The following is a 144,179-nucleotide window of genomic DNA, read 5'->3' on the forward strand; positions in this document are numbered from 1 at the left end:
TACCCTGGGGAGATTGATATACCCCTTGAACACTGGCTCCGACCCTCGTCAGATGAGGCAAGGCTTGCAAACTATTACAGACTACAAAGGGAAGCACAGCCGATTGCTGCCCTGTGACACGAGCCTACCAGACAAGCTAAATTACTTCTATGCTCGCTTCGAGGAAAGTAACACTGAAACATGCATGACGGCATCAGCTGTTCCCGGACGACTTTGTGATCACGCTCTCCGCAGCCGTGGGGCATACCACCCCAATAGATCCACAGATGATGCAATCTCTATTGCATTCCATACTGCACTTTCCCACCTGGACAAAAGGAACACCCATGTGAGAATGCTATTCATCGACTACTGCTCAGCGTTCAACACCAAAGTGCCCTCAAAGCTCATCACTAAGCTAAGGACCCTGGGACTAAACACTGAGCACGCCCCCATTCTCATCGAAGGGGTTGTAGCGGAGCAGTTTAAGCTTCAACTGCCTTGATATCCACATCCTTAGTGTCCACATTATAGGCTTAGTTACAGTTTTTCTCAGTTGCTTTGGTGCATTTTTCACATCATCCCTAACATGTGCAAAATAATAAGTGCATTTCTCAGAACAATTTGTACAAACTGCAATATACAATAGATACGTTTCTAAAGCTAGTCAGTCACTAAAAATCCTTAGTACATCTCTCAAAAGTAAATATTCATGCCAATGATCATGTCAGTGTCATCAGAATGATAAGTCATTGAGTCATTGTTCACGAACAAGGTCGTCAAAATGTTGAGGCATGTTGTCAATGTAACTGTGTACTTTGACAGTATTACCTGATGTAAACTTAGGCTACAGTTTGGATGACAGTTACTGTATTGAAAATGCACAAGGCTGCACTTCTATGGCATATATCAATTTCAACAGTACTATTTACATATTACTGTATGTGGGTTATTGATTGAAAGAGACTGGACAACCCAAGGGGCACAAAGGGAAAAAAAACTAAATTAGAAAGAAACACAGGAAACCACCCCTAAGGCACAACTTTGCCCGCAGCACTGTTATGCTGTCTCTACACATCCAGATGTTCCTGTCTGTCGGCCCACATATTCTTATCCACATCACACCGGATATTTTCCCTTCCAATGCAACGTGGAAAGAATCTTTTGGAATGCCTTATTCATCCTCTGCAGGCGTCTACTGTGATGTCCTCACATGCTGCATCCATTGCAGCCAGCAGGGTCATCTGTGTGTGTGGCTGACGATCGTACACCTTCCACCTCCATGCTGAAAATAACTCCTCAATTGGGTTAAGGAACGGTGAATAAGGTGGGAGGAATTCTATTGCCTTATGATGTTTGATCGATGGAAACTCACATTATCACAAATGACCACATACTTTGGCAAATCCTCTCTAAACAGACCCCTCTCATCATCAGGGATGAGAGCCCTGTAGAGAGTCTCTAAAAAGTTGAGTAGATGCTGGGTGTTGTATGGCCCTATAAGGGGGATATGGGTTAGTGTAACAGGGTTTTATTGGTGATTCCCCTTGCCACTTTATTGTTAAGCCAATGGGTTTTTGGTTTTAGTTTTGTCTTGCCGTCACCTACTCAACATGGCATCTTATTGGCTGGTTTGCGTAGCTTGCTTACGAGGGAGGATGTTTCAGTTAGAATCGTCCCAGTGAACAAGCACCAAACCAGCGGTACATTGTTAAAGAATAAATCTCCATGACTGGTGCTACACGTTGGAATTCGTGTCGAGGATTGATTGTACACAACGCAAGAAAAGTACTGTTACAGTGGTGCCGTGACCGTTCTTCTGGATCGGATCATCCTTTGCTGGATTTCCATCTCAGAACTTCGCCGTGGTTGCCGTTGAAGAACCAGATAAGACGTTGCAGGTGCAGTATAGTGCGATATCGCATTTCGCCACAAGAGGGCGCCATCAACGTTTTATTATCGAAATTGATGATTTCTCTGGCTGAGACACTTCACAGATAAACGATAAAACTTTTGTGTTACTTGTTTATTTGCAATTCTAATGTATATCTGATATAAGTAGGGTGAGTTTTACCTGTGTACTAGATATAGGTTCGATTTTGACGTGAGGTTAAAGAAAGAAATATATGCATTTTTTTGCTAGTTACATTTTTATTGGTGTGTTGATTTCCCATTGTTAAAATGGAAGGTGTTGGGAGAGGTAGGGGTTTCCTGTCATTTAATCTGTCACCATCTGTTGGTAGGGGTTCAGGCAAAATTCCAGTTGCTTCTACACCTATGCCTAAACTGGAGGGTTTTGGGAGTTTTGATGATAGTGTACCCATGGAAACGCCCAAGGATGTGTATGACAGAGTTTTGCTAAATACAGGGAGTAGGGAGGTCTCCATGGATTTCATAGGAGACATAGTACAGCAGATTGTCATTCCATTGGGGAGAACATTGCCTCCTGTTTGGAGTCAAAGGCAATTGTTGGACATGTTGGGGACAATGTTATGGGGAATGCATGCAGCTCTAGGGGTTTGGATGTGTCCGGCCTGAACCTGGTATTGAAGTCTGATATCAGGGAACCGGTGTACTTTCGGGGGGATGGCTCTGAAAAGTGCACAGTGCATGAGTGGGAGGATATGGTCATGGTCTACATGCGTAAGAGGGATGTATCTGTGATGGACCAAGCTGTTGAGGTTATGGGTAGGCTTATGGGAAGGGCCCGCGATGTTGTTAAAGTTGGCATACGCAGCAATCCCTCCGTTGATTTATCTAAAGGCCCGAGTCCCATCTTTGACATACTGAAACAACATTTTAGTGACACTGCTTTTTCAAGCCCCTCGCTGACTTTTATGCCACATTACCTCTGACTGATGAACAACCATTTGAATATTGGCTCAGACTGAACAGGGCTATGGAGGTTGCTGAAGATTGTCTAAAGAGACAGAAAAAAAGGGTTGAAGACCCATCTCGTGAGCTCACAGTCATGTTCATCAGACACTGCCCTAACGCTGAACTGTCCCTTATCTTTAAGTGCAAGCCATTACAGCAGTGGACTGCTGCAGATGTTCATGAGAGGCTGGATGAATACAGGAGGGAGCAGAGGTACTCTCACTTATCTAAGGTGACCCCAGCCATCACAACAATGAAGCAGGAAGTTGGTGCTGTCATGCCGATCACCATGCCTGCTGTGAGGCCCAACATGGAAGTACCCAATATGTTGCCTTACCCAGCCCAAACTATTCAGGGCTCAGCTGAGCCGATGGAACGTATCCTTGCAATGCTGGAGCGTGTGCTGGAGCAGAGGCCACAACAGTCTGACCATAGGTTCCAGAAAGGGAATAGGAGCAAAATGAAGTCTAATGGGCCATGTAACGTGTGCGGGGATGCTGGACATGATACTTACTTTCACTGCAGGGCCAATCACCTCTGCTTTCTTTGTCATGTAGCTGGCCACGCACGCTCTCAGTGCCCCAAGGCCGCAGCTCTGAGCACAGCTGGTGGAGTCCCTACAGTAACCACTGCTCAGCTCCCGGAAAACTAGTAGGCCTGCATGTAGAAGGGGAGAGTGTTGGGCCTTTTGTAGAGTCCCCATCGGTGAGAGCTGTTGATTTGGAGTCTGTATATAAAAGTGTTTGTGACGAAATGGAGACTGAGAAGAGTATCATAATGCAGAACACACATAGGCTTTCTGCACATGATGATTTATTTTATGCCAAGGTGTTAATAGGAGGAGAAGTAGAAGTGAGAGCTATGCTTGACAGTGGATCCATGGCTTGTACCTTGAGCTCTAGGGTCTTACCTGAACTGTTGCGTGCAGGAGTGTTGAAAAGTCCATCATTGAGTCCTACAGAGGTAGTCTTGGTTGGTTGTGGTGGGTTGAAGACGAGGCCTTTGGGAGTATGTGAGCTGGAGATGGAGGTGTACGGATGTAGAGTTGCCGTGCCTACACTGGTGGTTGAAGGCCAGAGTGATGACCTCATCTTGGGCAGCAATCTCCTAAAGCACTTGATTCGCCACCTGAAGACGGATGGAGATCTCTGGAAGAGGGTTTATACTCCTGTGTGTGACGGGGGTGAGGAGAGCAAGCTAATCAATATGATGGCTAATGTGGAGAGATGGAGAGACAGTGAAGTACCTGACAAAGTTGGAACTGTGAGACTAAAAGGGGCGGTGACTCTAGAGCCTATGCAGGAGCACTTAGTCTGGGGCAGACTACGAAACACTCAGAATCTATCAGCGGGCAGTGCTGTTCTCATTGAGCCCAGCAGTTCAAGGTCAACACCAAGGTCAATACTGGTAGGGAGGACAGTAGCTCTATTGCGGGGGGATGGGTGGCTCCCTGTTAGAGTGATAAACCCTTCTCAGAAGACAGTGACTTTGAGACGAAACGCCACTCTAGCCGATGTCTTTCCTTGCATGGCTCTAGAGGACTTTGACTGTTCGTGTGTGAATGATGATTCATCAGCAGCTTTGCAGCAGCAAGTGCAGAGAACGGCTGATATACTCACTGACTGCCAAGATGACTTGACACTGACTGATGACGGTTCCAGCCAACTTCACGATACTGACGGACCTGACAGTTCAAGCGAGCCTGAGGTCTTACGTGACTTAGGTTTGACTGATATTGATGTCAACTCCTGTCAAGCGTCTCCTGCTGGTAAGAAGAAACTCATCCAGCTCATAGCTGAGTACCAGTCTATTTTTTCCAGGCACAAGTTGGATTGTGGAAAAGCTTCCGGATGTCTTCACCGCATTCAACTGAGTGATGAGAAACCCTTTCGGATGCCCTACCGACGCCTTTCACCAAATCATTATGAGAAACTCAAACAAGCATTGAATGAGATGGAAGAACGTGAAATCATAAGGAAGTCTAGTAGTGAGTTCGCCTCTCCCCTTGTCCTTGTATGGAAGAAGTCTGGAGACCTGAGACTCTGTACTGATTTTCGTTTGCTCAATGCTCGCACCATCAAAGACGTCCACCCACTCCCTCACCAGGCTGACGCACTGGCTGCTTTAGGTGGAAATGCCTTTTTCTCGACAATGGACCTTACCTCTGGCTACTACAATGTGGAAGTGCATGAGGATGACCGGAGATTCACAGCTTTTACGTCGCCATTTGGATTGTACGAATACAATCGTATGCCACAGGGGTTATGTAATAGTCCTGCAACCTTTATGAGGATGATGCTAAACATCTTTGGAGATCAGAACTTTCTTAGCCTGCTGTGTTACCTTGACGATGTCTTGGTCTATGCGCCCACTGAAGATCTGGCTATACAGCACCTGGAAATGGTTTTTGAGCGTCTCAAGGCTCACAACCTGAAGTTGGCGCCAAAAAAGTGTAACTTTCTGCAGAGGTCTGTGAAGTTTCTGGGGCATATCATTAGTGCGGATGGTGTAGCTACAGACCCTGAGAAGGTGAGGGCCATTACAGGAGTAACAGAAGCTGATCTAATGGAAGATGGCACTGACATTCCATCTCAGAAGAAATTGAGGTCATTCCTTGGGATGGTGGTGTATTATCAACAGTTCATTGAAGGTTGCTCGACCATTGCAAAGCCTCTCTTTGGATTGACTACTGGACACAAGGCTCCACGCTGGAAAAAGAAGCGACGCTCACCTGTCAGGAAGTTGACGGCTGCCGACTGGACAACAGAATGCAGACAGGCCTTATTCCAGCTAAAGCAAGCCTTACTGGACCAGGTTTTGTTGGCCCACCCCAACTTCGAAAAACCCTTTCTACTCTCGGTGGATGCGTCCAGCAATGGCTTAGGTGCTGTGCTGTCCCAGGTGCAGGAACAGGGAGCTACAGCGAGACCTATAGCCTTCGCGAGCAAGTCCCTCAGTTATGCGCAGTCGAGGTATCCTGCGCACAGACTCGAGTTCTTTGCCATGAAATGGGCTATCTGTGACAAGTTCCACCACTGGCTACGGGGACAGCAGTTCACGGTATGGACGGATAATAATCCCTTGACATACATTCTGACCAAAGCAAAGCTTGATGCTTGTGAACAGAGATGGGTCGCCAAGCTGGCACCGTACGAGTTTGACATCAAGTACATCCCTGGAAAAAGAAATGTTGTTGCAAATGCTTTGAGCAGAGAGCCCTTCGTACGACCCAGTGCACTCCATCGCCTGACAAGGGTCCCGTACGAGACCTTTCTAGCTGAAGCCGACGCTGTGCGCACAGACAGAGTGCAAGATGTGTTTCGCTGGTCCAGCCACCCCTTTGACAAAGCCTCTGACTCCAACGAAGTGGTCATTAGCTGTCAGGCTACTGTTGAAACCCCATCTGGTGCTTTATCAAGACATGAAGTTGCAGCTGTTCTTCATTCACACAGGTGCTGGGGGGATGAAGTTGGCTCACATGCACTGCTGTTGCCACAGCTTCCACAGGCTGTTATGCCATCAGAGCAGACCGATGTCGATGTTCTGCCACACGACCGACTGATGAGTAAGCAGCGTGATGACAACGTGATCAGCAGAGTGATCTTCTTTGTGGAGAGGGGGAGAAGGCCATCCCGGAGAGAGCGTTCCCATGAGACTGTTGAGGATTTGTGTCTTCTCAGAAGTTGGGACAAGTTGACCATGAAGATGGGTGTACTGTATCGTGTTTCAAGGAATGTGGTTACAAAGAGGAAAACGTATCTGTATGTGGTTCCAGCCTCCATGAAAGCAATGGTGTTGAAGGGTGTCCATGATGAAGCTGGTCACCAGGACCAACAGAGAACAGTCTACCTGACAAGACAGAGGTTCTTCTGGCATGGCCTGGAGAGGGAGGTAAAGGCATATGTGAAGTGCTGCAGGAGATGCGTCGTGAGCAAGACTCCTGATCCGGAAGCATGAGCTCCTCTTGAGAGCATAATAACAACTGAGCCTCTTGAACTGGTGTGCATAGACTTCTGGTCTGCAGAAGATTCTTCAAACAAGCCCTTTGATGTGCTCGTTGTTACTGACCACTTTACCAAATTGGCTCATGCCTTCTTGTGTCCGAACCAGTCTGCTAAGTCAGTAGCTCATCAGTTGTGGAACAACTATTTCTGTGTCTACGGGATGCCTCGCCGTATACACTCAGACCAGGGAGCCAACTTCGAGAGCGCTTTAATAGCCGAACTGTTGAGTGTTGCAGGTGTTCAGAAGTCTCACACCATCCGATGGGGAACGGGTCCTGCGAAAGGATGAATAGGACGTTGGGAAACATGATCCGGGCCCTGCTAAAGAGAGCAAAGCACAGATGGCCTCAGGCGCTGAAGTCCCTCACGTTTGCGTACAATTGTACAATCCACGAGACCACAGGCTTTGCCCCTTTCCTGCTAATGTTTGGGAGGACGCCAACACTGCCTGTTGACATAGTCTTTGGCTCTGTCATAGAGAACCCAGAAGTTGTCGACTATGACCAGTTTGTTCAGTCTTTGAGGAGAGATCTGAAAGAAGCCATGAATACAGCACAGGCATCTGCAGCAAAGCAGTTGAAGAGGCATGCTGAACTTTATGACAGAAGAGTCACAGGAGCACCAGTGGAGATTGGTGATCGAGTGTTGCTGGCTAACAAGGGGGAGCGGGGAAAGCGGAAGCTCGCTGACCGTTGGGAGGATACTGTCTACCTTGTCACTGGGTTGAATGCTGACAGCCACACTTTTAAGATTCAGAACAGCTCCACTGGACGGGAGAAGACGGTACATCGCAACCTGATAATGCCAGTCAACTTCCTTCCTCTTCCCCATGCTGCCGTTGATGAGGGAACAGACATGTCTGGATTAACAGAGTCTGAGGGCATGAATGACAGCCTTATGGTCTCAGCTGCCATGGACACTGCAGTGGATGATGATTCTGAGTACAGAACAAGAGTGTGGGTGTCAGAATTGCCTTCTGAAGGAACAGGTGACACAAGCCTGGAGGGTGATGTGCGATCCTTGGATGCTCAGGATGTTCCACCTTTGGATTCTGTGGAAGATATACTGCAGCTGGAAGGTCTGCCTCGATCAGAGAGTCTTCAAGAATCTGACCGAGACCGTAACAGTGTAGTGAGTGAGCTAATTGACCAGTCTACTTACGATATCCGTACTGACCTACCAAACTCGGACCATTCCTTACCTGACCAGTTACAGACGGACTGTGTTGACAGTCCCACTATTGCAACAGTACACAACACTGTTACCCCTTATGCAGTTGAAGGTAGTCGGGGTCGTATTAGGTCAAGGGCAGGAAGAGTATTTAAACCAGTGTCAAGACTGATTGAGATTATGAATCAGCAGACAGTTAGCTCTTGAAGGTTTAATATGTGAATAGAGGGTCAATGGTATTGGCATCTTTTATTTGTTTTGCTTTTACATCATTGTGACCATGATTAGAGGTTGCAAGATGGTAATGTGACGGATATGATCAACTCTCTTATGGTAGTTTATTTTATTACTTGGATGTTTTAAAGTCACTGAGTGTACTTAACATGTAACAGGCATGTTTACCTATGAGGGCTAAGGGGATTGATCAACCGCTTTTCACTCTAATTCTCAAGGAGAATAGTCTAATGACTGGAATGTTTAGTGACTGATTTAAAGCAGGGTCTGCATCCTTGATATACACAGCTTTACCTTTTAGTTTCTCTATTAGGTAGTATAAAAATATATCCCAAAAAAAATTCTCTGAGTTATTCTGTACATATGTTGAGTGTCTCTGTATCTGGTATGTTTGCACAGTGCCGTTTTGTATTTTTTTATTATTTTTCTTTGCAAGTGGAATTCAGTAGGGGGGAGTGTAACAGGGTTTTATTGGTGATTCCCCTTGCCACTTTATTGTTAAGCCAATGGGTTTTTGGTTTTAGTTTTGTCTTGCCGTCACCTACTCAACATGGCATCTTATTGGCTGGTTTGCGTAGCTTGCTTACGAGGGAGGATGTTTCAGTTAGAATCGTCCCAGTGAACAAGCACCAAACCAGCGGTACATTGTTAAAGAATAAATCTCCATGACTGGTGCTACACGTTGGAATTCGTGTCGAGGATTGATTGTACACAACGCAAGAAGAGTACTGTTACATTAGGACACCATGCTCCGAAATAGCAGCACACATGCTGATATTTCCTCCCCGTTGGCCTGGCAAATCCACAGTAGCTCTTTGACCAATGATATTCCGACCCCGCCTTCTGCATTTGGTCAGGTTGAAGCCAGCCTCATCCACGTATACAAAGTTGTGAGAGTGTTCACTTGATTCCAACTCCATTATACACTATATCCCAGAACACACAGTTGAATTTGTTTTGGTAAGGAAGAGTGACATAAAATGTACATATATTGCATGTTCCTTCCACAGCAATGGCAATGTGTGCAGTTTATGCTTACTGTACTATGTATCACTATAAAATGTTGCTGTAAAGTAGTTACATAGATATATGTTTTACCTGTACATACTGGTACCGTAGCTCCTTAACTCTGTCCTCATTCCTTTGGAATGGTACACGGTACAGCTGTTTCATACTCATCTGGTTTCTATGCAGCACCCTGTCGATGGTTGAGATGCTAACCATATGGATGTTTTCAAAAACATCGTTGTCTTCTATAATGGTCCTTTGTATTTCCCTGAGTCTCATGGCATTGTTTGCTCGGACCATGGTGCAAATAGCCTCCTCCTGTTGAGGTGTGAAAAGGCATCCTCTGCCACCGGTTTGAGGTAATCTTGCAGTCCTATGTGGGGAAAAATGCATCGCACACTTTCACATAGACAAAAACTATGCGAACACACATTTTACTGTAAAACATACAGGTGGGTGCATGTAAGGTGCAGTATGTATCTGTATAGAGTATATTTCTGTATGCTATGAAATACAAGTGGACTACTGTAATATGAAGCATTGTAGGAAGTATACAGTATACTGCTTATATACAGTAACAGTGCACTGTACATTGGTGGACATACCTGTTCTCTCTTCGAAACGTTTGAACTATTGAGGACACGGTTGATCTCCCAATATTCGGCTGCACCCTTCGACCTGCCTCAGCCATTGTAAGGCCATGATTGACAACATGGTCTACAATAGTGGCCCTTATGTCATCAGATATGCGCCTATCTCCTCTTCTGCCTCTTCCTCTGTTTTGCCTTCCACCACGCATCCTTGCTCCTCTTCTTCCTCCTCCTCTTGGCTGTTGACCCTGTTCGTTTCCTGGTCCATCCATTATTGGAAAATTGCAACTCTATGTTGTGGTCTGTCTATATATACTTGCCAATTGATTCTTCATGAGATGCACCTTTGAGCAATTTAGACAACTGGTTGATTGTTGGTTGAACTAACACTTTACATTCCTTCATGAGTGAGGGTCAATTTCACCTGCACGATTCATCAATTCACGTTTTGTACAAAAGGTCTAATAGAAATGTGTAAAACTATGCTTGACAGTTTATGACAAATAGTTCAACAATTTTGCATGTAATGGCTTATGCAAGGAACTAATGCCTAGATGTTTTGAGGGGTAAGACTATTCAACAGAGAACCATCTACTATATTTTGATCAACATGACATGAGCAATTGATAATGTGGAAAAAAGCTGACACTTGGACATTATCAATTGCAATTTGTTCAAAGAAATAAGAAAGTGCTTTAATGATGTGCACAAGTGACTAGATGATTTGGAATTTGTACAAGTAGTATCAAGAATTGCACTTTTGATCTAAGAAATGCACCAAAGCGACTGAGAAAAACTGTAACTGGTGAACTATTGAAATCATGGAAACATAATGACGACTCTAATTCTAGATTTGGAATAGAATGTGCAGCACCTTGAATATATTGTTGTTTGACTACCAATTAATAAACCAGGGAGGAATTACTGACAGAGTAGGAGCATGGTGGAGACATCCAAGAGAGGGAAATCAGGAAGGGAAATGACTGAAAGTAGTGCAGACGAAAGGGATAACAAGTTGGTGAAGCAACAGATGTGCTGGAATGAGAACAATATAGGAGGAATGACAACAATATAGATGGAATGACAACAATATAGATGGAATGACAACAATATAGATGGAATGACAACAATATAGATGGAATGACAACAATATAGATGGAATGACAACAATTTAGATGGAATGAAAACAATACAGGAGGAATGACAACAATGCAGGTGGAATGACAACAATACAGATGGAATGACAACAATACAAATTGAATGAGAACAATACAGATGGAATGAGAACAATACAGATGGAATGAGAACAATACAGATAGAATGAGAACAATATAGATGGAATGAGAACAATATAGATGCTACTTTGAGAACAAACTCTCACATCTTTCACAGTACAGAGCGAGGGTGTCCAGGGATGACTGGAGGAGCAATGGATTGTGGGATTCTCTTGGCGTGAGTACAGTTGCTGAGACTGAGTGGAGGATGGTGAAGAACAGTGGAGTGAAAAGGGCTAAAGTTGGTAATGAACAGCAGTTTAGGGTCGGAGTGGGAATCATCAGCAAGGATGTTTTTGTGGGTGACCTGTTAACGGTCTCAAAGATGGTGAAGGATGAATTGGGTAAAGTGGAATTGGTTCGAGTGACCAGGAGCGGTATGAATCTGATTGTGTGTCAACAGCGCAAAAGGAGAAAGCTTTGTGTGGTTTAGGTTAAACATTTTAGGTAGACGCACGTTGATTAAAATGAATGATAGACGGAAGGTTTTACTGTGGTTTGGTGAAGTGGTTCTCCCATCTTATGTAAAACCTGGGTAAGTGAGATATACAGAAGCCGCTGCAGTTTTGACATGTGGCAAGTGTTTGTCAAAGGAATACATATGTCATAGTCAGGTGAAGCATGTTGTAATTGTGATGAGAATCACATTCCCGAGTTCCCGGAGTGCCCTGTAAGGATGAAGGAGGTCGCAGTAGCTAGGATCAGGCCCATCCAGCAGGTGTCTTATGAGAAGGCAGTGAAAATATCTGAAGGAGTGAGTAGAGGAGATAGTAGTGGATGTCCCACAGTCTGCAGTGAAGCCATGCAGGAGAAGGATCCCAACACACTCATAGTGAACAAGGTGGGCTTTGTTGTGTTTATAGAGCAAGTGACAAATTGCATTAATAAATCATTAGTAACCTTCGTCCAAAACTAGCGGTTTCCGCATTAGCATGGAGGAGTTTCTACAACAAAATTGCGTTTGCATTGCCCTCACTGCCGCAGTGATAAATTGCATTAATAATAAACTAATAAAACATCTAAGAAGCTAGACATCATTTTGAAGGTGGTAAATAGATTTCTGGATCTCCAGGACTTCACAGACTAAATGTTACAGGGAGTACTGAATGAAGACGTTCCACCCCTCCCAGGTTTCTGAACCTGTGTAGGGATCTGAAAAGTATCATTTTTGTTTGAAATTCAGGGTAATGGAATGAATTTGGTTCGTGATTATTTTTTATTTTACGTAATTAGTATGATTTGTTAATCCCAATTCTTTTTGCGTTTTGGTTATTTTTCACAACCCTGTACAGTAGGTGGCAGCAATACACCTAATGAGTGTAGTCTGACAATAAACCTCAGAGAAGAAGACAATGTAGAAACCAAAGTGTTGGTCAGTGTTTCCAGTTGACCCTAATTAGATGTTACATTACATGTTGTTTTCTTACTTCATGTAGCCGGCTAGCTAGCCAACATATTTATACTTCGCTTACTCCTCTCTGATAAGATACCGCTGCACAAACATGCTTATCTAGGTCTACACCAGCACTGGTACCAGGCAGTATTAGCTAGCTACGTTTGCTCTGTCTCTTAATACATTTAGCAAGCTAGCTAGCCCGCTAACTAGCATTTAGCAGCTAACATTATTTGAGCAACACCTTGCTAAGAAAATACAATCTTTCACCTTTAATGTAATGGCATGAAAATAATATTATTGCCAGAATATTATACAATGACTTATCAACAGCTATAACAATTTGACCCCAACAGAAAATCTACACTGGCAGTTATAGAAAGAACCATTTGCTAAATAACCATTGATTCTTGAAGAATAAAACTTATAAATGTTTCAACTGTATTACCCCGACCAGAAACCAAAACATAAGCTTGTATAACGCCACTGTTTGTAAACAAATACTATATGGCTGAGGAGTAGGGTCGATCCAAGCGTTCTGACCTCACAACGACAGTAAAGCACCCAAGCTAACTGGCTAATGTTGGATAACTTGCTAGACACAAATGAGAGAAAACCTCACTCTTACCATTTTACTTGCCCTAGCAGAGCTGGTTAGGCTGTTTTCATGTTATCCAGAGCGTTGGTGACTAACTGTGCTGCTGGCAACAATTTAATTTGAGCTTTTTTGCAGATGTTTACTGACACCGGCCATATTCAACGGGTGTTGAGCGTTATTAAATTCATCAGTTATTCTGCGCTCTAATCAAGTCAATAAACATTGGATAGTGAAAGAGATTTGCGTCAGTTCAAATCTGGTATACGGACAAAATGTGATTCAGAGTCACCGAATATATTTTAATTAAACTCAATCGATAAATGGTAAATGCAATTTTCGTATATACGGGTTCACTGTATCACCACGCAGGGTAAAGCAGGGAACTGGCAGGAAGTACGTAAACAGCTGTTCTTATACCGTGATGACGTAGTTCCAACGCATCTGTTGGCCTATCACAGTAGAGGCTGAGCGCGGTTTAGACTTTGCCCCGCCTTTGCTGGCATCCGGACTTGTCCAAGTCCCTTAGTGCTTTCCTTTGTCCACATCTGGTTGCTGGGTAGATTAGATCCGTCTTGTGTCTGTCGATTCTACACTGAAACAGTTCCTAATATGGTATTGTCCAGTAATCTAACCTCCCTGTTTGGCCTAGAGAGATGCAGCCCTCCCCTCTCCAGATTGACCACAGCTTTTATGGCCTGTCACTCAATGTTGGTCAGTCTTTACACACACATCTGTTTTGTTTGTGTGTGTGTGTGTAACAAAACAATATTCATCTTCGAACAATATGCTAGCAGGCTATAGTGCATAAACATAAATCCTAACAGTAGTTAGTTAGAATATAGTTACTATATTGGCAAGTTTGATGTATAAGTAGCCAACTAACGTTAGGTAGCTAGCTCACATACTGGTACATACTGCTGTAAAGATATGCTATGTGTTTTGTAAGGACAGTGTAGCTAACATAACGTGTAACGTAACTTATTTGAAAAGTCATTACTTTATTGCATTGCTCAACATTTGTCATAATTATTTAAAGCAGTTCATTTGTATCCGCTCTCTCGTTGGACTTCGGCTGCATATTTTCCCCCATTTTCTTCAAATCTTAAAACGTTGAAGCCACAACCATTTCCTGAAGAATTGCATTGTGGGCCATAAAGTACTGCGTGTTTACGTCATATTTGGAGAATTTAGTACAACATCTGGGAACTTTTGGCATACTAACTATATCATACTATGACCAATAAGCAGACTACATACTCTATTATTAACATCACAAATAGTGCAGTTAGTATGAGTATTCTAACACAGCTCAGGACTCTGGGCAGACATTTTGTTTGTTTAAAAATTAGGTTGCCCCTTTAAAAAAGCCACACAACAATCAATCAACCAATATGCAGTCAACCAATAACAAATCTGTCATTCCACCACTGTTTTGGTAATAAGATGATGGATGGGGCTGGAGAAATTTAATTACTCTCAAATTCATAGACAGACCTATGGATGAAAGGACTGACCATCCATGATACCAACATTATAGTTTTAACCATGTTGATTTACATTGTTGCTTCTAAACATTGGAGTAAAAAAAGCTTATTTGGGGTTCTGATGGGGTACAACAGTTGAACTAAGCTAATGAGACATGTGTTATATTCTTCAAGAATCAATGGCTATAAATAAATAATTTAAAAGTCAAAATATGGATGAGGCAATTGCAGATTTCTGCTTTAACACCACACATCAGTTCAACAACCACAGAGTTTGTGCTTCTGTTAAGACAGTACTTACTAGCCTTACACCCTACTTACACCCTCAATAACTGAAATGTCTTCCTCTTCTTCTTTCACTGTAACAGCCTCACCCTCTACTACTTGTTTTTGTATTGTGCCATCTTTCTCTTCCTCCTCTTTCACTCTGAATGTGTCTTCCTCTTCTTTAACTGTAACATCTTTCTCTTCTTCTTTCACGGTAACAGCCTCACCCTATACTTGTTTTTGTATTATAACAGCCTCCTCTTCCTCCTCCTCCTTCACGAGAGCTTCTTTCTCCATCCAGCAGACCTCCTCTTCTTCAGCAGGAACGGGGTTAAGTTTGAGACTGGAGCTATGAGGCATGTACTGAAGTCGCTAAGCGGTATAATTCAAAGCAGTGTCACTTTTTCAGCAGCACGTGATCAATGACGTCTGAAGAATAATTTCGTCGAACAGCTGATTGGTTTGGTATTGGGCTCTTTCGACATTGCAGCCGGCAGTGCAGGTGGCTGCTGACTGACTAATTTACAAATCACCTTGCATCAAAAATTACTACTCATTATTATTTATAAATCAGTCAGCCAGTCATCATTTACCCACAACGCAGCATGGATTTGATGCTCTCGAACACGGCCAGTGGTTTAATATGACATAATGGCTAAGCTGCTATGGCGTGTGACTTCATCTATAAAAATGTGGCTGTTCTAAATTCTGTGTCGCTGAAAGCCTTGAGTAATGAACCTATTTTTGACACAATTGGCTGGAAAGAGCCAATGATTCAGGAAGCTTTGTTTCCCCATCACTACTTTTCAGCATGTTTTCTGTGAATTAGACTACGGGAGTTTTGTAACTTTTTCTCCGGTAACGTTAGTTGGTCTTGTATTTAAGATGATTGACGAGAACAGTATAGTCCAACCATCCGGTAACTTGTTTCCTGCGCATCAACGGTGAGGGTGAATTTCAGATGTTTACTGCTTGTATTGATGAAGGAGTGGAATCGATGAAGTTCCTCTGCTGTCCCCTGGAATAGAAGGAACACGTCATCAATTAAGCCTTTTACAGAGCCTGATGAGGTGCTAGAATGGATTGTTAGGGCTCACAATCACATTCTTCTCTAACAACCCTACATACAGTTATGCATAATTAGATGCTATTTTTTTTTTTACCTACAATGACCATAATGACCTGAGCGCCTACTTGTCTTGTCTGTGTTTATTTTACACCTGCTACGTAAAAGAGACTGAAGAATGTGTAACAGTACAGCTTCCGTCCCTCTCCTCGCCCCTACCTGGGCTCGAACCAGGGACTCTGCACACATCAACAACTGCCTCCCACGAAACATTACCATCATTACCATCGCTATTAGCGCGCACCCCGCTAACTAGCTAGCCATTTCACATCGGTTACAAATGCACAATGGTCAATGCTATCTGGGATTCTTGGGACATCCCTACCCTAAACTCCAACCTTAACCCCTAACTTAACCATTTTAAATGTCAACTTCAACGGGCTAGGGACGTCCCAAGGATGCATCTCTACCTGAAAATACATGATCTAAGTGATTGATAGTTGGTATTCAGCAGTCATAAAGCCTTATTTACTTTAATGAACTACTAAAATAGTGATTTTGTCAGACAGCAGCTCTACACTTTATTGACTGACTGATCCATTCATCCTTCCATCCCTCCTCAGCCTTCCTCTCCTCTGAAGACCCAGTGAGGGTGGAGCTCAGTCAGAGAGCTGTTGAGGGACTGGTTAGGAAGAACACTTCTACAGCCAAAGAGGTGAGAGGTCACAGATGGTTTAGATGGTAAAAATGTATGTACTTTTCCCTACTCATTCACCCCACCTCTTTACGTTGCTTATTTATATTCAGTGGCCTGACTCCATCCAGACTGTCAAAGGCCCATCCTGGTAGATCTGAACCTAATTCAGCTTGGAGTGATCAGATGACAGAAGTCACATTTAGGTGCCAGGTGTAACTGAGGCCATAGACACTCCATATCCATTACTTTTAATGTTTTATATAATATGACTAAATGTGTTTATTTCTGTGTTGCAGGGGCAGTCAAGAAATGTAACGGCAAGGCCACAGAACATGACATAAGCAGAGCTGTGGGAGACCACCTCAAGCCCCTGGTAGAGCCGGGGGTGGTGTTTACCACTCCACCAGGCCTTCAGCAGGCTGGAAAAGTGATACTGTTTCTCATACTAAGAGGGACCTAGAATCTGTTGATTGGTCAGTCATTGGGTTCATTAGTTGAAATCAAATCAAGCTTTATTTATACAGCACACTTCAGACATGGATTCAACAGAATGGCTTCACAGGAAAAAAATAAAAATGAAAATAAACAGAAATATTTAGTCCACAACAGACTACTAACAACTGAAAGACTAATGAACATTCTAAGGAAATACCATTGATTAAAATATTAATTGGATGCAATATCCAACCCAAAATATAAGCTTGTTTTTTAGGAGGGGCTCTGAAAGACACTATGGGGGTGTCCACTGAAAGTTGACTAGTAACAACAACTGGGACATAAAAGACACCCACCATGAGACCCACCAAATCTGCCAAGAGGAGGCAAACAAAAGAAAAACCCACACCAAATTTAAAGACAGGAAACAAACCAAAACGGTGGCGCACCTAAAGGTGTTGACTCTCCACATCTATCAAGACAACTGGGACACTGGGCCAGACACTCTTAAATAGAACCTGGACCAGCTCAGGTGAAACACCTTCCCACTAACGAGATGGACAAGCCAGCACAGGTGTAACACATACTGACTAACGAGGTGACACCAATCAGTGCGTTCTACGTGCTAACGAGCTATACATGCTAAAGTCCAACCTCAAAACATAAATGGAAAAACCAAAGACTGTAACACCTTCCTCTTAGGACAACAAATATATTTTATATTTATGACTCAATTTATTAGGATTGTTAATAAAATTGATTATAGACCAATTTATTATACTGCGTCCATGTGTATAAGCTGCAAGTACGTTGAAATTAACTCGTTTTCTTTTACACTTTCAACTAAAACCAAACTTATATGGCATAGTCTTATTTTCAATGACATTTTGCTAGGTGGGATATCCCCAATGTCACAGTTTAAACGTGTCCAAATCAATAGTCCAAATGCAGAAACAGTTTGTGATAAATTGAAAATCTAAACATAAAATGTACTATATACACAAACATCTGCCACAATAATCATATTACTTGTATTTCTTAAACAAGCACCTTATAAACTGCACAAGCACCAGAAACACTGTTGTTTTGACAAGTAGCAATAAATCACTGAATTCAATTAGGGGGGACATCAGGTTGTATGTGCTGTTGAAACTAACACAACTAAAAAAACACATGGAAATGGGAGATATCTGTTACCTCACTGATTAGAGGACAACCTGCAGAAGACAGTCAGCTACATTTGAGTGATGCATTTAAATTTAGGGGTCGCTAAACAAAGGAACACAACACTTATTTGTCATCACTCATCGATATCATGTTGAAATCAATTGTGCCGAGAGGAGGACGATGAGGTTGCACGTACTGTTAAAACTAACAGCTCAAAAACCACACGGAAACTGGGAATAATTTGTACATCCCTGGTTAGAGGACAATTTGTAGAAAACAGCTAGCTACATTTTGAAGTGTTGCATTTTGATTCAAGTGCGTCACCAACGTGGTAAGTGTAACACAACTATTTTCTTGTTAGTCACTTTTTTGTTGAATCTCATAAATAATACTCTCTCAATTCAGAGCCTGGATTTTTCCCCTGAGGCTAATATCCATATCATGCTGAAATAATTTGATAAGGGGGCAAATGTTTAGGCTTCTACAATGTGACATTATTAAAATACTCCTTCTACAATGTTAAAACATTCTACATTGTGACATCATTAAAATACTCCTTCTACAATGTTAAAACATTCTACATTGTGACATTTCACTGATATCATGAAACAACTCCATGTATTTTCTGATGTTTAATCAGATATCTATTATCAGAGTATCTCTTCCCACATTGATTACAGCTATGAGGTTTTTCTCCTGTGTGTGTGTTCTCTTTGGTGTCTAGTCCGCACACTAGATATAGTAAAACTCTTCCCACATTGATTACAGCTATAAGGTTTCTCTCCTGTGTGTGTTCTCTGGTGGTATATCAGGCTGCTTGACCGAGTAAAACTCTTCCCACATTGGTTACAGCTAAAAGGTTTCTCTCCGGTGTGTGTTCTCTGGTGTACAACAAGACGGCTAGAACAAGTAAAACTCTTCCCACATTCATCACAGCTATAAGGTTTTTCTCTTGTGTGTGTTCTCTGGTGTAATATCAGGCTGCTTAGCTGAGTACAACTCTTCCCACATTGAGTACAGCTATAAGATTTCTCTGCTGTGTGGATTCTCTGATGAATTTTAATGCCTGCTGATGAGGTGAATCTCTTCCCACAATCAGAGCAGCAGTGAGGTCTCTTCCTTGTGGATCTCCGCAGGTGTTTCTTGAGGTGTTCTGATGTGGAAAGACTCTTCTCTGCCCTGTCAGCATCGTGATGTTGTTGAGGCTCCCCAGAGGATCCACAATAGTCCCATCTCTCTCCTGTGTGAACAACAAAGTCAGACAGATGATTTAAGGCCCACAACATCAGAAATCCACTGTAAAAGTGATGCCAACAGCGTAGCCATGATGTTGTACAATAATTGACGCCTGTAATGAATGTAATGATTATTTGACATTTGTCTTAAAATGAGCAAGAATAGTCATATTATCTTGTTTTCACATTAGTAGTTACATCTAAGATTGTAAACTAGAAATAAGTTATTCATGTTGTTGAAACTCTAAGCAGTGTGCCAGACGACTTTTGTTCTGCAATATAGGCCCCTTTCTGTGTTTAATAAAATTGCGGCATGAGGGGGATGCACACACAATTTGATTGCAGAAACACCTCCCTGCTAATGAGGAAACCGATAGTTATGGATGTAGTATATCTGCCAGGAGCAAAAATGGTGAGCAAAGATTTTAGTTTTTCACAATTTATTCTGAATGTGAATAGGTGAAAACTCAGGGGCGTAACCTCCATTTCCAGGTTGCTTATGAGTGCATTTCACACTACTTTGGATTATAATTGTAAGGATCGCTTGAATGTCCTGCTTAATATAATGTTTGCTATTGTATTAAGAATTATGTGTAATTATTGAAGAACGGCATTAATGAAATTATCCATTTGGGTGTCAATAAAGTTAATAATTTTTATTTTACCTTTATTTATCCAGGTAGGTCAGTTGAGAACAAGTTCTCATTTACAACTGCGACCTGGCCAAGATAAAGCAAAGCAGTGCGACAAAAACAACACAGAGTTACACGTGGGATAAACAAACGTACAGTTAACAACACAATAGAAAAATCTATATAGAGTGTGTGCAAATAGAGTAAGGAGGTAAGGCAATAAATAGGCCTCAGTGGCAAAATAATTACAATTTAGCAAATTAATACTGGAGTGATAGATGTGCAGATGAGGATGTGCAAGTAGAAATATTGGTGTGCAAAATAACAGAAAAAAATCATAAAACAATATGGAGATGAGGTAGGTAGTTGGATGGGCTATTTACAGATGGGCTGTGTACAGCTGCAGCGATTGGTAAGCTGCTCAGATAGTTGCTTCTTAAAGTTAGTGAGGGAGTTAAAGTTAGTGAAGTCTCCAACTTCAGCGATTTTTGCAATTCGTTCCATTGGCAGCAGAGAACTAAGGAAAGGCGGCCAAAGGAGGTGTTGGCTTTGGGGATGACCAGTGAGATATACCTCCTGGAGCACGTGTTATGGGTGGGTGTTGCTATGGTGACCAGTGAGCTGAGTGAAGGCAAAGACTTATAGATGGCCTGGAGCCAGTGGGTTTGGTGACGAATATGTAGCGAGGGCCAGCCGACAAGAGCAGGTCGCAGTGGTGGGTGGTATATGGGGCTTTAGTGAGAAAACGGATGGCACTGTGATAGACTGCATCCAGTTTGCTGAGTAGAGTGTTGGAGGCTATTTTGTAAATGACATCGCCGAAGTTAAGGATCGGTAGGATAGTCAGTTTTACGAGGGTATGTTTGGCAGCGTGAGTGAAGGAGGCTTTGTTGCGAAATAGGAAGCCGGTTCGAGATTTAATTTTGGATTGGAGATGCTAAATATTAGTCTGGAAGGAGAGTTTATAGTCTAACCAGACACCTAGGTATTGTAGTTGTCCACATATTCTAAGTCAGAACTGTAGTGATGCTAGTCGGGCGGGTGTGGGCAGCAATCGGTTTATGATTGATCAGTTATTATCCGCTGTTGAGTCTGCCGATAAGAATATGGTGATTGACAGAGTCGAAAGCCTTGGCCAGGTCGATGAAGACGGCTGCACAGTACTGTCTTTTATCGATAGCGGTTATGATATCGTTAAGTACCTTGAGCGTGGCTGAGGTGCACCTGTGACCAGCTCGGAAACCGGATTGCACAGCGGAGAAAGTACGGTGGGATTCGAAATGGTCAGTGATCTGGATGTTAACTTGGCTTTCGAAGACTTTAGAAAGGCAGGGCAGGATGGATATAGGTCTGTAACAGTTTGGGTCTAGAGTGTCACCCCTTTTGAAGAGGGGGATGACCGCGGCAGCTTTCCAATCTTTAGGAATCTCGGACGATACGAAAGAGTTTGAACAGACTAGTAATAGGGGTTGCCACAGTGGCGGCAGATAATTTTAGAAAGAGAGGGTCCAGATTGTCTAGCCCAGCTGTTTTGTATGGGTCCAGGTTTTGTAGCTCTTTCAGAACATCAGCTATCTGGATTTGGGTGAAGGAGAAGCTGGGGAGGCTTGGGCAAGTAGCTGCGGGGGTGCGGAGCTGTTGGCCGGGGTTGGGGTAGCCAGCTGGTCCAGGTTCTATTTAAGAGTGTATGGCCAGCCGTAGAGAAATGCTTATTGAAATTCTCTATTATCGTGGAGTTATCGGTGGTGACAGTGTTTCCTAGCCTCGGTGCAGTGGGCAGCTTGGATGAGGTGCTACAGGATGCAAATTTCTGTTTGAAAAAGCTAGCCTTTGCTTTCTTAACTGACTGTGTGTATTGGTTCTGGACTTCTCTGAAAAGATGCATATCGCGTGGACTATTCGATGCTAGTGCAGTACGCCACAGGATGTTTTTGTGCTAGTCGACGGCAGTCAGGTCTGGAGTGAACCAAGGGCAATATCTTTTCTTAGTTCTACATTTTTTGAAAGGGGCATGCTTATTTAAGATGGTGAGGAAATTACTTTTAAAGAACAACCAGGCATCCTCTACTGACGGGATGCGGTCAAAATCCTTCCAGGATACCCGGGCCAGGTCGATTAGAAAGACCTGCTTGCAGAAGTGTTTTATGGAGCGTTTGACAGTGATGAGGGGTGATCGTTTGACCGTGGACCCATAACGGATGCAGGCAACGATCGCTGAGATCCTGCTTGAAAACAGCAGAGGTGTATTTGGAGGGAAAGTTGGTCAGGATAATATCTATGAGGATGCCCATGTTTACGGATTTAGGGTTGTACCTGGTGGGTTCCTTGATAATTTGTGTGAGATTGAGGGCATCTAGCTTGGATTGTAGGACGGCTGGGGTGTTAAGCATATCGCAGTTTAGGTCACCTAATAGAACGAACTCTGAAGATAGATGGGGGGGGGGGGGGGGTGCAATCAATTCACATATGGTGTCCAGGGCACAGCTGGGAGCTGAGGGGGGTCTAACAGGCGACAACAGTGAGAGACGATTTTCTGGAGAGATTAATTTTTAAAATTAGAAGCTGTTTGGGCATGGACCTGGAAAGTATGACAGAACTCTGCAATAGATTACAACTCCTCTCTTTTTGACAGTTCTATCTTGAAGGAAAATGTTGTGGTCGAGGATAGAAATTTCAGAATTTTTGGTTGCCTTCCTAAGCCAGGATTCAGACACGGCAAGGACATTAAGGTTGGCGGAGTGTGCTAAATATGCATGAAACCAAGGCTTTTTTGATTACAGAAGTCAACAAATGAGAGTGCCTGGAGACACGCAGGGCCTGGGTTAACCTCTACATCACCCGAGGAACAGAGGAGTAGGATGAGGGTACGGCTAAAGGCTATCAGAACTGGTCGTCTAGTGCGTTGGGAACAGAGAATGAAAGGAGCAGATTTCTGGGCGTGGTAGGATAGATTCAAGGCATAATGTACAGACAGGGATATGGTAGGGTGCGGGTACAGTGGAGGTAAACCTAGGCATTGAGTGACGATAAGAGAGGTTGCATCTCTGGAGGCACTAGTTATGATAGGTGAGGTCACCGCATGTGTGGGAGGTGGGACAAAAGAGCTCTCTGAGCCATGTGGGACTAGGGGCTCTGCAATAAAATAAAACAATGATAACTACCCTAAACAACAGTATACAAGGCATGTTGACATTCGAGAGAGACAAAGCGAGGCATAAAGTAATCACAGGTGTTGATTGGGATAGCTAGCTAAGACAACAACGGCTAAGACAACAACAGTTAATCAGCTAAGACAACAGGTAAAATGGCAATGAATGGGCAGAGAGGGTCAGTTAACTTATTTGGTATAGGGGGCAGCATTTTCACTTTTGGATGAATTTCGTGCCCATACTGAACTGCCTCCTACTCTGTCCCACATGCTAATATATGCATATTATTATTACTATTGGATAGAAAACACTCTGAAGTTTCTAAAACTGTTTGAATGATGTTTGTGAGTATAACAGAACTCATATGGCAGGCAAAAACCTGAGACAAAATCCAAACAGGAAGGGAAAATTCTGAGAGTGGTTGTTGTTGAAGTCATCGCCTATTCAATTCCCTGTAATATATGGATCTGTTTGCACTTAATACGCCTTCCACTAGATGTCAACAGTCAGTAGAACGTGGAATGAAGCTTATGCTGTGTTGTGGGACCGGATGGGAGGGGAATGAGTCAGTGGTCTGGCAGATTGCCAGTTCCTGGTCACGCGCTTTCCTCATTATATCGTCTTGCGTTCCATTACTTATAGAGACTGAAAAGAATTCTCCGGTTGGAACCTTATTGGATATAAATGATAACGACATCCTGAAGATTGATTCTCTACTAAGTTTGACCAGTTTATTCGACCTGGAATATAACTTTAAGTTTTCGTCCAAATTCGCCTGGACCGGAGTCAGGGTTTGGACACGTGAACTAAACGTGCTAGCAAAATTAGCTAATTGGACACTAGTAATGGACATTATCAAACAAAACAACGATTTATTGTGGAACTAGGATTCCTGGCACTGCATTCTGATGAAAGATCATCAAAGGGAATATTTATGATGTAATTTCGTATTTCTGTTGACTCCAACATTGCGGAGAAATGTTGTGTATTTCTGAGCGCCGTCTCAGATTATTGCATGGTATGCTTTTTCCTAAAGTTTAAAAAAAATCTGACACAGCGGTTACATTAAGAACCAGTGAATCTTTAATTATATGTAAAACATGTATCTTTCATCAAAGTTTATGATGAGTATTTCTGTTATTTGACGTGGCTCTCTGTAATTACTCCGGACATTTTGGAGGCATTTCTGAACATGGCGCCAATGTAAACCGAGATTTGTGGATATAAATATGCACATTATCGAACAAAACATAAATGTATTGTGTAACATGATGTCATATGAGTGTCATCTGATGAAGATGTTCAAAGGTTAGTGATTAATTTTATCTCTATTTCTGGATTTTGTTACTACTATCTTTTGCTGGGAAAATGGCTGTGTTTTTCTGTGGCTATGTACTGAGCTAACATAATTGTTTGGTGTGCTTTCCCCGTAAATCCTTTTTGAAATCAGACATGTTGGCTGGATTCACAACATGTGTAGCTTTAATTTGGTGTCTTTCATGTGTGATGTCATGAAAGATTGATTTTTATAGTAATATATTTGAATTTGGCGTGCCACATTTTTTCTGGATTTTGGCCAAGTGGGACGTTAGCGTCCCACATACCCTAGAGAGGGTAACTACACACAGGGCCTGAGAATGAGGCTGGGGCCGAACAGATAAACAAAATGGAGACACGTGATTAATGAACAATCCAGCAGCATCAGCTATGAAGCCAAGTGATCATAGGGTCCAGTGAACAGGAATATATGAAACAGGGAAGCCGCTAGGTAGTCGTTACTACGCTAGCCGGGAGATGCGCCTAGCTCGAGGCTAACTGGCGCTAGCTTCGGGACAAGGGCGTCACCGACGTCTGGCAAAGGCCGGTTGAGGGCACATCGGACGGAATTACATCGGCAGACCAGTCGTGATGGTTCGGCGGGGCTCCTTGTTGACAAAGGGTCCAGGCCAATTGGCAAAAGAGGTATTGTAGCTGGAGTCATTTTGTTTGCTAGCCGGGAGATGCACCTGGCTCGAGGCTAACTGGTGCTATCTTCGGGACAAGGTCGTTAGTCACTATTGCCACTCCGGTGCAAAGGTCCAGAACTTACGTCAGGAATCCGGTGATGTAGTGACTTCTAGTTGTCTTAGTGAAGAGTCTGGGGTGCATCAACTGTGTAGCCGAGTGATCATAGGGTCCACTGAGCAGACTGGGAGATGGGCCTGGCTCAAGGCTAGCTTCGGGGCTGGGCCACTCAGTGGCAGCTAGCTAGCTGCGATTATCTGGTGTAATGGTCCAGAGCTTATGGCAGGAATACGGTGATGTAGTGGAGAAAAACAGTCCGATATGCTCAGGGTTGATATTGCGCTGTGCAGACTGGCTAAAAGCGGCTGGTGTCTGAGCTAAAAAGGTAAAGGCCGCTAGCAGTGGCTAACAATGACTAAATAGCTAGTAGCTCATTAGCTGGTTAGCTTCTGATGGCTAGGTTCTGATGGCTAGGTTCTGGCTATAAGGTCTAAAAAATAGCAGATCTGTATCACATTGGGTGAGGCGGGTTGCCGGAAGGTATATTTAATTTAAACATGGAAAAAGAGATTGAAATATTTCGCAATATATACAAAAAGTGACAAAAAAAACATAACATTTACAACAACAAACACGTCATACTGCTACGCCATCTTTGATTGCAAGGTGACTCATTTAAAAAACATTGGATATAGCAAACTCTGAAATGACTTAGCATTTCTGTGCCCATGAAAACTTTTTTCCCAGCGTAACATAAGGAGCCACTAAATGATACGTAGTTCAAGTGCATTTCAGAATACAAAAAAACTGTCCGACAGCAAGATCCCTTATTTAAGTTGAAGTTCATCATATGACAAGCGTAACGTTATGACTATAACTACTGTTCCCTGAAGAAGGGAAACTAGGTACAACATACTATTAAATTCAAGCCTAGCTCGGGTTTATTCCTTAAATTTAATACCGCTCTTCACCGACCCAGGAAGGAGTGGGGCCAAACAGGTGTTGCACCTCGTTTCCCTCCTTCAGGGAACAGTAATTATAGTGTTAGGTTCTAATTTTTCAGAGTAAATAACTCACGGACACTAGAGAAGCTTAACCAAGTTGAATTCTTCCCAAAGGGTCGTTACAGCTGTAGTTCAGACAAAAACATGTTCTCACCATCACAAGTATATATACCCCACTTTGGACACTCCTACTTCTCTCCAATCCTTAAATCTTCTGGGTTGACAGGAAGAGGGTAACAGGATACTAAACCCTTACTCCCTTCACGGGATCTGACCTGACCTCAACCCTTCCTTCACCTAATCCACAGATGTCCATCTGCTTCCCCTATAGCAATCCTGTGATCTCCTACCGTCCACCCAGCACATTCCACAGCCACTCTGTCTTTCTACAGATCTCACTCCTTTATATACTCTGCGTCTGATCTATCATGTCTTTAATATCTCAATGTTCAAAGTTTAGCCCGAATCCAGTCATAAAGTTACACTCCCTTTCAGTCGGTCAACTTCGGTAAAACATACTATGGGAAAATACAATCATTCCCCATGCCGACCCAAACGGATACTAAATGAAACGGCAACTGGCAGACCACCCAGACCTTACTTCGCAAGATTTGTCAATTTATTAATTGTATTTTGTTTGAAACACTCCTGTCAATATTGAGTAAGGACACACACCCAATTACACATATAGAAGTAGGACTAGTATTCCTGGCCTGAGCGCGAATGTAGGCCTATAAATGTGCCCATTTGGGGATGTCTGATAGTATTTCTGATTGTCTTAACGCACCACCACTAATGAGTTGTGGAGCTTCTCAAAGTAATGTTTTATTCACCTCAAACAGCAAGTAAACAAAGTCTAATCAAAATCAATAGCGAATGACAATAGTTCCTCAAAGTATTTTCGTAAAATATTTCCAGCTCTCACCCTTTCGATAACCACTCGGCACGAAAGGGAAAAACGTAATGCGCTGATCCAGTGGAAATGTTAAAACACCTGATTACTTCTTATCCCTTTCACAAATAGCCTACAGCTGTGTCGGTCGAGAACTCACTGGCAGGGGAAACTGAGGGCCCAGAATATTTTATACAATGTTGCAAGCTTGCTATCTAGAGTTTTGGGCCGACAGTTGATAGTTGATCCAATGTTTCCAGCTCGTTGCAGACAGGACATATGTAGCCAATGAGATTTATATGATATTTATTTATCAGGATATTTTATACATGCAGTATGCAATGTTAGCATTTTTTAGCTTTATGTAGGTAATTTTTTTTTTTTACTTAGCAAGGGCAATACAAATGTTTCTTCATAATTTTCATTTAAATAGAATGTAGATTAACCACAGAGATTGATGTTGAGATAAAGACTATTATAATTATTATTACTATTATAAATGAAATGAAACTGTTCCAATAAAATGTGAATATGAAAATCCTAACTTGCACCAGATCAGTAGAAATGGTCAGATAACTTGGCACCAAATGGAAAAGGTTGCCGACTGCTGGCGTAGACTATTACCAGAAACTATAGGAGCATAACGACTGCTGGCGTAGACTATTACCAGAAACTATAGGAGCATAACGACTGCTGGCGTAGACTATTACCAGAAACTATAGGAGCATAACGACTGCTGGCGTAGACTATTACCAGAAACTATAGGAGCATAACGACTGCTGGCGTAGCCTATTACCAGAAACTATAGGAGCATAACGACAGCTGGCGTAGCCTATTACCAGAAACTATAGGAGCATAACGACTGCTGGCGTAGCCTATTACCAGAAACTATAGGAGCATAACGACTGCTGGTGTAGCCTATTACCAGAAACTATAGGAGCATAACGACTGCTGGTGTAGCCTATTACCAGAAACTATAGGAGCATAACGACTGCTGGCGTAGACTATTACCAGAAACTATAGGAGCATAACGACTGCTGGCGTAGACTATTACCAGAAACTATAGGAGCATAACGACTGCTGGCGTAGCCTATTACCAGAAACTATAGGAGCATAACGACTGCTGGCGTAGCCTATTACCAGAAACTATAGGAGCATAACGACTGCTGGCGTAGCCTATTACCAGAAACTATAGGAGCATAACGACTGCTGGTGTAGCCTATTACCAGAAACTATAGGAGCATAACGACTGCTGGTGTAGCCTATTACCAGAAACTATAGGAGCATAACGACTGCTGGTGTAGCCTATTACCAGAAACTATAGAACATAACGACTGCTGGTGTAGCCTATTACCAGAAACTATAGGAACATAACGACTGCTGGTGTAGCCTATTACCAGAAACTATAGGAGCATAACGACTGCTGGTGTAGCCTATTACCAGAAACTATAGGAGCATAACGACTGCTGGTGTAGCCTATTACCAGAAACTATAGGAGCATAACGACTGCTGGTGTAGCCTATTACCAGAAACTATAGGAGCATAACGACTGCTGGTATAGTCTATTACCAGAAACTATAGGAGCATAACGACTGCTGGTGTAGCCTATTACCAGAAATTATAGGAGCATAATGACAGCTGGTGTAGCCTATTACCAGAAACTATAGGAGCATAACGACAGCTGATGTAGCCTATTACCAGAAACTATAGGAGCATAACGACTGCTGGTGTAGCCTATTACCAGAAACTATAGGAGCATAACGACTGCTGGTGTAGCCTATTACCAGAAACTATAGGAGCATAACGACTGCTGGTGTAGCCTATTACCAGAAACTATAGGAGCATAACGACAGCTGGTGTAGCCTATTACCAAAAACTATAGGAGCATAACGACTGCTGGTGTAACCTATCACCAGAAACTATAGGAGCATAATGACAGCTGGTGTAGCCTATTACCAGAAACTATAGGAGCATAACGACAGCTGGTGTAGCCTAGTACCAGAAACTATAGGAACATAACGACTGCTGGTGTAGCCTATTACCAGAAACTATAGGAGCATAACGACTGCTGGTGTAGCCTATTACCAGAAACTATAGGAGCATAACGACTGCTGGTGTAGCCTATTACCAGAAACTATAGGAGCATAACGACTGCTGGTGTAGCCTATTACCAGAAACTATAGGAGCATAACGACTGCTGGTATAGTCTATTACCAGAAACTATAGGAGCATAACGACTGCTGGTGTAGCCTATTACCAGAAACTATAGGAGCATAACGACTGCTGGTGTAGCCTATTACCAGAAACTATAGGAGCATAATGACAGCTGGTGTAGCCTATTACCAGAAACTATAGGAGCATAACGACAGCTGGTGTAGCCTATTACCAGAAACTATAGGAGCATAACGACTGCTGGTGTAGCCTATTACCAGAAACTATAGGAGCATAACGACTGCTGGTGTAGCCTATTACCAGAAACTATAGGAGCATAACGACTGCTGGTGTAGCCTATTACCAGAAACTATAGGAGCATAACGACAGCTGGTGTAGCCTATTACCAGAAACTATAGGAGCATAACGACTGCTGGTGTAGCCTATTACCAGAAACTATAGGAGCATAACGACTGCTGGTGTTGCCTATTAGGCCTATAGGTCTGCACAACGCATCACTGGGGGCAAATTACCTGCCCCCCAGGACACCTACACCACCCGATGTCACAGGAAGGCCATAAAGATCATCAAGGACAACAACCACCCGAGCCACTGCCTGTTCACCCCGCTATCATCCAGAAGGCGAGGTCAGTACAGGTGCATCAAAGCAGGGACCGAGAGACTGAAAACAGCTTCTATCTCAAGGCCATCAGACTGTTAAACAGCCACCACTAACATCGAGTGGCTGCTGCCAACATACTGACTCAACTCCAGCTCACTTTAATAATGGATTTGATGGAAATTGATCAAAAATGTATATCACCTGCCACTTTAAAAAAATGCCACTTAATATAATGTATATGTATATACTGTACTCTATATCATCTACTGCATCTTGCCATCTTTATGTAATACATGTATCACTAGCCACTTTAAACTATGCACTTTTTTGTTTACATACCCTACATTACTCATCTCATATGTATATACTGTACTCGATACCATCTACTGCATCTTGCCTATGCCGTTCTGTACCATCACTCATTCATATATCTTTATGTACATATTCTTTATCCCTTTACACTTGTGTGTATAAGGTAGTAGTTGTGGAATTGTTATGTTAGATTACTCGTTGGTTATTACTGCATTGTCAGAACTAGAAGCACAAGCATTTCGCTACTCTCGCATTAACATCTGCTAACCATGTGTATGTGACATATAAAATTTGATTTATTACCAGAAACTATAGTAGCATAACGACTGCTGGTGTAGCCTATTATCAGAAACTTTAGGAGCATAACATCAGAATTTACGAAGGCAAGCAGCAGCGGGAGGAGTAGGCTAAGGAAGAGATTTTTCTGATGGTTAGGCTATCTTGTTTCAGAGGGGTGTATTCAGAAGTATTCAGACCCTTTTCTATGAGACTTGAAATTGCTTTCAGGTGCATCTTGTTTCCATTAATAATCCTTGAGATGTATCTACAACTTGTTCGTAGTCCACCTGTGGTAAATTCAATTGATTGGATATGATTTGGAAGGCACACGCACACCTGTCTATATATGGTCCCACAGTTGACAGTGCATGTCAGAGCAAAAACCATGCCATGAGGTCGAAGGAACTGTCCGTAGAGCTCCAAGACAGGATTATGTCGAGGCACAGGGAAGGCTACCAAGGAAATTCTGCAGCATTGAAGGTCCCCAAGAACACAGTGACCTCCATCATTTTTAAATGGAATACTCTTCCTAGAGCTGGTCACCCGGCCAAACTGAGCGATTGGGGGAGAAGGGCCTTGGGTCAGGGAGGTGATCAAAAACCTGATGGTCACTCTGACAGCGCTCCAGAGTTCCTCTGTGGAGATGGGAGAACTTTTCAGAAGGACAACCATCTCTGCAGCACTCCAAAAATCAGGCCTTTATGGTAGAGTGGCCAGACGGAAGCCACTCCTCAGTAAGACACACGACAGCCTGCTTGGAGTTTGACAAAAGGAACCCAAAGGATGGGTGGAATGGAAAAGGTTGCCGACTGCTGGTGTAGCCTATTATCAGAAACTTTAGGAGCATAACATCAGAATTTACGAAGGCCAGCAGCAGCGGGAGGAGGAATAGTTTTTTTCTGATGGTTAGGCTATCTTGATCTCTGGCTCCCTCAAGTCATTTGTGTGTCTCAATTATTTAATCAAACAGCATGCTTAAAGCATCAGACCAGTTCAGTACATATAGTTGATTGAATTAAAACACATGGGGTGTGTCTATATAGGGAAAAATACATGTTATAACATTTCTACCAATCGGTTGGTAGAAAGAAAAGACGATTCTTGGTTGACCCAAGATTTTTTTAGTTGGGGCCCTAGTGCATTCATTAAGTTCAGACTGCTTCCCTTTTTACACATTTTGTTACGTTACTTGTTCTAAATTAGATTTTTTTTAAAGGATTAAATGAAAATGTTATATGTTTTAGAAATGCTTGAGACTCAATTAAATCAATTAATCATGTTTTGGGGATATAGTGTTTGTTTACATTTACAGATAAACATTGGAGTAAAAAAAAGCTTATATTTTGAGTTCTGATGGGGTACGACAGTTGAACTAAGCTCATGAGGCATTTATAAGTGAATTCTTCAAGAAACAGATGGGTACATACCATTAATGTATAAGTCCCAAAATGGATGTAACAACTGCCGATTGCCCCTTTAAGACTACATATTGGGCTAATCTAATAAGAGATATTGAGGACTACAGTATTTCAGGCATTGTTATTGGATGCATTTGATAACATGTTAACGTTTTGTTGATGGCACACTTGATGTTCTACACGTTACAGTGTAGCTTCAGCCATTCCTACAGAACAACATTAAAGTGTAGAACCCCTTTACTGCATATTGGTTCAACGACTGCAGAGACGGTACTTACTGGGGTTAAACGGATCTCCAACCTCCTCTTCTTCCTCCAATGTGACAGTAATCTCCCCCTCCTCCTCTTTCACACCAAAAACGGCATCCTCCTCTTTCTCATCTTCCTCTACTTTCACTGAAACTTCTTTCTCTTCTTCTTTCAATGTAACAGCCTCACCTTCCTTCTCCTCTTTCACAACAATGTTCTGCCACAGACCCTCTTTCTCCGTCCAGCAGAGCGCCTCTTCTTTCGCAGGAGGGGAGAAGCTTACTGACTTCATGTTCGGGGATGTTAGCTAGCTAGCTATCATTAGCGACTAGGCTAGTGCGAATTTAACCAACCAGCTACTATAGCTGACTAATAAAAAATAACGTAATATTACATTAAATAGGTTAACAAGTTCATACGACAGAAGTGAGTCTCAAACAGAGTAGCTAATATACACCGAAAGCGTATAAATAGCTTGAATCTTTCGGCTATGTTGGCTAGCAAGCTACCGAGGTGGTTGAGGAGCTGTTTCTGAAGAACCGTCCACTAGATTGTACGTCACGCTGGCAAATTTGCCTGAAAGACGCACATCGCCGTCTGCTAACTGGAGTGGGAAACGCAGTTGAGGATCATATTTTATTTTCAGACAAAGATTATTTTAAATGGATTTAATTAAATAATACTGTTACATTGAGACATACAAAGACAGGAATGTGTTGATTGATTAGTGAGAATAAAACACGTTTACTACAGCACATTTAAGGCAGTTTCATTAACTCAAACTAAATCTAAATAATTAGCAAGCTACTGTAGGTCCATACTGCTCCTATATGGTGTAACAATACATCATGTAGATGTATATAGTGAACAGACTAGGTCTATACTGCTCCTACATGGTATAACAATACATCATGTAGATGTATATAATGAACAGACTAGGTCTATACTGCTCCTACATGGTGTAACAATACATCATGTAGATGTACACTACCATTCAAAAGTTTGGGGTCACTTAGAAATGTCCTTGTTTTTTAAAGAAAATCAAAAAAAATCAAAACAGCCTAACCAGCTCTGCTAGGGCAAGTAAAATGGTAAGAGTGAGGTTCTCTCTGATTTGTGTCTAGCAAGCTAACCAACGTTAGCCAGTTAGCTTGGGTGCTTTACTGTCATTGTGAGGTCAGAACGCTTGGATCGACCCTACTCCTCAGCCATATAGTATTTGTTTACAAACAGTGGCGTTATACGAGCTTATATTTTGGTTTCTGGTCGGGTAATACGGTTGAAACATTTATAAGTTATATTCTTCAAGAATCAATGGTTATATAGTAAATGGGTCTTTCTATAAATGCCAGTGTAGATTTCTTGTTGGGGTCAAATTGTTAGAGCTATTGATAAGTCATTGTATAATATTCTGGCAATTATTTTCATGTCATTAAAGGCGAAAGATTGTCTTGTCTTAGCAAGGTGTTGCTTAAATAATGTTAGCTGCTAATCGCTAGTTAGCGGGCTAGCTAGCTTGCCAAATGTATTACGAGTCAGAGCAAACGTAGCTAGCTAATACTGCCTGGTACCAGTGCTGGTGTAGGCCTAGATAAGCGTGTTTGTGCAGAGGTATCTTATCAGAGAGAAGTAAGCGAAGTATGAATATGTTGGCTAGCTAGCCGGCTACATGAAGTAAGAAAACAACATGTAATGTAACATCTAATTAGGGTTAACTGGAAACACTGACCAACACTTTGGTTCCTACCATGTCTTCTTCTCTGAGGTTTATTGTCAGACTACACTCAGCAGGTGTTTTGCTACCACCTACTGTATGGGGTTGTGAAATATAACCAAAACGCAAAATAAATTGGGATTAACAAATCATACTAATTACGTAAAATAAAAAATTAACACGAACCAAATTCACTCCACTACCCTGAATTTCAAACAAAAATGGTACTTTTCAGATCCCTACACAGGTTCAGGAACCTGGGAGGGGTGCAACGTCTTCATTCAGTACTCCCTGTAACATTTAGTCTGTGAAGTCCTGGAGATCCAGAAATCTATTTGCCGCCTTCACAATGATGTCTAGCTTCTTAGATGTTTTATTAGTTTATTATTAATGCAATTTATCACTGCGGCAGTGAGGGCAATGCAAACGCAATTTTGTTGTAGAAACTCCTCCAAGCTAATGCTGAAACTGCTAGTTTTGGACGAAGGTTACTAATTATTTATTAATGCAAATTGTCACTTGCTCTATAAACACAACAAAGTCCACCTTGTTCACTATTAGTGTGTTGGGATCCTTCTCCTGCATGGCTTCACTGCAGACTGTGGGACATGAACTACCTTCTCCTCTCTACTCCTTCAGCTATTTTCACTGCCTCCACATAGGACACCTGCTGGATGGACCTGATCATCCTAGCTACTGTGACATCCTTCTTCCGTACAGGGCACTCCGGGAACTTGGGAACGTGATTCCCATCACAATTACAACATGCTTCATCTGACTATGACATATTTATTCCTTCGACAAGCACTTGCCACATGTCCAAACTTTTTTACAATTGTAACACTGCAGCGGCTTCTGTATATCTCACTTACCCAGGTTTTACATAAGATGGGAGAACCACTTCACCAAACCACAGTAAGACCTTCCGACTATCAATCATTTTAATCAACGTGCGTCTACCTGAAATGTTTAACCAAAACCACACAAAGCTTTCTCCTTTTGCGCTGTTGACACACAATCAGTATAATACCGCTCCTGGTCACTCGAACCGATTCCACTTCACCCAATTCATCCATCACCATCTTTGAGACCGTTAACAGGTCACCCACAAAAACATCCTTGCTGATGATTCCCACTCCGACCCTAAACTGCTGTTCATTACCAACTTTAGCCCTTTTCACTCCACTGTTCTTCACCATCGTCCACTCAGTCTCAAGAAACTGTACTCACGTCAAGAGAATCCCGCAATGCTTCCTCCATTGCCCTCTGTGCTGTGAAAGATGTAAGAGTTTGTGTTCTCAAAGTAGCATCTATAATGTTCTCATTCCATCTATATTGTTGTCATTCCAGCACATCTGTTGCTTCACCAACTTGTTATCCCTTTCGTCTGCACTACTTGCTGTCATTTCCCTTCCTGATTTCCCTCTTGGATGTCTCCACCATGCTCCTACTCTCAGTAATTGCTCCCTGGTTTATTAATTGGTAGTCATGTCAAACAGCAATATAGTCAAGGTGCTGCACATTCTATTCCAAATCTAGAATTAGAATCGTCATTGTTTCCATGATTTCAACAGTTCACCAGTTAACTAAACCTATAACGTGGACACCAAGGATGTGGATACCAAGGAACTTGAAGCTCTCTACCTGCTCCGCTACAACCCCTTCGATGAGAATGGGGGCGTGCTCAGTGTTTTTAGTCCCAGGGTCCTTAGCTTAGTGATGAGCTTTGAGGGTACTATGGTGTTGAACGCTGAGCTGTAGTTGATGAATAGCATTCTCACATGGGTGTTCCTTTTGTCCAGGTGGGAAAGGGCAGTGTGGAGTGCAATAGAGATTGCATCATCTGTGGATCTGATGGGGCGTTATGCAAATTGAAGTGGGTCTAGGGTTTCTGGGATAGTGGTGTTGATGTGAGCCACGACCAGCCTTTCAAAGCACTTCATGGCTACAGACGTGAGTGCTACGGGTCGGTAGTCATTTAGGCAGGTTACCTTAGTGTTCTTGGGCTCAGGGACTCTGGTAGTCTGCTTTAAACAACTTGGTATTACACACACAGACAGGGGATGAAAATGTCAGTGAAGACCCTTACCAGGTGGTCAGCGCATGTTGGAGTAGACGTCCTGGTAATCAGTTTGGCCCTGTGGCCTTGTGAATGTTAACCTCTTTAAAGGTCTTACTCGCATCGGCTGTGTAGAGCGTGATCACAAAGTCATCCGGAACAGCTGATGCTGTCATGCATGTTTCAGTGTTACTTTCCTCGGAGTGAGCATATACAGTGGTGCAAAAAAGTATTTAGTCAGCCACCAATTGTTCAAGTTCTCCCACTTAAAAAGATGAGGTGCTTGTAATTTTCATCATAGGTACACTTCAACTATGACAGACAAAATGAGAAGAAAAAATGCCAGAAATTCACATTGTAGGATTTTTAATGAATTTATTTGCAAATTATGGTGGAAAATAAGTATTTGGTCACCTAGAAACAAGCAAGATTTCTGGCTCTCACAGACCTGTAACTTCTTCTTTAAGAGGCTCATCTGTCCTCCACTCGTTACCTGTATTACTGGCACCTGTTTGAACTTGTTATCAGTATAAAAGACACCTGTCCACAACCTCAAACAGTCACACTCCAAACTCCACTATGGCCAAGACCAAAGAGCTGTCAAAGGACACCAGAAACAAAATTGTAGACCTGCACCAGGCTGGGAAGACTGAATCTGCAATAGGTAAGCAGCTTGGTTTGAAGAAATCAACTTTGGGAGCAATTATTAGGAAATGGAAGACATACAAGACCACTGATAATCTCCCTTGATCTGGGGCTCCACACAAGATCTCACCCCGTGGGGTCAAAATGATCACAACGGTGATCAAAAACGGTGGGCAAAAATCCCAGAACCACACGGGGGGACCTAGTGAATGACCTGCAGAGAGCTGGGACCAAAGTAACAAAGCCTACCATGAGTAACACACTACGCCGCCAGGGACTCAAATCCTGCAGTGCCAGACGTGTCCCCCTGCTTAAGCCAGTACATGTCCAGGCCCATCTGAAGTTTGCTAGAGAGCATTTGGATGATCCAGAAGAAGATTGGGAGAATGTCATATGGTCAGATGAAACCAAAATAGCAATTTTTGGTAAAAACTCAACTCGTCGTGTTTGGAGGACAAAGAATGCTGAGTTGCATCCAAAGAACACCATACCTACTGTGAAGCATGGGGGTGGAAACATCATGCTTTGGGGCTGTTTTTCTGCAAAGGGACCAGGACGACTGATCCGTGTGATTTTGAGTGAAAACCTCCTTCCATCAGCAAGGGCATTGAAAATGAAACGTGGCTGGGTCTTTCAGCATGACAATGATCCCAAACACACCGCCCGGGCAATGAAGGAGTGGCTTTGTAAGAAGCATTAAGGTCCTGGAGTGGCCTAGCCTGTCTCCAGATCTCAACCCCATAGAAAATCTTTGGAGGGAGTTGAAAGTCCATGTTGCCCAGCAACAGCCCCAAAACACCACTGCTCTAGAGGAGATCTGCATGGAGGAATGGGCCAAAATACCAGCAACAGTGTGTGAAAACCTTGTGAAGACTTATAGAAAACGTTTGACCTCTGTCATTGCCAACAAAGGGTATATAACAAAGTATTGAGAAACTTTTGTTATTGACCAAATACTTATTTTCCACCATAATTTGCAAATAAATTCATAAAAAATCCTACAATGTGATTTTCTGGATTTTTTTTTCTCATTTTGTCTGTCATAGTTGAAGTGTACCTATGATGAAAATTACAGGCCTCTCATCTTTTTAAGTGGGAGAACTTGCACAATTGGTGGCTGACTAAATACTTTTTTGCCCCACTGAGCTGGTCTGGTAGATTCGTGTCACTGGGCAGCTATCGGCTGTGCTTCCCTTTGTAGTCTGTAATAGTTTGCAAGCCCTGCCACATCCGACGAGGGTTGGAGCCGATGTTCAAGGGGTATATCAATCTCCCCAGGGTAGCAGTAATACGTTGAGAGATTTGTCCACAAAGGGTTACCCCTCCCATAGGTGGCTCATTATTGGGATCCATTACTGATTCCTACCTGTAGCTCACTATGAAGTGTCTAGTGATACAGGTTAAGGGCCCTGTTGGAGATTGGTGGTTGGTAGTGGAGTCGAGGGAACAAGCAGGGTTGGACACGGCCATGTTATTATCCCACACAGTCTCTGTGGTTCATTTGAACCCCGTTCCTGGGAATTAGATTTGATTACAAATCGTCCCAGTCTGTTACCACAGAAGTCGTCCGTTTGTCCCATTTCCAGCAAAATTACGAGGCACTTAGTCATTTCCAGAGTCAGTTTATTTTGGTACTGTCCATATGTAGCTTGATTTTGGTCACAGAATGGCTGAATAAGTGCAACATTTTACCTGGAGCTAACTATGCTGAGCATAGCACATGTCGAATGACTTTAGCTTCCCTCCAGGCCTGAGGGCACATGCTCTCTAGTAGGCTTAAATTAAAGATACGGAAAATAGGAGTGCCAATATAGTCCGATATTATTCTCTGTAATTTTCCATCTAGATTGTCAGACCCCGGTGGCTTGTCAATTATTGTTAATAGACAACAATAATTGTTTCACCTCTTCCACATTGACTTTATGGAATTCTAAATTACAATGCTTGTCTTTCATAATTTGGTCAGATATACTTGGATGTGTAGTGTCAGCATTTGCTGCTGGTATGTCATGCCTAAATTTGCTAATCTTGCCACTGAAAGAATCATAACAGTAGTGGGCTTTGTGATGAATGAGCCATCTGATTCAGTTAATGATGGAGCAGAGTTTGCCTTTTTTCCCAAAATTGTATGTAAGGTTCTCCAAAGCTTTTTACTATCATTCTTTGTAATTTATCTTTGTTTCATTGTCTTCTTTTTCTTCAGTTTAGTCACATGATTTCTCAATTTGCAGGACGTTTGCCAATCGGTTGTAGAGCCAGACTTATTTTCCATTCCTTTTCCCTCATCCCTCTCAACCATACCATTTTTCAATTCCTTATCAATCCACTGGAATTTAACAGCTTTTACAGTCATTTTCTTAATGGGTACATGCTTATTAGTAACTGGAATAAGCGGTTTCATAAATGCGTGCAGTGTCCGGTTGCTCCTCATTACACACCACAGAGCAGCAAATATTCTTTACATCATCAACATAGGAGTTACCCGTTTTATTAAATAATTGAGACAAGATAGCCTAACCATAAGAAAAAAACTCTTCCTTAGCATTCTCCTGCTGCTGCTGGCCTTCGTAAATTCTGACGTTATGCTCCTGAAGTTTCCAGTAATAGGCTACAACAGCAGTCGGCAACATTTTCCATTTGCAGTGCCAATTTATCTGACCATTTCTACTGATCTGGTGCCAGTTCTGATTTTAATATTCACATTTTACTGGAACAGTTTCATTTAATTTATAATAGTAATAATAATTATAATAGTCTTTATCTCAAAATAATTTTCTAGAATTATTTCTACATTCTACATTCTATATTGCCATCTATGTAAAAATAGCCTACATAAAGCCAAGAATTAAAAACAGCTAGAAAATATCCAGATAAAAATAAATCACATTGGTGGCGCATGGCCTGTCTACGTAGTTGATACAATGTTTCAAGTTCTTTCACTTAGGTCGGTCCGAAACTTGATACAAAATATTCTGGGCCCTGAGTTTCCCGCGCCAGTGAGTTTGGGACAGACACAGCTGTAGGCTATTTGTGAAATGGATAAGAATTAATCAGGTATTTTATGACATTTCCACTGGATCAGAGCATTAAATTTTTCCCTTTCATGTCAAGTGTTTATTAAGAGTGAGAGCTGGAAATATTTTACAAATACTTTGAGGAACTATTATCATTCGCTAATTGATTTTAGTAAGACTGTTTACTTGCTGTTTGAGGTGAAGAGATAATTACTTTGAGAAGCTCCACAAATCATTAGTGGTGGTGTGTAAATACTATCAGACATCCCCAAATAGGTGCATCGCTCTCTGCCCTTTGTGTTTGCTAAAACGCAATTTGGTTGCAGAAACTCCTCCAAGCTAATGCGGAAACCGCTAGCTAGCTATACTCAACCAACCACCCATCTGTTTGTTATTGAACAGCTGTAGCTAGCTATACTCAACCAACCACCCATCTGTTTATTATTGAACAGCTGTAGCTAGCTATACTAACAATAACATAGACCTACTGTAGGACCCATATCTTCACCTAACAACAACAACAACATAGACCTACTGTAGGACCCATAACTTTACCTAACAACAACATAGACCTACTGTAGGACCCATAACTTCACCTAACAACAACATAGACCTACAGAAAGTTTCCTATATTGGAGACCAAAAGTTGTCTGGCACACTGCTTAGGATTTCAACAACTTTAAAAATGTTTTTCTAGTCTACAATTGTCGATGTTACTACTAATGTGAAAACAAGACAAAATATGACTATTGTTGCTCACTTGACTGTCTTAAAACTTCTTGCCACTAGGGGGGTGCCATTTCAACATAGTACAAATTCGTTTCAAATTAAACTGCCTCGTACTCAATTCTTGCTCGTACAATATGCATATTATTATTACTATTGGATAGAAAACACTCTCTAGTTTCTAAAACCGTTTGAATTATGTCTGTGCGTGAAACAGAACTGGACTTAGAGCAATTCTCCTTTGAGGATTTGAAAATGCTGAAATCTGCTCGCTGTTCCCAGACCTGTGGATAACTCTGACTGTCTACTATTGGTTGAGATGCACTGCATACGCCTTCCCCTGGTTGTTAGCGAATAGGGAGACTTGAAATGGACTCTACGTTGTCCCCATAGTTTATAAATTGCTTGGGAAAGAGGTGGATCATTCTTTTCACCTTCGCTCTGGCGCACTGAGGACCTTGGGACGTTCTTTTGGAAACATCGGTTATAGATCTTTGACATTTCTGGCTGTGTTTTTATTCGATATAGGCTTTAAAGACATCATAATCTTGTTATTTTGAACCAAATTATATCAGTTTGTCAGTATATTGCGATTTTCGGGTATTTATTTCCTTGGCGCTGTAGGAATTTGGGTATCTCTCTTTCGTGCTAATGTTTACTGCTAATTGCAACGCTGAAGACGACGTTCTCCAACCTAGCAACGATTATTTTGGACAAAGGACACCTATCCCAAGATTCTGATGAGAGTTCATCGAAAAGTAAGAACTATTTATGCTGATAATTCATTGTTCTGTTGAAAAATGTCAAATGCATAAGACGCCATTTCTTGCAGTGTAGCCTTGCGTTATCGCAGCCTGTATTGCGCAGTAACGTTCATTTTAAAAATGTAATTCAGCGATTGCATTAAGAACTAATTTGTCTTTCAATTGCTGTCCAACCTGTATTTTTTTAGTCAAGTTTATGAATAGTTTTCGATAAGAATAGATGCCGTTCCAAGATGGCGCCGGACAGATTGCTTGAGATTTTGGACACTATTCTCAATGTATAAGCACGATTTGTGCCGCTAAATATGCACATTTTCGAACAAACTCTATATGAATTGTGTAATATGATGTTACAGGACTGTCATCTGAAGAATTCTGAGAAGGTTAGTGAAAAAATTAATATATTTTGGTGGTTTATACGTTATAGCTATTTTTGCCTTGAATCAATGCTGGTGTGATGTTTGCTATTGTGGTAAGGTACTATAACGCTATATTGTGTTTTCGCTGTAAAACACTTAGAAAATCTGAAATATTGTCTTGATTCACAAGATCTGTGTCTTTCATCTGCTGCACGCTGTGTATTTTTAAGAAATGTTTTATGATGAGTAATTAGCTAATACACGATGGTCTCTGTAGTTATTCTAGTCGTTTTAGTGAGAGTTGTGATGGGGGCTGCAATAGTAAACTCTGATTTATACCTGAAATATGCACATTTTTCTAACAAAACCTATGCTATACAATAAATATGTTATCAGACTGTCATCTGATGAGGTTGTTTCTTGGTTAGTGGCTACTTATATCTTTATTTGGTCGAATTTGTGATAGCTGCTGATGGAGTAAAAAAAATGGTGGAGTATGGAAGTGGTGTCTTTTGCTAACGTGGTTAGCTAATAGATTTACATATTGTGTCTTCCCTGTAAAACATTTTAAAAATCAGAAATGATGGCTTTATTCACAAGATGTATATCTTTCATTTGGTGTCTTGGACTTGTGATTTCATGAACATTTTATTATATGATATCCCTGTGGCTTTAGGCTAGTCAGCTTTTGTAATGGGGGTGCTCCCGGATCCGGGTTTGGTAGGCGTTAGAGGTTTTAAGACAAATGTCAAATAATGAACATTCATTACAGACGTCATTGTTTGTACAACATCATGGCTACGCTGTTGGCATCACCTTTTTACAGTAGATTTTTGCTGTTGTGGGCCTTAAACCATCTGTCCGACTTTTTGTTCACACAGGAGAGAAACGTGACTATCGTGGATCCTCTGGGGGGCCTCAACAACCTCATGATGCTGACGTGGCAGAGAAGAGTCTCTCCACATCAGAACTCATCCAGAAACACCAGCAGAGACCCACAGGGAAGAAATCTCATTGCTGCTCTGACTGTGGGAAAGGTTGCACATCTTCATCAGACCTTAAAATACACCAGAGAGAAACCTTATAGCTGTGCTCAATGTGGGAAGAGTTTTACTACATCAGGCAATCTGACTTCACACCAGAGAACACACACAGAAGAGAAGCCTTATAGCTGTGATCAATGTGGGATGAGTTTTACTACATCTAGACAGCTGACTTCACACCAGAGAACACAGACAGGAGAGAAACCTCATAGCTGTGATCAATGTGACAAGAAATACTCTGATAAAAGATTTCTGATCAAACATCAGAAAATACATACATGAAGAAGTTGTTTAATGATATCAATGAAATAATGTCACAATGTAGAATGTTTTAACATTGTAGTAGGAGTATTTTAATGATGTTCTACCTTATCGTTTCCCCTTTTCAATTGATTGCAACATGATATGGATATTAGCCTCAGGGGAAAATCCAGGCTCTGAATTGAAAGAGTATTATTTAACAAAAAGTGACTAACAAAAAAAGAGCTGTGTTACACTTACTGCGTTGGTGACCCACTTTAATCAAAATGCGGCACTTAAATGTAGCTAGCTGTTTTCTACAAGTTGAAAAAGCGGCTTGTTTAAAAAAATACATGTAATATGATAATTGTTGCAGATGTTTGTGTATATACACACATGAAAGCAGTATAATAAATTGGTCTAATCAATTTTATTAACAATCCTACATCACTCCAGTATTTCTTGACAACATTCAAATGCTAATTGTCTTTATTCCACTACTGAAGAAGCATGACTCAAATCACCTCATATTTCAAACATTCAGCCTGACAAAAGATACATGTTTTATTATTCCATGCCTCACCACTAAGTGAAGTATTGCCAATACATATTAACAAACGTTTGGGGTTTGGGGTTTGATTTCCATATTTACAATTTGTAACATTTCGTATTCATAATTATTTATGCAACCAGCTGACCATTTTTGGGTACAATTATATTGACAATGTTGCCCTGCTTTTAGAATATCAGGGTTCATTCTCAGATGTGCTAACCCAAATGCATGACATTGGGGACTGGGCCCGATCCAACAACATGCCTATAGAGTGAACCCTGAAAAGAGAGAGAAGTAAGGTGGAAAGTTACTACGAAATTGCAGGAGTTGGTTGCTGATTGTCTCAAGGGTGGGCAGTCAACAAGTTTTGCGTTTAGCCAGTGCGTTGCCATGGATCACAATTTATTTTGACTGCACGTTTTTCCGTATTGGAGACAAGTTTTTTGGGGGCTTGTTCCAAGGGGATGAGAGTTCTAGAAGCTAGTGAGTTTTAGGAAGAGGAGAGTTCTAGAAGCTAGTTAGTTTTAGGATTCTATTGAAAGAAAAAGGATGAAAAAAATAATGATTGTATATTATTATTTAGAAATACGTGTTTTTTCTTGATTTTAATTGTTGACAGCCAGTTGACACTGTTTAAATTGTAGAAGCATTGTAGTTGATTATGTGAAATGGAAGTTGTTTTCTGTCAGGGGTGAGCAAACTTGTCCAACAAAAACATAGGATGTATTTGTTGTCGTAAGGGGGAAAGTGTTACAGGCTTTGGTTTTTCCCTTTATGTTTTGAGGTTGGACCTTATCACTATAGCTCGTTAGAACGTAGGACGCACTGATTGGTGTCACCTCATTAGTCAGTATGTGTTACACCTGTGCTGGCTTGTCCATCTCGTTAGTGGGAAGGTGTTTCACCTGAGCTGGTCCAGGTTCTATTTAAGAGTGTCTGGCCCAGTGGTCCAGTTGTCTTGATAGATGTGGAGAGTGAACACCTTTAGTTGCTCCACCTGTTTGGTTTGCTTCCTGTCTTTAAGTTTGTTGTGGGTTTTAATTTTGTTTGCCTCTTCTTGGGCAGATTTAGGGGGTCTCATGGTGGGTGTCTTTTAGGTCCTAGTTGTTACTAGTCAGTTTTCAATGGACACCTCCATAGTGTCTGTCAGAGCACCTCCTAAAAAACAAGTTATATTTTGGGTTGGATATAGCAACATATTGTTAATATTTTAATCAATGGCATTTCTTTACAATGCTCACCTATTCTTTCAGTTGTTTTTCTTCAGTTTTTTTCTCTTAAGTTTGTACTAAATATCTCTTTATTTTCATAGTTTTTTCCTGTGAAGCCATTGTGTTGCATCCATGTCTGACATGTGCTGTTTAAATAAAGCTTGATTTGATTTCAACAAATGACCCAATGACCAATCAACAGACTCTTGGTCCCTCTTAGTATGAAAAACAGCATCACTTTTCCAGCCTGCTGAAGGCCTGGTGGAGTGGTAAACACCACCCCCGGCTCTACCAGGGGCTTGAAGTCGTCTCCCACAGCTCTGCTTATGTCATGTTCTGTGGCCTTGCCGTTACATTTCTTGACTGCCCCTGCAACACAAACACATTCAGTCATATTATATAAAACATTAAAATGAATGGATTTGATGCATCTACAACCTCAGTTACACCTGGCACCTAAATGTGACATCTGTCATCTGATCTCTCCAAGCTGCATTAGGTTCAGATCTACCAGGATGGGCCTTTGATGCAGTCTGGCCACCGAATATGCATAAGCAATTTAAAGACATGGGGTGAATGAGTGGGGAAATATACAACTCTCTACTACATCACCCTGTTCAGGCTGGGTCTGATTTATCTCTGTGTTGTGAGGGAAAAATCTATGTTAAGCTCTAAGTTTATATGACTTCTAATGTGTTGAAGGATCTTTAAGGTTGAGAAGTTTGTGTATATTTGTGTGGGTCTGTAACCAAAGGCGCTCGGACCAATTCAGGGAACCAGTGATCTACTTCAGAGGAACTGTGTCTAGTGATTTCCTGTTGTTTTGACACCTGGAAAACTAGAATAACTAGCTGTTGCTACAGAACGAGACGACCAATTAACAGTTAGTCTGTGTCTCGTTCTCCACACACGTACACATACCAAGATCACGTGTTTTCTATATGCACAAGATAGTTTGACTATATAAGGCTTCTGAACTCCTTGTGTCATCGAGCTCTCGGCCTTCCACCTCAGAGTGTAGGGCTGACCAGCTACATTATTGCAATTATTATCAAATAAAGGTTGATTGTTTGAAGAAATGACAAAGTCTCTCCTGTTTGGTTAGAATTTCCACCACAACGTGCAGTAACAATGATAGACCAGACTCCTAGTACAGAATAAATGATTGACTGCCCGGTTCAACGTCAGTTCACCGTCTCACCTCATACTGTATTGGAGCAGCAGCAGCTGACTGCCCAGTTCAACGTCAGTTCACCGTCTCACCTCATACTGTATTGGAGCAGCAGCAGCTGCTGACTTGATTGTTGATGCTAATCAGCATGTTTGAATCTGAGAGTAAATAGAGCCGACTACAACTCTAAAAATGAAGGGTTCAACTGGAGTTTTTCTCAGATCATCAATAAGATGATGGATGGGGCTGGAGAAATGTAACTACTCTCAAATGCATAGACAGACCTATGGATGCAAGGACTGACCATCCATGATATCAACATTATAGTTTTAACCATGTTGAGGCAATACAGTGTTGATTTACATTGTTTCTAAACATTGGAGTAAAAAAAGCTTATTTGGGGTTCTGATGGGGTACAACAGTTGAACTAAGCTCATGAGGCATGTGTTATATTCTTCAAGAATCAATGACTATAAATAAATAATTTAAAAGTCAAAATATGGATGTAGCAATTGCACATATCCCCTTTAACACCACACATCAGTTCAACAACCGCAGAGTTTGTTCCTCTGTTTTTAAGACAGTACTTACTAGTGTTAATCAGGGCCCGTTCATCGTTAGTCTCCTCTTCTTTCACTGAAACTTCGTCATCCTCCTCTTTCACTCTGAATGCGTCTTCCTCTTCTTTCTCTGTAACGTCTTTCTCTTCTTTCACGGTAACAGCCTCACTCTCTACTTGTTTTTGTATTGTAACAGGCTCCTCTTCCTCCTCCTCTTTCACGAGAACTTCTTTCTCCATCCAGCAGACCTTTTCTTCTTCAGCAGGAACGGGGTTAAGTTTGAGATTGGAGCTATGAGGCATGTCCTGAAGTCGCTAAGCGGTGTAATTCCAAGCAGTGTCGCTTTATCAGCAGCACGTGATCAATGACGTCTGAAGAGTAATTTCATCTAATACCTGATTGGTTTGGTATTGGTCTCGTTCGACATTGCAGCCGACAGTGCAGGTGGCTGCTGACTGCTGACTGACTAATTTACAAATCACCTTGTATCATAAATAACTACTCATTAATATTTATAAATCAGTCAGCCAGTCACCGTTTACCCACAATGCAGCATGTATTTGATGCTCTCGAACACGGCCAGTGGTTTAATGTATGACATGTGGCTGTTCTAAATTCTGTGTCGCTCAAAGCCTTGAGTAATGAACTTATTTTGGACACAGTTGGCTGGAAAGAGCCAATGATCCAGGAAGCTTTATTTCCCCATCACTACTTTTCAGCATGTTTTCTGTGAATTAGACTACGGGAGTTTTGTAACTTTTTCTCCGGTAGTTGGTCTCGCTGACCATAACCGTGCTGGTTGGCTACGCTGGTTAGGCTAATAGCTAGTTGGCTAAATAGCTAACATTAGCTGTCTAAGATAACTGAATATAGCTAATTTTAGCTGGCTGGCTAAGATAACTGCATATAGCCAATGTTAGCTGGCTGGCTAAGATAACTGCATTTAGCTAACGTTAGCTGGCTGGCTAAGATAACTGCATATAGCTCATGTTAGCTGGCTGGCTAAGATAACTGCATATAGCTAACATTCTTTCATATTTGGTTAGATGGCGTTATGTATTTCCAAAACGTTGGTCATGAGTTCAAATGATTGGTTTAAGTTGAAGTTCTTCATTTGAAGTTATTTCTGTTGTAGTTTACATCATAGGGAATAGGCTGGTCCTCCATGTTACATCACACCTGACTTTGGCATTCTTCTGAATTCTGATTGGTTTAATGTAATAACTCCAAAAATAAAACAGTGAGGTGTAACTTTGCAATGGGACTTAAAACATCTTTTGGGAAAAATATTTCATTTGATATTTTATAAACTTTACCATAACTTAACTATTTTATTACTCTCCATCACTCACTTTCAATTTTTAGATAATAAAGCATTTGACCTTTCCACTGCGTTAACAATGGAGGATTGGTTGATTTCCAGTTGAAGTATTTAAGATGATTGATGAGAAAAGTATCGTCCAACCATCCAGTAACTTGTTTCATGCACATCAAAGGTGAGGGTGAATTTCAGATGTTCACTGCTTGTATTGATGAAGGAGTGGAATCGATGAAGTTCCTCTGCTGTCCCCTGGAATAGAAGGAACACGTCATCAATGAAGAATTTTACAGAGCCTGATGAGGTGCTAGAATGGGTTGTTAGGGCTGACAATCAGATTCTTCTCTAACAACCCCACATACAGTTACACATAATTAGATGCATTTTTTAAACTACAATGACCATAATGACCTGAGCGCCTACTTGTCTTGTCTGTGTTTCTTTTACACCGGCTACGTAAAAGAGACGGAAGAATGCACAATGGTCAATGTTATCTGGGAACCTTGGGACATCCCTACCCTAAACCCTACCTTAACCATTTTAAATGTCAACTTCAACAGGCTAGGGACGTCCCAAGGATGTATCGCTACCTGAAAATACACAATCAAAGTGATTGATAGTTTGTATTCAGCAGTCATAAAGCCTTATTTACTTTAATGAACTACTAAAATAGTGATTTTGTCAGACAGCAGCTCTACACTTTATTGACTGACTGATCCATTCATCCTTCCATCCCTCCTCAGCCTTCCTCTCCTCTGAAGACCCAGTGAGGGTGGAGCTCAGTCAGAGAGCTGTTGAGGGACTGGTTAGGAAGAACACTTCTACAGCCAGAGAGGTGAGAAGTCACACATGGTTTAGATGGTAAATATGTCAGCAAAAGGGAATATGTTCCATCATCTATGTTTATTTACATTAGTGCAAATTGTCCACTGATATTGGTGTAATTTCTCACCCCTTTTGGCTGTATGAAAGTTAATTTTCCCTCAGGCACACACATTTGTTCTTTGATATTATGAAGGTAATTTGTGTCAAATGTACTTTTCCCCACTCATTCACCCCATCTCTTTACATTACTTATGCATATTCAGTGGCCTGACTGCATCCAGACTATGTCAAAGGCCCATCCTGGTAGATCTGAACCTAATGCAGCTTGTCGTGATCAGATGACAGAAGTCACATTTAGGTGCCAGGTGTAACTGAGGCCATAGATGCTCCATATACATTACTTTGAGTGTTTTATATAATATGACTAAATGCATTTCTGTGTTGCAGGGGCAGTCAATAAATGGAACAGCAAGGCCACAGAACATGACATAAGCAGAGCTGTGGGAGACCACCTCAAGCCCCTGGTAGAGGGGCTTTACCACTCCACCACGCCTTCAGCAGGCTGGAAAAGTGATGCTGTTTTTCATACCAAGAGTCTGTTGATTGTTCATTGGGTTCATTTGTTCAAATCAAGCTTTATTTATACAGCACATTTCAGACAGGATACAACACAATGGAAAACCCGAATAAAAATAAATATTGAGGATTAAAAACAGAAGACTGACAACTGAGCACCTAAAGGAAATGCAATTGATTAAAATATTAATTGGATGCAATATCCATCCCAAAATATAAAGGGTTCTGAAAGACACTATGGGGGTGTCCACTGAAAGTTGACTAGTAACAACCACTGGGACCTAAAAGACCCCCACCATGAGACCCACTAAATATTCCCAAGAAGAGGAAAACAAATGAAGAACCCACACCAAATTTAAAGACAGGAAGCAAACCAAAAAGGTGGAGCAACTAAAGGTGTTGACTCTCCACATCTATCAAGACATCTATCAAGACAACTGGAGCACTGGGCCAGACACTCTTAAATAGAACCTGGACCAGCTCAGGTGAAACCCCTTCCCACTAACGAGATGGATAAGCCAGCACAGGTGTAACACATACTGACTAACGACGACTCCAATCAGTGCACCCAAGACACATTTCAGTTGAATGCATTCAGTTGTACAACTGACTAGGTATCCCCATTTCCTACGCTCTAATCTCAAAATATAAATGGAAAAACCAAAGCCTGTATGTAACACCTTCCCTATTAAGACAACCAATATATCCTATATTTTTGTTGGACAAGTTTGCTCACCGCCAACAAAAAACAACTTCCATTTCACATAATCAACTACAATGCTTCACCTTCTACAATATAAAAAATATTGTTAACTAGCTGTCAACAATTAAAAACAAGAAAAAACTCATTTCTAAATAATAACATACAATCGTATTATTTATTTTTGTTATAGAAAACTCACTGTCTTCTAGAACTTTCGTCTTCCTAAAACTCACTAGCTTCTAGAACTCTCGTCTCCTTGGAACGAGCCCAAACAAAACTCAAATCAAATTGTATTAGTCACATGTGCCGGATACAACACTGGAACTCTTACTTACGAGCCCCTAACCAACAATGCAGTTTCCAAAAAATACAGAAAAGAATAAGAGATAAAACTAATCTCCAACACACTGGCTAAATACAAAACACAAATCTTTTTGACTGCCAAACCTTGAGACAATCAGCAACCAAGTTGTCCTTACACAGACATTTGATTTCAAGAGGAAACTCCTGCGATATCCGAAGTAACTTTCCACCTCACTGTGTAGCTTGTCTCTCTTTTTCAGGGTTCACTCAATAGGCATGTTGTTGGATCGGGGTCCAGTCCCCAATGTACATCTGAGAATGAACCCTGACATTATGAAAGCAGGATAACAATTTCAATGTCAATATAATTGTACCCAAAAATTGTCAGTTGGTTGCATAAATAATTATGATTACTTAATGTTACATAATTGTAAATATGAAATATCAAAACCAAATGTACACCCCTTTGTTAATATCTAGTGGCAACAATTAACGTAATGGTGAGGCATGAAATAATAAAACATGTATCTTTTGTCAGGCTGGATGTTTGATATATGAGGTGATTTGAGTTATGCTTCTTCAGTAGTGGAATAAAGACAATTAGCATTTGAATGTTGTCAGGAAATACTAGAGTGATGTCAGATTGTTAATAAAATTGGTTATAAACCAATTTATTATACTGCATCCATGTGTTTAGGCTGCAAGTACGTTGAAATTAAGTTGTTTTCAAGTCATTAAAAAAAACGACCTGAAAATACATATTTCAACTTTCAACAACCACGGAACGAATATTGGACTTCGAGCATAGTCTTCTTTTCTTTTCAATTACATTTTGCTAGGTGGGATATTTCACTGATATCATGAAACAATTCCTTCATGAATGTATTTTCTGATGTTTGATCAGATGTCTTTTATCGGAGAATCTCTTGTCACATTGATCACAGCTACATAGTTTCTCCCCTGTGTGTGTTCTCTGGTGTACAATTAGCTGGCTAGATGTAGTACAACTCTTCCCACATTGATAACAGCTATAAGGTTTCTCTCCTGTGTGTCTTCTCTGGTGCACTGTCAGATGGCCAGATTGACCAAAACTCTTCCCACATTGCTCACAGCTATAAGGTTTCTCTCCTGTGTGTCTTCTCTGGTGCACTGTCAGATGGCCAGATTGACCAAAACTCTTCCCACATTGCCCACAGCTATAAGGTTTCTCTCCTGTGTGTGTTCTCTGGTGTACAATTAGATGGCTAGATGTACCAAAACTCTTCCCACATTGATCACAGCTAAAAGCTTTCTCTCCTGTGTGTGTTCTCTGGTGTACAATTAGATGGCTAGATGTAGTACAGCTCTTCCCACATTGATAACAGATATAAGGCTTCTCTCCTGTGTGTGTTCTTTGGTGCACTATCAGGCTGTCTGGTTGAGTAAAACTCTTCCCACATTGACTACAGCTATAAGGTTTCTCACCTGTGTGTACTCTCTGGTGCACTATCAAGGAGTTTGACGCAGTAAATTTCTTCCCACATTCATCACAGCCATAAGGTTTCTCTCCTGTGTGTGTTCTCTGGTGTACAATTAGATGGCTAGATGTAGTAAAACTCTTCCCACATTGATAACAGCTATAAGGTTTCGCTCCTGTGTGTATTCTCTGGTGCACTATCAGGCTGTCTGGTTGAGTAAATCTCTTCCCACATTGATCGCAGCCATAAGATTTCTCTCCTGTGTGTGTTCTCTGGTGTGATTTCAGGATGCGTGACTCAGTAAAACTCTTCCCACATTGATCACAGACATAAGATTTCTCTACTGTGTGTATTCTCTGGTGTATTTTAAGTTCTGATGTAGATTTGGAGTAAGATTTCTTCCCTGTGGATCTCTGCTGGTGTTTCTTGAGGAGTTCTGATCTGGAGAGACTTTTCTCTGCCTCCTCAGCATCATGTTGTTGTTGAGGATCCCCAGAGGATCCACGATAATCCCGTCTCTCTCCTGTGTGAACGACAAAGTCAGATGGTTAAAGGCCGACAACAGCAGAAATCCACTGTTTATTTGAGGTACAAGGTGATTCCCAGAGCACACCCATGAAGCTGTAAAACAATTGACATCTGTTAAATTTTGACAATTAAGACAGTCAAGTTAGCAACGAAAGTGTTTCGTCTTGTTTTCACATTAGTTGTAACTAGAAATAAGTTATTAAAGTTGTTGAAATCCTAAGCAGTGTGCCAGACGACTTTTGGTCTCCAATATAGGCCCCTTTCTGTGTTTGCTAAAATTGCGGCACGAGGTCAATGCACACACAATTTGATTGCAGAAACTCCTCCCTGCCAATAAGGAAACCACTAGTTATGGATGTAGTATATCTGGTAATGAGGAAACCACTAGTTATGGATGTAGTATATCTGCCTGGAGCAAAAAATGGTGAGCGAAGATTTGAATTTTTCACAATGTATTCTGAATATTACAGCGCAAGATCAGGAGTGCTACTGAAGGAAACTCACATTAAACTCTCTGTCTATTTACTAATTCACCACCGTGTGGGAAAACTCAGGGGAGTTCTCATAGGCTGACAGCAAAAATAGCCTCCATTTCCAGGTTGCTTATGAGTGCATTTCACATTACCTTTGGAATATAATTGTAAGGCTCGTTTGAATCTCCTGCTTAATATGTTTGTGTTATTGTCACAAATCAACTGCTTTATACTTAAAAAACACTTCAACAAGTAAAATGCTCTTTGGCTAGCTTTTCTATCAGCCTGACAATGAGCGTTTGTACACTAAGTGTTGAACAAACATTAACATAGTAGAGGTCGACCGATTATGATTTTTTTCAACGCCGATACCGATTATTGGAGGACCAAAAAAGCTGATACCGATTAACTTCTTATGGCTGCAAGGGGCAGTATTGAGTAGCCAGATAAAAGATGCCCATTTCAAACGGCCTCGTACTCAATTCTTGCTCGTACAATATGCATATTATTATTACTATTGGATAGAAAACACTCTCTAGTTTCTAAAACCGTTTGAATTATTTCTCTGAGTGAAACAGAACTCATTCTGCAGCACATTTCCTGACCAGGAAGTGGAATGTCTGAAATCGATGCTCTGTTCAACTTCCTGCCTATACATGGGCATAAAACGTAAGAGTCTACGTACACTTCATAGACCTTCCCCTGGTTGTCAAGAGGCTGTGAGAGAAGAAATTTTGTGTTCATCTTGTTCTGAATTGGAATACAAGCTCTTTGTATGACGTGTCCCTCATTTCCGGTACTCTTGGCAGCGCCAGTTGGACAGTGGGATTGCCTTCTGTTTAGCTGGCGTTATGGACGACTACTATCTCTGGTTCGGATTTTATTTGATACATGTGACCATATCATCGTAAAGTATGTTTTTTCAATATAGTTTAATCAGATTATTGACATTTTTTCGGGAGTTTTGCCGTGTTCCGTTCTCTGACTTTGTTGACGTTGGAGAGATCCGTGCCACTTGGCAAGTGCCCATGCTAAATGAAGAGGGAAATTTGCCGTTCCAGATCCAAACAACGACTGTTCTGGACAAAGGACACCGTGTCCAACATTCTGACGGAAGATCACCAAAAGTAAGAAACATTTTATGATGCTATTTCTAATATCTGTTGCGCATGTGAACTGGTCGTCGGCGCCCAAGTGTTTCTGGCTATTGTGGCTACGCTAATATAACGCTACATTTTGTTTTCGCTGTAAAACATTTAATAAATCGGAAATATTGTCTGGAATCACAAGATGCCTGTCTTTCAATTGCTGCACACTATGTATTTTTCAGAAATGTTTTATGGTGAGTAATTAGGTATTTGACGTTGGTGTCTGTAAATATTATGGCTGCTTTCGGTGCAATTTCTGATTGTAGCTGAAATGTAAACTATGATTTATAACTGAAATATGCAAATTTTTCGAACAAAACATATGCTATACAATAAATATGTTATCAGACTGTCATCTGATGAAGTTGTTTCTTGGTTAGTGGCTATTTATATCTTTATTTGGTCGAATTTGTGATAGCTACTGATGGAGTAATAAACTGTTATAGTAAAAAAAGTGGTGTCTTTTGCTAACGTCGTTAGCTAATAGATTTACATATTTTGTCTTCCCTGTAAAACATTTTAAAAATCGGACATGTTGGCTGGATTCACAAGATGTGTACCTTTCATATGCAGTATTGGACTTGTTAATGTGTGAAAGTTAAATATTTAAAAAAATATATATTTTGAATTTCGCGCCCTGCACTTTGAGCTGGCTGTTGTCATAAATGTACCGACGTCGGGCTTGCACACCAAACAGGTTAAATCGGACGATTTTATATATATATTTGTAATAATGACAATTACAACAATACTGAATGAACACTTGTTTTAACTTAATATAATACATAAATAAAATCAATTTAGTCTCAAATAAATAATGAAACATGTTCCATTTGTTTTCATGCAGAAACACAGTGTTGGAGAAGAAAGTAAAAGTGCAATATGAGCCATGTAAAAATGCTAACTTTAAATTCCTTGCTCAGAACATGAGAACATATGAAAGCTGGTGGTTCCTTTTAACATGAGTCTTCAATATTCCCAGATAAGAAGTTTTAGGTTGTAGTTATTATTGGAATTATAGAACTATTTCCCTCTATACCATTTGTATTTCATATACCTTTGACTATTGGATGTTCATGTAGGCATTATAGTATTGCCAGCCTAATCTTGGGAGTTGATAGGCTTGAAGTCATAAACAGAGCTGTGCTTCAAGCATTGCGAAGAGCTGCTGGCAATTGCAGGAAAGTGCTGCTTGAATGAATGTTTGAATGAATGCTTACGAGCCTGCTGCTGCCTACCACCACTCAGTCACCGCTCAGTCAGACTGCTCTATTGAATATCAAATCATAGACTTAATTATAATAAACACAGAAATACGAGCCTTAGGTCATATTCAATTCAATATCGCTCTTCACCGACCCAGGAAGGAGTGGGGCCAAACAGGTGTTGTACCTCGTATCCCTCCTTTAGGGAACAGTAATTATAGTCATAAAGTTATGCTCCCTTTCAGTCGGTCAACTTGAGGTACAACATACTATGGGGAAATATAATCATTCCCCAAAGCCGACTCAAACGGATAATACATGAAACGGCCCCTGGCAGAGCACCCAGACCTGACCCTACAAGATGCGTCAGTTTTGTAAATGTATTCATTGTCTTTTGTTTGAAACACTCCTGTCAATGCGTTGAGTAAGGATGCACACCTGATTACTCATATAGTAGTATAACCAGTCTACCTGGTTACACATATAGAAGTAGGACTAGTCTACCTGTCCTGAGTGCAAATGTAGGCCTATAAATGTGCCCATTTGGGGATGTCTGATAGTATTTCTGATTGTCTTAACGCACCACCACTAATAAGTTGTGGAGCTTCTCAAAGCACATTGTTTTTTCACCTCAAACAGCAAGTAAACAAAGTCTAATCAAAATCAATTGCAAATGAGAATAACTCCTCAAAGTATTTGAAAAATATTTCCAGCTCTATTCCTTTCGATAACCACTCGGCACAAAAGGGAACATTTTGATTACTTCTTATCCCTTTCACAAATAGCCTACAGCTGTGTCGGTCGAGAACTCACAGGCACGGGAAACCGAGGGCCCAGAATATTTTATACAATGTTTCAAGTTCATTTTAGACAGGCCATGCGATTTATAGGACATTTATTTGCAATGTTTTTATTTGTTGGCTTTATGTAGGCTAGTTTTTACATAGTTGGCAATGGCAATAAAAGTTACTTTTAGATTTGTATAATTTTCATTTAGATAGAATGTAGATTAATCACAGACAATGATTTTGAGATACTATTATAAATTAAATGAAACTGTTCCAGTAAAATGAACATATGAAAATCATAACTGGCACCAGATCAGTAGAAATGGTAAGATACATTTGCACTCCAAAAGTAGGTTGCCGACTGCTTGTGTAGCCGATTACCAGCAAAGTCAGAATTTATGAAGGACAGCAGGAGGAGGTGGATCGGGAAGAGTTTCGTCTCTTCTGGTTGGGCGTTATTGATATAATGGCATGAAAATAAATTGGGTGAATATTATACAATGACTTAACAGCTCTAACAATTTAACCCCGACAGGAAATCTACACTGGTAATTCTAGAATATACTATATAGCCTAGAAACCTGGTTAAACTATCTTTATAACATCATGGATGAATTCTAGAATATACTATATAGCCTAGAAACCTGGTTAAACTATCATTATGACATCATGCATGGCCAGTCCTTGTATTCATAGTGTAGTGAATTCAGGGGATATCCCTGAGCTGGACTCAAACCCGGGTCCAGCGACTGTCAAGCCAACACCTTATAACTGTTCCTCCAAGATGTCTGAACTTCTTGACGAGGTCGCTTGGTTTTGGATTACGGTTGCTACAATAGCTTTCTCAATGAATTTGAGAGTGGTTACATTTCTCCAGCCCCCATCCCTCAGCTATTTACCAAACCAAGTCTCTGGGCAGCCATTTTGTTGCTGTTTAAAAAAAACACACAACCCAGCAATCTGCAGTTCAAACAATAACAAATCTGTCATTCCACCACTGTTTTTGTAATAAAATGATTATGGGGTTGGAGAAATGTAACTACCTTCAAATGCATAGACAGACCTATGGATGCAAGGACTGACCATCCATGATATCAACATTATAGTTTTAACCATGTTGAGGCTATACAGTGTTGGTTTACATTGTTTCTAAACATTGGAGTAAAAAAAGCTCTGATGAGGTACAACAGTTGAACTAAGCTCATGAGGCATGTGTTATACTCTTCAAGAATCAATGGCTATAAATAAATCATTTAAAAGTCAAAATATGGATGTAGCAATTGCAGATTTCCCCTTTAACACCAAACATCAGTTCAACAACTGCAGAGCTTGTGCCTCTGTATCTAAGACAGTACTTACTAGTGTTAATCAGGGCTCGTTTTCCCAAAACCACCGTATGGCTAAATTCATCGTTAGAACCATTAGATGCCTTAAGATGCGTTTGGGAAACCGGGCCCAGAAATCCAGTTTCCTCCTCCATTTTGGATGTGACAGTCATCTCCTCCTCCTCCTCTTTCACTCCAAAAACTGCATCCTCCTTTTTCTCTTCCTCCTCTACTTTTACTGTAACATCCTCCTCCTCTTTCACTCTGAACGCGTCTTCCTCTTTTTTCAATGAAACGTCTTTATCTTCTTCTTTAACTGTAACAGCCTCAACGTCTTCTTGTTTTACTGTGATATTCTCCTCTTCCTCCTCCTCTTTCACGAGAGCTTCTTTCTCCGTCCAGCAGACCTCTTCTTTAGCAGGAGGAGAGTAGCTTAGTGAACTCATGGTCGGGGATAATAGCTAGTTAGCATTAGCGACTAGACTAGTGCTAACTTAAACAGCCAGCTAGTTGACTTACAACGTAAATATTACATTAAATGTGGGGGAATAATAGCTAGTTAGCATTAGCGACTAGACTAGTGCTAACTTAACCAGCCAGCTAGTTGACTTACAACGTAAATAATACATTAAATGCGGTAGCTAGTTGTTTCCACGTGAGTATGTTTCAATCATAGTTGCAAATAAACCACGAAATTGTCTAAAAAACTTGAATGTTCCGACTTTGTTGGCCAGCGAGCTACCGAGGTAGCTGCAGTTGTTGAAGAAGCGTTCCGTCCACTAGATTATACGTCACACTAGAAACATCACCTGAAAGACACATAAAGCCATCTGCTGTCTGGAGGGAGGAAACGCAGTTGAGGAGGGAAACCTTTTTTCTTCCTTCATTGAATTATGTTATAAAGCAGTTTAGGGAAACGTTTTTTTCCTCTCCATTGAATAAGAATATTATATCAACACGTACAAAGAGCAACAAGTGTTGTTGGATTAGTTCAGATTTTTTATGAGATTTTAAAACAAACTCTACATCAACTCCACATCTGTGTTTCTGATTCAGTCAAATAACTAGATATCAAAATAAGCACCTAGTTATTGATACCCTTGATAAAGATGAGCAAAAATTACTGTATGAAATAAATAAATAAACTTTACCCACTAACAGGATATTTTAGCCCAAAACCTGTTGACCTCTCTGCTAGGAGGCTGAAACTTGGGGCATAAGTGGATCTTCCAGAAAGACACATCAACATCCACAAAGACATTTTTAATTGGGCACAAAATCAACATTTTCAATGGCCATCTCAGTCTTCGGACTTGAACTCCATTGAAAACCTGTGGTTTGAATTGAACAGGGCAGTCCATAAGAACAGACAAAATAAATCGAGGACCTGGAGAGATTCTGTTTGGAGGAATGGTCTGAGATCCCACCCAGTGTGTTATCTAATCTCATAAAACATTTCAGAGTCGTTATCCTCCCAAGGGAGTATTGAAATAAGGGCAATAATTCAGACCCCTACCTTTTGAGATGTTAAACTAAATCTCTTCCTCTGAGCAATTGTATTAGTGTAAAATAATATAATTTACCTTTATTTTTGGTGAATCAATACATCATGTAGATGTATATAATTAACAGACTAGGTCTATACTGCTACTACATGGTGTAACAATACATCATGTAGATGTATATAATGAACAGACTTGGTCTATACAACTGCTACATAGTGTAACAATACATCATGTAGATGTATATAATGAACAGACTAGGTCTATACTGCTCCTACATGGTGTAACAATGCATCATGTAGATGTATATAATGAACAGACTAGGTCTATACTGCTCCTACATGGTGTAACAACACATCATGTAGATGTATATAATGAACAGACTAGGTCTATACTGCTCCTACATGGTGTAACAATACATCATGAGATGTATATAATGAACAGACTAGGTCTATACTGCTCCTACATGGTGTAACAATATATCATGTAGATGTATATAATGAACAGACTAGGTCTATACTGCTCCTACATGGTGTAACAATACATCATGTAGATGTATACAATGAACAGACTAGGTCTATACTGCTCCTACATGGTGTAACAATACATCATGTAGATGTATATAATGAACAGACTAGTTCTATACTGCTCCTACATGGTGTAACAATACATCAAGTAGATGTATATAATGAAGAGACTAGGTCTATACTGCTCTTACATGGTGTAACAATACATCATCTAGATGTATATAATGAACAGACTAGGTCTATACTGCTCCTACACGGTGTAACAATACCTCATGTAGATGTATATAATGAACAGACTAGGTCTATACTACTCCTACATGGCTTAACAATACATCATGTAGATATATATAATGAACAGACTAGGTCTATACTGCTCCTACATGGTGTAACAATACATCATGTAGATGTATATAATGAACAGACTAGGTCTATACTACTCCTACATGGTGTAACAATACATCATGTAGATGTCTATAATGAACACACTAGGTCTATACGGCTCCTACATGGTGTAACAATACTTCATGTAGATGTATATAATGAACAGACTAGGTCTATACTGATCCTACATGGTGTAACAATACATCATGTAGATGTACACTACCATTCAAAAGTTTGCGGTCACTTAGAAATGTCCTTGTTTTTTAAAGAAAATAAAAAATAATCTTTTATTTACCTGTTTTTGCTTTGTCATTATGGGGTATTGTGATGTCATTATGGGGTATTGTGATGTCATTACTGGGTATTGTGTAGATTGATGAGGGAAAAAATGATTTAAGCCTTTTTAGAATAAGGCTGTAACGTAACAAAATGTGGAAAGAGTGAAGGGGTCTGAATGCTTTCCGAATGCATTGTATATATAGGGGCAGTACTTAGTGACATCACTTCATGAAACAGGAGGTACAAATATATAACATAGGTTCACAAATTCAACATTCAATGTATCAAAATATATGACCAAGCTGGAAGTGGAAACGCCAGCCCAGCCACAATCCTAGAGGTTCATTGATGATCAACCTCCTCCTTCACATCTGACTCCTGAAGATCAACCTCCTCCTTCACATCTGACTCCTGATGATCAACCTCCTCCTTCACATCTGACTCCTGATGATCAACCTCCTCCTTCACATCTGACTCCTGATGATCAACCTCCTCCTTCACATCTGACTCCTGATGATCAACCTCCTCCTTCACATCTGACTCCTGATGATCAACCTCCTCCTTCACATCTGACTCCAGTGATCAATCCAGAGCGTCTTCTTTTTTGGGGAATCCCGATGGACGACGTCATCGCATAGGACGTCAGCACCACAACCGCCCACAAATTAATTGTCATTGAGGTTATTAATGGGAAGAACATTAGCAATATGTCCTGTCTGGTAACTTGTCTTTCGTTCAAAAGATTTACATTGGCAGGTGCACAGGGAGAAACCCCATTAAAAAAACTCAGTTGATCTTAAATTGTGGAAACACTTTTGGAAGTCTTTAACTGCATCAAAGTCCGTGGCCTGTGATGTTGGGACAAATGATAGTCCCTTATTATACAAGAGACAAAATTCACAAATTCTACAGCACAACGGCAGAGTAATGTCTTCAGTGTAAAACTAACAATGACTCAATAATCCTTCTGGGAATGTTATGATGTCATAAAGTTATGGGAGGAGTTAGAAAGTTGGCTGTCAGAAGTACAGTTATACAATGTAAAATTACTTTTAATCTGTCTGTCTGTATATTTCAAGACATGGCATTTGAGGGTGCAGTGAGATAGCCCAGAGTTGGACGATACTTTTCTCATAAATCATCTTAAATATTATACTTAATTAAACCTGGAAATCAACCAATCCTCTGTTGTTAATTCAATAGAAAGGTAAAATGCATAATATCTAAAAGTTGAAAGTGGCGGAGAAAAAAAAATGGTGCTGATGCGGGCACTGGAGATGGAGGTGTGTTCTAGTGGGTTTGGGCAGGTGTGATGTAGTTAACTATATCACATCTGGCCAGACCCACGAGAACACACATCCATCTCCATTAACTACATCACACCTGCCCAGACCCACTAGAACACACCTCTATCTCCATTAACTACATCACACCTGCCCAGACCCACTAGAACACACATCCATCTCCATTAACTACATCACACCTGCCCAGACCCACTAGAACACACCTCCATCTCCATTAACTACATCACATCTGCCCAGACCCACTAGAACACACCTCCATCTCCATTAACTACATCACACCTGCCCAGACCCACTAGAACACACCCCCATCTCCATTAACTACATCACACCTGCCCAGACCCACTAGAACACACCCCCATCTCCATTAACTACATCACACCTGCCCAGACCTACTAGAACACACCCCATCTCCATTAACTACATCACACCTGCCCAGACCCACTATCTCACGTTCCTGACCTGTTTTCTGTTGTTTTGTATGTGTTTAGTTAGTCAGGGCGTGAGTTGGGGTGGGTATTCTATGCTGTGTGTCTAGTTCGTCTGTTTCTGTGTTCAGCCTAATATGGTTCTCAATCAGAGTCAGCTGTCAATAGTTGTCCCTGATTAAGAATCATATATTTACATTTACATTTACATTTAAGTCATTTAGCAGACGCTCTTATCCAGAGCGACTTACAAATTGGTGCATTCACCTAATGACATCCAGTGGAACAACCACTTTACAATAGTGCATCTAAATCTTTTAAGGGGGGGGGGGGGGGCAGAAGGATTGCTTTATCCTATCCTAGGTATTCCTTGAAGAGGTGGGGTTTCAGGTGTCTCCGGAAGGTGGTGATTGACTCCGCTGTCCTGGCGTCGTGAGGGAGTTTGTTCCACCATTGGGGTGCCAGAGCAGCGAACAGTTTTGACTGGGCTGAGCGGGAACTGTACTTCCTCAGTGGTAGGGAGGCGAGCAGGCCAGAGGTGGATGAACGCAGTGCCCTTGTTTGGGTGTAGGGCCTGATCAGAGCCTGAAGGTACTGAGGTGCCGTTCCCCTCACAGCTCCGTAGGCAAGCACCATGGTCTTGTAGCGGATGCGAGCTTCAACTGGAAGCCAGTGGAGAGAGCGGAGGAGCGGGGTGACGTGAGAGAACTTGGGAAGGTTGAACACCAGACGGGCTGCGGCGTTCTGGATGAGTTGTAGGGGTTTGATGGCACAGGCAGGGAGCCCATATATAGGTGGCTTGTTTTGTGTTGGGGATTGTGGGTGGTTGTTTCCTGTCTCTGTGTTTGTGTTCTGCACCAGATAGGACTGTCTCGGCTTTCACGTTTGTTATTTTGTTATTTGTTAATGTTCATCGTTTATTGTTTAATTAAACATGTTGAACACTAACTGCGCTGCATTTTGGTCCTCTCCTTCATCCCAGGAAGAAAGCCGTTACAGAACCACCCACCTAACCCGAACCAAGCAGCGTGGCAACGGGCAGCAACGACAGCAGCAGTGGTACAAGGAGGAATGGACATGGGAGGAGATTCTGGACGGAGAAGGACCCTGGGCAGAGCCAGAGGAGTGTCGCCGCCCCAAAGCGGAGCTGGAGGCATCTAAAGCGGAGAGGCGGCATTATGAGGCGCTAGCAAGGCAGAGTGGCTCGGGCTCACCCAAAAATGTCTTGGGGGGGGGGGGGATAAAGGGTAGTGTGGCGAAGGCAGGTAGGAAACCTGCGCCCACTTCCCATGCTTACCGTGGAGAGCGGGAGTACGGGCAGACACCGTGTTATGCGGAAGAGCGTACGGTGTCTCCTGTACGTGTGCATAGCCCGGTGCGGGTTATTCCACCTCCCCGCACTGGGCGGGCTAGATTGAGCATTGAGCCAAGTGCCATGAAGCCGGCTCAACATATCTGGCCTCCAGTACGTCTCTTCGGGCCGGTGTACATGGCACCAGCCTTACGAATGGTGTCCCCGGTTCGCCTACACAGCCCAGTGCGGGTTATTCAACCTCCCCGCATTGGACGGGCTACGGGGAGCATTCAACCAGGTAAGGTTGGGCAGGCTCAGTGCTCAAGGGAGCCAGTACGCCTGCACGGTCCGGTATATCCGGCGCCACTTTCCCGCCCCAGCCCAGTACCACCAGTGCATACACCACGCACCAGGCTTCCAGTGCGTCTCCAGAGCCCTGTTCCTCCTCCACGCACTCTCCCTGTGGTGCATGTCTCCAGCCCAGTACCTCCAGTTCCGGCACCACGCACCAAGCCTCCTGTGCGTCTCCAGAGCCCTGTACGCACTGTGCCTTCTCCCCGCAATCACCCTGAGGTGCGTGCCCTCAGCCTGGTACCACCAGTGCCGGTACCACGCACCAGGCCTATAGTGCGCATCGAGAGTCCAGTGTGCCCTGTTCCTGCTCCCCGCACTAGCCTTGAGGTGCGTGTCTCCAGTCCGGTACCATCAGTTCCGGCACCACGCACCAGGCCTACTGTGCGCCTCAGCAGGTCAGAGTCGGCCGTCTGCCCAACGCCGCCTGCACTGCTCGTCTGCCCAGCGCCGTCTGAGCCATCCGTCTGCCCAGCGCCGTCTGAGCCGTCCGTCTGCCCAGCGCCGTCTGAGCCGTCCGTCTGCCCAGCGCCGTCTGAGCCGTCCGTCTGCCCAGCGCCGTCTGAGCCGTCCGTCTGCCCAGCGCCGTCTGAGCCGTCCGTCTGCCCAGCGCCGTCTGAGCCGTCCGTCTGCCCAGCGCCGTCTGAGCCGTCCGTCTGCCCAGCGCCGTCTGAGCCGTCCGTCTGTCCCGAGCCGTCAGTCAGGAGCTGCCAGAGCCGCCCGTCAGTCAGGAGCTGCCAGAGCCGCCCGTCAGTCAGGAGCTGCCAGAGCCGCCCGTCAGTCAGGAGCTGCCAGAGCCGCCCGTCAGTCAGGAGCTGCCAGAGCCGCCCGTCAGTCAGGAGCTGCCAGAGCCGCCCGTCAGTCAGGAGCTGCCAGAGCCGCCCGTCAGTCAGGAGCTGCCAGAGCCGCCCGTCAGTCAGGAGCTGCCAGAGCCGCCAGCCAGTCAGGAGCTGCCAGAGCCGCCAGCCAGTCAGGAGCTGCCAGAGCCGCCAGCCAGTCAGGAGCTGCCAGAGCCGCCAGCCAGTCAGGAGCTGCCAGAGCCGCCAGCCAGTCAGGAGCTGCCAGAGCCGCCAGCCAGTCAGGAGCTGCCAGAGCCGCCAGCCAGTCAGGAGCTGCCAGAGCCGCCAGCCAGTCAGGAGCTGCCAGAGCCGCCAGCCAGTCAGGAGCTGCCAGAGCCGCCAGCCAGTCAGGAGCTGCCAGAGCCGCCAGCCAGTCAGGAGCTGCCAGAGCCGCCAGCCAGTCAGGAGCTGCCAGAGCCGCCAGCCAGTCAGGAGCTGCCAGAGCCGCCAGCCAGTCAGGAGCTGCCAGAGCCGCCAGCAAGTCAGGAGCTGCCAGAGCCATCCGTCTGCCCAGCGCCGTCTGAGCCATCCGTCTGCCCAGCGCCGTCTGAGCCGTCCGTCTGCCTAGCGCCATCTGAGCCGTCCGTCTGTCCCGAGCCATCAGAGCCGTCCGTCTGTCCCGAGCCGCCCGTCAGTCAGGAGCTGCCAGAGCCGCCCGTCAGTCAGTAGCTGCCAGAGCCGCCCGTCAGTCAGGAGCTGCCAGAGCCGCCCGTCAGTCAGGAGCTGCCAGAGCCGCCCGTCAGTCAGGAGCTGCCAGAGCCGCCCGTCAGTCAGGAGCTGCCAGCAAGTCAGGAGCTGCCAGAGCTGCCCTACAGTCATGAGCTGCCCTCCAGTCATGAGCTGCCCTCCAGTCATGAGCTGCCCTTCAGTCATGAGCTGCCCTCCAGTCATGAGCTGCCCTCCAGTCATGAGCTGCCCTCCAGTCATGAGCTGCCCTCCAGTCCGGAGCTGCCCTCCAGTCCGGAGCTGCCACTAGTCCAGAGTTGTACCTCTGTCCTAAGCTACCTCTCTGTCCGGAGCTACCTCTCTGGTCCGGAGATACCTCTCTGTCCTGAGCTACCTCTCTGTCCTGAGCTACCTCTCTGTCCTGAGCTACCTCTCTGTCCTGAGCTACCTCTCTGCCCTGAGCTACCTCTCTGTACAGTAATATCTAACCAAATATTGGTGTTCCTAGCTCCAACAGTACAGTAATATCTAACTAAATGCTTGTGTTCCTAGCTCCAACAGTGTAGTAATATCTAACTAAATGCTTATGTTTCTAGCTCCAATAGTGCAGATATTTCTAACTAAATGCTTGTGTTTCTAGCTCCAACAGTGCAGTAATACCTAACTAAATGCTTGTGTTTCTAGCTCCAACAGTGCAGTAATACCTAACTAAATGCTTGTGTTTTTAGCTCCAACAGTGCAGTAATACCTAACTAAATGCTTGTTTCTAGCTACAACAGTGCAGTAATATCTAACTAAATGCTTGTGTTCCTAGCTCCAACAATACAGTAATATCTAACTAAATGCTTGTGTTCCTAGCTCTAATAGTGCAGTAATATCTAACTAAATGCTTGTGTTTCTAGCTCCAACAGTACAGTAATATCTAACTAAATGCTTGTGTTTCTAGCTCCAACAGTACAGTAATATCTACCAATTTCACAACAAATACCTAATACACACAAATCTAAGTAATGGAATAAAAAAATATCAAATCAAATGTATTTATATCAAATCAAATGTATTTATATAGCCCTTCTTACATCATCTGATATCTCGAAGTGCTGTACAGAAACCCAGCCTAAAACCCCAAACAGCAAGCAATGCAGGTGTAGAAGCACAGTGGCTTGGAAAAACTCCCTAGAAAGTCCAAAACCTAGGAAGAAACCTAGAGAGGAACCAGGCTCTGAGGGGTGGCCAGTCCTCTTCTGTCTGTGCCGGGTGGAGATTATAACAGAACATGACCAAGATGTTCATAAATTACCAGCATGGTCAAATAATAATAATCACAGTAGTTGTCGAGGGTGCAACAGGTCAGCACCTCAGGAGTGAATGCTCCTGCTATCTCTAGAGAGTTGAAAACAGCAGGTCTGGGACAGGTAGCACGTCCGGTGAACAGGTCAGGTTTCCATAGCCGCAGGCAGAACAGTTGAAACTGGAGCAGCAGCACGGCCAGGGGACAGCAAGGAGTCATCATGCCAGGTAGTCTTGAGGCATGGTCCTAGGGTTCAGGTTCTCCGAGAGAGAGAAAGAAAGAGAGAATTAGAGAGAGCATACTTAAATTGACATAGGACACCGGATAAGACAGGATAAATTGTCCAGATATAACAGACTGACCCTAGCCCCACGACACAAACTACTGCAGCATAAATACTAGAGGTTGAGACAAGAGGGTTCAGTAGACACTGTGGCCCCATCCGATGATACCCCCAGACAGGGCCAAACAGGCAGGATATAACCCCACCCACTTTAACAAAGCACAGTCCCCACACCACTAGAGGGATATCTTCAACCACCAACTTACCATCCTGAGACAAGGTGCCAACCCAGACAGGAAGACCACGTCAGTGACTCAACCCACTCAAGTGATGCAATCCTCCTAGGGACGGCATGGAAGAGCACCAGTAAGCTAGTGACTCATATATATATAAATATATGGACAAGCGATGTCAGAGCGGCATAGACAGATACAGTAGAATACGATAGAATACAGTATATACATATGAGATGAGTAATACATAGACTAAGATACAGTAGAATAGGATAGAATACAGTATATACATATGAGATGAGTAATGCCAGATATGTAAACATGCAGGAGATCCATGAAGGAAAGACAGTGATGGTGCTCAGTGACGTTGTTGCAAATGGAGGGGAACAACCAATCACGATGAGGGAACGCCAGCTGTGAACGGTTTTGCATGCTGGAGACAACCATGGAGAATGTGAATGCAGGCTACATCAAGCGTCCCAATGGTAAAACGTTTGATTTAATTACATCAAGCGTTCCAATGGTAAAACGTTTGATTTAACCTCTACAGAGTACCTAACCCGGATCCGGGAGCACCCCCCACACCCCCCACACTGATTAGCATCGCTAGCATAGCGTCACAATTAAATAGTAGCATCTAAATATCATTAAATCACAAGTCCAAGACACCCAATGAAAGACACAGATCTTGTGAATAAAACCACCATTTCAGATTTTTTAAATGTTTTACAGGGAAGACACAATATGTAAATCTATTAGCTAAACACGTTAGCAAAATGACACCATTTTCTTACTCCAACAGTTTCTTACTCCATCAGGTGCTATCACCAATTCGGCTAAACTAAGATATTGATAGCCACTAACTAACAAACAAATTCATAAGATGACAGTCTGATAACATATTTATGGTATAGCATAGTTTTTTTTTTTTAAATGTGCATTTTTCAGGTATAAATCACAGTTCTACATTGCAGCTGCAATCTGATATAGTGCTGATGCAGCTAGAACAATTACAGAGACCAACATTATATAACTAATTACTTGTCTTAAAACATTTCAGAAAAAATACACAGCGTACAGACATTGAAAGCCCAACATCTGGTGAATCCAAACAATATTTCAGATTTTTTAAATGTTTTATAGCGAAAACAAAATGTATCGCTAAATTAGCATAACCAGGCCAGCCAGAACCGGCTGGACGCGCCCGACCAGTTCACATGCACGACAGATATATGAAATAACATCGTAAATTGGGTCTTACTATTGCTGGTCTTTCATCAGAATGTTGATCAAGGTGTCCTTAGTCCTGATGAGTCGTTCAATCCATTCACAATGGCAACCTCCCCTCTTCATTTAGCCTGGGTACTGGTCGACTGGCACGGTCCATGTCCAAAGTTAAAAAACTCAAAGAACGGAACACGGCAAAACTCCCGAAAAAATTCTAATAATCTGATTAAACTATATTGAAAAAACATACATTACGGTGATATGGTCACATGTATCAAACAAACTTCGACACGGAGATAGTTTTCATCCGTAACGTCAGCATAACAAAAGACAATGCCACCTCTGAAAACGCGCATTTCAGAAACCGGAAGTTGTCGGTCACGCTAAAGAAATAGGTCTTATTTCACGTCAGTACAAGATAAACAAAAAATTTCTCCTCTGACGTCTTCCAGACACCCAGAGGAAGAAGAAGGAAGTGTGATTCGGGTCATAGGTGGCGTGACCATATATAGGCAGAGCGTTGAAGCGAGCATACACATCTTGCAATCTTCTTCTGGCTCAGGGAAAGTGCTGTGAAATGACCTGTGTTTGACTCAGAGACTCAATTGGAACGGTTTTAGAAACCATAGCTTGTTTTCTATCCAATGGTATATGGTTATATGCATATAGTAACAGCAATAATTGAATAAGAGGCAGTTTAATCTGTAGAGGCAATTATGCTAATGCGAAACAGCACCCCCTGTATTCTCTTAATTACATCAAGTGTTCCAATGGTAAAACGTTTGATTTAATTACATCAAGTGTTCCAATGGTAAAACGTTTGATTTAATTACATCAAGTGTTCCAATGGTAAAACGTTTGATTTAATTACATCAAGTGTTCCAATGTAAAACGTTTGATTTAATTACATCAAGTGTTCCAATGTAAAACGTTTGAGTTAATTACATCAAGTGTTGCAAATGGTGGCTAAAATGATAAAACGTGTGAGTTCATTGTGACACGGTCACTTTGTCTACTGTTTATTGCCACGTTGGGATGCAACCTTTGTTTGTTTTCATTTTTATACACATTTTTTATACATTTTTTATCATTTTACCCCCGTTTTTTCTCCCCAATTTCGATATTGTCTCATCGCTGCAACTCCCCAAAGGGCTCAGGAGGCGAAGGTCAAGTCATGCGTCCTCTGAAACATGACGGGACTGTGCTTTCAAACCGCGCTTCTTAACACTTGCCCGCTTAACCCGGAAGCCAGCTGCACCAATGTGTAGGAGGAAACACCGGGCGACGCTTGGCCAATTGTGTGCCGCCCTATGGAACTCCCGATCACGGCAGGTTGTGGTACAGCCCGGATCGAACCCGGGTCTATAGTGACGCCTCTAGCACTGCCATGCAGTACCTTAGACTGCTGCACCACTCGGGTCTATAGTGACGCCTCTAACACTGTGATCTAGTACCTTAGACCGCTACACCACTCGGGTCTATAGTGACGCCTCTAACACTGTGATCTAGTACCGTATTTCGCTGTACCACTCGGGCATAACCTTTTTCTAACCAATTCTGATGGTTGTTAAAAGTGGAATTTTTACATTATTACCGTTATATCAACACACTCAACACTCCCAACACTCCCAACTATCAATGTTGGGAACAGCATTCCATGTTTGAAAGGTCATTTTCATTGGAGACAATCAAAGTTAACATTCCATAAAACTTAAATTAAAGGCTGAGTCTCAAATAGTCACTTTGTCCCTTTTAATAGCCGGGCAATGGCACACATTATAGCAAACACATTTTGGGTCTAAATTAAAGGAGCTACAATTATAATTTAATTACATGTTTTAAATAAAATGTCCATAATATCTGCATTAATAGTGGAATGATTGTGTTTCACAATACTCAAAATCTCTTTCTGTTTGACAGCAAAAGCCAGACTGTTCTCTTGTCCAGGTGGGAAACCCTCCCTCTCTGTTGTCCAGATGGAAACCCCTCCCTCTCTGCCATCGGTGTCACTAAAAGCCGTGGTCATCTCCTACTGTTGTCCAGATGGGAAACCCTCCCTCTCTGTTGTCCAGATGGGAAACCCTCCCTCTCTGTTGTCCAGATGGGAAACCCTTCCTCTCTGTCGTCCAGATGGGACACCCTCCCTCTCTGTTGTCCAGATGGGAAACCCTCCCTCTCTGTTGTCCAGATGGGAAACCCTCCCTCTCTGTTGTCCAGATGGGAAACCCTCCCTCTCTGTTGTCCAGATGGGAAACCCTCCCTCTCTGTTGTCCAGATGGGAAACCCTCCCTCTCTGTTGTCCAGATGGGAAACCCTTCCTCTCTGTTGTCCAGATGGGAAACCCTCCCTCTCTGTTGTCCAGATGGGAAACCCTCCCTCTCTGTTGTCCAGATGGGAAACCCTCCCTCTCTGCCATCGGTGTCACTAAAAGCCGTGGTCATCTCCTTCTGTTGTCCAGATGGGAAACCTCCCTCTCTGTTGTCCAGATGGGAAACCCTCCCTCTCTGCCATCGGTGTCACTAAAAGCGGTGGTCATCTCCTTCTGTTGTCCAGATGGGAAACCCTCCCTTTCTGTTGTCCAGATGGAAAAACTCTCCCTCTCAGTTGTCCAGATGGGAAACCCTCCCTCTCTGTTGTCCAGATGGGAAACCCTCCCTCTCTGTTGTCCAGATGGGAAACCCTCCCTCTCTGTTGTCCAGATGGGAAACCCTCCCTCTCTGTTGTCCAGATGGAAAACCCTCCCTCTCTGTTGTCCAGATGGGAAACCCTCCCTCTCTGCCATCGGTGTCACTAAAAGCCGTGGTCATCTCTTTCTGTTGTCCAGATGGAAAACCCTCCCTCTCTGTTGTCCAGATGGAAAACCCTCCCTCTCTGTTGTCCAGATGGGAAACCCTCCCTCTCTGTTGTCCAGATGGGAAACCCTCCCTCTCTGTTGTCCAGATGGGAAACCCTCCCTCTCTGTTGTCCAGATGGGAAACCCTCCCTCTCTGTTGTCCAGATGGGAAACCCTCCCTCTCTGTTGTCCAGATGGGAAACCCTACCTCTCTGTTGTCCAGATGGGAAAACCCTCCCTCTCTGCCATCGATGTCACTAAAGCCGTGGTCATCTCCTTCTCAACAAACAATGGCCGACTGGGACAAGCAGCCAATGTAGAAATCTACACTCTTCAATCATTTTCAGTTTATGTGAGAAAACAAGTACTGAATAGTGTAGGAATCATTGTACCATCTAAATCACTGAAATATATTTTCAATAAAAAAGTAGTTTTTACGGCTGTTTGAAGTTGGTGGATGAAACAAAGTAAAATAGTCTCCACCAAGGTCTGTGCTATCTGGGATCCTTCAGACTTCCTACTCCACTGACCTCTCCACCATGGTCTGTGCTAACCGGGATCCTTCAGACATCCCAACTCCACTGACCTCTTCACCTTGGTCTGTGCTATCTGGGATCCTTCAGACTTCGTTCTCCACTGACCTCTCCACCATGGTCTGTGCTATCTGGAATCCTTCAGACTTCCTACCCCACTGACCTCTCCACCATGTTACAGGGAAGTGTGATGGGGGGGTTGGAATGCAGACTAGTTGTTGCAGTTCATCAAGTTACAGGGAAGTGTGATGGGGGAATGCAGACTAGTTGATGCAGTTCACCATGTTACAGGGAAGTGTGATGGGGGGAGTTTGGAATGCAGTCTAGTTGTTGCAGTTCACCATGTTGCAGGGAAGTGTGATGGGGGGAGTTTGGAATGCAGTCTAGTTGTTGCAGTTCACCATGTTACAGGGAAGTGTGATGGGGGGAGTTTGGAATGCAGACTAGTTGTTGCAGTTCACCATGTTACAGGGAAGTGTGATGGGGGAATGCAGACTAGTTGATGCAGTTCACCTAACTTCCACATGGGGGAGACATTCTACATGTAGCACCTTTAGTGCTGAATGAAATAGAGGTTCCAGGTACATTTACCACATATGAAACATATACTAGTTGGCTGCTGCGACAGACCTACTTGTGCTGATGGGAAACATCTTGATGGAATCTGTCAAATGTTGGATAAAGTATCTGATGAAAACAGGGACATGTATTTTTGGAGTGATTTGAATTTTGACTGGTTTACCACCACCAACTGTCCACTGAGGAAAAAGCTTCTTTCTGTGGCCAATAGTTGTAACAAAACCCAAGGTGACACTACCAACCAGAATGTTCACTAAGTCTGATACCACATCATCAACCTGTATTGATCATATTTTTACCAACATGGCTGAACATTATTCTTAAGCTGTAGCAGTGGTGATCAGAACCTGGTGACACTCAAGAGAGAAACACCAATACCAAAGATCCTAAAGTAACTGACCCAAGGTCCTACAAGAGGTTCAGCCAGGACTGGTATACCAAAGACTGATCCTAAAGTAATCTACCCAAGGCCCTACAAGAGGTTCAGTCAGGACTCGTATACCAAAGACTGATCCTAAAGTAATCTACCCAAGGCCCTACAAGAGGTTCAGTCAGGACTCGTATACCAAAGACTGATCCTAAAGTAATCTACACAAGGCCCTACAAGAGGTTCAGTCAGGACTCATTTACCAAAGACTGATCCTAAAGTAACTGACCCAAGGCCCTACAAGAGGTTCAGTCACGACTCGAATACCAAAGGCTGATCCTAAAGTAATCTACCCAAGGCCCTACAAGAGGTTCAGTCAGGACTCATTTACCAAAGACTGATCCTAAAGTAACCTACCCAAGGTCCTACAAGAGGTTCAGTCAGGACTGATTTACCAAAGACGGATCCTAAAGTAACCTACCAAAGGCCCTACAAGAGGTTCAGTCAGGACTCATTTACCAAAGACTGATCCTAAAGTAATCTACCCAAGGTCCTACAAGAGGTTCAGTCAGGACTCATATACCAAAGGCTGATCCTAAAGTAATCTACCCAAGGCCCTACAAGAGGTTCAGTCAGGACTCATTTACCAAAAACTGATCCTAAAGTAACTGACCCAAGGCCCTACAAGAGGTTCAGTCAGGACTCATATACCAAAGGCTGACCCTAAAGTAATCTACCCAAGGCCCTACAAGAGGTTCAGTCAGGACTCATTTACCAAAGACTGATCCTAAAGTAACCTACCCAAGGCCCTACAAGAGGTTCAGTCAGGACTCAAATGTGGATGAGGTTCAGAATGTGCGATGGCTGGAAATGTGTATTGAGGATGATCCTGAAAGGGCACTGAGTGTGTTTATGAAATGATTTATGAGTATTGTTGATAAGCAAGGCCCCAATAATAAGAAAACAGACTGAGGTCAATCGATGCCCCAGGGATTGATGAGCTGAGAAATGTAACGGTTCAACGTAATGATACCAAAAAGGTAGCGGACATATCTGTCTGATGAGCAAAGTTATTGTAAATGAATACATCTAGTGACCAAGCTAGACCAGTTATTGTAAATGAATACATCTAGTGACCAAGCTAGACCAGTTATTGTAAATGAATACATCTAGTGACCAAGCTAGACCAGTTATTGTAAATGAATACATCTAGTGACCAAGCTAGACCAGTTATTGTAAATGAATACATCTAGTGACCAAGCTAGACCAGTTATTGTAAATGAATACATCTAGTGACCAAGCTAGACCAGTTATTGTAGATGAATACATCTAGTGACCAAGCTAGACAAGTTATTGTAGATGAATACATCTAGTGACCAAGCTAGACCAGTTATTGTAAATGAATACATCTAGTGACCAAGGTAGACCAGTTATTGTAGATGAATACATCTAGTGACCAAGCTAGACCAGTTATTGTAGATGAATACATCCAGTGACCAAGCTAGACCAGTTATTGTAAATGAATACATCCAGTGACCAAGCTAGACCAGTTATTGTAAATGAATACATCCAGTGACCAAGCTAGACCAGTTATTGTAAATGAATACATATAGTGACCAAGCTAGACCAGTTATTGTAAATTAATACATCTAGTGACCAAGCTAGACCAGTTATTGTAAATGAATACATCTAGTGACCAAGCTAGACCAGTTATTGTAAATGAATACATCTAGTGACCAAGCTAGACCAGTTATTGTAAATGAATACATATAGTGACCAAGCTAGACCAGTTATTGTAGATGAATACATCCAGTGACCAAGCTAGACCAGTTATTGTAAATGAATACATCCAGTGACCAAGATAGACCAGCTATTGTAAATGAATACATCTAATCATCAAGCTAGACCAGTTATTGTAAATGAATACATCTAGTGACCAAGCTAGACCAGTTATTGTAAATGAATACATCTAGTGACCAAGCTAGACCAGTTATTGTAGATGAATATATCTAGTGACCAAGCTAGACCAGTTATTGTAGATGAATACATCTAGTGACCAAGCTAGACCAGTTATTGTAGATGAATACATCTAGTGACCAATCTAGGCCAGTTATTGTAAATTAATACATCTAGTTACCAAGCTAGACCAGTCATTGTAAATGAATACATCTAGTGACCAAGCTAGACCAGTTATTGTAAATGAATACATCTAGTGACCAAGCAAGACCAGTCATTGTAAATGAATACACCTGCTGGGTTGTGTGTTTTTTTTAAACAGCAACAAAATGGCTGCCCACAGGCTTGGTTTGGTAAACAGGTTAGGGATGGGGGAAGGAGAAGTGTAACCACTCTCAAAATCATAGAGAACGATATTGTAGCAACCGTAACCCAATACCTAGCTACCCCATCAAGAAGTTCAGACATCTTGGCGTAACAGTTATAAGGTGTTGGCTTGACAGTCGCTGGACCCAGGTTTGAGTTCAGCTCAGGGCTACCCCCTGAAATCACTACACTATGAATACAAGGACTGGCCATCCATGATGTCATAATGATAGTTTAACCAGGTTTCTAGGCTATATAGTACATTCTAGAATTCATCCATGATGTCATAATGATAGTTTAGCCAGGTTTCTCGGCTATATAGTATATTCTAGAATTCATTCATGATGTCATAATGATAGGTTAACCAGGTTTCTAGGCTATATAGTATATTCTAGAATTGCCAGTATAGATTTCCTGTGCGGGGCAAATTATTAGAGCTGTTGATAAGTCATTGTATAATATTCAGCCAATTTTTTTTCATGCCCTTACATTAAAGGCAAGACATACCTACACTGCTCAAAAAAATAAAGGGAACACTTAAACAACACATTACATTTACATTTACATTACATTTACATTTAAGTCATTTAGCAGACGCTCTTATCCAGAGCGACTTACAAATTGGTGCATTCACCTTATGACATCCAGTGGAACAGCCACTTTACAATAGTGCATCTAGATCTTTTAAGGGGGGGGGGGGGGGGGGGGGGGGGGGCAGAAGGATTGCTTTATCCTAGGTATTCCTTGAAGAGGTGGGGTTTCAGGTGTCTCCGGAAGGTGGTGTAACACAATGTAACTCCAAGTCAATCACACTTCTGTGAAATCAAACTGTCCACTTAGGAAGCAACACTGACTGACAATACATTTCACATGCTGTTGTGCAAATGGAATAGACAAAAGGTGGAAATTATAGGCAATTAGCAAGACACCCCCCAAAACAGGAGTGATTCTGCAGGTGGTGACCACAGACCACTTCTCAGTTCCTATGCTTCCTGGCTGATGTTTTGGTCACTTTTGAATGCACATTTGTGGCCTGCTGGAGGTCATTTTGCAGGGCTCTGGTAGTGCACCTCCTTGCACAAAGGCGGAGGTAGCGGTCCTGCTGCTGGGTTGTTGCCCTCCTACGGCCTCCTCCACGTCTCCTGATGTACTGGCCTGTCTCCTAGTAGCGCCTGCATGCTCTGGACACTACGCTGACAGACACAGCAAACCTTTTTGCCACAGTTCGCATTGATGTGCCATCCTGGATGAACTGCACTACCTGAGCCACTTGTGTGGGTTGTAGACTCTGTCTCATGCTACCACTAGAGTGAGAGCACCGCCAGCATTCAAAAGTGACCAAAACATCAGCCAGGAAGCATAGGAACTGAGAAGTGGTCTGTGGTCACCACCTGCAGAATCACTCCTGTTTTGGGGGGTGTCTTGCAAATTGCCTATAATTTCCACCTTTTGTCTATTCCATTTGCACAACAGCATGTGACATGTATTGTCAATCAGTGTTGCTTCCTAAGTGGACAGTTTGATTTCACAGAAGTGTGATTGACTTGGAGTTACATTGTGTTGTTTAAATGTTCCCTTTATTTTTTTGAGCAGTGTAGATTCAATTACATTCATGAATTGGTTTGAAACTTTTGTTTTAAACCCTTCTCAAAGTTGGTGCCTTGACAGATTTATAGAAAATGGTTTGTCATGAAACACTATTTTTTTATTTTATTTAAATGGGACCTTTATTTAACTAGGCAAGTCAGTTAACAACAAATTCTTATTTACAATGACTGCCTACCCTGGACGACGCTGTGCCAATTTTGCGACGCCCTATGGGACTCCCAATCACGGCTGGTTGTGATACAACCCGGATTTGAACCAGGGTGTCTGTAGTGACGCCTCAAGCACCGAGATGCAGTGTCCGCTGCGCCACTCGGGAGCCCCAAAATCATGTTCTAGTGCTGTCCCCAACTAAAATACATCTTGGTCAACCAAGAGTCATCTGTTCTTTCTACCAATCGCCCCATGTGTTTTTATAAAATCTATATGTACTGAACTTGTCTGATGCTTTAAGCACGCTGTTTGATTAAATAATTAAGACACACAAATGACTTAAGGGAACCAGTCATCAATATAACCTGACTAGAGGGAGCCGGTCATCAACATAACCTGACCAGAGGGAGTCGGTCGTCAACATAACCTGACCAGAGGGAGCCGGTCGTCAACATAACCTGACCAGAGGGAGCCGGTCGTCAACATAACCTGACCAGAGGGTGCCGGTCGTGAACATAACCTGACCAGAGGGTGCCGGTCTTCAACATAACCTGACCAGAGGGAGCCGGTCGTCAACACAACCTGACCAGGGGGAGCCGGTCGTCAACATAACCCGACCAGAGGGAGCCCCACTCCCCCCTCTGCTGCTGGACTTCGTAAATTCTGCCGTTCTGCTCCTGAAATGTTCAGTAGTAGACTACACCAGCAGTCGGCAACCTTTTCCAGTTGGAGTGCCAATTTATCTGACCATTTCTACCAATCTGGCGCCAGTTATGATTTTCATACGCGCATTTTCGTGGAACAGTTTCATTTAATTTATAATAGTATCTCAAAATTATTGTCTGTGATTAATCTACATTCTATCTAAATCAAAATTAAAATGATACAAATCTAAGAGTAACTTTTATTGCCATTGCCAACTATGTAAAAAAAAATTGCCTACATAAAGCCACATAAAGCCTTAAAGCCATTGCCTACATAAAGCCAAAAACATTGCATTCTGCAGGTAGAAAAAATCCTGATAAAAATAAATATCCTAGAAATCACATTGGCTGCACATGGCCTGTCAACAACGAACTTGAAACATTCTATCAACTATCAACTGGGTCCTCTGAAACTTGCAACATTGTATAAAATATTCTGGGCCCTCAGTTTCCCGCGCCAGTGAGTTCTGGACAGACACATCTGTCGTCTATTTGTGCAAAGGATAAGAAGTAATCAGGTATTTTATAACATTTCCACTGGATCAGAGCATTACATTTTTCCCTTTAATGCTGAGTGGTTATCGAAAGGGCGAGAGCTGGAAATAATTTTCAAATACTTTGAGCAACTATTGTCATTCGTAATGGATTCTAATAAGACTTTGTTTACCTGCTGTTTGAGGTGAAGAAAAAATTAGTTGGAGAAGCTGAATATTTTTTTTTTTTTTAGAAGCTCCACAACTCATTAGTGGTGGTGCATTAAGACAATGAGAAATACTATCAGACATCCCCAAATAGGCACATTTATAGGCCTACATTTGTGCGCAGGCCAGGTAGACTAATCCTACTTCTATATGTGTAATCAGGTGTGCGTCCTTACTCAACATTGACAGGAGTGTTTCAAACGAAAGAATGAATACATTTACAAAACTGACGCATCTTGCGGGGTAAGGTCTGGGTGATCTGCCATGGGTCGTTTCATTTAGTATCCGTTTGGGTCGGCATGGGCAATGAATCTGTTTCTCCATAGTATGTTGTACCGAAGTTGACCGACTGAAAGGAAGTGTAACTTTGACTATAATTGCTGTTTCCTGAAGGAGGGAAACGGGGTACAACACTTGATTGGCCCCACCCCTTCCTGGGTCGGTGAAGAGCGTTATTAAATTGAAGGAATAAATCCAAGCCTCGCGCTCATCACCTGTGGAAGACAGGGATTCCAGGAAGGCGTGGATTTAATAGTATGTTGTACTTAGTTTCCCTCCTTCAGGGAACAGTAGTTATGGTCATAACGTTACGCTTGTCATATGATGAACTTCAACTTAAATACTGGATCTTGCAGTGGGACAGTTTTTTGGATTCAGATCTCTGAAATGCTATCTTACTACGTCACATTTAGTGTCTCCTTATGTTACGCTGGGAAAACAGTTTTCAATCATTTCAGAGTTTGCTAAATCCAATGTTTCTAACCGAAAGTCCCCTTAACTTTATTGACAACACCCAAATGGATACTGTCATTAATGTGGTTTTTCAATAATTACACATAATTCTTAATACTGTAGCTGTTTTGTTAGTCACGTGTTCAACTAGCATCAGCTGATCCAGGAAATAATTTTCTGAATGACAGTCAAATGACAAACATCACGACATGCAAAAACAACCAAAGTGCTTCTTCATTCATTACTCTGGTAAAGACAGTTATGCCGTGCTCCACGTTGGATCAAAAAATACCTAACAAATTGGTGTTTATAATATTATTGTCTGCTTGATTTACAGTAAGGTCTCGTTAGTCTGTTTGCGCACAGAGATACTTAGCTCATAATGTGTAGAGAACTGTTCCTTGATGGATAGGCTATTGTTCAACGCACAGAGCTATTTTCCTTTATTCAGGACATTTAGAATGACAACACATTACAGAGTAGCCTAGTGGGACTATTCACAAAATTATCTGGTGATCAGGTTATGAAATGTCATGACAGACATTTTAGATTCCATGTTTCACCTGAAATATTAAATTATTTATAGTCCTAGGTCTATGTTGTTGTTAGGTGAAGTTATGGGTCCTATAGTAGGTCTGTGTTGTTGTTAGGTGAAGTTATGGCTCCTACAGTAGGTCTATGTTATTGTTAGGTGAAGTTATGGGTCCTACAGTAGGTCTATGTTATTGTTATTGTTAGGTGAAGTTATGGGCCAATTTGTTAAACACTTAATGTACAAACCCTTAGTTTCAGGCTGATGGCAAATCTAGCTAAAGAGCATTTTAGTGGTTGAAGTGTTTTTTAAGTATAAAGCAGTTGATTTTGCGACAATAACACAACATATTAAGCAGGAGATTCAAACGAGCGTTACAGTTATTATCCAAAAGTAATGTGAAATGCACTCACAAGAAACCTATAAATGGAGGCTATATTATATATATTATTGCTGTCAGCCTATGAGAACTCCCCTGAGTTTTCCCCCACGGTGGTGAATTAGTGAATAGCGACACAGAGCTTAATGTGAGTTTCCTTGAGTAGCACTCCTGATCTTGCACTGTAATATTCAGAATACATTGTGAAAAACTAAAATCTTTGCTCACCATTTTTGTTCCAGGCAGATATTCTACATCCATAACTAGCGGTTTCTGCAATCAAATTGTGTGTCTATCGCCCTCGTGCTGCAATTTTAGCACAGAACACAGAAAGGGGCCGTTTTTGGAGACCAAAGGTCGTCTGGTCTGGCACACTGCTTAGGTCTTGACTGTCTTAAGACAATTGTAAAATAATTTAACAGACATCAATTGTTTTACAACCGCATGCGTACGCTCTGGGCATCACCTTTTACCTCAAATAAACAGTGGATTTCTGCTGTTGTGGGCCTTTAACCGTCTGATTTTGTTGTTCACACGGGAGAGATACGGGACTATCGTGGATCCTCTGGGGAGCCTCAACAACATCATGATGCTGACGAGGCAGAGAAGAGTCTCTCCAGATCAGAACACCTCAAGAAACACCAGCAGAGACCCACAGGGAAGAAATCTCATTGCTGCTCTGACTGTGGGAAACGTTGCAAATATTCATCATACCTTAAAATACACCAGCGAGTACACACAGGAGAGAAACCTTATAGCTGTGATCAATGTGGGAAGAGTTTTACTCAATCAAGCGCCCTGAAATCCCACTTTAAACTACACATAGGAGAGAAACCTTTTAGCTGTGATCAATGTGGGAAGAGATTTATTAAGTCTAGCAATCTGACAGTACACCAGAGAAAACACACAGGAAAGAAATCTTTTAGTTGTAATCAATGTGTGAAATATTTTTATTACATCTAGAGATCTGACTGTACACCAGAGAACACACACAGGAGAGAAATCTTATAGCTGTGGTCAGTGTGGGAAGCGTTTTATTACATCTAGCCATCTGACTAGACACCAGCGAGTACACACAGGAGAGAAACCATTCCACTGTTCAGATTGTGGAAAAAGCTTTTCAACGTCACATACTTTGAAGATGCACCAGAAAACACACACAGGAGAGAAATCTTATAGCTGTGATCAATGTGGGAAAAGTTTACCTCAGTCAAGCTCCCTGAAATCCCACCGTAAACTGCACACAGGAGAGAAATCTTTTAGCTGTGATCAATGTGGGAAGAGTTTTACTACATCTAGCTATCTGACTATACACCAGTGGAGACACACAGGAGAGAAACCTTATAGCTGTGTTCAATGTGGGAAGAGATACTCTGATAAAAGTTATCTGATCAAACATCAGAAAATACATACATGAAGGAGTTGTTTCATGACATCAATGAAATAATGTCACAATGTAGAATGTTTTAACACATTGTAGTAGGAGTATTTTAATGATGTCACAATGTAGAAGCCTAAACGTTTGTCCCCTGTTCTATTGATTTCAGCATGATATGGATATTAGCCTCAGGAGGAAATCCAGGCTCTGATTTGAAAGAGTATTATTTATGTGATTAAGCAAAAGGTGGCAAACAAAAAAAGAGTTGTGTTACACTTATCACGTTGGTGACCCACTTGAATCAAAATGCAACACTTAAATGTAACTAGCTGTTTTCTACAAGTTGTCCTCTAACCGGTGATGTACACATAATTCCCTAATTCCGTGTGGTTGTTGAGCTGTTAGTTTAAACAGGACGTGCAACCTCATCTCTCTCCTGTCGCACAATTGATTTCAACATGATATCGATGAGTAATGACAAATAAGTTTTGTGTTCCTTTGTTTAGCGACCCCTACATTTAAATGCGTCACTCCAAAATGTAGCTGACTGTCTTCTGCAGGTTGTCCTCTAACCAGTGAGGTTAAAGACATCTCTCATTTCCATGTGTTTTGTTTAGTTGTGTTAGTTTCACCAGCATGTACAACCTAATTTCCACCCTAATCGATATCAGTGATTTATTGCTACTCGTCAAAACAGCGTTTCTGGTGCTTGTGCAGTTTATAAGGAGCTTGTTTTAAAAAATACAATTATTGTAGCAGATGTTTGTGTATATACCACATGTTAGATTTTCAATTTATCCCAAACTGTTTCTGCATATTGGTTATTGACTTGGACATGTTAAAACTGTGTTTTGACATTGGGCTATCCCACCTAGCAACTATGCAATCAAATATTTCATATTTACATTTCATGTAACATTTAGTAGTGATATTTATTCATGCAAGCAACTGACAATTTTTGGGGTACAATTATATTGACATTGTTACCCTGCTTTTAGAATTTTATGGTTAATTCTCACATGTGCCAAACCAAATGCATGACATTGGGGACTGGGCCCCGATCCAACAACATGCCTTTCGAGTGAACCCTGATAAGGGAGAGAAGCTCTGCAGTTAGGTGGAAAGTTACTATGGATATTGCAGGAGTTTCCTCTTGAAATCAGACATGTCTGTGGTAAGGACAACTTGGTTGCTGATTGTCTCAAGGGTGGGCAGTCAGAATGCTTTGTGTTTTGCATTTAGCCAGTGCGTTGCCATGGATCACAATTAATTTTGACTGCACGTTTTTCCGTATTGGAGATGAGTTTTGTTTGGGCTCCTTTCAAGGGGACGAGAGTTCTAGAAGCTAGTGAGTTTTATGTTTCTTTGTGGGAAAAATAAATCTTGTTTTTAATTGTTGTTAGACAGACACCATGTTTATATTGTAGAAGGTGAAGCATTGTAGTTGATTATAATGTGAAATGGAAGTTGTTTTCTGTTGGTGGTGAGCATTCTCTTAAGGTGTTAGTCTGGTTTTTCCATTTATGTTTTGAGGTTGTTCTTTAGCACATATAGCTCGTTAGCGCGTAGGATGCACTGATTGGTGTCACCTCGTTAGTCAGTATGTGTTACACCTGTGCTGGCTTGTCCATCTCGTTACATTTACATTTTACATTTAAGTCATTTAGCAGACGCTCTTATCCAGAGCGACTTACAAATTGGTGCATTCCCCTTATGACATCCAGTGGAACAGCCACTTTACAATAGTGCATCTAAATCTTTTAAGGGGGGGGGGGGGTCAGAAGGATTGCTTTATCCTATTCTAGGTATTCCTTAAAGAGGTGGGGTTTCAGGTGTCTCCGGAAGGTGGTGATTGACTCCGCTGTCCTGGCGTCGTGAGGGAGTTTGTTCCACCATTGGGGTGCCAGAGCAGCGAACAGTTTTGACTGGGCTGAGCCGGAACTGTACTTCCTCAGTGGTAGGGAGGCGAGCAGGCCAGAGGTGGATGAACGCAGTGCCCTTGTTTGGGTGTAGGGCCTGATCAGAGCCTGAAGGTACTGAGGTGCCGTTCCCCTCACAGTTCCGTAGGCAAGCACCATGGTCTTGTAGCGAATGCGAGCTTCAACTGGAAGCCAGTGGAGAGAGCAGAGGAGCGGGGTGACGTGAGAGAACTTGGGAAGGTTGAACACCAGACGGGCTGCGGCGTTCTGGATGAGTTGTAGGGGTTTAATGGCACAGGCAGGGAGCCCAGCCAACAGCGAGTTGCAGTAATCCAGACGGGAGATGACAAGTGCCTGGATTAGGACCTGCGCCGCTTCCTGTGTGAGGCAGGGTCGTATTCTGCGGATGTTGTAGAGCATGAACCTACAGGAACGGGCCACCGCCTTGATGTTAGTTGAGAACAACAGGGTGTTGTCCAGGATCACGCCAAGGTTCTTAGCGCTCTGGGAGGAGGACACAATGGAGTTGTCAACCGTGATGGCGAGATCATGGAACGGGCAGTCCTTCCCCGGGAGGAAGAGCAGCTCCGTCTTGCCGAGGTTCAACTTGAGGTGGTGATCCGTCATCCACACTGATATGTCTGCCAGACATGCAGAGATGCGATTCGCCACCTGGTCATCAGAAGGGGGAAAGGAGAAGATTAATTGTGTGTCGTCTGCATAGCAATGATAGGAGAGACCATGTGAGGTTATGACAGAGCCAAGTGACTTGGTGTATAGCGAGAATAGGAGAGGGCCTAGAACAGAGCCCTGGGGGACACCAGTGGTGAGAGGACGTGGTGAGGAGACAGATTCTCGCCACGCCACCTGGTAGGAGCGACCTGTCAGGTAGGACGCAATCCAAGCGTGGGCCGCGCCGGAGATGCCCAACTCGGAGAGGGTGGAGAGGAGGATCTGATGGTTCACAGTATCGAAGGCAGCCGATAGGTCTAGAAGGATGAGAGCAGAGGAGAGAGAGTTAGCTTTAGCAGTGCGAGCGCCTCCGTGATACAGAGAAGAGCAGTCTCAGTTGAATGACTAGTCTTGAAACCTGACTGATTTGGATCAAGAAGGTCATTCTGAGAGAGATAGCAGGAGAGCTGGCCAAGGACGGCACGTTCAAGAGTTTTGGAGAGAAAAGAAAGAAGGGATACTGGTCGGTAGTTGTTGACATCGGAGGGATCGAGTGTAGGTTTTTTCAGAAGGGGTGCAACTCTCGCTCTCTTGAAGACGGAAGGGACGTAGCCAGTGGTCAAGGATGAGTTGATGAGCGAGGTGAGGTAAGGGAGAAGGTCTCCGGAAATGGTCTGGAGAAGGGAGGAGGGGATAGGGTCAAGCGGGCAGGTTGTTGGGCGGCCGGCCGTCACAAGACGCGAGATTTCATCTGGAGAGAGAGGGGAGAAAGAGGTCAGAGCACAAGGTAGGGCAGTGTGAGCAGAACCAGCGGTGTCGTTTGACTTAGCAAACGAGGATCGGATGTCGTCGACCTTCTTTTCAAAATGGTTGACAAAGTCATCTGCAGAGAGGGAGGAGGGGGGGGGGGGGGGGGGGGGATTCAGGAGGGAGGAGAAGGTGGCAAAGAGCTTCCTAGGGTTAGAGGCAGATGCTTGGAATTTAGAGTGGTAGAAAGTGGCTTTAGCAGCAGAGACAGAAGAGGAAAATGTAGAGAGGAGGGAGTGAAAGGATGCCAGGTCCGCAGGGAGGCGAGTTTTCCTCCATTTCCGCTCGGCTGCCCGGAGCCCTGTACATAGACTCGTTAGTGGGAAGGTGTTTCACCTGAGCTGGTCCAGGTTCTATTCAAGAGTGTCTGGCCCAGTGCTCCAGTTGTCTTGATAGATGTGGAGAGTCAACACCTTTTAGTTGCTCTACCTTTTTGGTTTACTTCCTGTCTAAGTTTGGTGTTAGTTTTTCTTTTGTTTTCCTCTTCTTGGGCAGATTTAGTGGGTCTCATGGTGGGTGTCTTTTAGGTCCCAGTTGTTGTTACTAGTCAATTTTCAGTTGACACCCCCAAACAAGCTTGAATTTTGGGATGGATATTGCATCCAATTAATATTTTAATCAATGGCATTTCCTTAGGGTGCTCATTAGTCTTTCAGTTGTTAGTCTTCTGTTTGTTGTGTACTAAATATTTCATTTTTTATTTGTTTTTTCCTGTGAAGCCATTGTGGTGCATCCATGTCTGAAATGTGCTGTATAAATAAAGCATGATTTGATTTCAACAAATGAACCCAAAAACTGACCAATCAACAGAGTCTTGGTCCCTCTTAGTATTTTTTTATGAAAAGAATACAGTATATACATATGAGATGAGTAATAGATAGACTAAGATACAGTAGAATAGGATAGAATACAGTATATACATATGAGATGAGTAATGCGTAGACTAAGATACAGTAGAATAGGATAGAATACAGTATATACATATGAGATGAGTAATGCATAGACTAAGATACAGTAGAATAGGATAGAATACAGTATATACATATGAGGTGAGTAATGCAAAATAAGTAAACATTATTAAAGTGACTAGTGCTCTATTTTTAAAGTAGCCAGTGATTCCAAGTCTATAGGCAGCAGCCTCTAATGTGCTAGTGATGGCTATTTAACAGTCTGATGGCCTTACGATAGAATCTGTTTTTCTGTCTCTCGGTCCCAGCTTTGATGCACCTGTACTGACCTCGCCTTCTGGATGATAACGGGGTGAACAGGCAGTGGCTCGGGTGGTTGTTGTCCTTGATGATCTTTTTGGCCTTCCTGTGACATCGGGTGCTGTAGATGTCCTGGAGGGCAGGTAGTTTGCCCCCGGTGATGTGTTGGGCAGATCATCTCCTTTGTTTTGTTGACGTTGGGCGAGAGGTTATTTTCCTGGCACCACACTCCCAGGGCCCTCACTTCCGCCCTATAGGCTGTCTCATCAGGCCTACTACTGTTGTGTCGTCTGCAAACTTGATGATTGAGGCGTGCATGGAAGTCCAGGACCCAGTTACACAGGGATGGGTTCAGACCCAGGGCCTCAAGCTTAATGAAGAGCTTGGAGGGTACTATGGTGTTGAATGCTGAACTATAGTCAATGAACAGCATTCTTATATAGGTATTCTTCTTGTCCAGATGGGATAGGGCTAGCATCGTCTGTGGATCTATTGGGGCGGTAATAAAATTGAAGTGGGTCTAGGGTATCAGGTAAGACTAGTCTCTCAAAGCACTTCATGATGACGGAAGTGAGTGCTACGGGGCAGTAGTCATTTAGTTCAGTCACCTTTGCTTTACCAGCTCCCGAGTGGCGCTACGGTCTAAGGCACTGCATCTCAGTGCAAGAGGCGTCACTACAGTCCCTGGTTCGAATCCAGGCTGAATCACATATGGCCGTGATTGGGAGTCCCATAGGGACGCACAATTGGCCCAGCATCGTCCGGGTTTGGCCGGGGTAGGCCGTCATTGTAAATAAGAATTTGTTCTTAATTGACTTGCCTAGTTAAATAAAGGTTCAATAAAAATATATATTGGGTACAGGAACAATGGTGGACGTCTTGAATCATGTGGGGACAGTAGATAGGGAGAGATTGGGGTTTATATATATGTTGGGTACAGGACGTCTTGAAGCATGTGGGGACAGTAGGCTGGGATAGGGAGAGATTGAATATGTCCGTAATATGTCTCATAGCAACGGGTCTGAATACTTATGTAAATTAGGAATTTCTGTTTTTTATTTGTAATAAATTTCCGATAATTTCTATAACCTTCTTTCGCTTTGTCATTACGGGGTATTGTGTGTAGATTGATGAGGGACATTTTCAATTTAATCAATTTTCGAATAAGGCTAAGATACCAACATGTGTAAAAAGCCAAGGGGTCTGAATACTTTCCGAATGCGCTGTAAACAAAATTTTTCTTTTTATTAAGTACATTTAAAATGAACCTTGTCTAAAAATAATATATTTCCACAACTGCGTTTCCCACTCCAGTCAGCAGACGGCGATGTGCGTCTTTCAGGCGATGCTGCCAGCGTGACGTATAATCTAGTGGACGGTTCTTCATAAACAGCTCGTCAACCACCTCGGTAGCTTGCTAGCCAACATAGCCGAAAGATTCAAGCTATTTATACGATTTCGGTCTATATTAGCCACTGTGTTTTAGACACACGTCTGTCGTATCTACTTGTTAACCTATTTAATTTAATATTACGTAACTTTTTATTAGTCAGTTATATTAGCTGGCTGGTTAAGATAGCACTAGCCTAGTCGCTAATGATAGCTAGCTAGCTAACATCCCCGAACATGAGCTCCCTAAACTTCTCCCCTCCAGTTAAAGAAGAGGAGGTCTGCTGGACGGAGAAAGAAGCTCTGGGGCTGAACATTGTTGTGAAAGAGGAGAAGGAAGAGGAGGATGTCACAGTTAAACAAGAAGTAGAGGATGAGGCTGTTACAGTGAAAGAAGAGGAAGAGGAGGATGCAGTTTTTGGAGTGAAGAAGGAAGGAGAGATTACTGTCACATTGGAGGAAGGAGATCTGATTAACACCAGTAAGTACCGCCTTAAATTTGTTTTTAACTTTGGATATTCGGAGTTGGCCCGTCAATACTTCTTCAACGGAGGGCCCTAGGATGATGAAGGGTCTATCTGCTGACCGCAGACTGGGGTGCAAGGCATGTAGTGATTTTCATGTAGTGACGATTTACTACACACCGTTCCCCCCCAATAGTGCCATGTGAGAGTTGGGTTGGCTACACCAAAGATTATGGATATACTGACAAGATGTCTCTCCGCCCTAACAAGGGGAGTTGTTGTCCATAAAGCGGCACTGTGGGTTGTCTAGCTCCCGCCTACCCCTTCTTTGGATTGGTGGATGCATCTTATTATTGAAATCTATTGTTTATATTCTATGAGGGTTGTTGACGTCAACCGCCTGTATTCAATGGAGAGAGATGCTAAGCTACTAGCATGAATATGCACCGCCTGTATTCAATGGAGAAAGATGCTAAGCTACTAGCATGAATTTGCATAGCGATCTGGAGACAACTATAGTGTTTTTATCAAAGTTGTCGGTAAGTCACGTGTCCACAACAACTTAATCATTCCGAAACTTCTGTTGGATCAAGTAAACCTCACGTAGCAAATAAGCCATTAATTTTGTTGTTGACCAAATTCGACACTTTCCACATTGGGTTGATAATTGTTTCCACTTGGATACAACCTACTGTAGCCTACTGGCATGACCTAGAGAGATAAAACCTACTGTAGCCTACTGGCAAGACCTAGAGAGATACAACCTACTGTAGCCTACTGGCATGACCTAGAGAGTTACAACCTACTGTAACCTACTGGCATGACCTAAAGAGATAAAACCTACTGTAGCGTACTGGCATGACCTAAAGAGATAAAACCTACTGTAGCGTACTGGCATGACCGAGAGAGATACAACCTACTGTAACCTACTGGCATGACCTAGAGAGATACAACCTACTGTAACCTACTGGCATGACCTAAAGAGATAAAACCTACTGTAGCGTACTGGCATGACCTAGAGAGTTACAACTTACTGTAACCTACTGGCAAGACCTAGAGAGATACAACCTACTGTAACCTACTGGCATAACCTAGAGAGTTACAACCTACTGTAACCTACTGGCATGGCCTTGAGTTACAACTTACTGTAACCTACTTGCATGACCTAGAGAGATACAACCTACTGTAACCTACTGGCATGACCTAGAGAGTTACAACCTACTGTAACCTACTGGCATGGCCTTGAGTTACAACTTACTGTAACCTACTTGCATGACCTAGAGAGATACAACCTACTGTAACCTACTGGCATGACCTAGAGAGTTACAACCTACTGTAACCTACTGGCATGACCTAGAGAGTTACAACCTACTGTAACCTACTGGCACGGCCTAGAGAGTTACAACCTACTGGCATGTCCTACAGAGATACAACCACTGGTATGCAAGCGTTTCTAAACTTTTTTTCTCACTTTTATGGGGTATTGTGATGTCAGTATGAGGTATTGTCTGAAGATTGATAATTTAAAAAAAAATGTAATCCATTTTAGAGTAAGGCTGTAACGTAACAAAATGTGTAAAAAGGGAAGGGGTCTGAATACATGTATGTTGTATGTTCTAGGGGTGTCCCAGATAACAACAAAATATTGTGTTTTCTTTCTACCAATTGATTAGTTGAAATGTTATGATGTGTATTTTTCCATATAGACACACCCCATGTGTTGAATCAAATCAACTGTATGTGTTGAATCAAATCAACTGTATGTGTTGAATCAAATCAACTGTTTGTGCTGAATCAAATCAACTGTTTGTGCGGAACTTAAACTGAACTGATGCTTCAAGCGTTTGATTAAATAATTAACACAAATGACTTGAGGAAGCCAGAGATCAATATAACCAGAAGGAAATAACCAACCGACCTGCTGCTGGCCTTCCTAAATTCTGCCGTTATGCTCATGAAGTTTCCGGCAAACTTTTTCCATTTCGAGTGCCAATTTATCTGACCATTTCTACCGATCTACGTGCCAGTTATGAACGAGTTACAACATCTGTTTGGCCCCGCCACTTCCTGGGTCGGTGAAGTGCGGTATTAAATTTAAGGAATAAATCCGACTCTCACGCTCATCACATGTGGAAGGCGGGGCTTCCAGCGAGGTTTGGATTTAGTAGTATGTTGTACCTAGTTTCCCTCCTTCAGGGAACAGTAGTTATAGTCATAACGTGTGGATTTATTAGTATGTTGTACCTAGTTTCCCTCCTTCAGGGAACAGTAGTTATAGTCATAACGTGTGGATTTATTAGTATGTTGTACCTAGTTTCCCTCCTTCAGGGAACAGTAGTTATAGTCATAATGTGTGGATTTATTAGTATGTTGTACCTAGTTTCCCTCCTTCAGGGAACAGTAGTTATAGTCATAACGTTAAGCTTGTCATATGATGAACTTCAACTTAAATACTGGATCTTGCTGTCGGACAGTTTTTTGTATTCGGATCTCTGAAATGCTCTCTAACTACGTAACATTTAGTGTCTCCTTATGTTACGCTGGGAAAATAGTTTTCATGGGCACAGAAATCCTAAATAATTTCAGAGTTTGCTAAATCCAATGGTTCTGACTGACAGTCACCTTAAGTTGATTCACAACACCCAAATTGATACGGTCATTAACGCGGTTCTTCAATAATTACACTTAATACTGTAGCTGTTTAGTTACAGTCACATGTTCAACTATCATCAGCTGATCCAGGAAATCATTTTCTGCATGCCAGTCACATGACAAACATCACTAGATGAAACAACAACCAAAGTGCTTCTTCATTCATTACTCTGGTAAAGACAGTTATGCCGTGCTCCACGTTGGATCCAACATCCCTAACAAATTGGTGTTTATAATGTGTTATTGTCTGCTTGATTTACAGTAGGGTCTCGTTAGTCTGTTTGGACACAGAGATACTTAGCTCATAATGTGTAGAGAACTGTTCCTTGATGGATAGTCTATTGTACAACACACAGAGCTATTTTCCTTTATTCCGGATATTTAGAATGACAACACATTACAGAGTAGCCTAGTGGAATTATTCACAAAATTATCTGGTGATCAGGTTATGAAATGTCATGACAAAGACACTTAACTTTCCATGTTTCACCTGAAATATTACATGATTTATAGTCCTAGCTCTATGTTATTGTTAGGTGAAGTTATGGGTCCTACAGTAGGTCTGTTGCTGTTAGGTGAATTTATGGGTCTTTCAGTAGGTCTATGTTGTTGTTAGGGGAAGTTATGGGTCCAACAGTAGGTCTATGTTATTGTTAGGTGAAGTTATGGGTCCTACAGTAGGTTTATGGTGTTGTTGGGTGAGGTAATGGGTCCTACAGTAGGTCTATGTTGTTGTTTGGTGAAGTTATGGGTCCTACAGTAGGTCTATGTTATTGTTAGGGGAAGATATGGGTCCTACAGTAGGTCTATGTTGTTGTCAGCTGAAGTTATGGGCCAATTTGTTAAACACTTGGTGTACAGTCGTGGCCAAAAGTTTTGAGAATGACACAAATATGAATTTCCACAAAGTTTGCTGCTTCAGTGTCTTTAGATATTTTTGTCAGATGTTACTATGGAATACTGAAGTATAATTACAAGCATTTCATGAGTGTCAAAGGCTTTTTTTGACAATTAAATGAAGTTGATGTGAAGAGTCAATATTTGCATTGTTGACCCTTCTTTTTCAAGACCTCTGCAATCCGCCCTGGCATGCTGTCAATTAAATTAACATCTGGGCCACATCCTGACTGATGGCAGCCCATTCTTGCATAATCAATGCTTGGAGTTTGTTTACAATCATCGATGTTACTACTAATGTGAAAACAAGACTAAATATAACTATTGTTGCTATCTTGACCGTCTTGTCAAATCATTTAACAGATATCAATTGTTGTACAGCTTCATGCTCTGGGCATCACCTTTTACCTCAAATAAACTGCTGTTGTAGGCCTTTAACCATTTGTCTGACTTTGTTGTTCACACAGGAGTGAGACGCGACTATCGTGGATCCTCTGGGAAGCCTCAACAACATCATGATGCTGACGAGGCAGAGAAGAGTCTCTCCAGATCAGAACTCCTCAAGAAACACCAGCAGAGACCCACAGGGAAGAGAACTCACTGCTGCTCTGACTGTGGGAAAAGATTCAACTCTTCATCAGACCTTAAAATACATCAAAGAATTCACACTGGAGAGAAACCTTATGGCTGTGATCACTGTGGGAAGAGTTTTACTACATCTAGCTATCAAACTATACACCAGAGAACACACACAGGCGATAAACCATATAGCTGTAATCAATGTGGTAAGCGTTTTATTCGGCTACAAACCCTGAAATCACACCATAGAGTACATACTGGAGAGAAACCTTTTAGCTGTGATCACTGTGGGAAGAGTTTTTCGACATCTAGCTATGTAACTATACACCAGAGAACACACACAGGAGAGAAACCATATAGCTGTAGTCAATGTGGGAAGAGTTTTACTCACATCAAAAGTCTGATAGTACACCAGCGGACACACACAGGAGAGAAACCTTATAGCTGTAATCAATGTGGGAAGAGTTTTTCTACATCTAGCTATGTTACTATACACCAGAGAACACACACAGGTGAGAAACCATATAGCTGTAATCAATGTGGGAAGAGTTTTACTCAGCTAAACAGCCTGATAGTCCACCAGCGGACACACACAGGAGAGAAACCTTTTAACTGTGATCAATGTGGGAAGAGTTTTACTACATCTAGCTGTCTGTCGACACACCAGAGAACACACACAGGAGAGAAATCTCTTAGCTGTAATCAATGTGGGAAGAGATACTCTGATAAAAGATCTCTGATTAAACATCAGAAAATACATACATGAAGGAGTTGTTTCATGATATCAATGAAATAATGTCACAATGTAGAATGTTTTAACATTGTAGTAGGAGTGTTTTAATGATGTCACAATGTAGAATGTTTTAACATTGTAGTAGGAGTATTTTAATGATGTCACAATGTATAACCCTAAACGTTTGTCCCCTGTTCTATTGATTTTTACATGATATGGGTATTAGCCTCAGGGGGAAAATCCAGGCTCTGAATTGAAAGAGTACTATTTATGAGATTTAACAAAAAGTGATTAACAAAAAAAAGAGTTGTTACACTTCCCCACGTTGGTGACCTACTTGAATCAAAATGCAACACTTCAAAATGTAGAGATCTGTTTTCTACAAATTGTCCTCTAACCAGTGATGTTAACATTATTCCCAGATTTGGTGTGGGTTTTGAGCTGTTAGTTTTAACAGGACGTGCAACCTCATCTCCCTCTCGCACAAATTATTTTAGCAGGATATCGATGAGTTATGACAAATAAGTGTTGCGTTCCTTTTTTTAGTGACCCCTACATTTCAATGCATCACTCCAAAATATAGCTGACTGTCCTCTAATCAGTGAGCTAAAATGTATCTCCCATTTCCATGTGTTCTTTTTTTTTTAGTTGTGTTAGTTTCAACAGCACGAACAACCTGATTTCCCCCCTAATTGACATCAGTGATTTATTGCTACTTGACAAAACAACAGCGTTTTTGGTGCTTGTGCAGTTTATAAGGAGCTTGTTTTAAAAAATACAATTATTGTAGCAGATGTTTGTGTATATACCACATGTTAGATTTTTAATTTATCCCAAACTGTTTCTGCATATTGGTTATTGATTTGGACACGTTAAAACTGTGTTTTCACATTGGGATATCCCACCTAGCAAAATGTAATTGAAAAGACATTGAAAATAAGACTATGCAATCAAATATTTCATATTTACATTTCATATAACATTTAGTAATGAAAATTATTCATGCAACCAACGGACAATTATTTGGTACAATTATATTGACATTGTTGCCCTGTTTTTAGAATATCAGGGCTAATTCTCACATGTGCCAAATGTACTAGAGCATGACATTGGAGACTGGGCCCCGATCCAACAACATGCCTATCTAGTGAACCCTGAGAAGAGAGAGAAGCTCCACAGTGAGGTGGAAAGTTACTACAGATATTGCAGGAGTTTCCTCTTGAAATCAGACATGTCTGTGGTAAGGACAACTTGGTTGCTGATTGTCTCAAGGGTGGGCAGTCAAAAAGATTTGTGTTTTGCGTTTAGCCAGTGCGTTACCATGGATCCCAGTTGATTTTGACTGCACGTTTTTCTGTATTGGAGAGGAGTTTTGTTTGGGCTCGTTCCGATGGGACGAGAGTTCTAGAAGCTAGTGAGTTTTAGGGAGACACGAGTTCTAGAAGCTAGTGAGTTTTAGGGAGACGAGAGTTCTAGAAGCTAGTGAGTTTTAGGGAGACGAGAGTTCTAGAAGCTAGTGAGTTTTAGGAAGACGAGAGTTCTAGAAGCTAGTGAGTTTTAGGAAGACGAGAGTTCTAGAAGCTAGTGAGTTTTAGGAAGACGAGTTCTAGAAGCTAGTGAGTTTTAGGAAGACGAGAGTTCTAGAAGCTAGTGAGTTTTAGGAAGACGAGTTCTAGAAGCTAGTGAGTTTTAGGAAGACGAGAGTTCTAGAAGCTAGTGAGTTTTCGGATTCTAGAAAGAAAAATGAGAAAAAAATAATACTGTTTATTATTATTTAGAAATGTGGTGTTTCTTGTTTTTATTGTTGACAGCCAGTAGACACCATGTTTATATTGGTGAAGCATTGTAGTTGATTATAATGTGAAATGGAAGTTGTTTTCTGTTGGTAGTGAGCGAACTTGCCCAACTAAAATATAGGCTTATTTGTCTTTGTTTGCTTCTTCTTGGGCAGATTTAGTGGGTCTCATGGTGAGTGTGTTTTAGGTCCCAGTTGTTGTTACTAGTCAACTTTCAGTGGACACCCCCATAGTGTCTTTCAGAGCCCCTCCTAAAAAACAAGCTTATATTTTGGGTTGGATATTGCATCCAATTAATATTTTAATCAATGGAATTTCCTTAATGTTCATTAGTCTTTCAGTTGTGTACTAAATATTGTTGTTTATCTTAATTGTATTTTCCTGTGAAGCCATTGTGTTGCATCCATGTCTGAAATGTGCGGTATAAATAAAGCTTGATTTGAGTTAGAGTTTATTTTTACAGGGACAGTTCACATTAATCAACGTTTCAGTAAAAGTGCCGGTTTTAGCCAGCTGGCTAATTTTCAACCGCAGTTTATTAATTTGATTTCAACAATGAACCCAACGAGGTGGTCTACCACAGCTCTGCTTATGCCATGTTCTGTGGCCTTGCCGTTCCATTTCTTGACTGCCCCTGCAACACAGAAACACATTTAGTCATATTATATAAAACACTCAAAGTCATGGATATGATGCATCTACAGCCTCAGTTACACCTGGCACCAAAATGTGACTATGTCATCTGATCACTCCAAGTTGCATTAGGTCTGGATGCACAAAAGTTACAATGTGCTTGCATTAAGGTTAGGGTTTAGGGTAGGGTTGTCTCAAGGATCCCAGATAACATTGACCATTGTGCATTCTGTCTCTTTAAAAATTAGGTGTAAAAGAAACAGACAAGACAAGAGTCGTTGTAATTTAAAAAATAATAGCATCTAATTATGCCAATCTGTATGTGGGGTTGATAGAGAAGAATGTGATTGTCAGCCCTAACAATCCATTCTAGCACATCAGTTTCTGTAAAAGTCTTCATTGATGACGTGTTCCTTATGTTCCAGGGGACAGCAGAGGAACTTCATCGATTCCACTCCTTCATCAATACAAGCAGTGAACATCTGAAATTCACCCTCACCTTTGATGCGCATGAAACAAGATACCCGATGGTTGGACGATACTTTTCTCATCAATCATCTTAAATACTTCAACTGGAAATCAACCAATCCTCCATTGTTAACACAGTGGATAGGTCAAATGCTTTATTATCTAAAAATGTAAAGTGCTGGGCGACGGTGAGAAATAAAATGGTGCAGTTTGAGGCCATGTGACGGACAGTGGTGCAGGAGCTGGAGAAGGAGGTGTGTTATAGTGGGTCTGGGCAGGTGTGATGTAGTTAATGGAGATGGAGGTGTGTTCTAGTGGGTCTGGGCAGGTGTGATGTAGTTTATGTTTGTATGATGTTATTGTTTGTATGTGTATGTTTTGTATTTTTCTAAAATATAAAATAAAATATTTTAAGTCCCAATGCAAAGTTAACCTCACTGTTCTATTTTTGGAGTTATTGCATTTAACCAATCAGAATTCAGAAGAATGCCAAAGTCAGGTGTGAAGTAATATGGAGGAACAGCCTATTACCTATGATGTAAACTACAACAGAAATAACTTCAAATGTAGAACTTCAAATTAAACCAATCGTTTGAACTCATGACTTGAGTGATTAAAGTAAACCAACGTTTTGGGAAATACATAACGCCATCTAACCAAATATCAAAGAATGTTAGCTATATGCAGTTATCTTAGCCAGCCAGCTAACATTAGCTGAATGCAGTTATCGTAGCCAGCCAGCTAACATTAGCGACACGCAGCTATCTTAGCCAGCCAGCTAACATTAGCTAAATGCAGTTCTCTTAGCCAGCCAGCTAACATTAGCTAAATGCAGTTCTCTTAGCCAGCCAGCTAACATTAGCTAAATGCAGTTCTCTTAGCCAGCCAGCTAACATTAGCTAAATGCAGTTCTCTTAGCCAGCCAGCTAACATTAGCTAAATGCAGTTCTCTTAGCCAGCCAGCTAACATTAGCTAAATGCAGTTCTCTTAGCCAGCCAGCTAACATTAGCTAAATGCAGTTCTCTTAGCCAGCCAGCTAACATTAGCTAAATGCAGTTCTCTTAGCCAGCCAGCTAACATTAGCTAAATGCAGTTCTCTTAGCCAGCCAGCTAACATTAGCTAAATGCAGTTATCTTAGCCAGCCAGCTAACATTAGCTAAATGCAGTTATCTTAGCCAGCTAACGTTAGATATTTAGGCAACTAGCTATTAGCCTAACCAGCGTAGCCAACCAGCACGGTTATGGTCAGCGAGACCAACTACCGGAGACCAGTTAGAACCCAACTAACAGTGAGCTAGCAGTAAGCAAACGTGGAAAAAGTTACAAAACTCCCCTAGACTAATTCACAGATAACATACTGAAAAGTAGTGATGGGGAAACAAAGCTTCCTGAAGCATTGGCTCTTTCCAGACAATTGTGTCCAAAATAGGTTCATTACTCAAGGCTTTGAGCGACACAGAATTTAGAACAGCCACATTTTTATAGCTGAAGTCACACGCCGTAGCAGCGTAGCCATTATGTCATATATTAAACCACTACCAAACAAATCAGGTGTTCGACGAAATTATTCTTCAGACGTCATTGATCACGTTGTGCTGATAAAGTGACACTCCTTTGAATTATACGGTTTAGCGACTTCAGTACATGCCTCATAGCTTCAGTCTCAAACTTTACCCCGTTCTTGCTGAAGAAGAGGAGATCTGCTGGATGGAGAAAGAAGCTCTCGTGAAAGAGGAGAAGGAGGAGGAGGCTGTTACAGTAAAACAAGAAGTAGAGGGTGAGGCTGTTACCGTGAAAGAAGAGGAAGACACGTTCAGAGTTAAAGAGGAGTATGTTACAGTGAAAGAAGAGGAAGACTCGTTCAGAGTTAAAGAGGAGTTTGTTTCAGTGAAAGAAGAGGAAGACTCGTTCAGAGTTAAAGAGGAGGAGGACGACATTTCAATGAAAGAAGATGAGGGGGAGATGACCATCACATCGAAAAATGAAGAGGAGGAAACTGGATATCTGCACAAACTCTGCGATTGTTGAACTCATGTGTGGTGTTAAAGGGGAAATGTGCAATTGCTACATCCATATTTTGACTTTTAAATAATTTATTTATAGCCATTGATTCTTGAAGAATATAACACATGAGCTTAGTTCAACTGTTTACCCCATCAGAACCCCAAATAAGCTATTTTTACTCCAATGTTTATAAACAATGTAAATCAACACTGTATAGCCTCACCATGGTTAACACTATCATGTTGATATCACGGATGGTCAGTCCTTGCATCTATAGGTCTGTCTATGCATTTGAGAGTAGTTACATTTCTCCAGCCCCATCCATCATCTTATTACCAAAACAGTGGTGGAATTACAGCTTTGTTATTGGTTGAACTGCAGATTGGTTGGTTGATTGATTGTTGTGTGTTTTTTTTAAAGGGGCAACCTAGTTTTTAAACAGCAACAAAATGGCTGCCCAGAGTCCTGAGCTGTGTTAGAATACTCATACTAACTGCACTATTTGTGATGTTAATTGAGTATATAGTCTGCTTATTGGTCATAGTATGATGTAGTTAGTATGCCAAAATTTCCCGGATGTCGTACTAAATTCGTAAAAATACGAAGTATACATGAAGTAATTTAGGGCCCATAATGCAATTCTTCAGGAAATGGTTGTGGCTTCAACGTTTTCAGATGTGAAGAAAATATGCAGCCGAAGTCCAACGAGAGAGCAGATACAAATGAACTGCTTTAAATAAATATGACAAATGTTGAGCAATGCAATAAAGTAAGGACTTTTCAAATAAGTTACGTTGCATGTTATGTTAGCTACACTATCCTTACAAAACGCATAGCATATCTTTACAAGAGTTTGTACCAGTATGTGAGCTAGCTACCTAAAGTTAGTTGGCTACTTATACATCAAACTTGCCAGTATAGTAACTACATTCTAACTAACTACCCAATGTTAATTGACTTGATTATTCAAGTCATTCTTAGCCAAGGGGTCGTATGCGTTCTCAATGGACATTGTTAATTCGGGTGCGTTCGTAAATTCGCTCTGGCTCTCTACTCCGATTGCAGAGCACCCTCGTCTGAGTACCAGAGCGCAGAATAACTGATGAATTTAATAACGCTCAACACCCGTTGAATATGGCCGGTGTCAGTAAACATTTCTGCAACAAAGCTCAAATTAAATTGTTGCCAGCAGCACAGTTAGTCACCAACGCTCTGGATAACATGAAACCAGCCTAACCAGCTCTGCTAGGGCAAGTAAAATGGTAAGAGTGAGGTTTTCTCTCATTTGTCTAGCAAGCTATCCAACGTTAGCCAGTTAGATTGGGTGCTTTATTTTCGTTGTGAGGTCAGAACGCTTGGATCGACCCTACTCCTCTGCCATATGGTATTTGTTTACAAACAGTGGCCTTATACAAGCTTATGTTTTGGTTTCTGGTGGGGTAATACGGTTGAAACATTTGAGGCATTTATAAGTTATATTCTTAAAGAATCAATGGTTATATAGCAAATGGTTCTTTCTATAACTGCCGGTGTAGATTTCCTGTGGGGGTCAAATTGTTACAGCTGTTGATAAGTCATTGTATAATATTCTGCCAATTATTTTCATGCCATTACATTAAAGGCGAAATATTTTCTTTTCTTACCAAGGTGTTGCTCAAATAATGTTAGCTGCTAAATGCTAGTTAGCGGGCTAGCTAGCTTGCTAAATGTATTACGAGTCAGAGCAAACGTAGCTAGCTAATACTGCCTGGTACCAATGCTGGCGTAGGCCTAGATAAGCATGTTTGTGCAGTGGTATCTTATCAGAGAGGAGTAAGCGAAGTATGAATATGTTGGCTAGCTAGCCGGCTACATGAAGTAAGAAAACAACATGTAATGTAACATCTAATTAGGGTCAACTGGAAACACTGACCAACACTTTGCTTCCTACCATGTCTTCTGAGGTTTATTGTCAGACTACACTCATCAGGTGTATTGCTGCCACCTACTGACATGGACATGAACTACCTTCTCCTTTCTACTCCTTCAGCTATTTTCACTGCCTCCACATAGGACACCTGCTGGATGTGCCTGATCATCCTAGCTACTGTGACATCCTTCATTCGTACAGGGCACTCCGGGAATGTGATTCCCATCACAATTACAACATGCTTCATCTGACTACGACATATTTATTCCTTCGAGAAACACTTGCCACATGTCCAAACTGCAGCGGCTTCTGTATATCTCACTTACCCAGGTTTTACATAAGATGGGAGAGCCACTTCACCAAACCACAGTAAAACCTTCCGTCTATCATTAATTTTAATCAACGTGCGTCTACCTGAAATGTTTAACCTAAACCACATAAAGCTTTCTCCTTTTGCGCTGTTGACACACAACCAGTATAATACCGCTCCTGGTCACTCGAACCGATTCCACTTTACCCAATTCATCCTTCACCATCTTTGAGACCATTAACAGGTCACCCACAAAAACATCCTTGCTGATGATTCCCACTCCAACCCTAAACTGCTGTTCATTACCAACTTTAGCCCTTTTCACTCCACTGTTCTTCACCATACTCCACACAGGCTCAACAACTGTACAGAGTCACTGTTCTTCACCATCCTCCACGCAGTCTCAACAACTGTACTCACGCCAAGAGAATCCCACAATGCTTCCTCCATTGCTCCTCCAGTCATCCCTGGACTCCCTCGCTCTGTGCTGTGAAAGATGTGAGAGTTTGTGTTCTCAAAGTAGCATCTATATTGTTCTCATTCCATCTATATTGTTCTCATTCCATCTATATTGTTCTCATTCCAGCACATCTGTTGCTTCACGAACTTGTTATCCCTTTCGTCTGCACTACTTGCTGTCATTTCCCTTCCTGATTTCCCTCTCTTGGATGTCTCCACCATACTCCTACTCTGTCAGTAATTCCTCCCTGGTTTATTAATTGGTAGTCAAACAACAATATATTCAAGGTGCTGCACATTCTATTCCAAATCTAGAATTAGAATCGTCATTATGTTTCCATGATTTCAACAGTTCACCAGTTAACTAAGCCTATAATGTGGACACCAAGGATGTGGATACCAAGGAACTTGAAGCTTTCAACTGCTCCACTACAACCCCTTCGATGAGAAGGGGGGCGTGCTCAGTGTTTAGTCCAAGGGTCCTTAGCTTAGTGATAAGCTTTGAGGGCACTATGGTGTTGAACGCTGAGCTGTAGTCGATGAATATCATTCTCACATGGGTGTTCCTTTTGTCCAGGTGGGAAAGGGCAGTGTGGAGTGCAATAGAGATTGCATCATCTGTGTATCTGTTGGGGCGGTATGCAAATTGGAGTGGGTCTAGGGTTTCTGGGATAATGGTGTTGATGTGAGCCACGACAAGCCTTTCAAAGCACTTCATGGCTACAGACGTGAGTGCTACGGGTCGGTAGTCACTTAGGCAGGTTACCTTAGTGTTCTTGGGCACAGGGACTATGGTGGTCTGCTTGAAACATCTTGGTATTACAGACTCAGACAGGGGATGAAAATGTCAGTGAAGACCCTTGCCAGATGGTCAGCGCATGCTTGGAGTACACGTCCTGGTTATCCGTTTGGCCCTGTGGCCTTGTGAATGTTAATCTGTTTAAAACCTCTTGGAAATAGGGGGCGCTGTTTTCACTTTGGGAAAAAATCGTGCCCAAATTAAACGGCCTCGTACTCTGTTCTAGATCATACAATATTGATATTATTATTACTATTGGATAGAAAACACTCTGAAGTTTCTAAAACTGTTTGAATTATATCTGTGAGTAAAACAGAACTCATTTGGCAGCAAACTTCCAAACCGGAAGTGAAAGTTCTGAAAATGGGGCTCTGTGTCAGGGCTTGCCTATTCAACTGGCTTGTATTTATGGATCTGTATGCACTTCATATGCCTTCCACTAGATGTCAACAGGCAGTTGAATGGGGTGTCTAGCTTGATGCGAGACCGAATGAGAACTTTTGGAGTGACAGGTCCGCCCTATTGGCAGTATTCAACTGCGCACCAGGGAACCCCACATTGTCTTCTGAAAAGCGTTTGGTATACACGACGAAATGCTCCGTTTCGGACTTTATTGGATACATATGAGAAAAACATCAGAAAGTTGGATTTTCAACCGAGTTTGACCAGTTTATTGTGACTTTTGGAATTTTTGGTTCCATGCGCCAAGAGATGATGGACACGTGAGCACCATTATGCTAGCCAAAGTTGCTAATTCGACAGAAGAAATGCACATTCTAAAACAAAACAACGATTTATTGTGGAACTAGGACTCCTTGCACTACATTCTGATGGAAGATCATCAAAGGTAAGAGAATATTTATGATGTTATTTCGTATTTTCGTGGTATATGTTGCTCCAACAAGGCGGAGAATTGCTGGGCGCTGTCTCACAATATTGCATGCTGTACTTTGTACTAAAGTTATTTTTTTTAAATCTAACACAGCGGTTGCATTAAGAACCAGTGTATCTTTCATTTGCTGTACAACATGTATTTTTCATAAATGTTTTATGATGAGTGATTATGTATTTCACGTTGCTCTCTGTAATTATTCTGGCTGTTTTGGTGCTATTTGTGATGGTGGCTGCAATGTAAAACTACGATTTATACCTATAAATATGCACATTTTCGAACAAAACATAAATGTATTGTATAACATGATGTTATAAGACTGTCATCTGATGAAGTTGTTCAAAGGTTAGTGATTAATTTTATCTCTATTTGTGGGTTTTGTGAAAGCTATGTTGGAGGTGAAAACATGTTTGGCTATTGTGGTGAGCTAACATAAATATATATTGTGTTTTCGCTGTAAAACATTTTAAAAATTGGAAATGTTGGCTGGATTCACAAGATGTTTGTCTTTCATTTGCTGTATTGGACTTGTGATTTCATGAAATTATATTATATGATATAGGTCTTACTCACATCGGCTGCGGAGAGCGTGATCACAAAGTCGTCCGGAACATCTGATGGTGTCATGCATGTTTCAGTGTTACTTTCCTCGAAGCGAGCATAGAAGTAATTTAGCTCGTCTGGTAGGCTTGTGTCACTGGGCAGCTATCGGCTGTGCTTCCCTTTGTAGTCTGATGTGGCAAGCCCTACCACATCCGACGAGGGTTGGAGCCGATGTTCAAGGGGAATATCAATCTCCCCAGGGTAGCAGTAATACATTGAGAGATTTGTCCACAAAGGGTTACCCCTCCCATAGGTGGCTCATTATTGGGATTCATTACTGATTCCTACCTGTAGCTCACTATGAAGTGTCTAGTGATACAGGTTAAGGGCCCTGTTGGAGATTGGTGGTTGGTAGTGGAGTCGAGGGAACAAGCAGGGTTGGACACGGCCATGTTATTATCCCACACAGTCTCTGTGGTTCATTTAAACCCCGTTCCTGGGACTAACATTTGATTACAAATCGTCCCAGTCTGTTACCACAGAAGGGGTTCGTTTGTCCCATTTCCAGCAAGGTTATGAGGCGCTTTATCATTTCCAGAGTCAGTTTATTTTGGTACTGTCCATATGTAGCTTGTTTTTGGTCACAGAATTTTTTGTTTATTTATTTATTTACCGTTATTTTACCAGGAAAGTTGACTGAGAACACATTCTCATTTGCAGCAACGACCTGGGGAATAGTTACAGGGGAGAGGAGGGGGATGAATGAGCCAATTGTAAACTGAATAATGACTGAATAAGTGCAACATTTTACCTGGAGATAACTATGCAGAGCATAGCGCATGTCAAATGACTTTAGCTTCCCTCCAGGCCTGATGGCACACGCTCTCTAGTAGGCTTAAATTAAAGATACGGAAAATAGGAGTGGCAAATTGTCCGCTATTATCCTCAGTAATTTTCCATCTAGATTGTCAGACCCCGGTGGCTTGTCATTGTTGATAGACAACAATAATTTTTTCACCTCTTCCAAGCTGACTTTAAGGAATTCTAAATGACAATGCTTGTCTTTCATAATTTGGTCAGATATACTTGGATGTGTAGTGTCAGTGTTTGTTGCTGGTATGTCATGCCTAAATTTGCTAATCTTGCCAATGAAAAAATCATAACAGTAGTGGACTTTGTGATGAATGAGCCATCTTCAGTAAATGTTTTCCCAAAATGTTATGTAAGGTTCTCCAAAGCTTTTTACTATCATTCTTTATGTAATTTATCTTTGTTTCATATTGTCTTTTTTTTCTTCTTTTTATTCAGTTTAGTCACATGATTTCTCAATTTGCAGATGTTTGCCAATCAGTTGTTCAGCCAGACTTATTTGCCATTCCTTTTCCCTCATCCTTCTCAACCATACCATTTTTCAATTCCTCATCAATCCACTGGGATTTAACAGCTTTTGCAGTCATTTTCTTAACGGGTGCATGCTTATTAGTAACTGGAATAAGCAATTTCATAAATGCGTGCAGCATCTGGTTGCTCCTCATTACATACCACAGAGCAGCAAATATTCTTTACATCATCAACATAGGAATCACCCGTTTTTATTAAATAATTGAGACACACAAATGACTGGAGGGAACCAGAGATCAAGATAGCCTAACAATGAGAAAAAAAACTCTTCCTTAGCATTCTCCTCACGCTGCGGCTGGCCAACGTAAATTCTGACGTTATGCTCCTGAAGTTTCCAGTAATAGGTTACAACAGCAGTCGGCAACCTTTTCCATTTGTAGTGCCAATTTATCTGACCCTTTCTACTGATCTGGAGCCAGTTGTGATTTTCATATTCACATTTTACTGGAACAGTTTCATTTAATTTATAATAGTAATAATAATTATCATAGTCTTTATCTCAAAATCATTCTGTGATTAATCTATATTCTACACTGCTCAAAAAATAAAGTGAACACTTAAACAACACAATGTAACTCCAAGTCAATCACACTTCTGTGAAATCAAACTGTCCACTTAGGAAGCAACACTGATTGACAATAAATTTCACATGCTGTTGTGCAAATGGAATAGACAAAAGGTGGAAATTATAGGCAATTAGCAAGACAACCCCAATAAAGGAGTGATTCTGCAGGTGGTGACCACAGACCACTTCTCAGTTCCTATGCTTCCTGGCTGATGTTTTGGTCACTTTTGAATGCTGGCGGTGCTCTCACTCTAGTGGTAGCATGAGACGGAGTCTACAACCCACACAAGTGGCTCAGGTAGTGCAGCTCATCCAGGATGGCACATCAATGCGAGCTGTGGCAAGAAGGTTTGCTGTGTCTGTCAGCGTAGTGTCCAGAGCATGGAGGCGCTACCAGGAGACAGGCCAGTACATCAGGAGACGTGGAGGAGGCCGTAGGAGGGCAACAACCCAGCAGCAGGACCGCTACCTCCACCTTTGTGGTCACCACCTGCAATTCACTCCTTTATTGGGGGTGTCTTGCTAATTGCCTATAATTTCCACCCTTTGTCTAATCCATTTGCACAACAGCATGTGAAATTTATTGTCAATCAGTGTTGCTTCCTAAGTGGACATTTTGATTTCACAGAAGTGTGATTGACTTGGAGTTACATTGTGTTGTTTAAGTGTTCCCTCTATTTTTTTGAGCAGTGTATATAAATCGAAATAAATTAGACAAATCTAAATAACTTTTATTGCCATTGCCAACTATGTAAAATAGCCTACATAAAACCAACAAATAAAAACAGCTAGAAAATATCCAGATAAAAATAAACCACATTGGATGCGCATGGCCTATCTACATACAGTAGTTGATACAATGTTTCAAGTTCTATCACCTAGGTCGGTACGAAACTTGATATAAAATATTCTGGGCCCTCAGTTTCCCGCGCCAGTGAGTTTGGGACAGACACAGCTGTAGGCTATTTGTGTAAGGGATAAGAAGTAATCAGGTATTTTATGAAATTTCCACTGGATCAGAGCATAACATTTTTCCCTTTCATGTCAAGTGTTTTATCAAGAGCTGGAAATATTTTACAAATACTTTGAGGAACTATTGTCATTCGCTAATTGATTTTAGTAAGACTTTGTTTACTTGCTGTTTGAGGTGAAGAAAAAAAATTACTTTGAGAAGCTCCACAAATCAGTAATGGGGGTGCGTAAATACTATCAGACATCCCCAAATAGGTGCATCGCTCTCTGCATCGCTCTTTGCCCTCTGTTTGCTAATACGCAGTTTGTTTGCAGAAAATCCTCCATGCTAATGCAGAAATCCCTAGTTATACCAATACCATAGACCTACTGTAGGACCCATAACTTCACCTAACAACATAGACCTACTGTAGGACCCATAACTACACCTAACAACAACATAGACCTACTGTAGGACCCATTTCTTCACCTAACAACAACATAAACCTACAGAAAGGTGCCTATATTGGAGACCAAACGTTGTCTGGCACACTGCTTAAGATTTCAACAACTTTAAAAACGTATTTATAGCATACAATCGTCGATGTTACTACTAATGGGAAAACAAGACAAAATATGACTATTGTTGTTCACTTGACTGTCTTAAGACAAATGTCAAATAATTAACATTCATTACAGACGTCATTGTTTGTACAACATCATGGCTACACTGTTGGTATCACCTTTTTACAGTAGATTTTTGCTGTTGTGAGCCTTAAACCACCTGTCTGACTTGTTGTTCACACAGGAGAGAGACGTGACTATCGTGGATCCTCTGGGGGGCCTCAACAACCTCATGATAGTGACGAGGCAGAGAAGAGTCTCTCCACATCAAAACACCTCAAGAAACATCAGCAGAGACACACAGTGAAGAATTCTCAATTCTGCTCTGACTGTGGGAAAGGTTGCAAATATTCATCAGACCTTAAAATACACCAAATCAAAATCAATCAAATCAAGTTTATTTTATATAACCCTTCGTACATCAGCTAATATCTCGAAGTGCTGTACAGAAACCCAGCCTAAAACCCCAAACAGCAAGCAATGCAGGTGTAGAAGCACGGTGGCTAGGAAAAACTCCCTAGAAAGGCCAAAACCTAGGAAGAAACCTAGAGAGAAACCAGGCTATGAGGGGTGGCCAGTCCTCTTCTGGCTGTGCCGGGTGGAGATTATAACAGAACATGGCCAAGATGTTCAAAATGTTCATAAGTGACAAACATGGTCAAATAATAATCAGGAATAAATGTCAGTTGGCTTTTCATAGCCGATCATTAAGAGTTGAAAGCAGCAGGTCTGGGACAGGTAGGGTTTCCATAACCGGAGGCAGAACAGTTGAAACTGGAACAGCAGCAAGGCCAGGTGGACTGGGGACAGCAAGGAGTCATCATGCCCTGTAGTCCCGACGTATGGTCCTAGGGCTCAGGTTCTCCGAGAGAGAGAAAGAAAGAGAGAAGGAGAGAATTAGAGAGAGCCAAGATTTTCAAAATGTTCATAAATGACAAGCATGGTCAAATAATAATCAGGAATAAATGTCAGTTGGCTTTTCATAGCCGATCATTAAGAGTTGAAAGCAGCAGGTCTGGGACAGGTAGGGTTTCCATAACCGCAGGCAGAACAGTTGAAACTGGAACAGCAGCAAGGCCAGGTGGACTGGGGACAGCAAGGAGTCATCATGCCCTGTAGTCCTGATGTATGGTCCTAGGGCTCAGGTTCTCCGAGAGAGAGAAAGAAAGAGAGAATGAGAGAATTAGAGAGAGCCAAGATTTTCAAAATGTTCATAAATGACAAGCATGGTCAAATAATAATCAGGAATAAATGTCAGTTGGCTTTTCATAGCCGATCATTAAGAGTTGAAAGCAGCAGGTCTGGGACAGGTAGGGTTTCCATAACCGCAGGCAGAACAGTTGAAACTGGAACAGCAGCAAGGCCAGGTGGACTGGGGACAGCAAGGAGTCATCATGCCCTGTAGTCCTGACGTATGGTCCTAGGGCTCAGGTTCTCCGAGAGAGAGAAAGAAAGAGAGAAGGAGAGAATTAGAGAGAGCCAAGATTTTCAAAATGTTCATAAATGACAAGCATGGTCAAATAATAATCAGGAATAAATGTCAGTTGGCTTTTCATAGCCGATAATTAAGAGTTGAAAACAGCAGGTCTGGGACAGAGAGGGGTTCCATAACCGCAGGCAGAACAGTTGAAACTGGAACAGCAGCAAGGCCAGGTGGACTGGGGACAGCAAGGAGTCATCATGCCCGGTCGTCCTGACGTATGGTCCTAGGGCTCAGGTTCTCCGAGAGAAAGAAAGAAAGAGAGAAGGAGAGAATTAGAGAGAGCATACTTAAATTCACACAGGACACTGGATAAGACAGGAGAAGTACTCCAGATATAACCAACTGACCCTAGCCCCCGACACATAAACTACTGCAGCATAAATACTGGAGGCTGAGACAGGAGGGGTCAGGAGACACTGTGGCCCCATCCGATGATACCCCCGGACAGGGCCAAACAGGAAGGATATAACCCCACCCACTTTGCCAAAGCACAGCCCCCGCACCACTAGAGGGATATCTTCAACCACCAACTTACAATCCTGAGACAAGGCCGAGTATAGCCCACAAAGATCTCCACCACTGCACAAACCAAGGGGGGGCGCCAACCCAGACAGGAAGATCACGTCAGTAACTCAACCCACTCAAGTGACACACCCCTCCTAGGGACGGCATGAAAGAGCACCAGTAAGCCAGTGACTCAGCCCCTGTAATAGGGTTAGAGGCAGAGAATCCCAGTGGAGAGAGGGGAACCGGCCAGGCAGAGACAGCAAGGGCGTTGCTCCAGAGCCTTTCCGTTCACCTTCACACTCCTCGGCCAGACTACACTCAATCATATGACCTACTGAAGAGATACATCTTCAGTAAAGACTTAAAGGTTGAGACCGAGTCTGCGTCTCTCACATGGGAAGGCAGACCGTTCCATAAAAATGGAGATCTATAGGAGAAAGCCCTGCCTCCAACTGGAGAACACACACAGGAGAGAAACCTTATAGCTGTGATCAATGTGAGATGAGTTTTACTAGATCAAGCAATCTGACAAGACACCAGAGAACACACACAGGAGAGAAGCCTTATAGTTGTGATCAATGTGGGAAGAGTTTTCCTACATCTAGCCAGCTGACTTCACACAAGAGAACACACACTGGAGAGAAACCTTGTAGCTGTGATCAATGTGGGATGAGTTTTACTGTATCAAGCAATCTGATTCGACACCAGAGAACACACACAGGAGAGAAATCTTATAGCTATGATCAATGTGACAAGATATACTCTGACAAAAGATCTCTGATCAAACATTAGAAAATACATACATGAAGAAGTTGTTTCATGATATAAATGAAATGTCACAATGTAGAATGTTTTAACATTGTAGTAGGAGTATTTTAATGATGTTCTACCTTATCGTTTGCCCTGTTCAATTGATTGCAGCATGATATGTATATTAGCCTCAGGGGAAAATCCAGGCTCTGAATTGAAAGAGTATTATTTAACAAAAAGTGACTAACAAAAAAAGAGCTGTGTTACACTTACTGCGTTGGTGACCCACTTTAATCAAAATGCAGCACTTCAAAATGTAGCTCGCTGTTTTCTACAACTTGAAAAAGCTGCTTGTTTAAAAAAATACATGTAATATGATAATTGTTTCAGATGTTTGTGTATATACACACATGAAAACAGTATAATAAATTGGACTATAATCAATTTTATTAACAATCTGACATCACTCCAGTATTTCTTGACAACATTCAAATGCTAATTGTCTTTATTCCACTACTGAAGAAGCATGACTCAAATCACCTACTCATATTTCAAACATCCAGCCTGACAAAAGATCCATGTTTTATTATTCCATGCCTCACCCTTAAGTGAAGTATTGCCAATACATATTAACAAAGGGGTGAACATTTGGTTGGTTTTGATATTTACAATTTATGTAACATTTAGTATTCATAATTATTTATGCAACCAGCTGACCATTTTTGGGTACAATTATATTGACAATGTTGCCCCGCTTTTAGATATAATTATATTGAAGTTGTTACCCTTCTTTTAGAATATCAGGATTCATTCTCAGAAATGCTAACCCAAATGCATGACATTGGGGAATGGGCCCCGAAAGAGAGAGAAGCTCCGCAGTGAGGTGGAAAGTTACAACAGATATTGCAGGTGTTGTTTGCTGATTGTCTCAAGGGTGGGCAGTCAACAAGTTTTGCGTTTAGCCAGTGCTTTGCCATGAATCACAATTGATTTTGTTCCAAAGGGACGAGAGTTCTAGAACTAAGTGAGTTTTAGGAAGACGAGAGTTCCAGAAGCTTGTGGGGGAAAAATATAGGATCTATTTGTTGTCTTAAGGGGAAAGTGTTACATTAATGTTTTGAGGTTGGACTTTATCACGTATAGCTCGTTAGCACGTTGGGCGCACTGATTGGTGTCACCTCGTTAGTCAGTATGTGTTACACCTGTGCTGGCTTGTCCATCTCATTAGTGGGAAGTTGTTTCACCTGAGCTGGTCCAGGTTCTATTTAAGAGTGTCTGGCCCAGTGCTCCAGTTGTCTTGATAGATGTAGAGTGTCCACCTTTAGTTGCTCAACCTTTTTGGTTTGCTTCCTGTCTTTAGGTTTGGTGTGGGTTTTTCTTTCATTTTCCTCTTCTTGGGCAGATTTAGTGGGTCTCATGGTGGGTGTCTTATTTCCCAGTTGTTGTTACTTGTCAACTTTCATTGGACACCCCCATAGTGTCTTTTCCTGTAAAGCCATTGTGCTGCATCCATGTCTGAAATATGCTCTATAAATAAAGCTTGATTTGATTTGAACATATTGCGAAACAAATTAATCCAATGCCTGACCAATCAACAAACTCTTGGTACATCTTAGTATGAAAAACAGTATCAATCCCACATTTCCAGCCTGCTGAAGGTGTGGTGGAGTGGTAAACACCACCCCCGGCTCTACCAGGGGCTTGTGGTGGTCTCCCACAGCTCTGCTTATGTCATGTTCTGTGGCCTTGCCATTCCATTTCTTGACTGCCCCTGCAACACAGAAACACATTTAGTCATATTATATAAAACACTCAAAGTAATGTATATGGAGCATCTATGGCCTCAGTTACACCTGGCACCTAAATGTGACTTCTGTCATCTGATCACTCCAAGTTGCATTAGGTCTGGATGCACACAAGTTACAATGTGCTTACATTAAGGTAGGGGTTAAGGTTAGGGTTTAGGGTAGGGTTGTCTCAAGGATCGCAGATAACATTGACCATTGTGCATTCTGTCTCTTTAAAAATGTATGTGTAAAAGAAACAGACAAGAGTCGTAATTTAAAAAAATAGCATCTAATTATGCCAATCTGTATGTGGGGTTGTTAGAGAATGTGATTGTCAGCCCTAACAATCCATTCTAGCACCTCATCAGGCTCTGTAAAATTCTTCATTGATGACGTGTTCCTTCTATTCCAGGGGACAGCAGAGGAACTTCATCGATTCCACTCCTTCACCAATACAAGCAGTGAACATCTGAAATTCACCCTCACATTTGATGTGCATGAAACAAGTTACCCAATGGTTGGATGATACTTTTCTCCTCAATCATCTTAAATACTATACTTAAAAACCTGTTGATACAATAATTTATTATCTAAACATTAAAGTGCTTGTAGACAAATAACATGGTGCAGTTTGAGATAAAATAAAATATTTTTCCCAATGCAAAGTTACACCTCACTGTTCTATTTTTGGAGTTATTACATTAAACCAATCCGAATTTAGAAGAGTGCCAAAGTCAGGTGTGAAGTAATATGGAAGACCAGCCTATTCCCTATGATGAAAACTACAATAGAAATAACTTAAAATGTAAAACTTTAAATTCAACCAATCATTTGCACTCATGACTTGAGTGATTAAACTAAACCAACGTTTTGGAAATGCATAACACCATCTAACCAAATATCAAAGAATGTTAGCTATATGCAGTTACAATTGGCTCATTCATCCCCCTCCTCTCCCCTGTAACTATTCCCCAGGTCGTTGCTGCAAATGAGAACGTGTTCTCAGTCAACTTACCTGGTAAAATAACGGTAAAATAAATAAAAAATAAATAAAATAAAAATATCTTAGCCAGCCAGCTAACGTTAGCTATATGCAGTTATCTTAGCCAGCCAGCTAACGTTAGCTATATGCAGTTATCTTAGCCAGCCAGCTAACGTTAGCTACATGCAGTTATCTTAGCCAGCCAGCTAACGTTAGCTACATGCAGTTATCTTAGCCAGCCAGCTAACGTTAGCTACATGCAGTTATCTTAGCCAGCCAGCTAACGTTAGCTACATGCAGTTATCTTAGCCAGCCAGCTAACGTTAGCTACATGCAGTTATCTTAGCCAGCCAGCTAACGTTAGCTACATGCAGTTATCTTAGCCAGCCAGCTAACGTTAGCTACATGCAGTTATCTTAGCCAGCCAGCTAACGTTAGCTATATGCAGTTATCTTAGCCAGCCAGCTAACGTTAGCTATATGCAGTTATCTTAGCCAGCCAGCTAACGTTAGCTATATGCAGTTATCTTAGCCAGCCAGCTAACGTTAGCTATATGCAGTTATCTTAGCCAGCCAGCTAACGTTAGTTATATGCAGTTATCTTAGCCAGCCAGCTAACGTTAGCTACATGCAGTTATCTTAGCCAGCCAGCTAACATTAGCTATATGCAGGTATCTTAGCCAGCCAGCTAACATTAGTTATATGCAGTTATCTTAGCCAACCAGCTAACGTTAACTATTTAGCCAACTAGCTATTAGCCTAACCAGCGTAGCCAGTCATCCAACGTTAGCTATTTAGCAAACTAGCATTAGCCTAACCAGCGTAGCCAACTTGTAAGGTTATGGTCAGCGAGACCAACTACCGGAGACCAATCAGAACCCAACTAACAGTGAGCCAACGTGGAAAAAGTTACACAACTCCCGTAGTCTAATTCACAGAAAAAGTAATTGTGACGGGGAAACAACGCTTTCTGAATCATTGGCTTTTTCCAGCCAATTGTGGCAAAAAAAATAAGTTCATTACTCAAGGCTTTGGGCGACACAGAATTTAGAACAGCCACATTTTATAGATGAAGTCACACGCCGTAGCAGCGTAGCCATTATGTCATATATTAAACCACTGGCCCTGTTCGAGAGCATCAACTCCATGCTGCGTGGTGGGTAAACGGTGACTGGCTGACTGATTTATAAATAATAATGAGTAGTTATTTATGATGCAAGGTGATTTGTAAATTAGTCAGTCAGCAGCCACCTGCACTGTCGGCTGCAATGTCGAACGAGCCCAATACCAAAACAATCAGGTGTTCGACGAAATTATTATTCAGACGTCATTGATCACGTGCTGCTGATAAAGCGACACTGCTTTGAATTATACCGTTTAGCGACTTCAGTACATGCCTCATAGTTCCAGTCTCAAACTTAACCCCGTTCCTGCTGAATAAGAGAAGGTCTGCTGGATGGAGAAAGTAGCTCTCGTGAAAGCGGAGGAGGAGGTTGTTACAATACAAAAACAAGTAGAAGGTGAGGCTGTTACAGTGAAATAATTATTCTTGAAGAATATAACACATGCCTCATGAGCTTAGGTCAACTGTTTACCCCATCAGAACCCCAAATAAGCTTTTTTTACTCCAATGTTTAGAAACAATGTAAACCAACACGGTATAGCCTCAACATGGTTAAAACTATAACGTTGATATCATGGATGGTCAGTCCTTGCATCCATACTCCAGCCCCATCCATCATCTTATTACCAAAACAGTGGTGGAATTACAGCTTTGTTATTGGTTGAACTGCAGATTGTTTGATTGATTGTTGTGTGGCTTTTTTAAAGGGACAACCTAGTTTTTAAACAAACAAAATGGCTGCCCAGAGTCCTGAGCTGTTAGAATACTCATACTAACTGCACTATTTGTGAAGTAAATTGAGTATATAGTCTGCTTATTGGTCATAGTATGATATAGTTAGTATGCCAAAAGTTCCCGGATGTCGTACTAAATTCGCCAAAATATGACATATACACGCAGTACTTTAGGCCCCATAATGCAATTCTTCATGAAATCGGCGTGGCTTCAACTTTTTCAGATGTGAAGAAAATGGGGGAAAATATGCAGCCGAAGTCCGAGAGAGCGGATACAAATGAACTGCTTTAAATAACTATGACAAATGTTGAGCAATGTAATAAACTAATGACTTTAAAAATAATTTACATGTTATGTTAGCTACACTATCCTTACAAAACGCATAGCAAATCTTTACAGCAGTATGTACCAGTATTTGAGCTAGCTACCTAACATTAGTTGGCTACTTCTAAATCAAACTTGCCAGTATAGTAACTATATTCTAACTAACTACCCAATGTTTATTGACTTGATTAGAGCGCAGAATAACTGATGTATTTAATAACGCTCAACACCCGTTGAATATGGCCGGTGTCAGTAAACATCTGCAAAAAAGCTAAAATTAAATTGTTGCCAGCAGCACGGTTGGTCACCAACGCTCTGGATAACATGAAAACAGCCTAACCAGCTCTGCTAGGGCAAGTAAAATGGTAAGAGAGGTTTCTCTCATTTGTGTCTAGCAAGTCATCCAACGTTAGCCAGTTAGCTTGGGTGTCATTGTGAGGTCAGAACGCTTGGATCGACCCTATTCCTCAGCCATATAGTATTTGTTTACAAACAGTGGCGTTATACGAGCTTATGTTTTGGTTTCTGGTGGAGTAATACGGTTGAAACATTTGAGGCATTTATAAATTATATTCTTCAAGAATAAATGGTTATATTTGTAGTATCTGGGATCTACATCTGTTTATATTAGTTACTATGCTGTTACTAAGCAGTGATTATTACGACAGTGTTACGTTACTACACCTAATACGAAATGCGCATGCGCACGAGTGTGCCCGAGAACTGTAGAGCACGAGAGGTTTTGACTAAACGAAAACTAACTGTACTCCGTCTCCTGCCTGGTCATTTCTCCACAACACAAATATTACAGTGGCGACGAGGTGGTTCAACTTCTTTAACGGACATTGCTTGAAGGGAAGAATGTTGCGTGAGTAATGAAAATAATTATGTAATTCGTCAGTTATTTTTTATTTTCTTTCGCCAGTAAAAAACGGCTAAGCACTGCTAGCAGATACAGTGTTCAGGAGCTGCCAAGTAGCAAGACTATTGGAGTCCAGAATAGCGACACTGCCCTCTGGTGGTAAAATAAAAAGAACTGTCATTGAACCCATTGAAATTAGGCGATCTCAGTGGAGAAATATTATCAAGAAAGAGAAAAAAAAGGAAGAAGGAACGTAACACTGTGTGTACATTATTACAAATGAGTGCAGTGAACGAAGAAATTGTAGAAACTTCTGAAGTGAAGAATTAGATGAAAATTAAGGAATACAAGGAATAAGGAAACTGAACAATTAACTGTGAAAATGGCAACAATTGGTCGAGTACCAGAGTTTGAGTCTACAAAAGAGGATTTTGATTCCTATTTGGAGCGTTTTGAGCGTTGGCTGGCTGCAAATGAAATCAAAGAGGAAAAGAAAGCAGACGTATTTCTCAGTGTTTTGGGTCCAACTGAGTATGGATTGCTGAAAGGTCTCATTGAACCAATAAAAGCAGTGGAGTTGACCTATGCAGAACTGACTGATACTCTTTCAAGGCATTTCAAGCCTAAGCCAATTCTCATTGCAGAACATTTCAGATTTGACCAACGTCACCAGAGTCAAGGGGAATACGTGGCAGACTACATCCTTGCTTTGAAAAGGCTGGCAAGTACATGTGAGTTTGCACAATTTCTTGATGATGCTCTTCGAGACAAGTTTGTATGTGGTCTCACAGGTGAAGCATATCACAGAAGGCTTCTGTCAAAGAAGGACCTGACCTTTCGGAAAGCCTGTGATATCGCACTTGGACTCGAGCTTGCCCACAGGGATACTATTGAGCTATCGGGATATGCAGAACGTCAGAAAGGTGTTCATAAGGCAGGGGCGAAAATCTGATATCAACCTTGGAGGGGACAATTACATTAAATTTTCTCAAGAGCAATTCCTGAGGGGGACACCAAAAGTAGTGCTGTAACACATAGCCTACGTTGTAATATGTTAAATGTATATTGAGGAACCATAATTCCTACAACTGGATAATTGATAGGTACAGTAGTTAACTGAAGGGTTTTCCCAACTTGTTCAAATGTTTAAATCATTATAATTCTACTACTAATAATAGTTATAGCAGTGCTCCTTACCAGTCCAGTATGTATGCAGGTATTCGTACTTACAACCAGCAATATCAAGAAAGGTCAGTAGGTGACAATGGTACTGTACACTGTATGGGTGTAGTTTTCATAAATACAATGAACATGGTGTGATCACATCTAAAAGAATCTCCATTGAGACCCATCACAAAGTTGGTCTCCGTATTGAATTGACCTTTTAATTTGACTTTTTCTGATACATTTATATAGTCATTAAATATGTCCACCTGGCCTGAGTCTACTACAATATCTTTGCAAGAACAAAAAGCTTAAAATAAGTACAGTTCTAAAAGCAAGATAACTACTTCAATGAAAAACCCAAACAAATCAAACAAAATATCCTTCAGTCAGTGTCTCAACTCTTCAAACAGCAGCTATGGACAAGTATGTCGCACAAACTATGCAATTTTAAATAAAATAACATGAAATAAATAATTTGTAAGTGTACTGAAAACTACTAAACAAAAGAACAAATATCAATTACACCAAGGGTTCTCAAACAGGGGTCCATGGACTAATTGCAAGGGGTCCATGAAATAAAAAAGTGTAATGAATGTAGTCAGTACCACAAGGTTTCCAGTAAGTTTACATATAATATAGAGGGGGTGGAGGTCCCTGAGGACCGTTCAAAACCTTGCCTGCCTTGCCTCAAAATATGCAGGGGTTCCAGTACCCCAAAAAGGTTGAGAACCACTGCTATACACACTACTGAACAAAAGAACCGAGCATATGTTTGCGGGTTTCCTCAACAACACATCAGTTGCCACTTTCGCAATGCCCTCGCCTGTTGTCTCCGACACCCTGTATAGCCCAATAAACTCCTCGTGAGGGACAAGGTCATGGTCAACATAACGCAGACAGACACTCTCCTGTTCAGCACCAGAGACATCTTGAGTACCATCAACAGTTAATGAAAGTTGTACAATCGGAAGAGACCTAATCTCAGCTGCAATGCCTCGAATGACTATTGGCCATGATGTTCAGAATTTCATTCCGTGCTTTGGGGCCTGTGTACATTGTGGTACGCTCTGTTAACCACTTCAATAAAATCCTCTTCTGCCCTAAGTTTCAAAATCTGGTATAAATTCCCACTGTCATCCGTGTGGCCTCTAAAGGCTTGTCCCTGTCTTACTACATGCCGCACCGAACTAAAAATTTTCATCAAGCAATGCCTTGCGTCATCCTGCTGTTTACCCCACGCGCTGGATAACTGGACACTGATTGGATTTAGCTGGTGTGCTGTTACAATTACAAAGTGGCGGTGGGTTTGGCAGTTTTGATGTGCTGTGAATTTTTCAATGGCTTTTCTCCAGTTCCTAAATCCTGCACTAATGAAGGCAGCATCTGCTCTTCGGCCAAAAGATGGCTGGCTTGAAAACCCATGGCTACAGTGAAAACACAACACTCCTTTTATTGATTGATAATAATGTAGCCAGGGGAAATCGCGAAACCATCTCTCTTGAAACGTCAACACTCTGTTGGCAAGAGTTTGCGGTTCTATAAATTGTGGGTGTGGCTGATATGGTTTTGTGCCATCACTGTGGTAACTGGACAATGCTGTGCCACTGTCCCCTATACTGGTGCTGCTGGCAACAAGGGTGACACTTGGTCCTGCCGTGGCTGTGACACTGTCCTCTGAAGTCTCTCTCCCTGGCTCTTTCCCTTTCACCACCCTAACTGACTCACAGTCTGTCTCCAAGAAAATAAATAAGGTGTTTGCCGTACTCCTAACTACCGGTACCCAAAACTACACAATTAATCACAACAGCAATACCATTGCCGTAAACAAATCTTAGTTTAGTCACCAGTTTAAGTTGAGAGTGGGGGTATCCATGGCATTTTCCAATTATGTCCCTATTTTACAAGTCAAAAAAATTGAGAACCTTTCATAATGTTGCCAAACAAAGACTCAACAAACTTACCTGAGACTCCCTGTCTCTGCCAGTCTGTCCCTGCATATCTGTCCCCAACTCTGCTGTCTGTGTCCCATCTGTTGCCTGCTCTGCCTAATGACATCATTGTGAAACATTTCCATTAGCATTTCACTTCTTTCTTATGAACATTTTATCAACTAGTCGTTGAGATATTAGGATACTAGAGTTCTTACTATGCGTTTTGGTGTACTGACAAATACTCTGATGTCCGTCTTCTTACTTTTTTCTGCCATTTTTCTACCTGGCTGGCTGGCCTAGCTGCACACACACACATTTACACAACACATGCTGCAACCTTTTGTAATTTTAACATAGTTTGTTTCATATTGGCTGTCTTCCAACAATAGCTGAATTTGTAAAGCTAGCGAGCACCAATTCCGTTTCTGTGTGTTTGCTATAATCTTTGCTACCTGGTTAAATAAAGGTGAAATAAAATAAAATAAAAAAAGTTCACTAGCGACAATTTATCTTTTGCAACGAGACCATTATATATATTTAAGACAATGGTAGAAGAGAGTGTAGTTCTGTTCTGTTCAATTTGGACTTCAGTTTGTCGCTAACCTTATCACAGGGACGTCGAAGCACTACAGCTGCATGCTGATCTTGGAATAAACTGACGATAGCAAAGATTCCATCTTTGACGACGCCACATAAATGGAATAGGTACTAGCTAGCTTGATAGTTAATGTTTGCTTTAGTTTGCGCGCTAGCTATGCAAATTCAGCTAGTGTGTAAACCCTGTCAACATAAAATAAATAAATAACATTGCTATGGACCTGCTATGGATTGACTGGATTACCTCACGTCAGTTACGTACATGTGCCTTTCGGACAGTAGATACGAACCCTCTATTTCCTTGCCAGCTAAAGAACTGGCAGTGGATTAAACCATCGTGAGGCAAAGGGAGGGGGAGGTCGCAATCTTTTGAAACTTAAAAACGCGCTATTAAGTGTCTATAATCAGCACAAGTGCTTTCATTGCGTATTATTAATATTATTGAAATTACATAGTTATGTTTACAGTGATATATTGGGGGGGACAAATCATATTTTTCCCAAGATGGGGGGGTCGTGTCCCCCCCGTCCCCCCTGGGATTTCCGCCTATGTCATAAGGTCAGTGATGCACGGGGTGAAAAAGGCTCACAAAAGTCACACTTTTCTCAGTCCCGTCCTCAAGGTTACACAAGAACAAAGCAGCCCACATCTCAAAGGTCTAAGCCAAGTTGCTACAGATGTGGGGGAGATAATCATCAGCACAGTGAATGTCGATTCCAAAATGTAAAGTGCCACAATTGTGGAAAGGTTGGACATTTACAGAAAGTGTGTAAAGCCTCAAAACGCACAGCAAGAGCGCACAACGTGTCAGACGCAGCACAAGAAGAGGAAGGTACAACTGAAACAGTATTGTAACTGTTCACAGTGTACACAGCTCAACAACAAAAAGATGGAATCTATCTCAACATGGAGTTAGCGGGAAAGCCAGTAAAAATGCAGCTGGACACCGGAGCGTCTGTATCTCTGGTTCCAGAGAGACTCTACAAAGAAAAACTGAAAGAGTGCCCTCTTCAGCCAGCGTCCATCCGCCTTTCTTCATACACTGGTGACACTATTCCTGTGTTAGGGCAGATCCAGGTACCAGTCCGGTATGAGGGGAAGGAGTGGACGCTACCGCTTGTCATTGTTAAAGGAGAAAAATCAGCCTTGCTAGGCAGAAACTGGCTACAAAAGATCAAGTTGAACTGGGGAGAAATCTTCAGTCTGAGAAAGGACAAACCAGTGAGTCAGGCTACACTCACTAACATGCTGGAGAAGCACAAAGAACTTTTCAATGATGGCTACGGCGAAATACAAGACTTCACAGCAAAAGTCAGAGTGCAAGAAGGAACCAAGCCTATCTTTCACAAACCACGTCCAGTTCCCTATGCTCTTAAGGAAGCAGTAGAGAAGGAACTGGACCGCCTACAGAAGAATAACATAATCACGAAAGTAGCGAGGAGCGACTGGGCCGCTCCGATTGTTGTAGTCCCAAAGAAAGACAAGACCGTCAGAATGTGCGGTGACTACAAGGTCACAGTAAATCGCTGCATACTACCAGAGGAATATCCACTACCAAACGCTGAAGATCTGTTTGCCACTCTAGCTGGTGGGAAGGTTTTCAGTAAGCTGGACCTGGCATTCGCTTATCAGCAACTGAAGCTGGATCCGGAGTCAGAACAGTATCTGACCATCAATACACACAAGGGGCTATTCAGATTCAATCGCTTGGCCTATGGAATCTCGACAGCTCCAGCGATATTCCAACACACAATGGATCAGATCTTGGATGGTATAGACAACGTTGTGTGCTTCATGGACGACATCCTCGTGTCAGCACCAACCATTGGAGAGCACCTTGTAGTGCTGGACAAAGTGATGTCAAGACTGGAGAAATACGGAGTGAGAATGAAACGCAGCAAGTGTGAGTTCCTCCAGGACTCAGTGGAGTATCTCGGATACAAGATTGATGCACAAGGCCTGCACCCAACCAACAGCAAGGTGGAAGCAATTGTAAACGCACCAGCACCCACAAATATCTCGGAGTTGAGGTCATTTTTGGGGCTCCTGAACTATTACGGAAAGTTTGTGGCAAACTTGTCCACATTGTTGCATCCGCTTCACCAACTGCTGCAGGCCGATACAAAGTGGAATTGGTCCCCACAATGCGAAGAAGCATTCAAGACTTGCAAACAGCGTCTGCTAAAGAGCAAGTGGCTTGCCCACTACAACACAGAGATGAAGCTGAGACTCGCGTGTGATGCATCTCCATACGGAGTAGGAGCCGTCATCTCACATGTTCTATCGTCAGGTGAAGAACACCCTATTGCATTTGCATCACGGACTCTGTCACCAAGTGAGAAAAAATATGCTCAAATTGAGAAGAAAGCCCTGAGCATAATATTCGGAGTGAAGAAGTTTCACAAATACCTGTACGGAAGGAAGTTCCAACTGCTGACAGATCACAAGCCTCTGTTGGCCATCCTTGGACCAAAATCAGCTATACCAACCCTTGCTGCACTTCGAATGCAACGTTGGGCTCTGATATTGTTAGCCTACGACTACGAGATTGAGTACAGACGATCCAGTGATCACGCAAATGCAGATGCACTATCAAGACTACCATGCAATAGTGACTCCGACAGTGAAGATGATAGAGCAGTCTTCCAGATCTCTCTCATTGATGAACTGCCCATATCTGCTTCAGACATAGCAGAGGAAACAAGGAAAGATCCAGTGCTTTCCAAAGTCTTGGACTTAACATTAGGAGGTTGGCCAAACTTCGTAAATGACGATAACCTTCGTCCATTCATCGACAAGAAAGACCAGTTGTCCACTGATCAAGGATGTGTTCTGTGGGGATCAAGGGTGGTGGTACCTCACAAATTCCAGAGGAGACTGCTATCTGACCTGCATGAGGGACATCCAGGGATCACTCGAATGAAAGCACTCGCTCGCAGTTATCTGTGGTGGCCTGGACTGGATCAGGACATTCAACAGCATGTAGGCCACTGCTCACCTTGTGAAGCTGTTCGCAACAAGCCTGCTACTGCACCTCTTCATCCATGGTCCTGGGCTGCGACACCTTGGGAACGCATCCATGTGGATTACGCCGAGATTGACAAGCAACATTTCCTTGTTGTCGTCGATGTCCATTCCAGGTGGATGGAAGTGTTCCCTACTCAACTGACCACAGCTGAGAAGACCATCAATCTTCTCAGACACCTGTTTGCATCCTTTGGACTAGTCAAGGAGCTCGTATCGGACAATGGCCCTCCTTTCACGTCAAACGATTTTGAAATGTTTCTCAAGAACAATGGAGTAAGGCACATCCTGTCACCACCTTACCATCCGGCATCAAACGGCGCAGCGGAGAGAGCCGTGCAAACCTTTAAGAAGGCCTGGACTAGACTCAAGGTTCAGTCTGTGCCCACCCACCTAAGGCTTCCCCGGTTCCTGTTTACTTACCGCAACACACCACACACAGTAACGGAATGTACACCAGCTGAACTGTTTCTGAGACGCCAACCACGTACCCGCCTGACATTGTTGAAACCAGACTTGTCAAGCACTGTGGCAAAGCACCAGCTACAGCAGAAGAAAGCTCATGACAGACACTCAAAGACTGTCAGAGAATTCAAAGAGGGAGAGAGGGTGATGGTACGTGAGTTCAGACACCCCAAGAGCCTGTGGAACTCAGGTGTGATCTTGCAACGCAAAGGACCTTTGACTTACCAAGTCCAAATTGGTCATCGCCAGGTCAACGTTCATGTGGATCATCTGCTACGGTCCAACGCCCCAGCAGAGACACGCCGAGAGAACAATAACGACCCCCAGGACTATTCTCCTGACTGTGGACGTACGGGAGAGACAGAGCCTGACCTTCCACCCGAACCTGGCCCACCACCGGAAGCCCAGGAGGAGCGGAGATATCCTATTCGACAGCGAAAGGCACCTTAAAAGCTTGACCTGTGAGTTGAGCTGTTTGAGGTAACAGACAGTAAAACAAACAAACACTTTAATATGTCCTAGATAAAAGGAAAGAAAAAGGACATTACCTGGGTTAGTTATTAGGACACAAACTCCATCTTCGGGGCAGAATAATCCCCTGGATTTGTGCTGGGCTCTGAAAAGTCTGCTTCAACCCAGTAGTTGAAAAATGTTAAGAATGCATTGTTCAAATATTGCATTAGTAGTTCCCTAACATATTTACCTTGTTCTCTGGGAGTTAAAAACTATGGGGGGAGGAGTGTAGTATCTGGGATCTACATCTGTTTAAATTAGTTACTATGCTGTTACTAAGCAGTGATTATTACGACAGTGTTACGTTACTACACCTAATAGGAAATGCACATGCGCACGAGTGTGCCCGAGAACTGTAGAGCACGAGAGGTTTTGACTAAACGAAAACTAACTACTCCGTCTCCTGCCTGGTCATTTCTCCACAACACAAATATTACAATATTGTACATGGGTCTTTCTATAACTGCCAGTGTAGATTTCCTGTTGGGGTCAAATTGTTAGAGCTGTTGATAAGTCATTGTATAATATTCTGGCAATACTGTTCATGCCATTACATCAAAGGTGAAGGATTGTCTTGTCTTAGCAAGGTGTTGCTTAAATAATGTTAGCTGCTAATCGCTAGTTAGCGAGCTAGCTAGCTTGCTAAATGTAATAAGAGTCAGAGCAAACAAGGCTTGCTAATACTGCCTGGTACCAGTGCTGGTGTAGGCATAGATAAGCATGTTTGTGCAGAGGTATCTTATCAAAGAGGGGTAAGCGAAGTATGAATATGTTGGCTAGCTAGCCGGCTACATGAAGTAAGAAAACAACATGTAATGTAACATCTAATTAGGGTCAACTGGAAACACTGACCAACACTTTGGTTCCTACCATGTCTTCTTCTCTGAGGTTTATTGTCAGACTACACTCATACCCTGAATTTCAAACAAAAATGGTACTATTCAGATCCCTACACAGGTTCAGGAACCTGGGAGGGGTGGAAAGTCTTCATTCAGTTCTTCCTGTAACATTTAGTCTGAAGTCCTGGCGATCCAGAAATCTATTTGCCGCCTTCACAATGATGTCTAGCTTCTTTGATGTTTTATTAGTTTATTATTAATGCATTTTATCACTGCGGCAGTGAGGGCAATGCAAATGCAATTTTGTTGTAGAAACTCCCCCATGCTAATGCGGAAACTGCTAGTTTTGGACGAAGGTTACTAATAATGTATTAATGCAATTTATGCAATTTATCACTTGCTCTATAAACACAACAAAGTCCACCTTGTTCACTATTAGTGTGATGGGATCCCTCTCCTGCATGGCTTCACTGCAGACAGTGGGAAATGAGCTACCTTCTCCTCTCTACTCCTTCAGCTATTTTCACTGCCTCCACATAGGACACCTGCTGACACCACCATTCCATCTATATTGTTGTCATTCCATCTATATTTTTAATGTTATTACATATTTATTATATAACATAATATACCCTACTGGTCAAAAGTTTTAGAACACCTACTCATTCAAGGGTTTTTGTTTATTTTTACTATTTTCTACATTGTAGAATAATAGTGAAGACATCAAAACTATGAAATAACACATATGGAATCATGTAGTAACCAAAAAAGTGTTAAATCAAAATATATTTTATATTTGAGATTCTTCAAATCGTCACGCTTTGCCTTATTGACAGCTTTGCACACTCTTGGCATTCTCTTAACCAGCTTCACCTGGAATGCTTTTCCAACAGTCTTGAAGGAGTTACCACATATTCTGAGCACTTGTTGGTTGCTTTTTCTTCACTCTGCGGTCCGATTCCGGGAGCCGTCAGTTGGACTCATTTCTCAACGTGTCCACCTGACCCGTCAATTAGTCATTCAAGTCATTTGCAATGTCAGGTGGTTTTGGTAATGAATGTTACAATGGGTAGAAATTCAAGCATGTCTGCCACTTGTGTTGAATCAAAGTTGTCCAAAGATGTTTTCCATCAGCCTTGATTTAGTGATGATGATATTCTTTCTTTTGACCTTGATCACTAGATGTATTCATTTACAATAAGTGGTCTAGCTTGATCACTAGATGTATTCATTTACAATAAGTGGTCTAGCTTGGTCACTAGATGTATTCATTTACAATAACTGGTCTAGCTTGGTCACTAGATGTATTAATTTACAATAACTGGTCTAGCTTGGTCACTAGATGTATTCATTTACAATAACTGGTCTAGCTCGGGCACTAGATGTATTCATTTACAATAACTGGTCTAGCTTGGTCACTTCATTTATTTCATAAAAGGTTAATATTATATTAAGTCGTTCAAAGAGAAGCATGTGTTGATTGATTCGTTTTTAATGAGTGAGAATTTAAAACAAATTTTACATCCACTACATATTTTCATTGAACCATACTTCTGACATGGATGATTTTGACCCCATAGGCATATATTTGATCATAGCCTAAATGTCTTTTATTAAATTTGTCCCATTTTTAATGACTTTGTCAATCACCTTGGTTCTTAATAAATCCAAATCATGATTTAGTGTTTCTGTATCAATATGGACTTTTAACAAATTCAAATCCTTTGCAGTCATTTTGACTCCAGACAAAGGCACCTTTGATAAATAAAACGTTTAGTTCAAATCAAAATCACATTATACTGGTCACATACACGTGTTTAGCAGATCTTATTGTAGGTGTAGCGAAATGCTTGTGGTTCTAGCTCCGACAGTGCAGTAATATCTAACAAGTAATATCTAACAATTTCACAACATATACCCAATACACACACATCTAAGTATTTGAATCTAGTTTTCTCTGTAGACATGATCCATCCCACCAGAGGGTGGAGGGGCACCTGTATCGGTGGTTTTGACCAGATAGACACCTGCAGACACACAGTATAGTGCCTGTCATGTACTCTCCTAAGATTGGACTTTTATATTCCACATATCACATGACTGTGTTCCTGCCAAGGCAGCAGCTACTCTTCCTGGGGTTAATTAAGGATCCCCATTAGTTCCTGCCAAGGCAGCAGCTACTCTTCCTGGGATTTATTATGGATCCCCATTAGTTCCTGCCAAGGCAGCAGCTACTCTTCCTGGGGTTAATTAAGGATCCCCATTAGTTCCTGCCAAGGCAGCAGCTACTCTTCCTGGGGTTTATTATGGATCCCCATTAGTTCCTGCCAAGGCAGCAGCTACTCTTCCTGGGGTTGATTAAGTTATAAATGATAGGTTATGAATTAACAGGTATACATTATGGTTTAAGAACTAACAGGTATACATTATGGGTTATGAACTAACAGGTATACATTATGGGTTATGAACTAACAGGTATAAATTATGGGTTATGAACTAACAGGTATAAATTATGGGTTATGAATTAACACATTCACTGCGAGCCCAGGCATTTCAATACATTCAGGATTTCTTACGGTCAATGTGCAATATGCAAATATGATCCTTGCAATTATTCAAATATTTAGTTCATTTCATGAGAGCAACATGATAATTAATGATTTCTGAACAACAGTTTTTTATTTAATGTCTATTAAGAATATCTTATAAACTTTATTTCACTTGGTGATGTTTCATTATAGAGAACATAACATGACAATACATGACATCTAAGTAGCTGAATATGATTATGGACTAACAGTCTAACAGTCTGAAGGACACAACTCATGTTATTCTGGTTAAACAGTGAGAGACTAGTTGATTATGGACTAAAGGAGTGGAGATAATTTTACAAATAGGAAATAATGTCATGTTTTACTCGTACCTCAGCCAGCATTGTGTCTGATGCAGTGACATACTAGACCAGGGCAGTAAATCTAATACTTAGGTGTTTTTAGTCACGCATGAAAGGTCTGTGGTGGTTCTGTGGTTATAAGTTAATGACCTTGGAATGCATTTCTGGCCATGCTGACAGGGCCTGAATCAAACCCAATGTCCATCTGGTACACTGGCAGGGTCTGAATCAAACCCAATGTCCACCTGGTACACTGACAGGGTCTGAATCAAACCCAATGTCCACCTGGTACACTGGCAGGGTCTGAATCAAACCCAATGTCTTACCTGGCAGGGTCTGAATCAAACCCAATGTCAATCTGGCACACTGACAGGGTCTGAATCAAACCCAATGTCCACCTGGTACACTGACAGGGTCTGAATCAAACCCAATGTCCACCTGGTACACTGACAGGGTCTGAATCAAACCCAATGTCCACCTGGTACACTGGCAGGGTTTGAATCAAACCCAATGTCTTACCTGGCAGGGTCTGAATCAACCCCAATGTCAATCTGGCACACTGACAGGGTCTGAATCAAACCCAATGTCCACCTGGTACACTGGCAGGGTCTGAATCCAACCCAATGTCTTACCTGGCACACTGGCAGGGTCTGAATCAAACCCAATGTCCACCTGGTACACTGACAGGGTCTGAATCAAACCCAATGTCCACCTGGTACACTGACAGGGTCTGAATCAAACCCAATGTCCACCTGGTACACTGACAGGGTCTGAATCAAACCCAATGTCCACCTGGTACACTGACAGGGTCTGAATCAAACCCAATGTCCACCTGGTACACTGACAGGGTCTGAATCAAACCCAATGTCCACCTGGTACACCAATGTCCACCTGGCACACTGGCAGGGTCTGAATCAAACCCAATGTTAAGGGGAGGGAAGATTGGTCAAGAGGTTGATGATTATTGTTGTTCTACTGCCTGATTGTTATGCAACAATACTGTTTACAAAAGCTTTGTTAAAGAACAAGTTTTTGTTTGTGTCACACTGCTTTGCTTTATCTTGGCCAGGTCGCAGTTGTAAATGAGAATTTGTTCTCAACTAACTAACTCAACCTGGTTAAACTATCATTATGACATCATGGCCACCTGGTTAAATAAAGGTGCCTTTTTTATGTTTTTTGCATTTTTAAATGTTTTTTACAACATTAACAATGTCTACACTGTATTTCTGATCAATTTTATGTTATTTTAATGGACAAAAAATGTGTTTTCTTTAAAAAAACAAGGACATTTCTAAGTGACCCCAAACTTTTGAACGGTAGTGTACATCTACACCATGTAGGAGCAGTATAGACCTAGTCTGTTCATTATATACATCTACATGATGTATTGTTACACCATGTAGGAGCAGTATAGACCTAGTCTGTTCATTATATACATCTACATGATGTATTGTTACACCGTGTAGGAGCAGTATAGACCTAGTCTGTTCATTATATACATCTACATGATGTATTGTTACACCATGTAGGAGCAGTATAAACCTAATCTGTTCATTATATACATCTACATGATGTATTGTTACACCATGTAGGAGCAGTATAGACCTAGTCTGTTCATTATATACATCTACATGAGGTATTTTTACACCATCTAGGAGCAGTATAGACCTAGTCTGTTCATTATATACATCTACATGATGTGTTGTTACACCATGTAGGAGCAGTATAGACCTAGTCTGTTCATTATATACATCTACATGATGTATTGTTACACCATGTAGGAGCAGTATAGACCTAGTCTGTTCATTATATACATCTACATGATGTATTGTTACACCATGTAGGAGCAGTATAGACCTAGTCTGTTCATTATATACATCTACATGATGTATTGTTACACCATGTTGGAGCAGTATAGACCTAGTCTGTTCATTATATACATCTACATGATGTATTGTTACACCATGTAGGAGCAGTATAGACCTAGTCTGTTCATTATATACATCTACATGATGTATTGTTACACCATGTAGGAGCAGTATAGACCTAGTCTGTTCATTATATACATCTACATGATGTATTGTTACACCATGTAGGAGCAGTATAGACCTAGTCTGTTCATTATATACATCTACATGATGTATTTTTACACCATCTAGGAGCAGTATAGACCTAGTCTGTTCATTATATACATCTACATGATGTATTGTTACACCATGTAGGAGCAGTATAGACCTAGTCTGTTCATTATATACATCTACATGTTGTATTGTTACACCATGTAGGAGCAGTATAGACCTAGTCTGTTCATTATATACATCTACATGATGTATTTTTACACCATCTAGGAGCAGTATAGACCTAGTCTGTTCATTATATACATCTACATGATGTATTGTTACACCATGTAGGAGCAGTATAGACCTAGTCTGTTCATTATATACATCTACATGTTGTATTGTTACACCATGTAGGAGCAGTATAGACCTAGTCTGTTCATTATATACATATACATGATGTATTGTTACACCATGTAGGAGCAGTATAGACCTAGTCTGTTCATTATATACATCTACATGATGTATTGTTACACCATGTAGGAGCAGTATAGACCTAGTCTGTTCATTATATACATCTACATGATGTATTGTTACACCATGTAGGAGCAGTATAGACCTAGTCTGTTCATTATATACATCTACATGATGTATTGTTACACAAACAAAAACATGGAAATTATATTATTTTATGCTGATACAATTGCTCAGAGAAAGAGATATAGTTTAACATGTAATTCTCAAAAGGTAAGGGTCTGAATTATTGCCACCCGTGTTTTCAATACTCCAGCACCTTCCCATTGAGAGGATAACGACACTGACATGTTTTATGAGATTAGAGAACACATTGGGTGGGATCTTAGACCATTTCTCCAAACAGAATCTCTCCAGGTCCTTGATTGATTTTGTCTGCGCTTTTAGACTGCCCTGTTCAATTCAAACCACAGGTTTTCAATGGAGTTCAAGTCCGAAGACTGAGATGGCCATTGAAAATTTAGATTTGGTTCCCAATTAACCATTTCTTTGTGGATGTTGATGTGTCTTGCTAGAAGATCCACCTATGGTCCAAGTTTCAGCCTCCTAGCAGAGAGGTAACCAGGTTTCTGGTTAAAATATCCTGGTAGTGGGTAAAGTTTATTTATTTATTTTATACAGTCATTTTTGCTCATCTTTATCAAGGGTATCAATAACTAGGTGCTTATTTTGATATCTAGTTATTTAACTGAATCAGAAACACAGATGTGGAATAGATGTAGAGTTTGTTTTAAATTCTCATAAAAAAACTGAACTAATCCAACAACACTTGTTGCTCTTTGTACGTGGTGATATAATATTAATATTTAATGGAGAGGAAAAAAACGTTTCCCTAAACTGGTTTATAATATTTTAATTCAATGAAGAATAAAAAAAAAATTTCCCTCAACTGCGTTTCCTCCCTCCAGACAGCAGTTGGAAATATGTGTCTTTCAGGTGATGTATCTACTGTGACGTATAATCTAGTGGACGGAACGCTTCAACGGAACGCTTCAACAACTGCAGCCACCTCGGTAGCTCGCTAGCCAACAAAGTCGGAACATTCATGTTCTTTAGACAATTTCCTGGTTTATTTGCCACTATGATTTAAACATACTTATGTGGAAACAAATAGCTACCCCATTTAATATTTACGTTTTAAGTCAACTAACGTTAGCTGGCTGGTTAAGTTCGCACTAGTCTAATCGCTAATGCTAACTAGCTATTATCTCCGACCATGAGTTCACTAAGCTACTCTTCTCCTGCTATAGAAGAGGAGGTCTGCTGGACGGAGAAAGAAGCTCTCGTGAAAGAGGAGGAGGAAGAGGAGGTTGTTACAACACAAAAACAAGTAGAGGGTGAGGCTGTTAGGGTGAAAGAAGAAGAAAAAGACGTTTCAGTGAAAGAAGAGGAAGACGCGTTCAGAGTGAAAGAGGAGGAGGATGTTACTGTGAAAGAAAATGAGGAAGATGCAGTTTTTGGAGTGGAGGATGAAGCGAAAGAAGATGAAGAGGTTTTTGGAATGAAGGATGAAGAGGGTGAGATTACTGTCACATTAGAGGAGGACGAAGAAGAGAAGACTGGAGAACTGATTAACACCAGTAAATACAGTGAGTACTATCTTATAAAACAGGGGCACAAACTCTGCAGTTGTTGAACTAATGTGTGATTTTTAAAAGGGCATTCTACACTTGAATATGTTTTTGTACTGTCGGAATTGTTCATGACGTCCTCCAGTGATTTTTTAACTTTTCCTGTTGGAAAGTGATATACACTGCTCAAAAAAATAAAGGGAACACTAAAATAACACATCCTAGATCTGAATGAATGAAATATTCTAATGAAATACTTTTTTCTTTACATAGTTGAATGTGCTGACAACAAAATCACACAAAAAATTATCAATGGGAATCAAATTTATCAACCCATGGAGGTCTGGATTTGGAGTCGCACTCAAAATTAAAGTGGAAAACCACACTACAGGCTGATCCAACTTTGATGTAATGTCCTTAGAACAAGTCAAAATGAGGCTCAGTAGAGTGTGTGGCCTCCACGTGCCTGTATGACCTCCCTACAACGCCTGGGCATGCTCCTGATGAGGTGGCGGATGGTCTCCTGAGGGATCTCCTCCCAGACCTGGACTAAAGCATCCGCCAACTTCTGGACAGTCTGTGATGCAACGTGGCGTTGGTAGATGGAGCGAGACATGATGTCCCAGATGTGCTCAATTGGATTCAGGTCTGGGGAACGGGCGGGCCAGTCCATAGCATCAATGCCTTCCTCTTGCAGGAACTGCTGACACACTCCAGCCCCAGGAGGTCTAGCATTGTCTTGCATTAGGAGGAACCCAGGGCCAACCGCACCAGCATATGGTCTCACAAGGGGTCTGAGGATCTCATCTCGGTACCTAATGGCAGTCAGGCTACCTCTGGCGAGCACATGGAGGGCTGTGCGGCCCCCCAAAGAAATGCCACCCACACCATGACTGACCCACCGCCAAACCGGTCATGCTGGAGGATGTTGCAGGCAGCAGAACGTTCTCCACGGCGTCTCCAGACTCTGTCACGTCTGTCACATGTGCGTGTGCACCTGCTTTCATCTGTGAAGAGCACAGGGCGAATTTGCCAATCTTTGCCAATCTTGGTGTTCTCTGGCAAATGCCAAACGCCCTGCACTGTGTTGGGCTGTAAGCACAACCCCCACCTGTGGACGTCGGGCCCTCATACCACCCTCATGTAGTCTGTTTCTGACCGTTTGAGCAGACACATGCACATTTGTGGCCTGCTGGAGGTCATTTTGCAGGGCTCTGGCAATGCTCCTGCTCCTCCTTGCACAAAGGGGGAGGTAGCGGTCCTGCTGCTGGGTTGTTGCCCTCCTACGGCCTCCTCCACGTCTCCTGATGTACTGGCCTGTCTCCTGGTAGCACCTCCATGTTCTGGACACTACACTGACAGACACAGCAAACCTTCTTGCCACAGCTCGCATTGATGTGCCATCCTGGATGAGCTGCACTACCTGAGCCACTTGTGTGGGTTGTAGACTCCGTCTCATGCTACCACTAGAGTGAAAGCACCGCCTGCATTCATAAGTGACCAACACATCAGCCAGGAAGCATAGGAACTGAGAAGTGGTCTGTGGTCACCACCTGCAGAACCATTCCTTTTTTTGGGGTGTCTTACTAATTGCCTATAATTTCCACCTTTTGTCTATTCCATTTGCACAACAGCATGTGAAATTTATTGTCAATCAGTGTTGCTTCCTAAGTGGACAGTTTGATTTCACAGAAGTGTGATTGACTTGGAGTTACATTGTGTTGTTTAAGTGTTCCCTTTATTTTTTTGAGCAGTGTATATATTTTTTGAGAACTGCAAACTAGAAGGAGTGAGTGGTGTCATAGTAAGGCCTTCAAGGAGTTGGCTTGATGGGAAGTCGTGATATCATCCAATAGGCGACAGATCTTCATGTGAATATTCATTATTATTTTTAAAATCCTTCCTGTTCTGTCAAGTTGGTTGTTGATCATTGCTAGAAAGCCATTTTCAAGTCTTGCCATAGACTTTCAAGACAATTTAAGTCCAAACTGTAACAACATCACCGTATTCCTGACCTAACCCTGAGCATATCGGACTGTTTTTCTCCACTACATCACCGTATTCCTGCCGTAAGCTCTGGACCATTACACCAGATAATCACAGCCTTGAGCCAGGCTCATCTCCCGGCCTATTTAGTGGACCCTATGATCACTCGGCTACACAGCTGATGCCTCCCAGACTCTTCACTAAGACGACTAGAAGCCACCACATCACCGGATTCCTGCCGTTAACTCTGGACCTTGGCACCGGATTGGCTATAGTGGCTAACGCCCTTGTCCCAAAGCTAGCACCAGTTGGCCTCGAACCAGGTGCATCTCCCGGCTAGCAAACAAAATACTCCAGCTACAATACCTCTTCTGCCAATTGGCCTGGACCCTTTGTCGACACAGACCCCCGCCGATCCATCACGACTGGTCTGCCGACGCAATTCCGTCCGATGTGCCCTCAACCGGACTTTGCCAGACGTCGGTGAGGCCCTTGTCCCAAAGCTAGCACCAGTTAGCATCGAGCCAGGCGCGTCTCCCGGCTAGCATAGTATCGACTACCTAACGGCTTCCCTGGTTCATATATTGCTGTTCACTGGACGCTATGATCACTTGGCTACATAGCTGATGCCTGCTGGACTGTTCATTAATCACGGTTCTCCTTTTTGTTTATCTGTCGGCCCTAGCCTCGAACTCAGGCCCTGTGTGTAGTTAACCTTTCTGGGGTAGGTGGGAAGCAATCGTCCCACCTGGCCAATAGCCAGGGAAAATGCAGAGCGCCAAATTCAAATAAAATACAAAAAATCAAACTTTCATTAAATCACACATGTAAGATACCAAATTAAAGCTACACTCGTGATTCCAGCCAACATGTCAGATTTCCAAAAGGCTTTTCAGCGAAAGCATTAGATGCTATTATCTGATGATAGCACAACAGTAAACAAAGAGAGTAGCATATTTCAACACTGCAGGCACGACACAAAACACAGAAATAAAAATATAATTCATGCCTTACCTTTGACGAACTTCTTTTGTTGGCACTCCAATATGTCCCATAAACATCACAAATGGTCCTTTTGTTCGATTAATTCCGTCGATATATATCCAAAATGTCCAATTATTTGGCGCGTTTCATCCAGAAAAACACCGCTTCCAACTTGCGCAACGTGATGCGAGTTTGAGGAATATTCTTAATTTAGTTTAAAATATGTCAAAAGTTACATGTGAACTTTACCAAAACATTTCAAACTACTTTTGTAGTACAACGTTAGGTATTTTTTAACGTTAATAATCGATCAAATTGAAGACGGGATGATCTGTGTTCAATACAAAAAGAAAACAAACTGACGCAACTTTTCCGGTAAAACAAACCACTTCAAGTGACTCATTTAAGATGGCCGTACTTTTCATTACACAAAGGAAAAACCTCAACCAATTTCTAAAGACTGGTGACATCCAGTGGAAGCGGTAGGAATTGCAAACAAGTCCCTTAGAAATCTGTTTTCCCAATGAAATCTCATTGAAAAGACAGTGGAGAAAAAAAAATCGGAATGTTTTGTCCTCTGGGTTTTGCCTGCTACATAAGTTCTGTTATACTCACAGACATGATTCAAACAGTTTTAGAAAATTTGGAGTGTTTTCTATCCAAATATATAATAATATGCATATGTTATATTCTGGGGATGAGTAGCAGGCAGTTGAATTTGGGCATGCTATTTATCCAAAAGTGAAAATGCTGCCCCCTACCCCGAAGAAGTTAACTGACCCTCTCTGCCCATTCATCGATATTTTACTTGTTGTTATTGTCTTACCCGTTGTTGTCCTAGCTAGCTCTCCCAGTCAACACCTGTGATTGCTTTATGCCTCGCTTTATGTCTCTCTAATGTAAATATGCCTTATATACTGTTGTTTAGTTATCATTGTTTTATTTTACTGCGGAGCCCCTAGTCCCACTCAACATGCCTCAGAGAGCTCTTTTGTCCCACCTCCAACACATGCGTTGACCTCACCTAGCATAACTGGTGCCTCCAGAGATGCAACCTCTCGTATCGTCACTCAATGCCTAGGTTTACCTCCACTGTACTCGCACACTACCATACCCCTGTCTGTACATTATGCCCTGAATCTATCCTACCACGCCCAGAAATCTGCTCCTTTTATTCTCTGTTCCCAACGCACTAGACGACCAGTTCTGATAGCCTTTAGCCGTACCCTCATCCTACTCCTCTGTTCCTCGGGTGATGTAGAGGTTAACCCAGGCCCTGCGTGTCCCCAGGCGCTCTCATTTGTTGACTTCTGTAATCGAAAAAGCCTTGGTTTCATGCATGTTAACATCAGAAGCCTCCTCCCTAAGTTTGTTTTACTCACTGCTTTAGCACACTCCAACCTTAATACTCTAGCTGTTTAGTTAGTCACATGTTCAACTATCATCAGCTGATCCAGGAAATCATTTTCTGAATGACAGTCAAATGACAAACATCACGACATGCAAAAACAACCAAAGTGCTTCTTCATTCATTACTCTGGTAAAGACAGTTATGCCGTGCACCACGTTGGATCCAACATCCCTAACAAATGAATGTTTATAATGTGTTATTGTCTACTTGATTTACTGTAGGGTCTCATTAGTCTGTTTGGAAATGGAGATACTAGCTCATAATGTGTAGAGAACTGTTCCTTGATGGATAGGCTATTGTACAACACACACAGCTATTTTCTTATTCAGGACATTTAGACTGACAACACATTACAGAGTAGCCTAGTGGGATTATTCACAAAATGATCTGGTTATGAAATGTCATGACAGACATTTTAGTTTCCATGTTTCACCTGAAATGTTCAATGATTTTTAATCCTAGGTCCATGTTGTTGTTAGGTGAAGTTATGGGCCAATTTGACATACAGTTTACAAACCCTCATTGTCAGGCTGATGAAAAATCCAAAGAGCATTTTACTGGTTGAAGTGTTTTTTAACTACAAAGCGGTTGATTTGCGATGATGACACAAACATTATATTAATCAGGACATTCAAACGAGCCTTACAATTATAATCCAAAGTAGTGTGAAATGCACTCATAAGCAACCTGGAAATGGAGGTTACTCCCCTGAGTTTCACCCTTTCACATTCAGAATACATTGTGAAAAACTAAAATCTTTGCTCACCATTTTTGCTCCAGGCAGATATACTACATTCATAACTAGCGGTTTCCTCATTAGCAGGGAGGTGTTTCTGCAATCAAATTGTGTGTGCATCGCCCTCGTACTGCAATTTTATTAAACACAGAAAGGGGCCAATATTGGAAACTAAAAGTTGTCTGGCACACTGCTTAGGGGTTCAACAACTTATTTATTGCCTACATTCATCGATTTTACTACTAATGTGAAAACAAGACAAAATATGACTTCTTGCTCATTTTAAGACAATTGTCAAATAATTGTAACATTCATTACAGATGTCAATTGTTGTACAACATAATGGCTACGCTGTTGGCATCAACTTTTACAGTGCATTTCCGCTGTTGTGGGCCTTTAACCATCTGTCTGACTTTGTTGTTCACACAGGAGAGAGACGGGACAATCGTGGATCCTCTGGGGAGTCTCAACAACATCATGATGCTGACGAGGCAGAGAAGTGTCCCTCCAGATCAGAACTCCTCAAGAAACACCAGCAGAGACCCACAGGGAAGAGAACTCACTGCTGCTCTGACTGTGGGAAGAGATTCACCTCATCAGGCATTAAGATTCATCAGAGAACACACACAGGAGAGAAACGTTATATCTGTGATCAATGTGGGAAGAGTTTTACTCAGTCAACCAGCCTGACATCACACCAGAGAATACACACAGGAGAGAAACCTTTTATATGTGGTCAATGTGGGAAGAGTTTTGGTCATTCTAGCGATCTGACAGTGCACCAGAGAAGACACACAGGAGAGAAACCCTATAGCTGTGATCAATGTGCAAAGTTCTTTTTTACATCTGGCAACCTGAAGGTACACCGGAGAACACACACAGGAGATAAACCTTATAGATGTGATCAATGTGGGAAGAGTTTTACTCAGTCAACCAACCTGATATCACACCAGAGAACACACACAGGAGATAAACCTTATATCTGTAATCAATGTGGGAAGAGTTTTGTTACATCTAGCAGTCTGACTATACACCAGAGAACACACACAGGAGAGAAACCTTATAGCTGTAATCAATGTGGGAAGAGTTTTGTTACATCTGGGCAGCTGACTGTACACCAGAGAAAACACACATAATAGAAATCTTATAGCTGTAATCAATGTGGGAACAGTTTTACTCAAACAACACCAGAGAACACACACAGGAGAGAAATCTATTAGCTGTGACCAGAGATAATCTGATAAAAGATCTCTGATCAAATATCAGAAAATACATACATGAATGAGTTGTTTCATGATATCAATGAATTAATGTCACAATGTAGAATGTTTTAACATTGTAGTAGGAGTATTTTAATGATGTTCTACCTTATCGTTTGCCCTGTTCTATTGATTTCAACATGATATGGATATTAGCCTCAGGGGGAAAATCCAGGCTCTGAATTGAAAGAGTACCATTTATGAGATTTAACAAAAATTGACTAACAAACCAGTGATCTAACCAGTGATCTTAACATTATTCCCAGATTCCGTGTGGTTTTTGAGCTGTTAGTTTTAACAGGACGTGCAACCTCATCTCCCTCCTCTCGGCACAATTGATTTCAACATGATATCTATGAGTGATGACAAATAAGTGTTGCGTTCCTTTGTTTAGTGACCTCTAAATTTAAATGCATCACTCCAAAATGTAGCTGACTATTCTGCAGGTTGTCCTCTTACCAGTGAGGTAAAAGATATCTCCCATTTCCATGTGTTTTTTTTAGTTGTGTTAGTTTCAACAGAACATACAACCTGATTTTCCCCCTAATTGATATCAGTGATTTATTGCTACTTGTCAAAACAACAGCGTTTTTGCTGCTTGTGCAGTTTATAAGGATCTTGTATAAAAATACAAGTAATGTGATTATTGTGGCAGATGTTTGTGTATATAGCACATTTTACTTTTAGGTTTTGAATATATCACAAACTGTTTCTGCATATTGGTTATTTGGACACGTTAAAACTGTGTTTTGACATTGGGGCTATCCCACCTAGCAAAATGTCATTTAAAATAAGACTATGCCCAACTTCCAATATACTTTCGGTTTTATTTGAAAGTGAAAGTTGAAAAGATGTCTTTTGTCAGTGACTTGAAAACGACTTACTTTCAACATACTTGCAGCCTATACACATGGACGCAGTATGATAAATTGGTTTATAATCAATTTTATTAACAATCCTACATCACTCCAGCATTTCTTTACAACATCCAAATGCTTATTGTCTTTATTCCACTACTGAAGAAGCATGACTCATCACCTCATATTTCAAACATTCAGCCTGACAAAAGATACATGTTTTATTATTCCATGCCTCACCATTAAGGTAATTATTGCCAATACATATTAACAAAGGGGTATACATTTGCTTTTGATATTTCATATTTACAATTATGAAACAAACTGACAATTTATGGGTACAATTATATTGAAATTGTTATCCTGCTTTGAGAATATCAGGGTTCGTTCTCAGATGTACCAACCCAAATGCATGACATTGGGGACTGGGCCCGATCCAATAACATGCCTATCGAGTGAACCCTGAAAAGAGAGAGAGAAGTAAGGTGGAAAGTTACCACGGATATTGGGATTTCGCAGGAGTTTGCTCTTGAAATCAGACATGACTAATACAATTAGATTTGAGTTTCTTTTTTGGGGGGGGGGGGGGTTACTGCACGTTTTTCCGTGAGATGAGTTTTGTTTGGGCTCGTTCCAAGGGGACGAGAGTTCTAGAAGCTAGTTAGTTTTAGGGTTCTATTGAGAGAAAAAAAGGGATTAAAAAAAAAATTATTATTATTTAGAAATGTGTTTTTTCATTGTTGACAGCCAGTAGACACCATGTTTATATTGTAGAATGTGAAGCATTGTAGTTGATTATAATGTGAAATGGAAATTGTTTTCTGTTGGTGGTGAGCAAACTTGTCCAACAAAAATATAGGATATATTTGTTGTCTAAAGGGGAAGGTGTTACAGGCTTTGGTTTTTCCATTTATGTTTTGAGGTTGGACTTTAGCAAGTATAGCTCATTAGCAAGTATAGCTCGTTAGCAAGTATAGCTCGTTAGCAAGTATAGCTTGTTAGCACGTAGGGTGCACCAATTGGTGTCACCTCGTTAATCAGTATGTGTTACACCTGTGCTGGCTTGTCCATCTCATTAGTGGGAAGGTGTTTCACCTGAGCTGGTCCAGGTTCTATTTAAGAGTGTCTGGCCCAGTGCTCCAGTTGTCTTGATAGCTGTGGAGAGTCAACACCTTTAGTTACGCCACCTTTTTGGTTTGCTTCCTGTCTGTAAGTTTGGTGTGAGTTTTTCTTTTGTTTGCCTCTTCTTGGGCAGATTTAGTGGGTCTTATGGTGGGTGTCTTTTGTGTCCCAGTTGTTGTTACTAGTCAACTTCCAGTGGACACCCCCATAGTGTCTTTCAGAGCCCCTCCTAAAAAACAGGCCTATATTTCGGGTTGGATATTGCATCCAATTAATATTTTAATCAATGGAATTTCCTTAATGTTCATTAGTCTTTCAGTTGTTAGTCTGCTGTTGTGTACTAAATATTGTTGTTTATTTTCATTTTTGTTCTTCCTGTGAAGCCATTGTGTTGCATCCATGTCTGAAATGTGCTGTATAAATAAAGCTTAATTTGATTTCAACAAATGAACCCAATGACCAATCAACAGACTCTTGGTCCCTCTTAGTATGAAAAACAGCATCACTTTTCCAGCCTGCTGAAGGAGTGGTAAACACCATCCCCGGCTCTACCAAGAGCTTGAGGTTGTCTCCCACAGCTCTGCTTATGTCATGTTCTGTGGCCTTGCTGTTCCATTTGACTGCCCCTGCAACACAAAAATAAACACATTTAGTCATATTATATAAAACATTAAAAGTAATGGATATGGAGCATCTATGGCCTCAGTTACACCTGGCACCTAAATGTGACTTCTGTCATTCCAAGCACTCAAAGCTGCATTAGGTTCAGATCTATCAGGATGGGCATTGCGTTCCGAATTTGAGTCTGGCCAAATATCCATAAGCAATGGAAAGAGATGTGGGTAAAAGTACATTTGACACAAATTACCTTTATCAAAGAACAAGTGTGTGCCTGAGGGGAAATTAACTTTCATACAGCCAAAAGTTGTGAGAAATTACACCAATATCAGTGGACAATTTGCACTAATGTAAATTAACATTGATGACGGAACATATTATCTTTTGCTTATGTGATGAACTGCTAAGGGGACATAAATATTTACCATCTAAACCATGTGTGACCTCTCACCTCTCTGGCTGTAGAAGTGTTCTTCATAACCAGTCCCTCAACAGCTCTCTGACTGAGCTCCACCCTCACTGGGTCTTCAGAGGAGAGGAAGGCTGAGGAGGGATGGAAGGATGAATGGATCAGTCAGTCAATAAAGTGTAGAGCTGCTGTCTGACAAAATCACTATTTTAGTAGTTCATTAAAGTAAATAAGGCTTTATGACTGCTGAATACCAACTATCAATCACTTAGATCATGTATTTTCATGTAGAGATATATCCTTGGGACGTCCCTAGCCCGTTGAAGTTGACATTTAAAAGGGTTAAGGTTAGGGTTTAGGGTAGGAATATCCCAACGATCCCAGATAGCATTAACCATTGTGCCTTCTTCTGTCTCTTTTACTTAGCAGGTGATGAGTTCTGACTTCTGTACTTTTAAATATTAAATATCCTTATTACGTGAAATTGAATGAAACAATAATATATGTTGATGCTAATATGGTGTACAATATTTCATGATGTTTCTATATGACAATAGCGTAATATATTTAATTTGCCATATACTATTTTTTAACAGTTTCACTAATACATTTTTTATTAACTTAATTATTATGATTCAACGTCAGTTCACCGTCTCACCTCATACTGTATTGGAGCAGCAGCAGCTGACTGCCCAGTTCAACGTCAGTTCACGGTCTCACCTCATACTGTATTGGAGCAGCAGCAGCTGACTGCCCGGTTCAACGTCAGTTCACCGTCTCACCTCATACTGTATTGGAGGATAAATATGTCGTAGTCAGATGAAGCATGTTGTAATTGTGATGGGAATCACTTTCCCGAGTTCCCGGGGTGCCCTGTACGGATGAAGGATGTCACAGTAGCTACGATGATCAGGTCCATCCAGCAGGTGTCCTATGTGGAAATAGCTGAAGGAGTAGAGAGGAGAAGGTAGTTCATGTCCCACAGTCTGCAGTGAAGCCATGCAGGAGAAGGATCCCAACACACTAATAGTGAACAAGGTGGACTTTGTTGTGTTTATAGAGCAAGTGACAAATTGCATTAATAAATTATTAGTAACCTTCGTCCAAAACTAGCAGTTTCCGCATTAGCTTGGAGGAGTTTCTACAACAAAATTGCATTTGCATTGCCCTCACTGCCGCAGTGATAAATTGCATTAATAATAAACTAATAAAACATCTAAGAAGCTAGACATCATTGTGAAGGCGGCAAATAGATTTCTGGATCTCCAGGACTTCACAGACTAAATGTTACAGGGAGAACTGAATGAAGACGTTCTCCCTCTCCCAGGTTCCTGAACCTGTGTAGGGATCTGAATAGTACCATTTCTGTTTGAAAATCAGGGTATTGGAGTGAATTTGGTTCGTGTTTATTTTACGTAATTAGTATGATTTGTTAATCCCAATTTATTTTGCGTTTTGGTTATTTTTCACAACCCCATACAATAGGTGGCAGCAATACACCTGATGAGTGTAGTCTGACAATAAACCTCAGAGAAGAAGACATGGTAGGAACCAAAGTGTTGGTCAGTGTTTCCAGTTGACCCTAATTAGATGTTATATTACATGTTGTTTTCTTACTTCAATTAGGGTTTTCTGTGAATAGCTTCCATAACGTTACTATAGTTAACTACCGTAAATATTAGAAAGCCGGGTTTGACCGTCGGCATTGTATGAGCTACAGTACAGTACCGTTATCTAGCTAGCTAACGTTATGTCCTAATTAGACACAACTAGGTTTGGATTATTTCCTGAACTATATTCTTTACCATATATGGTATATCGTTTCCATAAAGCCAACGTGGCTTTACACTCATTAACGTAAGTTTCCAATCTAGAGCAGTTCTCACTTTTGTGATAATGAACTAGCTAACGTTAACTAACTAACTAAGGACGGTGACCTGTCCAGACGAAATGGTACAACGAACTGAATCGTCATTGGAGGTCTTCCTCTTTATATAGCCTGCTACAGCATGCAATACTATTAACTCACAATGGGGCATAACGTTACATGTACAATACTATCCCATTTTGGAATCGTTACATGGACAATACTATCCCATTCCTGACATTCTTTCCTTTGTTTAGTCTTTGTTTAGTTGGTCAGGACGTGAGCTGGGTGGGTGTAGTCTATGTTATGTGTCTCATTGGTTTAGGTGTGTCTGATTTGCCTGATATGGTTCTCAATCAGAGGCACTTGGAGCAGTCGGCGAAGTTGAGGGGTGAGTCTGAGATTGTCGAGGAGTTATTGGACAGATTGGAGGAGAGTGAACGGAGGGGAGATTATGAGACATTCGGGGAGTTGTTCACGAAATTGGAGGAGAGTGAAGAGAGAGAGCTGTTGGTTTGGCAGAGTATGCATGGCATTCGTCCTGAGGAGCGTGTTAGCTGTCCGATGCCACCTGTGTCAGTTCCTCGTACTCAGCCTGAAACTTGTGTTAAAGTTCCGGAAGATTTGATGCCGGCTATACACACCAGGTCTCCAGTACACCTTCACAACCCGGTGTGTCATGTTCCTGCTTCTTGCACTCATCCTGAGGTGCGTGTTCTCAGCCCGGTACCACCAGTACCGGTACCACGCACCAGGCCTATAGTGCACCTCGACAGTCCAATATGCCCTGTTCCTCTTCCCCACACTCGCCCTGAGGTGCGTGTCCTCGGCCCAGTACCACCAGTTCTAACACCACGCACCAAGCTTCCTGTGCGTCTCCAGAGTCCAGTACGCCCTGTTCCTCCTCCCCGCACTAGCCCTGAGGTGCGTGTCCTCGGCCCAGTACCACCAGTGCCAACACCACGCACCAAGCTTCCTGTGCGTCTCCAGAGTCCAGTATGCCCTGTTCCTCCTCCCCGCACTAGCCCTGAGATGCGTGTCCCCAGCCCGGTACCACCAGTTCCGGCACCACGCACCAGGCCTACTGTGCGCATCAGCCGGTCAGAGTCTGCCATCTGCCCAGCGCCGTCTGCGCTGTCCGCCTGCCCAGCACCGTCTGAGCTACCCGTCTGCCCAGTGTCGCCTGCGCTGCCCGTCTGCCAAGCGCCATCTGAGCCGCCCGTCTGTCCTGAGCCGTCTGAGCCGCCCGTCTGTCCTGAGCCACTAGAGCCGTCCGTCAGTCAGGAGCCGCCAGAGCCGTCCGCCAGTCAGGAGTTGCCAGTGCCGCCCGCCAGTCAGGACCTGCCAGAGCCGCCAGTCAGCCAGGAGCTGCCAGAGCCGCCAGTCAGCCAGGACCTGCCAGAGCCGCCAGTCAGCCAGGACCTGCCAGAGTCGCCAGTCAGCCAGGACCTGCCAGAGTCGCCAGTCAGCCAGGACCTGCCAGAGTCGCCAGTCAGCCAGGACCTGCCAGAGTCGCCAGTCAGCCAGGACCTGCCGGAGTCGCCAGTCAGCCAGGACCTGCCGGAGTCGCCAGTCAGCCAGGACCTGCCGGAGCCGCCAGTCAGCCAGGACCTGCCGGAGCCGCCAGTCAGCCAGGACCTGCCGGAGTCGCCAGTCAGCCAGGACCTGCCGGAGTCGCCAGTCAGCCAGGACCTGCCGGAGTCGCCAGTCAGCCAGGACCTGCCGGAGTCGCCAGTCAGCCAGGACCTGCCGGAGTTTTTTTAATAAAAAATATTTACTTGGTCAGGACGTGAGCTGGGTGGGTGTAGTCTATGTTATGTGTCTCATTGGTTTAGGTGTGTCTGATTTGCCTGATATGGTTCTCAATCAGAAGCAGGTGTTTTACATTGTCTCTGAATGGGAACCATATTTAGGTAGGCTGTGTTCACTGTTTGTTTGTGGGTGATTGTTCCTGTTCGTGCGTTCATGTTTTTATGTTCTCAAGTTCAGGACTGTAGCGTCGCTAGTTTTTTTCTGTTTATTGTTTTTGTTCGTGTTTAAAAGTATTCAAATAAATATGGATACATACCACGCTGCGTTTTGGTCCGATCCTTGCTTCTCCTCAAACGAGGAGGATTACGACGTTCCATTTTTGGAAACGTTATATATATATATATATATATATACTGCTCAAAAAAATAAAGGGAACACTTAAACATCACAATGTAACTCCAAGTCAATCACACTTCTGTGAAATCAAACTGTCCACTTAGGAAGCAACACTGATTGGCAATAAATTCACATGCTGTTGTGCAAATGGAATAGACAAAAGGTGGAAATCAGACGAGGGTGCTCTGCAATCGGAGTAGGGAGTAGAGAGCCAGAGCGAATCCGAATTAACAATGTCCATTGAGAACGCACACGACCCCTTAGCTAAGAATGATGTGAATAATCAAGTCAATAAACATTGGGTAGTAAGTTAGAATATAGTTACTATACTGGCAAGTTGGATGTATAAGTAGACAACTAACGTTAGGTAGCTAGCTCACATACTGGTACATACCGCTGTAAAGAAATGCTATGCATTTTGTAAGGATAGTGTAGCTAACATAACGTGTAACGTAACTTATTTGAAAAGTCAATACTTTATTGCATTGCTCAACATTTGTCATAATTATTTAAAGCAGTTCATTTGTATCCGCTCTCTCGTTGGACTTCGGCTGCATATTTTCCCCCATTTTCTTCTAATCTGAAAACGTTGAAGCCACAACCATTTCCTGAAGAATTGCATTATGGGGCCTAAAGTACTGCATGTATACTTCGTATTTCGGTGAATTTAGAACGACATCCGGGAACTTTTGGCATACTAACTATATCATACTATGACCAATAAGCAGACTATATAATCAATTAACATCACAAATAGTGCAGTTAGTATGAGTATTCTAACACAGCTCAGGACTCTGGGCAGCCATTTTGTTTGTTTAAAAACTAGGTTGCCCCTTTAAAAAAGCCACACAACAATCAATCAATCTGCAGTTCAACTGATAACAAAGCTTTAATTCCACCACTGTTTTGGTAATAAGATGATGGATGGGGCTGGAGAAATGTAACTACTCTCAAATTCATTGACAGACAATGGATGAAAGGACTGACCATCCATGATATCAACATTATAGTTTTAACCATGTTGAGGCTATAAATAAATAATTTAAAAGTCCAAATATGGATGTAGCAATTGCACATTTCCCCTTTAACACCACACATCAGTTCAACAAACGCAGAGTTTGTGCTTCTGTTTTTAAGACAGTACTTACGAGTGTTACTCAGGGAACGGTTTCTCAAAACCATCTTATTGCTAAGTTCATCGTTAGAACCATCGGATGCCTGAAGATGCGTTGGGAAAACCGGGACCAGATATCCAGTTTCGTCCTCTTCTTCATTTTCGATGTGACAGTCATCTCCCCCTCCTCTTCTTTCACTGAAACGTCGTCGTCGTCCTCCTCTTCCTCTGTAACGTCTTTCTCTTCGTCTTTCACGGTAACAGCCTCACCTTCTACTTGTTTTTGTATTGAAACCGCCTCCTCTTCCTCCTCCTCTTTCACGAGAGCTTCTTTCTCCATCCAGCAGAACTCCTCTTCTTCAGCAGGAACGGGGTAAAGTTTGAGACTGGAACTATGAGGCATGTACTGAAGTCGCTAAGCGGTATAATTCCAAGCAGTGTCACTTTAGCAGCAGCACGTGACCAATGACGTCTGAAGAATCATTTCGTCGAACACCTGATTGGTATTGGGCCTGTTCGATATTGCAGC

General features: G+C 41.9%; 6 protein-coding genes and 1 long non-coding RNA gene across 7 annotated transcripts; 4 read left to right on the forward strand and 3 right to left on the reverse strand.

Annotated features, from left to right (window-relative positions):
* Window positions 1-17,127: 17,127 nt before the first annotated feature.
* LOC129839089 (oocyte zinc finger protein XlCOF19-like) lies at window positions 17,128-32,748 on the reverse strand. The gene is made up of 2 exons (XM_055906365.1): window positions 32,220-32,748; window positions 17,128-19,483 (listed from the first exon to the last, which is right to left on the reverse strand). The coding sequence occupies exons 1-2, from the start codon at window positions 32,479-32,481 to the stop codon at window positions 18,924-18,926; spliced, it is 822 nt and encodes a 273-aa protein (XP_055762340.1). The 5' UTR covers window positions 32,482-32,748; the 3' UTR covers window positions 17,128-18,923.
* A 16,258-nt stretch (window positions 32,749-49,006) lies between these two features.
* LOC129839059 (zinc finger protein OZF-like) lies at window positions 49,007-57,665 on the reverse strand. Its single transcript, XM_055906327.1, has 2 exons — window positions 56,932-57,665; window positions 49,007-51,953 (listed from the first exon to the last, which is right to left on the reverse strand). Exons 1-2 carry the CDS (start codon window positions 57,341-57,343, stop codon window positions 50,848-50,850), a joined length of 1,518 nt encoding a protein of 505 aa, XP_055762302.1. The 5' UTR covers window positions 57,344-57,665; the 3' UTR covers window positions 49,007-50,847.
* Window positions 57,666-66,717: 9,052 nt separating this feature from the next.
* On the forward strand, window positions 66,718-80,562 carry LOC129839278 (gastrula zinc finger protein XlCGF17.1-like). Its single transcript, XM_055906587.1, has 3 exons — window positions 66,718-66,757; window positions 79,481-79,878; window positions 79,961-80,562. Exons 1-3 carry the CDS (start codon window positions 66,718-66,720, stop codon window positions 80,354-80,356), a joined length of 834 nt encoding a protein of 277 aa, XP_055762562.1. The 3' UTR covers window positions 80,357-80,562.
* A 5,721-nt stretch (window positions 80,563-86,283) lies between these two features.
* On the forward strand, window positions 86,284-93,882 carry LOC129839082 (gastrula zinc finger protein XlCGF17.1-like). Its single transcript, XM_055906355.1, has 2 exons — window positions 86,284-86,793; window positions 90,793-93,882. The coding sequence occupies exons 1-2, from the start codon at window positions 86,550-86,552 to the stop codon at window positions 91,668-91,670; spliced, it is 1,122 nt and encodes a 373-aa protein (XP_055762330.1). The 5' UTR covers window positions 86,284-86,549; the 3' UTR covers window positions 91,671-93,882.
* Window positions 93,883-108,158: 14,276 nt separating this feature from the next.
* On the reverse strand, window positions 108,159-112,108 carry LOC129839104 (uncharacterized). Its single transcript, XR_008756982.1, has 2 exons — window positions 109,881-112,108; window positions 108,159-109,504 (listed from the first exon to the last, which is right to left on the reverse strand). It is a non-coding gene; the product is annotated as an uncharacterized LOC129839104 (long non-coding RNA).
* A 5,711-nt stretch (window positions 112,109-117,819) lies between these two features.
* On the forward strand, window positions 117,820-121,179 carry LOC129839279 (uncharacterized protein K02A2.6-like). The gene has a single exon (XM_055906588.1). The coding sequence runs from the start codon at window positions 118,147-118,149 to the stop codon at window positions 121,177-121,179; it is 3,033 nt and encodes a 1,010-aa protein (XP_055762563.1). The 5' UTR covers window positions 117,820-118,146.
* Window positions 121,180-128,544: 7,365 nt separating this feature from the next.
* LOC129839084 (zinc finger protein 239-like) lies at window positions 128,545-137,961 on the forward strand. Its single transcript, XM_055906358.1, has 2 exons — window positions 128,545-129,157; window positions 134,686-137,961. The coding sequence occupies exons 1-2, from the start codon at window positions 128,785-128,787 to the stop codon at window positions 135,390-135,392; spliced, it is 1,080 nt and encodes a 359-aa protein (XP_055762333.1). The 5' UTR covers window positions 128,545-128,784; the 3' UTR covers window positions 135,393-137,961.
* The last annotated feature ends 6,218 nt before the right edge of the window (window positions 137,962-144,179 follow it).

This window comes from Salvelinus fontinalis, chromosome 40, assembly GCF_029448725.1.
Source record: "Salvelinus fontinalis isolate EN_2023a chromosome 40, ASM2944872v1, whole genome shotgun sequence".
NCBI classification, from domain to species: Eukaryota; Metazoa; Chordata; class Actinopteri; order Salmoniformes; family Salmonidae; genus Salvelinus; species Salvelinus fontinalis.

Bases quoted from the DNA above. Each gene is read 5' to 3' on its own strand.
- LOC129839089 (XM_055906365.1), bottom strand. From the start codon at position 32,481: ATGAAGTCAGTAAGCTTCTCCCCTCCTGCGAAAGAAGAGGCGCTCTGC. The intron at 19,484-32,219 runs GTAAGTACCGTC...TTGTTCACACAG, and splicing joins TGGAGATCCGTTTAACCCCA to GAGAGAGATGGGACTATTGT.
- LOC129839059 (XM_055906327.1), bottom strand. From the start codon at position 57,343: ATGAGTTCACTAAGCTACTCTCCTCCTGCTAAAGAAGAGGTCTGCTGG. The intron at 51,954-56,931 runs GTAAGTACTGTC...TCGTTCACACAG, and splicing joins ACGAGCCCTGATTAACACTA to GAGAGAGACGGGATTATCGT.
- LOC129839278 (XM_055906587.1), top strand. From the start codon at position 66,718: ATGGAGAATGTGAATGCAGGCTACATCAAGCGTCCCAATG. The intron at 66,758-79,480 runs GTAAAACGTTTG...TTCACACGGGAG, and splicing joins CTACATCAAGCGTCCCAATG to AGATACGGGACTATCGTGGA. The intron at 79,879-79,960 runs GTGAAATATTTT...AGCTGTGGTCAG, and splicing joins CTTTTAGTTGTAATCAATGT to TGTGGGAAGCGTTTTATTAC.
- LOC129839082 (XM_055906355.1), top strand. From the start codon at position 86,550: ATGAGCTCCCTAAACTTCTCCCCTCCAGTTAAAGAAGAGGAGGTCTGC. The intron at 86,794-90,792 runs GTAAGTACCGCC...TTGTTCACACAG, and splicing joins AGGAGATCTGATTAACACCA to GAGTGAGACGCGACTATCGT.
- LOC129839279 (XM_055906588.1), top strand. From the start codon at position 118,147: ATGGAGTTAGCGGGAAAGCCAGTAAAAATGCAGCTGGACACCGGAGCG.
- LOC129839084 (XM_055906358.1), top strand. From the start codon at position 128,785: ATGAGTTCACTAAGCTACTCTTCTCCTGCTATAGAAGAGGAGGTCTGC. The intron at 129,158-134,685 runs GTGAGTACTATC...TTGTTCACACAG, and splicing joins GATTAACACCAGTAAATACA to GAGAGAGACGGGACAATCGT.